This window comes from Chanodichthys erythropterus, chromosome 17 (genome assembly GCF_024489055.1).
Source record: "Chanodichthys erythropterus isolate Z2021 chromosome 17, ASM2448905v1, whole genome shotgun sequence".
Classification (NCBI taxonomy): Eukaryota; Metazoa; Chordata; class Actinopteri; order Cypriniformes; family Xenocyprididae; genus Chanodichthys; species Chanodichthys erythropterus.
The window spans coordinates 29,716,743-29,860,921 of NC_090237.1; the positions used below are offsets into that span (position 1 = coordinate 29,716,743).

At 36.8% G+C, this 144,179-nt stretch overlaps 5 protein-coding genes across 10 annotated transcripts; 2 read left to right on the top strand and 3 right to left on the bottom strand.

The window, feature by feature from the left end:
• Positions 1-13,523: 13,523 nt before the first annotated feature.
• Positions 13,524-21,954, bottom strand: chrna10a (cholinergic receptor, nicotinic, alpha 10a). 2 transcript variants are annotated; one of them, XM_067365764.1, is made up of 3 exons: positions 21,832-21,954; positions 16,887-17,419; positions 13,524-14,446 (listed from the first exon to the last, which is right to left on the bottom strand). In XM_067365764.1, the coding sequence occupies exons 1-3, from the start codon at positions 21,870-21,872 to the stop codon at positions 13,743-13,745; spliced, it is 1,278 nt and encodes a 425-aa protein (XP_067221865.1). In that variant the 5' UTR covers positions 21,873-21,954; the 3' UTR covers positions 13,524-13,742. The 2 variants fall into 2 exon arrangements, with proteins under 2 accessions (XP_067221865.1, XP_067221864.1); XM_067365763.1 differs by lacking the exon at positions 21,832-21,954 and having other exon boundaries at positions 16,887-17,524.
• Positions 21,955-37,312: 15,358 nt separating this feature from the next.
• rhoga (ras homolog family member Ga) lies at positions 37,313-44,115 on the bottom strand. The gene is made up of 2 exons (XM_067366139.1): positions 44,019-44,115; positions 37,313-40,826 (listed from the first exon to the last, which is right to left on the bottom strand). Exon 2 carries the CDS (start codon positions 40,797-40,799, stop codon positions 40,224-40,226), a length of 576 nt encoding a protein of 191 aa, XP_067222240.1. The 5' UTR covers positions 40,800-40,826; positions 44,019-44,115; the 3' UTR covers positions 37,313-40,223.
• A 4,922-nt stretch (positions 44,116-49,037) lies between these two features.
• stim1a (stromal interaction molecule 1a) lies at positions 49,038-99,752 on the top strand. Of its 5 annotated transcripts, none has more exons than XM_067366133.1 (14): positions 49,038-49,305; positions 50,768-50,898; positions 63,690-63,820; positions 70,733-70,847; positions 73,817-73,928; positions 77,438-77,553; positions 83,743-83,920; positions 93,634-93,811; positions 95,205-95,372; positions 95,719-95,819; positions 95,904-96,133; positions 96,855-96,935; positions 97,519-97,903; positions 99,037-99,752. In XM_067366133.1, exons 2-14 carry the CDS (start codon positions 50,778-50,780, stop codon positions 99,539-99,541), a joined length of 2,421 nt encoding a protein of 806 aa, XP_067222234.1. In that variant the 5' UTR covers positions 49,038-49,305; positions 50,768-50,777; the 3' UTR covers positions 99,542-99,752. The 5 variants fall into 5 exon arrangements, with proteins under 5 accessions (XP_067222234.1, XP_067222236.1, XP_067222239.1 ...); XM_067366135.1 differs by having other exon boundaries at positions 97,519-97,582; XM_067366138.1 differs by having other exon boundaries at positions 97,519-97,893; positions 99,037-99,176.
• A 5,367-nt stretch (positions 99,753-105,119) lies between these two features.
• On the top strand, positions 105,120-121,319 carry si:dkey-24p1.6 (protein sel-1 homolog 3). Its single transcript, XM_067365395.1, has 23 exons — positions 105,120-105,318; positions 105,403-105,898; positions 106,134-106,260; positions 106,351-106,472; positions 106,552-106,667; positions 107,907-107,971; positions 108,048-108,180; positions 108,351-108,480; positions 108,592-108,738; positions 110,605-110,804; positions 110,952-111,131; positions 111,976-112,095; positions 112,546-112,686; positions 112,903-112,965; positions 114,829-115,002; positions 115,104-115,231; positions 115,571-115,654; positions 115,831-115,921; positions 116,006-116,090; positions 117,451-117,560; positions 119,872-119,999; positions 120,119-120,221; positions 120,523-121,319. Exons 1-23 carry the CDS (start codon positions 105,277-105,279, stop codon positions 120,664-120,666), a joined length of 3,129 nt encoding a protein of 1,042 aa, XP_067221496.1. The 5' UTR covers positions 105,120-105,276; the 3' UTR covers positions 120,667-121,319.
• Positions 121,320-125,481: 4,162 nt separating this feature from the next.
• On the bottom strand, positions 125,482-137,972 carry trpc2a (transient receptor potential cation channel subfamily C member 2a). The gene is made up of 13 exons (XM_067364415.1): positions 137,958-137,972; positions 135,238-135,930; positions 134,691-134,894; positions 132,971-133,135; positions 132,490-132,664; positions 132,135-132,335; positions 129,607-129,769; positions 129,412-129,504; positions 129,134-129,326; positions 128,832-128,959; positions 128,648-128,717; positions 128,426-128,558; positions 125,482-125,855 (listed from the first exon to the last, which is right to left on the bottom strand). Exons 1-13 carry the CDS (start codon positions 137,970-137,972, stop codon positions 125,482-125,484), a joined length of 2,607 nt encoding a protein of 868 aa, XP_067220516.1.
• Between the last annotated feature and the right edge of the window lie 6,207 nt (positions 137,973-144,179).

A 144,179-nucleotide genomic window follows, 5' to 3' on the forward strand; every position in this document is an offset into this window, starting at 1 on the left:
GATATCCCAGTCAAGAATCCTGTTATGATTCTAATGTCCACTTGCATCTGAAAAGCTTCTTTACCTTGAATTTAAGAACACAGCCTTGTTATAGTCTTGATTTTTTTTTTTTTTTTTTTTACATTTGATACATATAAGTGAATTATGTTGTAAGTCTGTGGCATTGTTAGGTCATCCTAAGCCAAAATGAGTATTCTATAACTTATAAATAACTTATGTAAAACAATTGTTACTAATATATAAAAGAAAATGTCCATTGTTCTGAGGTGACAGTAACATGTTCCTCAAATCCTAAACTTAAACCAGAACTTCAACCTTCTGCTAAAATCTGATTGATTGAGAGGAATGTTCAACGACCAGCAAAGATGTCAATGGCTACATCATAATCACCCTGAAATAAACATACGGTGTCTGTAAACTCTTCAGTATTACCTGTAGTTTGTTTGGTGGCATTCAGCCACCAGATATCATCTTTCCCAAGCATGTTTTCACCTCCAGGAGTAAAAAAAGACATTATTTTCAATTAATTTGTGTCACCTAGCATGTGATGAATGTTTGATATTATAATTAGTAAAGACATATATTGAGACTTTTGGGCTGCCTCCTGCAAACACACAATGAACTTTCTCAGATGTGTCACAATTCAGTTTTCCAACAGTTGCTGACATGTAGACATTTTCGTATACTGTTGTAAGTCTGTGTCATTGTTAGATGATCAACATTTCATGTGGAATCTGGTTCTACTTACGAATGACACTGATAGTGATGGATGCTTTCAAAGTCTTGTCCGTATATGTCATCTCACAGACGTATATCCCAGCATGCTCCTTTCTCACATTGGTAATCATGAGATTTTCTGCAGACGTGTAGTTCGTGATTGTATCTGTGGATCCATTGAAACTCCATACAGGATCAGAGGATGGTGGGTGACTCTCAACAGTGCAGATCAGGCTGAGAGTGTCACCTTCCCTCACTGTGTCATTACCCAGAATTCGAGTCTTTACATCTGAAAAAAAAAAAAAAAAAAATGGTTTTGACACCATATTGACTCTGTATGCAAGAAAATAAATACTTTTTGCTCTCTACAGTTATCAATAGTGATGCCTCGCTCTTCTGAATTGCATTTGTGTTGTATTTCTGAATTTTTGTTTTAAGAAATTGTCAAAGACTCATGCTTTTTCAAGAAGTCTGGTTAGAAATGTACACTTGTACTCACACATGACTCCTAGGGTCTGATTGGTATTGATGTTTTTATCTCCATAGTTCACGTCACATCCTACAGTGGCACTGTGCAGTTCGGAGGTTGGAGTTAAAGTCAAAGTTGAGAGGTAAAGGCTTGTGGAGGTGATCAGAGTGATGTTGTCATCCTCGGGATTGATGATATTTCCTTCTCTTGTTTTGATCCACCATTTTATGTCAGGAGGAGTTGCAGGGCAAGGAAAAGGAGCTGAACATGTCAGATTGGCCTCCACTCCATCACTGAGAGGAGGAACAGCCATTATAGGCTCATCTGCAAACAGAGATACACAACATAATGTAGACATGACAGATTTCCACAGTGTAAATAACTGAATCATTCTTTGAAAACAGATTCAGATCATACAAATGAAATGTATATTTTACTAAGATGAAAAGAAGGGCTCACAGCAGTGTGATTAGCACAGCACAACCATGTGTTTAAGTTTCTTTTTTAAGAAATTGTGTCCAACATAGTTTATGAAATCATAACATCAGAAAGTGTGCAGTGAGCCGAACATCCCTCTGAAACAACAGAAAACTGAAAGAGAACATCAGACTAGAGAAAAAACTTTGCCAAACACAAGCAAGCATTACCTTGAATGATGATTTTAACTCTGGATTTATATGTGTTTTTATATGTTTTCTGCCCCTCCACTCTGAATGCATATTCATGTTCATCTTCTGCTTTTATGTCTTTCATGATGATGCTGCAGTTGTTTTTGGTCAGATCAGGTTCAAGCATCTTAATCCGTTCTGTTTCAGTTTTCTTCTCTTCCTGTTTGTTTTTATCTTTTGTACTCACATTTTGCTTGAAAATGTCATTCTTACATTCACCATTTTCATTACATTCTATCCACTGAACGTTATCAATAGGTTTTGCTTTGTCTGGATAGGTGAAGGTACATGAAATCAGAGCACATAATCCTGGAACTGCAGTAACTTCTGGTGGATTGAAGGTGATGCTCCAGCCCTTGCTTTCATTGCCTTGAATAACAGAAGAATGTAATGAAATGCCTGAACACAAGAAACCTCATATCTTAAAATAACAATTTCCTGTTTTTCAAATTTAATACTAACATTTAAACTTAAATGAAACTGTAAAACATGTAATACATACCTTTACATAAGATATTTAATACTAATATAGAGAGGATTGTACAACTCGAAATGATCTGCATTTTAAACATGAACTCCACAGATCTGCACAGAAAAACAACATTACTTGAGCATTTATATAATACTATGTATGCGAAAATATCAGTAGACCAATATATTATTCTATATTTGTATGCAAATGCTTTGGCAGTACAATATAAAATATGTCTCATGCTAGAAAAGAAAACAACATTTCAAATTAAAATTTACAGCATTAAAAGTGACCTTACCGCCTCAAGTCAAACCGTTCACAGTGATCTCAAACTGAGCTTTAACTGCAGAAGCAACACTCAAGTGTACAAGATACATCCTTCCTCTATTGGAGCACTTCCTCATTAAACTGGACTTGCACAAATGAGGGATTGTTGTACTTGTGGTTGACAAATATAAATATGGAAATAAATAGCATAATTCAGTAAAACAAATAAATTCACCATTGTTTGATTCAAATGTTTTATTAGCCAAATATAAAAGCAATGAGGTTTTGGTCTAATAGAAATGTGACAAGATAAATGTGAGTGTGAAAATGGACGTTCCTCGCTTTGCAAAAAATGTGTCAAGGGTCACAGTTTTGTTGATTCTGTTTAAGGACTCGGTAACAGTTTGTTTTACAGTGTACTTGTTACATATATTACATGAAGTTTCTGTAGTAATAACTGTAAATTGTGCATAATTACATGTGACTAACCCTAAAACAAACCAAACCCTAACCCTAATCCTATATTAAGCACATGTACTTAAGTGTATAATTACACTGTAACACGGACACCTTAAAATAAAGTGTAACCAAAGACTATTTTGATTGTCTGCCAGAGAAGAACCATGTTTTGGTTCCTCAAAGAACCGTCCAGTGAAGAGTTTTTAAAATAACAAATTTTCTCTTGGTATGAAGAATACTTTTAGTAATCTGATCTTTTTTTCTTCTCCAATATATGAACCATTTGTGCAAAAAAAAAAAAAAAAAAAAAAAAAAAAATTAAATGATTTAGCAATGAATAAATAAATAAAATAAAATAATGAAATGAAAGAAATGCATTTTACTAAGGCTTCCAGTAGAGCCTGTGAAATTCATTCACAATTATGCACACATTCATTCTTAATCTGATACCCAATGTGTGTAATATTTTACTTGCAAGTACATCAAGAAGAAAACAATAAGGATATAGCCAAACTATTAAATTCATATTTTTTATATTTTATGATATAATAAGGATTTTTAATCCTACAGACAAAAATAAGCTCAGATAGGATGAAGTTTTTGTTTTTGTATAGAGTGCATATTAAATACATTCTAAATGCTATCAACATAACAAATTAAATAGCAGTAAAATCCAGATATTTTACAAATTCAGAACAAGCAAACATTTTAAGGAGCTCTTTATGAGCTTTTTTAATAATTAACTTCACTCTTTCTGATGTTCTTCTTGGTCATAAAAAACCTCCAGTATAACTTCAGTGTCTGTGTTTGTGTCCATCACTTCATGTATCTTGTCTCTCCTGGAAAAGATATTCAGGGAATAAGACAGAATAAAAAAGAATATAACGAATATCATCTATGATTGGGTACAACATTGTTCACATGATTTCACATCAACCAGAATCCCATCTAAACAAATCACTCAGAACACCTTCATGTCAACAGAATGAGAAATGCAAAATGTGCAACAAAATGTATAAATTTTAAGCATTTCCGTACCTTTGCCAAGACTCATGACAGCACAAAACCACAGAGAAGATGACAGCTGACACTGATATCCCAGTCAAGAATCCTGTTATGATTCTAATGTCCACTTGCATTTGAAAAGCTTCTTTACCTTGAATTTAAGAACACAGCCTTGTTATAGTCTTGAATTTCTTACATTTGTTTATACATATATAACTGAGTAATGTTGTAAGTCTGTGTCATTGTTATCAACATTTCATGTGGAATCTGGTTCTACTTACGAATGACACTGATAGTGATGGATGCTTTCAAAGTCTTGTTCCTATATGTCATCTCACAGACGTATATCCCAGCATGCTCTTCTCCCACATTGGTAATCATGAGATTTTCTGCAGACGTGTGGTTCGTGATTGTATCTGTGGATCCATTGAAACTCCATACAGGATCAGAGGATGGTGGGTGACTCTCAACAGTGCAGATCAGGCTGAGAGTGTCACCTTCCCTCACTGTGTCATTACCCAGAATTCGAAGAGTCTGTACATCTGGGGGGAAAAAAACAAACAAATTGGTTTTGACACCATATATAGCGCAAATATGCTTGAAATGCAAGAAAATAAATACTTTTAGTTCTGCTCATTGATCAATGGTATCATTGGAAGAAGGTAGTTATCAATAGTGATGCCTTGCTCTTCTGAATTGCATTTTTCTTGTATTTCTGAATTGTTATTTTAAGTTATTGTCAAAGACTCATGCTTTTTCAAGAAGTCTGGTTAGAAATGTACACTTGTACTCACACATGACTCCTAGGGTCTGATTGGTATTGATGTTTTTATCTCCATAGCTCACGTCACATCCTACAGTGGCACTGTGCAGTTTGGAGGTTGGAGTTAAAGTCAAAGTTGAGAGGTAAAGGCTTGTGGAGGTGATCAGAGTGATGTTGTCATCCTCGGGATTGATGATATTTCCTTCTCTTGTTTTGATCCACCATTTTATGTCAGGAGGAGTTGCAGGGCAAGGAAAAGGAGCTGAACATGTCAGATTGACCTCCACTCCATCACTGAGAGGAGGAACAGCCATTATAGGCTCATCTGCAAACAGAGATACACAACATAATGTAGACATGACAGATTTCCACAGTGTAAATAACTGAATCATTCTATGAGAACAGATTCAGATCATACAAATGAAATGCATTTTACTAAGATGAAAAAAGGGCTCATAACAGTTCAATTTGCATAGTACAAACATATGTTAAGTTATATTTAAGAAATTATGTCCAACATAGTTCATTAAATCATAACATCAGAAAGTGTGCAGTGAGCTGAACATCCCTCTGAAACAACTGAGAACTGAACGGGTGCTTTAAACTAGAGAAAAAGGCAGGACCGTTTAAACTTTGCCAAACACAAGCAATCTGTCACGTGGGTTGCAGAGAGGCAGACGAAGACGAAGACTGAGATTCAATACGAAGGTTTAATAATTATAAACAGAGAGGCGAACAAGCAGCAACACACTTAACATTGACGATACACAAACAGGGACTTAAATAGCCTACACACAGGTAAATGATGAACAGCTGTGAAGGTGGTTAGTGTATATGGTGACTGATGAGTGGCGGAAAGGTGGGACAGAGAACACGAGACAGGAGTGACAACAAACTGAAAGTCCTTGAACTGAACATAATGTTGACACAAGCATTACCTTGAATGATAATTTTAACTGTGGGATTAAATGTGTTTTTATATGTTTTCTGCCCCTCCACTCTGAATGCATATTCATGTTCATTTTCTGCTTTTATGTCTTTCATGATGATGCTGCAGTTGTTTTTGGACAGATCGGGTTCAAGCATATTAATCCGTTCTGTTTCAGTGTCCTTCTCTTCTAATTCATTTTGTGTACTCACTTTCCCCTTGAAAATGTCATTCTTACATTCACCATTTTCATTACATTCTATCCACTGAACGTTATCAATAGGTTTTGCGTTGTCTGGATAGGTGAAGGCACATGAAATCAGAGCACATAATCCTGGAACTGCAGTAACTTCTGGTGGATTGAAGGTGATGCTCCAGTGCTTGTTTCCATTGCCTTGAATAACAGAAGAATGTGATGAAATGCCTGAACACAAGAAACCTCATACCTCTTAAAATAACAGTTGCCTGTTCATGCTCAGTATACAGGTGCATCTCAATAAATTAGAATGTCGTGGAAAAGTTCATTTATTTCAGTAATTCAACTAAAATTGTGGAACTTGTGTATTAAATAAGTTCAGTGCACACAGACTTTAAGTCTTTGGTTCTTTTAATTGTGATGATTTTGGCTCACATTTAACAAAAACCCACCAATTCACTATCTCAATAAATTAGAATACTTCATAAGACCAATAAAAAATAAATTTTTAGTGAATTGTTGACCTTCTGGAAAGTATGCTCATTTACTGTATATGTACTCAATACTTGGTTGGGCCTGCTTTTGCATGAATTACTGCATCAATGTGGCGTGGCATGGAGACAATCAGCCTGTGGCACTGCTCAGGTGTAATGGAAGCCCAGGTTGCTTTGATAGCGGCCTTCAGGTCATCTGCATTGTTGAGTCTGGTGTCTCTCATCTTCCTAGATTCTCATAGATTCTCTGTGGGGTCTGATGGAGCATTTTATCCATCCTATAGAAAACAATTGTAGAATTTGTTTGCTTACTATAAAAGCTAGAAGTGTTTTGAAGCCTCTTGGCCTTTGTAACTGTAAGGGTCAAACAAGTTTACTTGAGCATATTTTGTTGGTAATTTTCCACCAGACAACAGGTGGCTGTGAAATGAACAAGACCATTATTAAGGGTGTCACGTGAAGGCCTCTTGTCTCTGGGGAGTGTTGACTATTTTGATACAATGTTTCATTTGGCCAATGGGAAAAGGGTTGACCATCAATTGGCAGAAGGCCATGAGAAATGAAGTCAAAAGATGTACAGTAGCTGGAAGCTGGTCACCCTTACTAAGAAAATTCTCTTACATAAGCAACACCTGCAATTATATTAGTGAAGTGTCTATGGCAGAAAGGTCGGGGAGTACATGGGAAGGAGGTGTGGGAGAAGAGCCCTTGTAGATGATATCATGGAAAATAACTGTTAGGGTGAATATTACCAGCCAATGATATTACTTTGGTGTATTTTAAGAGATAAGAAAAAGCCAATGATATTAATTTGGTGTGTTTTTAAGAGATAAGAAAAAAGTATAAAACTGAGCCCCAGCTAAGGGAGCCTCAGATGCGGAGCTGGCATCTCACTTTGTTGTTTGACAATAAAGTTAAATACTTCTGAGACCTGGAACTTCGACTCTGTGAGTTTTTCTGAGACCTGAAAACTTAGACTCTGCGAGTTTTTCTTCGAGACCAGATCTGAAGGGACAAAGAGACATCGAATTTGCCACGACAGGTCCAGGTCAGGTGAGTTTGATGGCCAATCAAGCACAGTAACACCATGGTCATTGAACCAGCTTTTGGTACCTTTGGCAGGTGGGCAGGTGCCAAATCCTGCTGGAAAATTAAATCAGCATCTCCATAAAGCTTGGCAGCAGAAGGAAGCATGAAGTGCTGTAAAACTTCCTGATATACGGCTGAGTTGACTGTGGACTTCAGAAAACACAGTGGACCAACACCAGTAGATGACATGGCAGCCCAAATCATCACTGACTGTGGAAACTTCACACTGGACTTCAAGCAACATGGTTTCTGTGCCTCTCCACTCTTCCTCCAGACTCTGGGACCTTGATTTCCAAATGAAATGCAAAATTTTGCTTTCATCTGAAAAGAGCACTTTGGACCACTGTGTTTCATCAAGTCTGTGGTCAACGCAGCCATCTACCAGGACATTTTAGAGTACTTCATGCTTCCTTCTGCTGACAAGCTTTATGGAGATGCTGATTTCATTTTCCAACAGGATTTGGCACCTGCCCACACTGCCAAAGGTACCAAAAGCTGGTTCAATGACGATGGTGTTACTGTGCTTGATTGGCCAGCAAACTCGCCTGACATGAACCCCATAGAGAATCTATGGGGTATTGTCAAGAGGAAGATGAGAGACACCAGACCCAACAAAACAGATGACCTGAAGGCCACTATCAAAGCAACCTGGGCTTCCATTACACCTGAGCAGTGCCACAGGCTGATTGCCTCCATGCCACGCCGCATTGATGCAGTAATTCATGCAAAACGAGGCCCAACCAAGTATTGAGTGCATAGAAATGAACATACTTTCCAGAAGGCCAACAATTCACTAAAAATTTATTTTTTAGTGGTCTTATGAAGTATTCTAATTTATTGAGATAGTGAATTGGTGTTTTGTTAAATGTGAGACAAAATCATCACAATTAAAAAAAAAACAAAGACTTAAAGTACTTCAGTCTGTGTGTATTGAATTTATTTTTATACACAAGTTCCACAATTTAAGTTGAATTAATGAAATAAATGAACTTTTTCACAGTATTCTAATTTATTGAGATGCACCTGTATATGCATATTTAAAGCTACATAGACTTCACATGTACATAATGTAAATGATGTACAAGTATTTCACACATAGAAGTGATAGAAGTTTTATTAAAATTAAATATTTCAAATTAAATACAAATATTTAAACTTCAGTGTAACTGTGTAAAACATGTAATACATACCTGTATACAAAATATTTAATAGTAACATAGAGAGGATTGTACAACTTGAAATGGTCTGCATTTTAAACATGAACTCCACAGATCTGCATAGAAAAAGAAATTTGCTTGATCATTTATATAAATATGTGTCAAAATTCCAATATATTATTCTATATTTGTATTCAAAACTCGGGCAGTACAAATATTAAATGTGTGTCATATCAGTACAGAAAACTACATTTTAAATTGATAGCATAAAAAGTGACCTTACCGCTTCAAGTCAAACTGTCCACATTGTTCTCAGAAGCTTGTATGTACAAGGTGCATCTTCTATTAGATCACTTCCTTAAACGTACTTGCACAAATGGGGTATTGTTGTGTATGAAAAGCATAAATGTGGAAATAAATAGCTTAATTCGGTAAAGAAATATATATTAACCATAAGTACTGTACCAGTACAGTCTACCTCTGACATAATCCATTATTAAGAGGGTGAGTGCTTTTTAATTACGTTCATTTGGTAGTATAAAAAAGTGGCCATAGTGTCGCTAAGTGTGTGCATCTTCTCTGCATTAGTGAGTGAGTCACCGTCCTTCCTGCAGGGCGTGTGAATATTTGTGAGGTAGGAGCTGTTGGCAGTGATCACATCATGGTCTGTTTGTTGTATTCTCATACAGGGTTTCATGAGGTTAATTTGTTAAATGGTGGACTGAGGAGCTTTGAGTAATGCCTTCAGCAATAGCCAGGGCCGTGCACGCATAACCTGATTTTGCTGAGTTCAACATGTTCCTGGGTCAACATCTTTGTTGATCCTGGAACAACATTCAAATCAAATTTGAGGGACAAGTTTACAGATTATGTCAAGTTTAGGCTTAAAATCATGAATTGGTCCTTCTACATCAGTGTTATTCATCTATCATTTCCCTCTGATTTTTGGGATAACTTATGGGTAGGGTTAGGTTTAGGGGTAGGAATAGGGTTGAGACTAAATTTTCAGACTGGAATGTTGTTCCAGGATCAACAAAATATGTTGACACAGGAACGCATCTAACTCAGCAAAATCAGGACGTCACTGACCTTTTAAGGGGCATGTGCTGAAACTGAAAAACTATATATATCAGTGGCAAGTGGTGACTTTTTTTTAACCAGGTATGCTGGGTGGTGCATCATGTAGATGATGCAGTTAAGTTGAATGGGTTTATAGCTAATAAGCAAGATGCTTGTGTTCTGTTAAGACAGTACAGTACTGTTAGTTCACAAATGAACTTGAGGAAATGACTAGTAGTATGGGCCCCATTTTCACTAGTACATTAGATACTGTTGCACCCATCAGATTAAAAAAGGTTAGAGAGAAAAATACTGTACCATGAAACAACAGTATTACTCACGCTATCAAAAGAGAAACTTGTAATCTAGAACGCAAATGGAGACAAACTCGTTTAGAGGTCTTCAGAATCGCGTGGAAAGACAGCTCGTCCCGTTATAGAAAGACTCTAAAAGCAGCCATGACATGCGAAAGGTGCATGTATTAGGTGCCGCTAGTGTCACAGAAACGACATACTTTACCTTTAAATGTATCTGTTTAAGACACATATCTAAATCAAACACGACAAATACACTATATTGCCAAAAGTATTGGGACACCCCTCCAAATCATTGAATTCAGGTGTTCCAATCACTTCCATGGCCACAGGTGTATAAAATCAAGCACCTAGGCATGCAGACTCCTTCTACAATCATTTGTGAAAGAATGGGTCACTCTCAGAAGCTTAGTGAATTCAAGCGTGGTACCGTGAGAGGTTGCCACCTGTGCAATAAGTCCATTTGTGAAATTTCCTCACTACTAAATATACCACGGTCAACTGTTATTGGTATCATAAAAAAGTGGAAGCTATTGGGAAAAACAGCTACTTAGCCATGAAGTGGTAGGCCATGTAAAATCACAGAGCGGGGTCAGGGAATGCTTTTTTGTGCCAGTCCTTCTTGTTATATCTTGACGATATAATTGTGTTTTCCTAGTCTGTGCAACAACATCTGCAGAGACTGAGGATGGTGCTGGGTTGCTTAACCCCTTAAGCCCAAAGTGAAATTCCTGATTGAAATGAATCCAAGATCAATAATAAGCTGATCACAAGTTACTCCACGCGAAAGTAACCAATGCTACCGATATAGAAATTCTACCACAAAGTGATATGTAACTGATCACTACCTTGTAACATGCGTACTGCATAATGATATTTGTCAAATTGCACCACAATATTGACTAGGTAGATCAATTCATTGTAAAATTTACAGTGAAAAAAATGTATATTGACATTCACACAATAACCTGCCTGATCTGTCTCAGCTGCTCATTGTACCTAAACACACAATGAACTTGAGGAAATTCCTAGTAGTATGGGCACCATTTTCTCTAGATACTGTTGCACCCATCAGATTAAAAAAGGTTAGAGAGAAAAAAACTACCATGAAACAACAGTATTACTCACGCTATCAAAAGAGAAACTTGTAATCTAGAATGCAAATGGAGACAAACTCGTTTAGAAGTCTTCCGAATCACATGGAAAGACAGCTTAAAGACAGTCCCGTTATAGAAAGACTCTAAAAGCAGCCAGGGCCGAGCATCTCCGCAAACTCATAGAAAATAACCAAAACAATCCACGGTTCTTGTTTAGTACAGTAGCTAGATTAACAAATAAACAGACATCACTAGAACAAAACATTTCATTACAGTTTAGTAGTGATGAATTTATGAATTTCTTTATTGAGAAAATTGAAAGCATCAGAAATACAATTGTAAAAGTACAACCTTTAACAGAGTTTTATGATTCAGCCTCAGTTATCGCCCCTCAAAAACAGTTGCAGCAACTATAGGACAGGAAGAGCTAAATAAACTTATCACTGCGTAAACCAACAACGTGTTTATTAGATCCAATACCCACTAAACTACTGAAAGAATTGTTACCTTTAGCACAAGAGCCTCTTCTCAATATTATCAACTCGTCTTTATCTCTAGGTCACATCCTAAGACCGTTCAAGCTAGCAGTTATTAAGCCTCTCATTAAGAAACCACAGTTAGATCCAAATGTATTAGCAAATTACAGACCCATTTCAAATCTTCCATTTATGTCTAAAATACTAGAAAAAGTGGTGTCGGTCCAATTGTGCTCCTTCTTGCAAAAAAAAAAAATGCTTTCTATGAAAAATTTCAGTCAGGATTCAGGTCTCATCATAACACAGAAACTGCGCTCGTTAAATTTACAAATGACTTATTTCTAGCTTCTGACCAAAACTGTATCTCAATACTAGTGTTGCTTGATCTCAGTGCTGCGTTTGACACTGTAGATCATAAAATACTCCTAGGCCAACTACAAAATTATACTGGTATGCAAGGTCAGGCATTACGGTGGTTTAGGTCGTACCTATCAGACCGTCACAATTTTATGGAGTGCCACAAGGATCTGTGTTAGGCCCTCTGCTATTTTCAATATATATATACTGCCACTTGGTGATATTATAAGAAAACATTTGATTAGTTTCCACTGCTATGCCGATGATAATCAGTTATATATTTCAACACAACCAGATGAAATCTCTAAATTATCTGACATATTGTGTAGAATGCTTTGAAGCTGCAATGAAACTGTAATTTTGACCTTCAACTGTTTGGTGCCCATTGAAGTCCACTATATGGAGAAAAATCCTGGAATGTTTTCATCAAAAACCTTAATTTCTTTTCGACTGAAGAAAGAAAGACATAAACATCTTGGACATGGGAGTGAGTAAATTATCAGGAAATTTTAATTTGAAAGTGAACTAATCCTTTAAGTTCAGTTGTGTGTGCAAAGGATAAAAGGAGGATTAAGCTCTGGGAGATGTGTGGAGAAAAAAAATACAACAATCAACAATTCACCACAACATCTGTCATCAGTTTTTTAATGCTTCTATTTCAGGCATGTTGATCAGAGGAGCGGACAGGATTTGCTTAGTTTTAAGTAATGTAAAACTCACTTTACTCATCATTTATGGCTGTAAACATCTAAAAAAAAAAATGTATTCAAAAGAAAAAAAATATAATAACTGATAGCCAATCACAAATCATTCAGGCTAGATTGCTTTATCATAAAAAAAAAAAAATAATAATAATAATAATAAAAAGTACATTAAACAGCTCTCTGGAATACTTGATTCTGATTGGTCAAACACAGTATTTAGAAGTATTTTACTGTTGACCCAGGCAACCACTTTCCTTTATAGCTGTGCTTTTTCATGTTTTGTGTCACTCCATGGTCACTTCTTTCTCACATAATAAAATAATAATAAAAAAGAAAACTGACATGAAATATGTGTATATGATTTTATATATGATATGATATGATTTTATATATATATATATATATATATATATATATATATATATATATATATATATATATTATATATATAAGAATAAAGTCATTACATTACGAGAAAAAAGTAGTTAAATTTCAAGAAAAAAGTCGAGATAAAATTTTGAGAATAAACTCATTAAATTACGAGAAAAAAGTTTTTAATTTAGATAAAAATTTGTTAAATTATGAAGAAAAAAGTTGTTAAATTTTGAGAAAAAAGTCGAGATAAAATGTTGAAAATAAACTCATTAAATTACGAGAAAAAAGTTGTTAAATTACGAGAAAAATGTGTTAAATTATGAGGAAAAAAGTTGTTAAATTTCGAGAAAAAAAGTCATTAAATTATGAGAACAAATTCGTAATTTAACTAATTTGTTCTTGTAACTTAGCGACTTTTTTCTCATAATTTAATGACTTTAATCTCGAGATGGTTTTATTATTTTATTATTGCTTGGCCCTAATCCTCTTCCGTACAAACCAGTAGTAATTTGGAGTAATTAAGATTTTCTAATGTTTTTGAAAGAAGTTTCTTTATTAATTATTACATACTTTTGACCAGTGTATCATTGTCGTCAAATGTTTTCGTTTTGATCATTCTGTCTGGGTTTGTTTTGCGAAAAGCTGTGTCCTTCTTTCAATCACAAACACTTCCCTGTCATATTGCTTTCCCCATTATGAGCAGGCTCATGAAGAAAACCATAATGAAAAACAGCCACATGAAGAATCGATCCAGAACCTTGGCAACCTTTTTCCACTCTCCCGTTCTTCTCGCCGTAGCTCTCTGATCACGGTAACAGTTTGCGACATACTCGATATTCCTCATGAGATTCTGCTGCTCACATTTGCACTGTGGTTTGAACCCACCATCATGATCTCTGCATCCTTCCCTTCCTCTTCCTGTGGCTTTTCCCACCTCTGCTACCCCATCCCCGCAATCCATGCTCATGAACATCCCCTCCTTCCACACGCCATAACGACAGGTGGGGTGAATTCCCAGCGAGCATGCCGGGCTCATGATCTGAGACAAGTCTTCTGTGTCCTCGGTAAGTTTTGGAGAGGTGGCATCTTGACCCCTCTCAAATTTGAACACAAAGTCATCTTTCCCAGCTTGCCCATTCATGTTGCAGTTGGAGTCAGGCGGCTTCTGCGGTTGAGGGTCTGGTTTCTCTGGTTGCGGCGTCATGCAGTTTTCACCGACTTCGTAGACGAAGCAAATCCTGGCCAGATACTGCAGAATGAATTTCTTGGCCCAGTCTGGGACGGGTTTGGCCTCGGGGCCACAGTGATGTATGTTCATAATAAAGATGGTGAGGGCGGTAGATGCAGTGATCATGGTCATCGTAGCTATGTAATACTTTCCTGTAGAATGTAAGAGAAGGTACAGAAAAGTTTAGTCAATGATATTGCCAATAAATGATTATATATTTGATTGACAAGTTCAGAATGACATTTTATCAATTCTGTTTAATGTTGAATTACTGTATATGTGGGCTCTGTTATATGTAAGAGTTTAATGAGTCTGGTTCCTTAACTGTTCCATTAATGATTCTTTTATGTAATTTTAATGAATAAAGATTTTGACGAGTACCTCAGGGATTACATGTTTTTGTAGGCCAACCCGGAAGTTAGCGGTGCACGGGTTCCCTCAATCAAAAGCCTATACATTTTTCCCATAGACTTTTGGAAAATCGCAGCTTAAAAAAATTATCTCTGTGTTTAACAAAGGGTTATGACACTTACATTTTTTGTCTATCAAGATAATCTTTACAAGTTAACACAACTGTGGCGACCAGGGCGGGCGAGAGCCATGAGGGAACGGCGCAAGGCCGGTGACGCAAGTGATAACAAGCATCATCTGGGAGGCACACCGGCCTTGAGTCTCTCACGGAGGAGCTCCAGGAGCATAAAAGGAGGAGCGACGACTGTGGAGGACGAGAGAGGACCAGGCCTGGATATTATTTTATGTTTTATTATGTTTGTGTGGCCGGCAGACGTCCGCGAGGGTCTGCCGGCATTACTTTCGTTTTGTTCTTTGTTTATTTTATATTAAAGTTTGGTTCAACGTTCGGCGGTTCCCGCCTCCTTCTTCCCACATTTACGAACTGTGTTACATTGGTGCCGAAACCCGGGAGGAAGGAGGGACATGCTGTCGGAGAGCCCTCGCTGCTGAGGGGGATCGCGGTGCTGCGGAGTTCGGGCAGCCCGGAAGTGAAGACCGCGAGAGGCTGCCCGAGGCGGTGGTGCTGGAGCCTTGTGAAAGGTGGGACGGAGACCTGGATGCCGTGCTCCTGGGACGAGGTGGGGTGGCTGCCGTCCTGGACCTGGAGGGAGCGGAGGAGTCGCCGCCGTGGGCCGGAGCCTGCTGCCGTCCGCCATGAAGGGGAGGAGCAGGGGACGGGGGACTCGCTGCCGGCTGCCCTCAGTCGGAGGAGCCATCGCCGGCCGCCAGGAGGCGGACGAGGATCGGGCCGTCCACCGAGCGTCCAGTGCCACCGCATGTGGCACCGCGAGAAAGAGCCTCTTGGCAGGCTGAGGACCGGGGAACCGGACCAAGATTTTTTTTTTTCTCTTTTTTCCTCTCTCCCCTCTCTCGTCCTGTCGCTCCCTTTGCTTCCGTCTCCTTTCTCTCGTCTCGTCTGTCATTACCCCTAGGTGCTGCGGCCGCCGAGACAGGCCCCGGGGGGGAGTAGAGCGCAGTCTCGGAGGTACCCCCCGGCCTGCGAGGTGCGATGGGGGTATGTGGCGACCAGGGCGGGCGAGAGCCGTGAGGGAACGGCGCGAGGCCGGTGACGTAAGTGATAACAAGCATCATCTGGGAGGCACACCGGCCTTGAGTCTCTCACGGAGGAGCTCCGGGAGCATAAAAGGAGGAGCGACGACCGTGGAGGACGAGAGAGGACCAGGCCTGGATATTATTTTATGTTTTATTATGTTTGTGTGGCCGGCAGACGTCCGCGAGGGTCTGCCGGCATTACTTTCGTTTTGTTCTTTGTTTATTTTATATTAAAGTTTGGTTCAATGTTCGCCGGTTCCCGCCTCCTTCTTCCCACATTTACGAACTGTGTTACGACAACATTTATACATTTTTAAGCCTGAAAAAAGTCGTCAGATATAAAAAGCTAACAGGCTATAAACGGACTACAGCACACCATGGTCGCGGATCACCAAGCTTCCTCAAACTGTATTTAAAAAACAACTCTATTTAAAAACATGCTCGCTGATTATGATCTGCACTGTGTATGAATACTTATCCACTTTTTTATGAGAAATGCTGTCCAAATGTCCCGTTTTTAATGATGATGTCTAAAGTCCCCGCCATAGGAAGTAGTCCCTTTTAGCAATTTGTTTGCAACCGCCGTTTTTAAGACACAATAAAGGTTTAAAAAACCACAAGCAGGTTATAACTGGTGTGTTTTATGTCATAGATCAAAAAGTGAAAATATTCAGAGGCTTTGTTAACCACAGACCTTATTTCAGGCGATTGAACAAAAACCCATTAAAAAAACCCATAGACTTTAGGGCGATGGAAACGGAGGTCCTAAAATGCTAACTCGCTTCTGGGTTTCGCATTCAAAAACATGTCATCTCTGAGGTACTCTATGGCTCCTCAAACAAGAAAAAAAAAAAAAAAGTAAGGCGGGACCTGATTTTGCCATGGGAAATTGAGTGGATGGTTGTGGAAAGCATACTATACATTTCTGCCATACTGGTTTGCACTGGCTATTCCTTTTTACTAATTTCATAATCAAACATTGTATTCACATAAACTCTAACCATATCTATAACATGTGTGATTCACCTATAAGAGGTACATTCTCAGAGGGAGGCATGATCTCAGCCACCAGCAGCTGAAACACGGTGAGCGCCAGCATCACAGTAACCCCCAGGGACACTTTCTCCCCAGAGTCTGCAGGTAGATAGAAGCCCAGCGGAGCCAAGAATGAGATCATCACGCAGGGAATGAGCAAGTTGAACACATAAAACGAGGCCCTTCTCTTCAGTTTCAGAGTGTATGTCACGTCCGGATAAGGGTCTGCACAGCAGCCGTACAGAATGACGTTTCTCTTGGCCGGCATTCCAAGCACCTCCCATTCCACATTGTTGACCAAGTCGGCGAGATCCGCACTCTCCATGGCGTTCAAAATGTTAAGCTGGTTGCCGTTGTAAGTCCAAGACCCGTAGGTCAGTCGGCACTGCTGGGCGTCAAAGGGGAAGAACGAGACATCCACTTTACAGGAGCTTTTGGTGATGGCTGGAGCATCCCACATGATCTGGCCGTCATGGCGTATCACCACATTGGTGTCCATAGTGCTGGTGAACTGATCATCAGCGCTACAAGAAACAGAATATGCTGCCAGAATAAACAGTAGAATCATTTGGGTCATTATACTGTGGGTATAAAAAAGGGCATTTTACACTTGAATTATTTAACTCTGGGTCATACTAAACCCATGAGTCAACAGGATCCTGGGATATCTTGCTTCACGTTTCATATTGCTTCCTTTTATTCTTTTAATCTTACTCAATATGTTACTGGTCCCACTCATATAATACTACGTTTCTCAGAAAAAAACGGAACCAATATGTAAACCAAAACTAAAAGCAAGATCTAAAGTGTTTAGATCTTGTTTTTAGTTTTGGTTTACATATTGATTCCATTTTGTCTGAAGACCTTTGTATTTCAGATCATAATTCACTCTGGGTTAAAAGTGGTTTTAGAACGCACCCTGTAAACGTTTTCAGAACTTTTTCCACTTTTAATGCAATGTTAAAACCAATAGAAGTCAAGTAACAACCAAATAGATAAAAAAAAAAAAAAAAAAAAAACTAAGACAAATAAAATACTTAGCCAGTTGCATTAATACCTGGATGAAACATATTGTGCTTTTAATACAGTCTTTTTGAAAAGTATATCAACAAATTGCAATCTTAATTTGGCAATTTTTCCCAGTTTTGCAGAATTTTAGCAATCCTATAAGATCATTACTTTATCACACTGGATCTACTAAACTTGGGTATGACATGCATGTAGACCAGGGATGGACAACTCCGGTCCTGGAGGGCCAGTGTCCTGCAGAGTTTATCTCCATCCCTGATAAAAACTCACCTTGATTAGCTGGTCCAGGTGTGTTTGATTAGGGTTGGAGCTAAACTCTGCTGGATACTGACCCTCCAGGACTGGAGTTGTCCATCCCTGATGTAGACTGTGCGTTGATCATGCTGAATTTCTGACACTGTCAGAAAACAATCGTAGGCTATCTTTGGTCGCAAAAGCGGGAAAACGGCTGTCTTTGAACCTCTCTCACTGTACGACATAGGACCACTGATTAAGAGCCACAATCACAGAAATCACCACGATTGTTTTCACCATGATTGGCAATCTTTCGTCTGGGACAGCCAAAAATCGTGCAGTGTATCCCGAGCTTTAGGAGGCTCTTCTGTGTACAGCCATGGCTCAGGGATTTTTTTCTTATTTTGATTGGATTTAGGTCTGGACACTGACTGGGTCATTTTAAAGCCTTTGTCATCTGAAGCCACTCCTTTGTTGACTTAGATTTGTTTTTGAGGTTCTTATCATGCTAAGGGGAAATAATCCTCTTTATCTTCAGGTCTTAATAGTTATATCCAAAGAACGTCTTTACTTGGATTCATTTTTACATCTCAAAAAGTTTTTGACAGGGGGTGTGTAGAGTATTTATAGCCACTGTAGAGTCATTAGGGTTCCCTAAAATGGCAAATAAAAGTGGTCAAGAAAGAATATGAAGGCACAAGATTAGATTAATAGAGTGGTGGAACTATGATGCATTTTTGTAGGCCAAAACCTAGAACCAAGTTAGCATTTTAGCACTTCCAGTTCCATCGTCCTGAAGTCAATGGGTTTTTTTAATTGGTTTTTGGTTAAATGGCTGAAATAAGTTCTGTGGTTAACATGCTCAAGATCAAGATACTTTCACATTTTATTCTACGAGATAAAATACATCAGTATTACCCTACCTATGACTTTTCAACACTATTACATGTCTTGAAAAAGTGGCTAAATCGGAGAGATTAAATGTCATCACTCCACTTTTACAGCCTAGTTATGCATATTATTGCACTCTTACAAACAATTATAATTTAAAGTTAATGAGAAAATGTTTTGAGATAAAGAATAAAAGAGTTGTCAGAGGCTTAGTGGTGGTGATGTTGAACTCTTGGGACTGTGGTGTAATTTGTTTATAGCCTACTTTTAGCTTTTTACTTCTTGAAACTTCATTTAGGCTTCAAAATTCACAAATGTTGTGTTCAACTGTGAAAATTTATCTTAATAACTTTTGTTGATCATAGAGCTTATTTTTTGTGATAATCCAAAAGCCTATGGGAAAATCCTATTGTTTTTTGTTTCTTTTCGTTTTTTCAAAGGACCAGTGAGATGCTAATTGTCGATTAGCCTACAAAGTGACGTCATAGTTCCACCACTCTATTGTTTCTGTTTCATGTTTGTTTTTTTTTTTGTTTTTTTTTCACAAGACATTAATCTTAAAGGAACTTTCTGTCAATATTTATTCATCCTCATGTTATTCCAGACCTGTTTGACTTTCTCTCTTCCATGAAAAACAAAAGAAACTCTTTCATACAATTACAATGAATAGGGACTGAAGATTTAAAGCTTTATAAAGAATGCAAAGGAATGCATTACAACAGTGGTTCACACAACTCATGCTTTATAGCAGGAATGGCTAACTTTGGTCCTGGAGAGCCACAGCCCTGCAGAGTTCAGCTCCAACCCTAATCAAACACACCTGAACAAGCTAAACAAGGTCTGAAGGCTTACTAGAAAGCTATGGGCTGGTGAGTTTTTATCAGGGTTGGAGCTAAACTTTGCAGGACTAAGCCTCTCCAGGACCGGAGTCCCTGCTCAATGGTCTAAGTCAGTGGTTCTCAAACCAGCCATGAAGTACCATCAGCCCTGCACATTTTGTATGTTCCCCTCATCTATCACACCTGATTCAACTCATGAGCTCATTAGTAGAGACTACAAGACCTGAAATGTGTGTGTCAGATATAGGGAGACATAAAAACCCTGTGTTCTATTTGAAAGTGCTCATCCCCATGCCCTAATCCCTTCAAAGGGTTTACGCTTATGAAGGGTGTAGGGGTCAAAAAAACTCTTTTTTTTGAAATGCACTTCTGCATCATCTAAACGAGACAATCAAGGAGGCGCCTTCGTCTTTTTTCCCCTGGTTTACTCTTTGTATTAATAATATGCATTCATTTACTGTAGTAACATTATCAGTTACTGCTGTTTTTTTACATTAAATATAATGTATATTGTGTCTGATAAACTGATAAAGGTAGCTATAAAGTATTTTTGTTGAAGTACTGTACAATGTCGTTTTGACCATAATAATGTACCAAAATCTAATTTGAATAAATATTACAGTAGTATAGAAAAATACTATACATAAATTTATAGGTAAAATCGAACTCTGAGCCTTCTGTAGCCATTCTGTGAAGTCAAACAACTTCCCTGTGCAAAGGATCATGGAGCCCCAAGTGTCCATCAGTTGTACTCTTCGAAATCCTTCATTTGGAAGGGCTCTTTGAAGTGGCCAGTTTGGAATGACCCTTCAATATGGTGGCCTTGATTGTTTTTACTCCGAAGTGCCCTTCGAAGGGTGATGTATCCTGTTTGGAACGCACTGAAAATGTGCAGGGCTGATATTTTCAATGAATCAATTGATTCTGTTCACCAAACTGGTCTGAATGATTCATTTAATGATTCTTTTGATTAATGAATAAATCAAGTTTGGTGAACTGAATCAACTGATTCATTGAAAATGGTCAGCTCAGTGAGTGACCTGCTGACTTAAATGTGGATCTGTTTGTGAGTACATTTTCATTTTGGAGTGAACTGTTCCTTTGATAGGTTTGTTTTAGTTTGTTCATAGGTGAATATACTTGAAGTAGATGCCACAAAAAAAGAAAAGCTATTGGAAAAATGGTGCATTAGACTGTCTGAGGCTAAGACTACAATGCAATGTTGACTAATACATTCCAAATAGAGGTGCTCCAAATTCACTACAGGAGAAGCTGTATCATAATTGAATATTAATGTTTGAATATATGAATAATATTTTTTTTTTTCCAATTAGGAATAAATTAATTTCCTATCAATATCACTTGGAACCATAAAAAACAGAAACAGATGATTCCCTGAACACTTAATCATAAATGCATTTATTAAGTGTTCAGCTTGTGCCACCATGTGGGGAAAGAAGGAAAAAGCAAATAAGAAAAGACAAACCCGATACCAATCCGACCTACTTGTTATATAGGACTATATCAGGTCTCCATACATAACTACCAGGTATACGGATGGTATCAAGCCCATCATAGCTATCCTTATTCCAGGTGAGATATTTGTCAACCCACACCTGTCGTATCCACAAATACGCCGTCAGAATCTGGTTACGCTCATCCTGGAACAGAAGTGTATCAGTCATGCTGCAGTTTTAGTCCAGTGAAACATTATAAATTATTCGATATATATATATATATATATATATATATATATATATATATATATATATATATATATATATATGATAAATGAAATAATAATTCCTTTGTTTCTTTACTGTATAACTTATGGCTGAGAAATCATGATGCTTGCACATTAATCTGTTTATGGCAACATGTTCTCTACAGTGTCCTCATTTGAGCTCATTTTCTGGCAGGCTGTGGTTTTGAGGGCAGATTACCATGTCAATGATTTGAGAGAGGGTGATCTGTAGTGTGACATTGAGGATGTCTTCTGTGTCCTCCACTGGCCTCAGTGCACTTGTGTAGTTGCTAAATAAATCATTGAGCAGTTTCTGGGCGTATATTCCCTTGGCACCCCAGCAAACTGGAACGAAAGAAAGACATTTGTTATTCGTTATATATTTCAAATAATTGCTGTTCTTTTGAATTTTCTGTTCAACAACAAAAAAAAAAATCACAGTTTTCACAAAAATATTAATCAGCACAGCTGTCTTCAAAATTGATAATTATAAGAAATATTTCTGCAGCATCAAATCAGCATATTAGAATGATTTCTGAAGGATAATGTGACACTGAAGACTGGAGGAATGATGCTGAAAATTCAGCTTTGTTCACAGGAACTCACAGGGGAAAGTTACTTTTAAAAGTAATGCTTTACAATATTGTGTTTACTAAAAGTCACTTTTTATGGAAATTCGTTACGTTACTTTTGTGTTACTTTTTCTCATCTGGGCTGGGCTTGCTTGTTTGTTTTTATTAACAAAAAAATCGACCTTTCAGCTGTGCTGCTATTCTGGGTTGCAGAAAGAGAAAGTTCAACACTCTTTCTTCAGCAATAAAAAAAATGAAACACAAAATGTGATGTTTATCTGTCATTTTTGCTTGTTGGTATTTTTTAATTGGATCATCAAAGGTCAGCAGCAAAGACATTGGTTAATGAAGTGAGATTAAATACATGAAGTGTATTTGTGTAATTTAAAATATTTAATTATTGCAGGTTTACGAGTTTGCATTCCACTGTTTTTATTGATTTTGAGAAATACTGAATCTGTTTTGTGCAAGTAAGATGAGTAAATGCCTATTCACGTTTAGTCTAGAACTACAATAACCATCATGTTTACACAAAGCACACAATGGGTCTCAAATTACTAATTATTAATTGATGCATCCTTGTTTCCTCACTTCTCCTTCCTCCTGCCCGTGACCCAGAAACTGATAGTACTCAGCCCTCTTAAAGGACATCTCAATTCTCTAATTGCACCATGAGAAGGCGAGGAACGAGGAGTGAGGAAACGTCCAGAGAGGTCATGAGCGAGGATACACAGGTGTATCCTTCCCTCGCATTCTAAGGGGGTGGAGCTAAGATGCAAAGAAAGGAAGTAAGGAAAGGAAATATGGATGCACAAATAAGAAATGAGAAGCACCCAACGCCTCTGCACTTACTCCTGATTTCTCTCAACATGGGGACAGGAGAACTCTCAGTCAATGGGAAAACAAAGTAACTTGAAAAAGTAACATATTTTGTTATAAATTTAAAGGTGCCCTAGAATCAAAAATTGAATTTACCTTGGCATAGCTGAATAACAAGAGTTCAGTACATAGAAAAGACATACATTGAGTTTCAAACTCCATTGTTTCCTCCTTCTTATGTAAATCTCATTTGTTTAAAAAACCTCCGGAAAACAGGCGAATCTCAACATAACACCGACTGTTACGTAACAGTCGGGATCATTAATATGTACGCCCCCAATATTTGCATATGCCAGCTCATGTTCAAGGCATTAGACAAGGGCAGCCAGTATTAACGTCTGGATGTGCACAGCTGAATCATCAGACTAGGTAAGCAAGCAAGAACAACAGCGAAAAATGGCAGATGGAGCAATAATAACTGACATGATCCATGATATCATGATATTTTTAGTGATATTTGTAAATTGTCTTTCTAAATGTTTCGTTAGCATGTTGCTAATGTACTGTTAAATGTAGTTAAAGTTACCATCGTTTCTTACTGTATTCACAGCGACAAGAGCCGTCGCTATTTTCATTTTTAAACACTTGCAGTCTGTATAATTCATAAACACAACTTCATTCTTTATAAATCTCATCAACAGTGTGTAATGTTAGCTTTAGCCGCGGAGCACTATCAAACTCAGCGCGAGATTTAAAGGGGCCGCAGCCTGAATCGGTGCATAGTTAATGATGCCCCAAAATAGGCAATTAAAAAAATTAATTAAAAACAATCTATGGGGTATTTTGAGCTGAAACTTCACAGACACATTCAGGGGACACCTTAGACTTATATTACATCTTGTGAAAGAACGTTCTAGGGCACCTTTAAAAGTAATGTTTTACTATAGTTACTTGGAAAAAGTAATCTGATTACATTACTCGTGCTACTTTACCCCAAACTCTGTTGGTGAGAATAGAGGTGCTTTTACACCAAGAATGATTACTATAAAGATAACGGTAATGATATAGTTCTAAAAATCGTTCTAAATATAAAAGAATACCACTGTTGGGATCACTTTCGGAACCATTTTTTTTTCAGCTGTTGAATGATAAAACAATGACAGCCAATCAGAATCCATAAGGGCTCGAGCAGTTAAAATGGCAGACGACATCGTGGAGATCTCAGAGATCCAGAAAAAGTCACCACTGTCGGAAACAATCAATCATACCCTCAGAATAAATGCTGAGAAGTAGCCTATTAATGATGATCCAGGCTAGCAAACAGTGTAACATAAAATTACCTCAGGTATCCAGCACTGGTTTCGACAACATTGTCTTGCTTCCTTTGAAGTTGTAGTGACTAGTTGTTATTTTTGTTCCACTTTGTCAGCTAAATTCACTGTTAGATTAGATCGATTACATTAACTATTCACTTAAAACATAGCATGCTGAGGACATCTGCTGGTTAAAGCCGTGTAAATGCAACAAGAACAGCAAAAACATGTTGTACACACTTTGAAACCACAGCACGTGAGCTTAGATTAAACAGACCGTTATCATTCATTGGTGTGGACGCAAATATAGTTATCGTTATTTTTATAGTTATCGTTCTTGGTGTGAATGGGGCTTAAAGATAACGATAAAGATACAGTTCTAAAAATCATTCTAGATATAAAAGAATACCACTGTCCTCACCATCACTATACTGATAATGATACAGAGAAACAATTTCATTGGGATCACTTTCAGAACATTTTTTTGTGCTGTTGAACAATAAAACACTGACAGCCAATCAGAATTCATTCTAATTTAAGGGCTCGCACATTTAAAATGGCAGACGGCATTGTGGAGAAGTTAATCGCCAAGATCCAGAAAAAGCCACCACTTGGAAACAACCGGTCATACCCTTGGAATAAATGGTGAGAAGTATTAAAGATGAGATCATTATTCCAGGCTAGCAAACAGTGTAGCGTGAAATTACCTCAGGTATCCAGCACTAGTTTTGATGAAGATGCAGTGAAAAAGACTAGATTTTGTTTGAAACATAGCATGCTGAGGACATCTGCTGGTTAAAGCCGTGTAAATGCAACAAGAACAGCAAAAACATGTTGTACACACTTTGAAACCACAGTGATTGAGATTAAACGGACCATTATCGTTTGTTGGTGTGGACACAAATATAGTTATTGTTATAGTTATCTTTATAGTTATCGTTCTTGATGTGAATTGGAACCATACATGAAAATTCTGTCATTAATTACTCACCCTCATGTCATTCCAAACCCGTAAGACCGTAAGATTTTTTTCGATAAAATCCGATGGCTCAATGAGGCATAAGCAAGATAATTGACACTTTCAGATGTCCAGAACTAACGACATACACGTTCGGAGCATGTATCAAACTGCCAAAGTCACATGAACCATTGAAATTTCTAAACGTTTCGAAACACTTATGATGTAACAAAGCCTCGTTTACTGAAATCACGTGACTTTGGCAGTTTGATACACGCTCCGAACTACTGATTCGAAACAAAAGATTTGTAAAGCTTCAAAGCTTCATGAAGCAGTGTTTTGAAATCGCCTATCACTAGATATTGTTGAATAAACTCATTATTTAGGTTTTTTTTTTTTTTGGCATACAAAAAGTATTCTTGTCGCTTCATAACATTAAGGTTGAACCATTGCAGTCACATGAACCGTTTTAAATATGTCTTTAGTAGCTTTCTGGGCATTTGAAAATTTGAAAATGGAGGCCTCACTGAGCCATCGGATTTGATCAAAAATATCTTAATTTGGAGCCAAAATGATTAATTGTAGGGTAAGGTAAACCAAAGTTTAACTTTTTTTAAATTGGTTTTATCACTTATTGGAGTTATTTGACATGGTTTTGTTCTGTTGGGCAGGAATAAATCAGAGCCACATGACATGACTTCTGTGACGGATAACACATGTCCACATGACAGATGGCTTAATCAGGAGGAGTGGAGCGAAAAGATTTCCCGCTAGATTACCCTTCTGAAGCTATACAACAGAAGAGATTGCGTAAATCATATATTATATATATAATTTATATATATATATATATATATATATATATTATATATATATATATTTTTTTTTTTTTTTTCCTGGCAAATAACGGTGGGAATATTCAATAGCATTCAATATATATAGCTCATGAAACACACTTTGACCCCCTGTGACAACATGCCCCAGTAGCATATAACATGGTGTTTCACTATACAGGGTTAGATGGAAGCCCATATAGTGCAATGGTAAATTCCTGCGTGAGAGGAAAGGGATTATTTAAAGAGTTAGCGAAACCTATATGAGAATATAATGGAGACACAGATCTGGACTTTGCCAGATGTTTGCAACTGCTGTCATTTCAATAGAGCTCTAAAAGAGATTTACAGAAAGGATTATTATGTTGGACTGAAAATGGGTTGTAAATACACAGAAATAGATACATAAAAATCATCAACAGTTGGGAATCAATACATACAGTAAATAGAAAATGATGCATCAGTCATGCACGTTGCACCCTTTTGGCCAAACATCAGATATGACTATTTTATATAAAACATGAATTTGCTTATAATTTTAAGATTTAAAACCTATTGATGGCTAAAAATGGCAAATTAAATTTAAAAATGTGAAACCAACAGCACAATGACAGATAGATAGGCTATGTAAAAAAGAAGAATGCATTACCTGGTGTGAGCATCCAACAGAAGACAAAAAAAGCAAAATATTGCACATTCCTGACAGTCATCTCGCAATTCACTTTATTGACTATAGGGCATAAAAAGACAGGTGAATAGATATTCGATTCATTGAAGATCTAGTCCTGTCAGCTTCAGAGGACAGCTGCTGTATGAAAGTCAATAAAACACAGGGACACTAAACCGTTTAATCCTCCAAACAGAGCACATGTGTTATCCAGGCTCTGTGCATGACTGTGTTTGACATTTTATTATATGCCCACTTTATTCTGACATTGAGTTTCTTAGTGGATATGAATGAATGAATGAATGAATGAATGATAATCATTGCTTCACGACCCTAACTATAGATTAATAAAATGTTTCATCATTTTTTAATGCAAAAACTGATGGCCAGCATTATTTTGACTGCAGATTCTGTGATGGCCGGACTTGAATAAAACCAGCATTCACTATGCATAGCAGATTTAAAGGTGCCCTAGAACCCTTTTTCTCTAGATGTAATATAAGTCTAAGGTGTCCCCTGAATGTGTCTGTGAAGTTTCAGCTCAAAATACCCCATAGATTTTTTATTATTCAATTTTTTTAACTGCCTATTTTGGGGCATAATTAAAAATGTGCCGATTCAGCGCACGTCCCCTTTAAATGCTCGCGCTCCCCACCCCCAAGCTCGCAACTCTATAATACATTGCATAAACAAAGTTTACACAGCTAATATAACCCTCAAAATGGATCTTTACAAAGTGTTCGTCATGCAGCATAACAGATCATGTAAGTATGGTATTTATTTGGATGTTTACATTTGATTCTGAATGAGTTTGATAGTGCTCCGTGGCTAAAGCTAACATTACACACTGTTGGAGAGATTTATAAAGAATGAAGTTGTGTTTATGAATTATACAGACTGCAAGTGTTTAATAATGAAAATAACGACGGCTCGGGTCTCCGTGAATACAGTAAAAAACAATGGTAACTTTAACCACATTTAACAGTACATTAGCAACATGCTAACGAAACATTTAGAAAGACAATTTACAAATATCACTAAAAATATCATGTTATCATGGATCATGTCAGTTATTATTGCTCCATCTGCCATTTTTCACTATTGTTCTTGCTTGCTTACCTGCATAAAGTCTGATGATTCAGCTGTGCAGCTCCAGACGTTAATACTGGCTTGTCTAATGCCTTGAACATGGGCTGGCATATGCATTATGCAAAAGTTGGGATCGTACATATTAATGATCCCGACTGTTGCGTCACAGTCGGTTTTAAGTTGAGATTCACCTGTTCTTCAGAGGTCTTTTGCACAAATCAAATTTACATAAGAAGGAGGAAATAATGGTGTTTGGACTCACTGTATGTCATTTCCATGGACAGAACACTCAGGGATGGGCAGTATTTATTATACATGTATTTCAAAAACGTATTTTAAATACAAAATAGTATTTTGTAATTTGTATTTGATAGGGTTGATGAAAATGGCTCTGTATTTTGTATCAAAATACTTTAGTGTTTTGTATTTTTGTGGTTTTAAAATACTGTAAAATACTTTGTAAGAAGTCTACATGATGACATCATAAAATTGCGGCCTCTGATTGGTGCTTACTCTATAGTTTGCAGAGACTTGTGATCTGAACAGAAAATTGATCCATATGGAAGAAGGTGGTCAAGAAATGTGCAGACTGCCAGCTTTCCATCAAATTTTAGCATGAATTGCTATTATTTTTAACAGTTAATTTTAAGTTTTGGTGTTCATTTTGGTACCCTAGTCTAAACAGTTTACCAATTTACATAATGTTCTTGAAAACATTACCGAGCAGCAACCCCCTATATTTATGATTAACAATCAAATGATTAATTGGTTAAAAACTAGTTACTATGAATACAGGTACTGCCAGTTGATTTCTTATAAATGAGTTGTTGTCATTGAGTCAGTGTTGCTGATGCAAAGTAAGCTCTTTGTTACCAAACACCAAGTAACTAAATTAGGATACAGTTATGAGTCATTCACAAACATTATACTGTTGGTCACTTTAAAACTAACCTTCATCTGGGAGATCACAGGGATATGTTAATATTCAATCTTTTAAAGCCACAATATGTAAATTTTCGCCCTAGAGGTCGCTTATTCAAAACTTAGGCTTAGCTTGATGACGCCTTGATTTCACAGAATCATGGGATGTATTGTCTTCACATCTACAGCCGGTGGAAAAGAATCAGGACAGGACTCAGGAATCATGTTCATGGAGAGATTAACATTACTGTAGTGTGAAGCAGAGCAGGACTGAATGCTGTGAGAGCAGTACCGAGCCCACTGGAGCAATTACTAATGAGAGACGAGTGCGACACACAGCTCGACAGCAGAAGATCTTTTATTATGCCACAGTCGCCGCTTCCGCTTCTTTCGGTCATGTGCACATAGGATAAAGCAGCGCTGCTTATCATATTAGATACATTTGTGTGTTGAGACACTTGTTGCACACTGCAGTAAGCTAGATCAATATTAGTGATGGTAAAACAATATGGTACTCGCGATAAATCAAGAAAACGAGATTCATACAAAAAGACTTAGGGACAGATTTACTAACACCTTGTGCCAGCGCAAACCCTCTTTTGGTATTAAAAAACTACTGTTGGGATTTACTATGGACAGATTTACTAAAAAAGTGACTGAAAATGTGTGAACTGAGTTGTGTATGCGGCTGACCTTATTGCATATGTATTTGTAGGAGTTTCCCTTTCAGATGCAAAATTTATGGGAGGAGAGTATTTAAATGAATCACACAATGCAATTTAATGTTTGCGCTCGTCAATTTACTGGTATTTACACCATTATTTAACACCCTAAAAAAGCATGTCTGAACCTATTTTGTGACATGGCTGAAATTGTTACTGTGGCGAGGGGGGCGTGGTTCAGCGAGGTCTGCGGCGGGAGAGAGCATCGGGAGATCTTTGGTGAGTGAGCGAGTTAAATGTAAATCACGAACACCTGTTTCTCATTTCAGTAATTGGCGCGGAGACAGGTTAAAACGCCGCGAGAAGCAGGAGTCGGGGAGAGAGAGGGGAACTGCTGACTGAGCATCTGGTGCACGACTAACTGGAGTGAAGCCCATTGTGGATTGTACAGCCGTGACCAGGAGTGAAGCCCTTTGTGGATTGTATATGCCGTGACTGGAGTGAAGCCCTTTGTGGATTATTTTATTTGCTGTTGTGCCTTGCACAGTTTTTGTTGGACGTTTCTAATTCTTGAAATAAAGCTCAGTCAGCAGTTGAACGCCGACCCTGTCCCCTTCCTTCCTACACATAAGAACATTAGTTGTATTACACTGGTGCCGAAACCCGGGAAGGAAGCTGGGTGGCCGCTGCCATGCAATCTTCGTCCTCCCCATCGACATTTGCGGAAGTCATCGCGTCCCTCGCGGTCCTGCATCAGGAACAACATCGAGCCCTGCTGGACCTGCGCACCGACCAAGAACGTCGCTTCCAAGCCATCGTGCAGGCCCAGCAGGAGGACCGCGAGAGGTTCCGGAGCTGGATTGACCGGGAGGTTCACCAGGAGACCATCGGGCAGCCGGCTGCGCCTACCCACCTGCCATTGAACAAAATGGGGCCGTCGGACGACCCCGAGGCCTTCCTCGACTTGTTTGAGCGGTCAGCCGAGGCAAGTGGCTGGCCGCGGGACCAATGGGCCATGAGGCTGGTCCCCCTCCTCTCGGGGGAATCGCAGGTGGCGGCGCAGCAGCTGCCAGCAGAGAACCTCCTGGTCTTTGACGACCTTCGGCGGGCCATCGTTCAGCGGGTCGGCCGGACCCCAGAGCAACATCGTCAACACTTCCGCTCCCTGGACCTGGGTGAGTCCGGCCGGCCCTTCGTGTTGGCCCAACAGCTCCGGGACTCGTGCCGCAAATGGCTACTGGCTGAGGGAAGCGACGTGGACCGGATTATCGATCGCGTGGTACTGGAGCAGTTTATCACTCGGCTCCCCAAGAAAACAGCCGAGTGGGTCCAGTGCCACCGCCCCACGTCGCTGGACTCAGCCATCGAACTGGCGGAGGACCACATGGTGGCGTGCCAAGGGGTCGGCGAACCCCTACCATCCGCCTCTCTCTCTCCTTCTTTTAATCCCCCCTCTCTCTCTAAACCTGTCCCTCTACCCAGGTCTCGTCCGCCCGGCCCACCACGTGTTCCGCCCCGGGGGCGGGGCGGAACGGAACAGGGCCCGTATTATGGACCAAGAGCCCCGCCCAGGGGGGCGGGACTCCCTGCTGCCGGGCCGGACTCCGCTCCTGCTTCTCCCCTCTCTCCGCGTCAACCATTTAACCCGCTCCCTGCCACAAGAGCGGCGGGCAGGTCTGGGCCGGCCTGTTGGCGTTGCGGGGACCCGGAGCACTTTGTGGACAGGTGTCCAGTGATGGAGGTTGGGACGTTGATCCGGGTCCCGGACGATCCGCAGGCTGCCCCCGGTCAAGCTGGCGAGTACCAAATACCTGTGAGTGTCAAGGGGGGTACCTATCAGGCTTTGGTGGACTCAGGATGTAACCAAACCTCGGTGCATCAAAGCCTGATTTCGTCCGGGGCATTGGATACAGGCCGCTTGGTTAAGGTGAGGTGTGTGCACGGGGATGTGGTGAAATATCCGTTAGTGCCCGTCATTATTCAATTTAGGGGTCAAAAGCATCGTGTGGAGGTGGCAGTTAATCCGCACCTCCGGCATCCGATAATTTTGGGGACAAATTGGCCTGCATTTAATAAATTATTGGGGTGTTTATGCTCGGATGCCTCTTGGGGGGAAAGTGCAGGCGGGAGAGACTGATCAGGGACCGGTGAGTTCCGCTTCAGGGGAACAGAGCAAAATTGGAAGACTTATTCTTTCGGATCGCGATGACTTTCCCCTGGAACAGTCTCACGATGAGACGCTAAAAAACGCGTTTGAAAAGGTCAGCACCATCGATGGTCAGCCTCTCCAGCCTGGGCATCCACTTTCTTATCCGTATTTTGCGATCATAAAAGATAGGTTGTATCGAGTGACCCAAGACACTCAGACAAAAGAAGATACGACCCAATTATTAGTTCCAAGGAGCCGCAGGGAAATGCTTTTCCACGCGGCTCATTCTAATCCGATGGCTGGGCATTTAGGACAAACGGCAACACTAAATCGTCTCATGACCCGATTCTTTTGGCCGGGCATTCACGAGAATGTGCGCAGGTGGTGCGCGTCTTGTCGGGAATGTCAGTTGGTTAACCCAGCGGCCACCCCAAAAGCGCCGTTGCGCCCCCTCCCATTAATGCAGGTCCCCTTCGAAAGAATTGGTATGGACCTCATCGGGCCATTAGAGCGATCAGCAAGAGGGCATCGCTTTGCATTAGTCATTGTGGATTATGCAACGCGATATCCTGAAGCAGTGCCACTCCGCAACATTTCTGCTAAGAGTGTTGCGGATGCACTGTCTAGTTTAATCTCCCGAGTGGGGGTTCCGAAAGAAATCCTCACTGATCAAGGCACGGCGTTTATGTCACGCACGTTACGCGAACTTTACGAATTGTTGGGCATTAAATCCGTGCGTACCAGCGTCTTTCACCCACAAACGGACGGCCTGGTCGAACGGTTTAATCGCACGCTTAAATCCATGATTCGTAAATTTGTTCAAGAGGACGCCAAAAATTGGGATAAGTGGTTAGAACCTCTGTTATTTGCAGTGTGAGAGGTCCCGCAAGCCTCCACAGGGTTTTCCCCCTTCGAGCTTCTCTTTGGACGCCAGCCCCGGGGGGTATTAGACGTCCTAAGAGAGACTTGGGAGGACGGACCATCTCAGGCCAAAAATGAAATTCAGTATGTGCTGGACTTGAGAGCAAAACTCCACACGTTGGGGCGGCTGTCTATGGAGAATTTGTTACGAGCCCAGCACAGACAGAGCCAGCTGTATAACAGGGGAGCTAACTTGCGCAAATTTTCACCGGGAGATAAAGTACTTGTATTGCTTCCCACTTCAAGCTCGAAATTACTTGCAAAGTGGCAAGGACCGTTTGTGGTGACACGGCAAGTCGGTGAGCTCGATTATGAGGTTGTGCGTTCCGATAGGAGAGGAGCACGTCAGATTTACCACCTCAATCTCCTTAAAAAATGGAATGAGGCGGAATCAGTGATGCTGGCGACGGTGATTAGCGGAGAGGATGATCTCGGGCCAGAGGCGAATGTCAAAAAACAGTCCCTCGCTCTGGCCCCAGGGGGAGATCACCTCTCGCCCTCACAGCTCACTGATTTATCCAAGTTACAAGCAGAGTTTGCAGACGTGTTTTCTCCCCTACCGGGCCGTACAAACCTCATTCAGCACCACATCGAGACAGAGCCGGGCGTGGTGGTTCGCAGCCGGCCGTATAGATTGCCTGAACACAAGAAAAATGTAGTTCAGGCAGAATTAGAAGCTATGCTTGAAATGGGAGTAATAGAAGAGTCCAGCAGTAACTGGGCGAACCCGATAGTTTTGGTTCCCAAGACGGACGGTTCAGTTCGGTTCTGTGTGGACTATCGCAAGGTGAACGCAGTGTCGAAATTCGACGCGTATCCAATGCCTCGGGTGGACGAGTTGCTTGACCGGCTAGGTACGGCTCGATTTTATTCGACACTGGACTTAACGAAAGGGTATTGGCAGATCCCCTTGTCGCCATTATCCAAAGAAAAGACGGCTTTCACGACGCCGTTTGGATTACACCAATTCGTCACCCTTCCGTTCGGGTTGTTCGGGGCACCGGCTACCTTTCAGCGTCTCATGGATAAAATTTTGCGGCCCCATGGTGCATATGCTGCTGCCTATCTGGACGATATTATTATCTTCAGTAATGACTGGCAGCGGCATATGCAGCATTTGAGGGCCGTCCTGAGATCGCTGAGGGGAGCCGGGCTCACGGCCAACCCGAAGAAGTGTGCGATTGGGCGCGTGGAAGTAAGGTATCTGGGCTTCCACTTGGGGCATGGACAGGTGCGTCCCCAAATTGATAAGACGGCAGCGATTGCGACCTGTCCGCGCCCCAAGACCAAAAAGGAGGTTAGACAGTTCCTCGGGCTGGCGGGATATTATAGGAGGTTTGTTCCTAATTATTCGGCCCTCACCAGCTCGTTGACTGATCTAACCAAAAAGGATGCGCCAGATACGGTCCAGTGGACGGAGCTGTGCCAGCAGGCCTTCACCCTTTTCTGTTGCAGACTGACGCGTCGGACAGGGGGCTGGGTGCTGTCCTGTCCCAGGAGATAGAGGGTGAGGAACGGCCAGTGCTGTACATTAGCCGTAAGCTCTCAAAGAGAGAAGCTAAGTACAGCACCGTTGAGAAAGAGTGTTTGGCTATTAGATGGGCCGTCCTCACCCTCCGCTATTATCTCCTGGGGCGGGAATTCACTCTCTGTTCGGACCACGCTCCCCTGCAGTGGCTCCACCGCATGAAGGATACCAATGCGCGGATCACTCGTTGGTATCTGGCATTACAGCCTTTTAAGTTCAAGGTGGTCCACAGGCCGGGTGTTCAGATGGCTGTGGCCGATTTCCTCTCCTGTTTCTCATTTCAGTAATTGGCGCGGAGACATGTTAAAACGCCGCGAGAAGCAGGAGTCGGGGAGAGAGAGGGGAACTGCTGACTGAGCAGCTGGTGCACGACTAACTGGAGTGAAGCCCATTGTGGATTGTACAGCCGTGACCAGGAGTGAAGCCCTTTGTGGATTGTATATGCCGTGACTGGAGTGAAGCCCTTTGTGGATTATTTTATTTGCTGTTGTGCCTTGCACAGTTTTTGTTGGACGTTTCTAATTCTTGAAATAAAGCTCAGTCAGCAGTTGAACGCCGACCCTGTCCCCTTCCTTCCTACACATAAGAACATTAGTTGTATTACAGTTACTGTTAGGAGGAAACACTGCAGAGTACTTGTGGTAGAAGGATTATTAATTTCTTTGAAATGACAGAGTAAGACCTTATCTGAACATAACGTTTGCTCTTCTGACTGTGTCTGTGTTCTTTAATTTGCATGTCAGCAGGTCACGTGCAAAACTTGCCACTCCCATCAACACATTTGTGGAATCTCGCTCTCAAGCTAATTTGCCCCGTTTAGTAAATCTGGCCCTTAATGTGTTAAGCGATATAACATGAGTTTTCTGTCGATGAATGTATCCAAACAGTTGCTTCCCTGTCTAATAAAACTCATAATATACAGTACTAAAATGTCTTTGATGTTTTCATGGTTTTTCGACAAAATAAAATGGGAAATCGAGGGTAATGATGTCATTGATAGGTGACACACGGACACGGTCTGTGTCCTGGTTAAAACCAGGAAACTATTTCTTTAGAATTTCTTGGAAACATTTGGGATAATGTAAATACACAAGTCAACAAAATATATAACATTGTTTTAGTGTTTTTTTGAATATTTTAACCCTTAAATGCATGTTTTGTCAATCATTCTTACATATTCGGGTCTTTATCAACCCGGATCTATATCTAACATGGAAGGATCTGTACCTGTCACGATAAAACTCCTCTGATATTAGAGTAACAATTACAGAAGAATAAAATAAAACATATTTTGTTACCTTTTGGAGCTTGAAAGGGCTCCATTTGAGCAGATGTTTTAAGCCATCATCACTGTCCTCGTCAGAGCTCATTTCCCAGTAAATTCAGCAAATAATAGGCTAGTTTTATGTTTGAGGTCACGAATATGAGCCCATTCGCGATCTCAAATGTATTCTCAAAACTATATAATTTTCAAAATCTTCAAAATCAATATTTCGATCGCTAACAGCTTCACCAGATTCATCCTGTAACAGTTACAGTCATATTTGATTGTGTTCAGTACTTATTCTGCAGTAAATCGCTGAGCCATTTCATGTTGTTATTATTATTTCGTTTTCTGTCTGAGTCGTCACTTCAGCATTGTGTATCAGACATTGCCACCTTGTGGAATAAAGGTGAATTGCACTTATTCCATCATCTAAGATTCAATTATTGTTGTGCAGAAAAAAATATACGTACACTCATACATACCTCAGGTCGTTAGCGACCCTATACAATTTTTACAATAAATGAATGCAAAAATATGCATTCTTTTATAATTTTATGATTTTTTTCTTGTTATATTCTTTATAATGAATTAAGGAATACCAAGAAAGTTGATGTCTAACTTTAAAAAATGAATGAAGAGGAGGGTACTGAATGATTTCACGGGTCACTAAAGACCCGAGGTATGCATTTAAGGGTTAATCTAAAAATCCTACATATTTGTGCCTTTAACTGGTTGCATATGTCAGATTTATTGCATGACTCGGGCAAAGAAAAGCTGTTGCTATCAAACATTGTTTACTTAATCAAGTCAGTGTAATGGTGAAGGGATAGATCATATAGGCCAAATGATGGAAGGTTTGCGAAGAAATTTCATGCTTCCTTGTAAAAGTATTTTGTAGTATTTTCAAAATACAAAAATACAGTAGTTTATTTTGATACATGGTGTGGCTGCTGTATTTTGTAGTTTATTTTGATACATTTAAAATTGAGGTATTTCGTATTTTATTTTAAAATACATTTTGATGTATTTTTGCCCATCCCTGAGAGCACAAATTATTTAACTATGCCGAGGTAAATTCAATTTTCAATTCTAGGACACCTTTAAATGAGATGCTTTCAAGCTATATCCACAAGGTGGCAGTATTTGCACATACGGTATTTAAACTGGACTGAACAGCAGACTGAAGCTTTACATTATCATGTCATCTTTATGTGAGAAGGAAGACTGTGTATTTTACCTGATCAAATATATTTATGTATTTGTAAATGGTCAAATTGGATATTTGTATAATGCCAAAACAGAATGAAAGCCACAGTACAAGGTCCAAAGACAGGCGTGTTGTTTTTTGTGTTTGCCAGAGGCCATAACAATGATTTCACTGTCAAATTCACTAGCTTGTGGGAGGATTTAAGTTAATGAGGTGCAGTGTCTGCTTGAGTATAAAACTGTAGCAGCCTCGTACTAGTCTAGTTCATTTTACTTTCAAATCACACTGAGGCAAATGCAACACCGTGTAACTCTGTGAGATGAAGGCTCAGATCTGGTCCAGTGTCTCACTCATAGTGAGAGGCTGACAGTTAATAACCCTGAGATTTTATTATAAAGCTAGAAAGTTTCTGATTCGGAACCCTGACAATTTATTTTAGTTTTGTTAGTTTTCGTTGTTTCGTTCTCCTGTTAAGATTTACAACAAAAAGACTAGGCTACTGCAAACTGTGACAGAAATAGCTGAGGATTTACAGGAGGGAAGTGAACATTTCTCGTTTCTTCTGCTCTCACTAACAAGAGAATCGAAAATCAGCACAAAAGAGAGTAAATGGAACGAATGAAAAGTGCTTCATAAGCAGCCACAAACTCATCTCCCAAACGTGCAAAAAGAAAAGAAAAAAAGAACCTGAAACTAATGAGTTTCGTGTTTTGTAATCGTGAGGTAAGCGGGTAAAGCACAGGTTTGCATAAACAGTTCCTCCTTTTTATTAATGTGTGCAGAAAAGTACAAAGACAGCATTTTATGGAAACCTTTAATATTGTGGCAGTGTATGTGAAATTAGTCTGAACTGAAGTGGAAATTCTGTCTTGTGTTCGACAGTATGATTTAAAAAATAAGTGCTGCAGTGAGGTTGCAAGCAAATCTCACGAATAAATAGGCAAATGAACAACATATTAAAAGCAGGTTTTACATGCAAAGTCGGACTGAACAGTCTCCATATCTGCCATGTTGTGCTTTCTTGATCCAGAATATTTGGATCGTTTATCATGAATTGACTGATTCACAAACTGATTAATCAATATAGTTTGAATCAGTGACAGCTCTACATTTGCTAGTTATATTTACCTTTGAGTAACACAGAAAAAAACATGTAAATACACATATTGAGTAAGAAGAAGTGGGGAACATTCAAAGATATGACTCAGTGATTTGAAACTTAAAGCATGTGAGACTGTCAACATTGCTTATTTTACTTACTATAAACAGTGAATCAAATATATACATATATTGTAACAAATCTTTAAAATATAGAATTAGTTTTTTAATGCATGTTAATGATTTCAACATATACAAAATCTACAATCTGTTTTATCTCTTTTGTAACAGTGAACATATACAGTGACCCCAAAACATACGTGACCCGTGCTGTCAAAATGAGGCAAATGTTCACATTCTCTATTAAAAAAACCTTCAGAATGATGTATGATTTGTTGGAATCTGTCAAAAAAAATGAATGAGCTACAACTGTTTGAAGTTGATAAGAGTCAGCAAAGTCAATTTTGAGAAAAATCGACTTAAAGTTTTCTAAGGGTTTCAAAAGAAATTCACCTAGCAACCATGCCATAAAATCCCTGGTAATAAAATTTTTGGTCAAAACCAAAAATCTATCGGAAAAATATAGATATTTAACTCCCATTATTCCACAATTGTTTGATTAACATTAATGAAACCGTCTATATTAAGAAGACCTACTGTATCACACGGACCTTATATAATGTTACACATCAGATTACTTTTATCCAACACTTAACCTACCGTTCACTTAAGAATGGTGAATAGCCTACTTACCAAGATATTTTAAAAATACATGCTGTATATATCGGTATCGCGCGCTGTCTGAGGCGTCTTTGCGCGTGCGCGCTTTGGATCTGTCAGATCGAGATTGTGTTGTTTACATCAGCATGAGTTTAAAAAACTCATTTCGTTGGTTCAGACTCATGCCGTCGAAAATTCGCTATGAATATTAACAAAGTTTAAATGCTGCGCTTTAAAACAATACCAATCTTGTCCTGAGGGGAAGCACCATTCACTGAGAAGCGAGCAGAAAAAACCCCAGCATTTTTCATAGACAAATGAAAGATATTCCTTCCAGAAAACATAAATAAAAATATGTATATTTAATAGCTTTTTAGAGCATTGGGATTGCTATATAATGCTATTTCATGCGTTCCTACTTATTTACACTGTTAAAGAGTTGCATTCTCATGCTAAATGGCCGAAATTTCAAAACACAAGTTGGACGTATGACGGAGTATTTCTGTGCCAAATCCACTACTTCCTGTTTCAGTACAGAATTCGGAGAGGTTTTTTAGAGTATGTCCTGTATGACGTCAAAAGAGAACATAATTCCTTGTAATGGCACTTCTCCCTGATTAGCATGTGCACACATCGCCCAGAGCAAGAGCAAGGCCATCAACGCGTTTCGTTCGGGATATGGAAGCCGAGAGATTTTTCAACAATGGCTGTGTCCCAATTCAGGGACTGCACCCTTTGAAGGCTGCATACATCATCGAGGCAGTCTCATTTAAGAATTCTAAGGACACAGTCACGAAATAAGACGCAGCTCCTGTCACCAAAGGAGTGTGTTTTTGGTTGTGAAGGAAAGATTACCTTTTTCAGCTTCCCAAAGAACCCAGCGTTAAGGGAACAGAGGATGAAGTTTGTTTTTTTCGGGGCAGCAACGGAGTTGTGCATGTATGTTTGTTTGTTCCCGGGAATTCTGTGATACTTCAGTGATACTTTGTAAACAAGTCCCAGTTCGGCGCTGGATTTGCAGATCGCGGGTGGTGAGTAAAGCTGCATCAGATGTCTTTGTTGGCAATCGGCGCGCAAGTGCATATAATGTAAACAACACAAACGTTTTTGTTACCTTTGTATTTATAATGATGTCGCAGCTAGCATGTGAATCTTTAGCTCCGCCCACTGCACTGACAGCGCACACGCCTCCAGGATCTCGGCTTTTTTCAGAAAGAATTGGTTTAGCGTATCTATCTTTTATAAATATGACAAAACTAAATACTTTTCAGAGATATGAAGGATGCATTGTTACTCTATATGTAGTCAAGATTAACATGAGATTGGCAGAAACTGTGTGTGACACCCACCCTTTAAGAAACTTATTTCTTCTGAAAACCTCCAATTGGGCCAAAATTTTCATATTTTTTTACCGGTTTTGTCTGTAGCTTGAAATTAGCCGCATTCTGACTCACTTTGCTAGCACGGGTCACATATTTTGACTTGTAAGTTTCACTTAAAAATATAGTAATTAAATAAAATAATGCTAGAACTTTTCTCAGAACCACTGAGAAACCTTTTTACCAACTTGTAGTTCATCACATGAACTATAAACAAATTTGAATAAGTTTTACACACATAAAGTGTCTACATACTTTACTTTTGTCGTTATTTTGCATATATCATATTATTTGAAACCTAACATTTTTTTAAGTATTAATATATTTCAATATTAATGTATGTAAAAATATTCTTGTTTTATACTGCATTTGTCTTTTAAAGAAAATAGATATTGTTATATAATGTAAAGACATTTGTACCTTTTTAAAGTGTGATTTGCATGTACAGTACATGTGAAAAATATACATATCTTCAGGTCCCCTCAGATTTAAAGTAGCACACATGATTTCTTGGAGGCCTTTGGCTTGGGGTGGAGGAAGGCGCGAACTGCTTCTGTAAACACTTCCTTCACCCCGTCCTGGTTGAGTGCTGAACACTCCATGTACTTATTGGCCTGTATTTGTCGGGCCAGCGCCGCCCCCTGCTGCTGGGACACCGCGGACAGGTTCTTCTCTTTCAGCTTCTGCAGCATCTCTGGATCATCTCTCAGATCTGTTTTAGTCCCCACCAGCAGGATGGGCACATGAGGACAGTGTTCTGATACCTCGGGGTACCACTTTAGCTTGACGTTCTCGTAGGATGAGGGGCTGGTGACGCAGAAGCAGATGATGAAGACGTTGGTCTGTGGGTAAGAGAGGGTCCGTAGACGGTCATATTCCTCCTGTCCCGCGGTATCCCACAGGTTCAGACTGACGATTTTGGAGTCTATCTCCAGCTGTGCACTGTAGTTGTCAAATACAGTGGGAATGTATTCTTTAGGAAAGGCGTTGGTGGTGAAGGAAATCAGGAGGCACGTCTTCCCTACGGCACCATCTCCCACCACGACACACTTGATGTTCTGCATTGTTGTTCTGCCTTCAGCTTCCAATAACTGAAATATACAAAAGGACTATTTTTACTATTTACCACATTTTTCCAGGCATTTCTTACGATTCGGAAGCCCCAACATTAGAAAAAAAAACATCATGCTTTGGTAAATTTTAATTATGATAAAAGTCATAATTATGACATAGGCTACTAAGTCGTAGCTATGACATAAAAAGTCAAATTTATGACATAAAAAGTCAAATTTATGACATAAAAAGTCAAATTTATGACATAAAAAGTGCAAATTATGGCATACTAAGTCATAATTATGACACACAAAAGCTAAATTATGACATAAAAGTCAAAATGTCAATTAGGATAGGAGAGGTCAAAATTATTACATGCTAAGTCAAAATTATGACTTAAAAAGTCATAATTATGACATTAAATAGTAAAAACTCAGTCAAAGTTATGATAAAAAGTCACAATGACAACAGTCCAAGTCAAAATTATTACACACTCAGTTGAAATTATGACTTAAAATGTCATAATTACGACATTAAAAAGTGACTTAAACAGTAATAATTATGAGATCAAGTCAAAATTATGATAGTCCAAGTCAAAATTATTACATAACAAGTTAAAATTCATAATGATGATGATAATGATGACATAATTTTGACTTTTTGTCATAATTCTGACTTATAAAAGTCAAAATTATGAGATAAAGGTGAAATTATGACATACTAAGTCATATTTATTAGATATAAAGGCGAAATTATGACAGTCCAAGTCAAAATTTACATAAGTCAAAATTATGACTTAAAAAGTAAAAAGTATGACAAAAAGTCATAATTATGAGATTAAAAAGTCAAAATTATGACAGTCCAAATCACTATTACATACCAAGTTAAAATTATGACTTAAAATGTGATAATTCCCACATTAAAAAGTAAAAAGTATGACATAAAAAGTCATAATTATAAGATTAAAAATCAAAATGATTACATAAAAAGTTGATTTATTACTTATTACTTATGAAAAAGTCGAAATTATGACTTAATGTCACAATCTTGATTTAGACTTTTTAATTGTCATAATAATGACATTTTAAGTCAATTTCTTTTTTAAGTGCTGTCAAATACATTAATCAGGATTAATTGAATTAACAAAAGTTTACATAGTTCAAATAATATGTGTGTACATGCACACACATACATATATATATATATATATATATATATATATATATATATATATAAAATGTATATATACACATATGTAAACAATTTTGTTAGATGCTATTAATCGTGATTAATCGATTTGACAGCGCTACTATTTTTAAGTCATAGTTTTTCATAATTTCATCTTTTTAAGTCATAACTTTTTTTTTTTTAGAGATATTTAGCAGAAAGCACATGCTAGACAACTCATGTTGTGTTCCATGCAAGATTTGAAACAACATATAAAACTGAATATATCAAACTTTAGTCGTTAATATTAGAAAGGAAAAAAAAAAAAAACTGTCATTCCAACACTGTTCAAACTCAATAAATGAATATATCCATGCTAGAAGACCATCACGATTGTTATGTTTGTGTCAGATGCATTTGAAGTCAAAACATTACATTGTTGTCATTGACCTTTATGTATATTTTTCTTAGAAGAACAGTTGCGCAGAGCTGGTGGGGAAGTAATTCACCTCACAAGGGTGCCTGTGTTAGCCTCTTCAGAAACTGTACCGCAATGTAATAGTCTTGCAATATTTGTCTTACTCATAACACATGATGTGCATTCTCATTAGCTTGAAAAAAATCTACATTTTTAAAAATAAAGGTTCCAAAGGGGAATTTAGCAATGATGCCATAGACCATTTTTGGTTCCTCAAAGAACTTTTCATTAAACAATTCTTAAAATAACCATTTTTTACTTAGTGTGAAGAACATTTTAATAATCTAAAAAATGTTTTTCTGCAATAAAGAACCTTTTGTACATTGAAAAGGTTCCATGGATGTTAAAAGTTCTTCATGACTCAGTCAATGCTATTAAAGAAACTTAACGTGGGTGTAATGAATTGGCTGTCGACTCTTTTTACTTGTTGATTTATTTATAGGCCTATATGATAAAAATACCTGTAGTGTAGTTATGAGTTTGAAATGTGAATTTAAACAGCCCTTTTCTGCTGAATTAACAAGGGCACGCCACAGTATTTTACTGTAAAATTACATAAAATGTAAGGTTAGATCTATTACAGATTTTCTCTGTATACAGGAACTCACTGTTAGCCAATTAACATATTTACTGTCACAATTTTAGTCTCTTACAGTGAAAATTTAAATCTTTTTATTTACAGTAGGCCCATGTATCATATGTAGGTTTAAGGATCTAAAATAGATTTGCTGCCAAAAAGACAGTTCCTTTTTTCAAAGAAACTAGCAGAACTGTTGTAGGGTCACGGACCGCCCACAGTCCATTCACTTTTCGTTTTATTCAGACTGCACAACTAGAAAGTGTTAGTGTGAAAATCTTTAGCTCAAATCAACTGCAATGCAAATTCTAGGAGTCAGAGTGCAAATCTTGAAGTGCAAATCTTGAAGTGAAGATATTCACTCCAGGTACTGGTAGGCCAGGATTTTTTTGGTCAGTGTATGAGGCACTTTATAGCAACCGTACTAGATATTCACAAAGCTATTCGCTGAAAGAAAGTGAACTGTGATTGTTGCTTTACAGACAGTCTATTTCTGTCGAAGTATAAACAGCAAAGTGTTTCAGACATGCCACAGTCATCAGATCAGTTTATGTGTATGTCACCATTTTTTCAGCTGATGCATTTCTCTCTCAAACTATCTAATCTTACACACACACACACACACACACAAATAATATATATATATATATATATATATATATATATATATATATATATATATATATATACATATATACATATATACATAATAGAACTTGTAGGTTTCATTAAGGTTTTCTTTTATTATTAACTGCATTTAAAACATATAAAATGTGAAATACCATTACATTAATATTATTTGGTCAGAAAGCTCTATATAAAAACCACACAGAGCTCCGTTTTAACATAGCAGAATAAAAAAAATATATAACTATGACATCACTGCTTTCTTATCAGTTGTCAAATCTTCAAACCAGAGATGGAAATTAAAGCTGATCCCTAAAGAATGAAGTTTAGGACAGCAAGCTTGGGACAGATCATCAAGTGCAAATAAGAAATAAAACTCACCGTGCATCATCCAAAAGAGCGTCCAGGAAATTGTCTGTAGTAGTCTGAATAAAACTGTCCCTAAATACAGTGGCACAGGGGACTATAGGAGGAAGTGAGCATAGCCTAGTGCACTGAGAGGAAGTCAGTGACACAAAAAGGCAAAGAGCCAGTGGAGAAGTTTAAAGATGATGTAGGCCATAAATTAATGGGGTGTATGTTAAAAAGAAAGTCACTTGTACACTGTGAAAGCGAATTTTAAAACACATTATTTATTAATTTTTAAAACATTTGAATTTTGAAAGTGAATTTTAAAACACATTATTAGTTATTCTAATGTAGAATTTTAAGTGTGGTAAATGCAGCAGTATTTTTAACAGGTGCAGACACATTCAGCATGATTCCGCATACTCTCACATATATATATATATATATATATATATATATATATATATGTGTGTATGTATAACAGACGTAGGCTAGTAAGAGCTGTGAATATAAACTTCACGCCCCTGATCTCAAGAGGTGCTCTAGCGACTCACACTAGAGACTGCAGTCTTTAGCCTCCTTCTTAGAGCATATTGGGACACCCCTCCAAATCACGGAATTCAGGTGTTCCAATCACTAACATGGCCACAGGTGTATTAAATCAAGCACCTAGGCATGCAGACTGCTTCTACCAACATTTGTGAAAGAATGGGTCACTCTCAGGAGCTCAGTGAATTCAAGTGTGGTACCGTGATAGGTTTTCACCTGTGCAATAAGTCCATTCCTGAAATTTCCTCACTACTAAATATTCCACGGTCAACTGTTAGTGGTATCATAACAAAGTGGAAGCAAATGGGAACAGAGTCAATAGCTACAGACCTCCAAACTTCGTGTGGCCTTCAGATGAGCTCAAGAACAGTGCGTAGAGAGCTTCATGGAATGGGTTTCCATGGCCGAGCAGCTGCATCCAAGGCTTACATCACCAAGTGCAATGCAAAGATTCGGATGCAGTGGTGTAAAGCACACCACCACTGGACTCTAGAGCAGCAGAGACGTGTTCTCTGGAGTGACGAATCACACTTCTCTGTCTGGCAATCCGATGGATGAGTCTGGGTTTGGTGGTTGCCAGGAGAACGGTACTTGCCTGACTACATTGTGCCAAGTGTAAATTTTGGTGGAGGGGGATTATGTGTTTTTCAGGGGTTGGGCTTGACCCCTTAGTTCCAGTGAAAGGAACTCTTAATGCTTCAGCATACCAAGACATTTTGGACAATTTCATGCTCTCAACTTTGTGGGAACAGTTTGGGGATGGCCCCTTCCTGTTCCAACTGCACACCAGTACACAAAGCAAGGTCCATAAAGACACAGATGAGTGAGTTTGGTGTGGAGGAACTTGACTGGCCTGCACAGAGTCCTGACCTCAGCCAGATAGAACACTTTTGGGATGAATTAGAGCGGAGACTGCGAGCCAGACCTTCTTACCTGACCTCACAAATGCATTTCTAGAAGAATGGTCAAAAATTCCTAAACCTTGTGGAAAGCCTTTCCAGAAGAGTTGAGGCTGTTATAGCTGCTATCCTATGCATTAAGAATGGGATGTCTAAATAAATAAATAAATAAATAAATAAAAAGTTCATGTGCATGTAAAGGCAAGTGTCCAAAAACTTTTGGCAATGTAGAGTGTGTGTGTGTGTGTGTGTGTGTGTATATATATATATATATGTGTATGTATGTATGTATATATATATATATATGTATGTATGTATGTATATATATATATATATATATATATATATATATATATATATATATATATATATATATATATATATATATATATATGTATATATATATATATATGTATGTATGTATGTATGTATGTATATATATATATATATATATATATATATATATATATATATATATATATATATATATATATATATATATATATATGTATATAATACAATACAATACACCAATCAGGCATAACATTATGATCACTAAAAGGTTAAGTGAATAACACTGATAATCTCTTCATCTTGGCACCTTTTAGTGGGTGGGATATATTAGGCAAGTGAACATTTTGTCCTCAAAGTTTGTTTTAGAAGCAAATGGGCAAGCGTAAGGATTTAAGCGAGTTTGACAAGGGCCAAATTGTGATGGCTAGACGACTGGGTCAGAGCATCTCCAAAACTGCTGATCTTGTGGGGTGTTCCCGGTCTGCAGTGGTCAGTATCTATCAAAAGTGGTCCAAAGAAGGAACAGTGGTGAACCGGCGACAGGGTCATGGGCGGCCAAGGCTTATTGATGCACGTGGGGAGTGAAGGATGGCCCGTGTAGTCCGATCCAACAGACGAGCTACTGTAGCTCAAATTGCTCAAGAAGTTAATGCTGGTTCCGATAGAAAGGTGTCAGAATACACAGTGCATCACAGTTTGTTGCGTAAGGAGCTGCATAGCTGCAGACCAGTCAGGGTGCCCATGCTGACCCCTGTCCACCGCCGAAAGTGGCAACAGTGGGCATGTGAGCATCAGAACTGGACCATGGATCAGTGGAAGAAGGTGGCCTGGTTTGAAGAATCACATTTTCTTTTACATCACGTGGATGGCCGGGTACAGCAGGAAAATGCACCCTGCCACAAAGCAAAAAGGGAGCAAAGGTATGGAGGCAACTGGCCCAAGATAGATTTATAAATCAAAAAAGGTACCAGTGCTTATGTCTGCGTGTTGATAATGACAACCAACCAACTCTATTATACAACTCACAATGGTGAGTGCTATAGGCACAATTTAATATAAACCTAAGTGCACCATGATATACAATATCCAAAGTATTTAAAAGTTTGGAAGTTGCTGATTTATACAAAAAATCTCCATAATCAATGACAGGCATAAAAGTGGCAGAAACTATCTTCTTTTTGCTTCAAAAGAGAAGCAGGATTTCTTTCTAAAATAAAACCCCAGTTTTATTTTTAATTTAGTCCTTAACTGATCAATATGAGATTTAAAAGATAAGGAGTCATCTAGCATAAAACCAAGATACTTATATTCTGTCACTACCTCTATTATAGTGCCCTGTAGGGTTTTAAAAGATGGTTGATTTACCACTTGCTTCTTTCATCTTGAGAAGAACATTGCTTTAGTTTTAGTCTCATTCAGAGTCAGGCTTAAATCACAAAGCCTTTGCTGCACATCATCAAAAGCACGTTGTAGCAAAGACACAGCGTGGTGTCATTTGGGAGCACAGTAGATCACAGTGTCGTCAGCATAAAAATGAAACTTAACGTTACTAATATTCATGTCAAGATTATTAATATAAATAATAAAAAGTAAAGGCCCCAAAACAGATCCCTGAGGAACACCCCTCGTAATCTGCAAAGGTGCAGATGAATGGCCTTCCATCTGCACACACTGTGTCCTGTCCACTAAGTAGCTTTCAAACCACAAAATTGTATCTTTAGACAATCCAATCTGTCTCAGTCTATTTTTTCAGTATATTAAGATCAACGGTGTCAAAAGCCTTAGACAAGTCAATAAAAAGTGAAACAAAATGATGACCTTTATCGAGCTCCATGGAGGCTCCACCTCGCAACTTACAAGACTTAAAGGATCTGCTGCTAACATCTTGTTGCCAGATACCACAACACACCTTCAGGGTCTAGTGGAGTCCATGCCTAGATGGGTCAGGGCTGTTTTGGCAGCAAAAGGGGGACAAACAAAATATTAGGAAGGTTTTCATAATGTTATGCCCGATCGGTGTATATAGATAGATAGATAGACACGGCATATATGTCAAAGTTTTGTCAAACTGAAAAACTGTAAATAATGAACACCCTTTAGAATGACATTTTGCAGTGTCATCATGAGGCCACTAGGAGACAGTGTAATCTTTTTTACAGACATAAGCATACTCTGCAGTCCCTTTACACAGAGGTGAGTGGGGAAAAAAAGAAAGGTGTCAGGAAAACACCATCACAGCAGATGTGGATGTTCAACCAAACATTCAGTGCCCTTATTTATGTCCTTCTACTACTGAGAAATATTTTCAAGCTGTATAATTATTGACTATTTATTGCTGATGAGTGATAGTGATCAAGCAGAATGTTTTATGTTGATTATTAAGGCCCAGTCAGTTTATGTAGATCTATTTTTTTTTTTTTTTTCTGCACTGAATTTGTGGGAAATATGTAGATTGTACAGTAATTGAAACAAACTGAATCAACACTGAACAAACTTCAGCTGAATATTTACACTATTGTCTTTTTAGAGCGGCTTTGCATCACTGAATCATTATTTCCCTGTTTATCACTGTAAAGCTACTTTGAAACAAAATGCATTTTATAAAGTGCTATATAAATAAAACTTGACTTGACTTTATGCAGAAATCGGTGTAAAAAATGTTCTACAAGCCCCCATAAAATAATAAGCATGGATATAAGGTTAGTAAATGATTTTCTATCTTTTAGTTTGTAGAGCAAACAGCAGAGCGTGTAGCACTAGCAACACCAAGGTCATGGGTTTGAATCCAGGGAACACAGCAACTGATAAAATGCAAAGTTGTAAGTTGCTTTGGATAAAATTGTCAAGTGCATACATTTTTAGAAGACTAGTAAATAAAAAGTTGTCACATATGCAATACAAATTATTTTATATTAATAAAATGCATAATATTAATAAAAATAATACATGTGCAAATCTTTGATCAAAAGTCTTATAGTCTCATATTAAAAATATTTAAATATAATTAAATGACACCATTATATATATGTATAACTAAAATTACAAAAAAAACTTTTGTGAAGTTTACATAATATAATATAATATAATATAATATAATATAATATAATATAATATAATATAATATAATATAATATAATATAATATAATATAATATAATATAATATAATATAATATAATATAATATAAAGAACAGAAGTCCATGTAAAGTTGACACCATTAAACAACAAATGTGTGTGTGATTGTAATAGGCTACCTGGAGACTGTTAGTGAGGTGGCAGGCTGAGTGTGATTAGCAGGGAGTGTGTGAGACTGCGCATGCGTCGCGCCGCAGACCGTGAGCCCGGCGTGAATCGAGGAGGAAGCGCAGCTCGTTCGGCCTCTCTCTGCTTCTGTCCCTGACAGAGGACGAGCGAACCAGCGTCCGTATTCTCTCATCGTCAAGACTGGAAACCGTACAGAACCGTGTGGTCGTGTGTTTTTGGAGTGTTTCAATACAAAGCCTCCATGGAGTCGGATGGGAGGAGAGAGCAGCTGAAGACGAACCTCAAAAACTGAGACGGTCTACACGAGGATCCGAGGTAACACAGCTCGTTTTAAACGGTTTAACATTTGGTTTTTGCTGTATTTTACATTACATATCATTTCAGCGATGGATTTGGGGTGTTTATTAAGGGGGAAATGTGGGTGCCAGTGGCCTCGTGTCGCTACAAAGCCAGCTGCGTATTCAACCGCATGAATATAAAGATAATACAGAGTCGTTGATTATGAATCAGCTATTTATGACTGATTTTGTTAAGCAAGTGAAGGTAATAATGTGACTCATACTAGTTCAGATCTGCTCTTAACCCATTTAAATCCATACCTGGTTATATAATGCATGTTAATGTCTTAATTATTAAGATTATTGTTATTATGCAAAGTCTATGCTAGTCTTAATATTGTGCATATAAAGCTATGAATTATGATAGCCTAAACATTTCAGATGGCCAGTACAGTCAATGAAGTTGGTCTACATAGTTTCCACTTATAAGTGTTAATTAGTTGACAGGTGATTTGGAGAGTAACTTGATAGTCGGTGAAGGGGAAAAAAAACAACTTTGCCTTCCTTATTTTTGTGGAGTCCCCAGGTATAAACATGAATAAAGTAATATATATATATATTTTTTTTTTTGTGTGTTTACACTAAAATATACTGATAATTTTTAAAATGAGCATCAAAATAATACCTTTTATACCTCAAAATAGGGACTTTTATTAAATTAGCATCAATATAATACCTTTTATACCTCAAAATAGGGACTTTTATAAATGAACATCAAAATAATTCCTTTGTATACCTCAAAATAGGGACTTTATACCTCAAAATAGGGACTTTTATTTGTTATCTCCTTTTCTCTGGCAGAGAAAGAACTCTACTGAGCATGTGCAGAAATAAGGTGCATCTCAATTTGTGTACTTTTTTTTTTTTTTTTTTATAGTATAAATAGTGCAAGTTGTGTGTTAACACTGAAAAATCCCAAAATTACACAAATTGTGGAGTTTTGGATGCTTCATGCAGAGGAGAAGGGGCTTTCAGACAAAATAACTTTATAAATGAAAATTCATACTATTGAGTACATATTTAGTTTATAGACCTTACTCAGAGCAGCACCATGACAGGTATGAAAGCAAGACTTGGCGTATTTTCAATGGTATCTGCTGTATAAACTCCTCCTTGTCTTGAGTTTTTTGTGTACTGAACAATATTTTTGCAGTGTTTCATCAGCAGAACAATTCAAAAACGCATTAAATAACAGTACAACCCACCGAAGAGATGTATGTCTGTCCCTCACAGTCTCGCTGTCATTCCCGTGATTCGTCTGCTGTGAATAAGGTCTAAAGTGCGTCATTTGGGACAACACTGAAGTGTATTCTAGTTGCCAACATTCTCCCCTTTATCATCCCAGGATTAGGTTAATACTTGACTTGACATGCAGGGTTGGATTGTTGATTTGCTGAGTTGTAGATGACAAGATTTTTCTCTCTCCTATATCAAACCAGCTGTCCCATTATGGAGCTCAGCAGACTGGCGACGTTCTGGATTGTATGTATATGCTTCTTGTTGGAATGTCAAGCAGACAAACCCAATCAAGTAAGCCCAGACCCCTTACCAGCGGACAACGGTGTCTCCGGTGAGTATGTCCTGGAATTACTCTCTTATATTGGGGAAAAGTAGCTGTGTCATCATAGATGAGAGCTAACGGCCATTTCTACCAACTTCAAAACGCTTTGTGCTTTGCAGCCCCCTGTGCCAGCGCCTTATAGACTTATTTAGAAATTGTATGGGGGTCTAAATGTGGCCCGGCTGAGAATAGGAAGGGAATGCATTCTCTGTTAAGCACTGTCCTCACTTGGGCTGTATCAAATAAAGGTGCCTAGAGCATCATAGCATGTACAATTGCTTCAGTAATGTCTTTTAGGCCCTAAAAAGGTAGTCCTTGGAGTTCATTTTAGAGTTCTTTTAGAGATAATTGGCATCTGTTGCTTCTTGCCCGGACGCCTGATCTAGGAAACAAACCAGTGAAGAACTAACACAATTATTCATAGCTTTCTTGTTATAAGTTGACTCAGTTCTGATTTGTGCATGACATTTATGTTAAAAGTCATGAATAACCAGGAAACAGCAGGTTTTTTTTTTTTTTTTTTAAATCATGGAATAGTGAAAATGGTTACGTGCAGCTTAAAAAAAGATAGATCAATATACAGTACAGTCCAAAAGTTTGGAACCACTAAGATTTTTAATGTTTTTAAAAGAAGTTTCGTCTGCTCACCAAGGCTACATGTATTTAATTAAAAATACAGTAAAAACAGTAATATTGTGAAATATTATTACAATTTAAAATAACTGTTTTCTATTTGAATATATTTCACAAAGTAATTTATTCCTGTGATAGCAAAGCTGAATTTTCAGCATCATTACTCCAGTCTTCAGTGTCACATGATCTTTCAGAAATCATTCTAATATGCTGATCTGCTGCTCAAGAAACATTTAATGTGTACAATTGTACAAAATATTTGTGTACAATATTCTTTTTTCAGGATTATTTGATGAATAGAAAGTTCAAAAGAACAGTGTTTATCTGAAATCTAATCTTTTGTAACATTAAAAATGTCTTTACTGCCACTTTTGATTTAATGCATCCTTGCTGAATAAAAGTATTCATTTCTTTAATTTATTTTCAAAAAAATAAAAATAAAAATTCTTACTGACCCCAAACTTTTGAACGGTAGTGTATAATGCTACAGAAGCTTTGTATTTCAGATAAATGCTTTTCTTTTGAACTTTCTATTCATCAAGGAATCCTGAAAAAAAAGTACACAACTGTTTTCAACATTGAAAATAATCATAAATGTTTATTGAGCAGCAAATCAGCATATTAGAATGATTTCTGAAGGATCATGTGACACTGAAGACTGGAGTAATGATGCTGAAAATTCAGCTTTGCATCACAGGAATAAATTACTTTGTCAAATATATTTAAATAGTACACAGTTATTTTAAATTGTAATTTTTCACAATATTACTGTTTTTTACTGTATTTTTAATTAAATGAATGTAGCCTTGGTGAGCAGATGAAACTTCTTTTAAAAACATTAAAAATCTTAGTGGTTCCAAACTTTTGGACTGTACTGTACTATATATATATATATGATGTATGTATATGATTTATTATTAATTCAATTATTTAGAATATGTAATTGGTCATTTAAAATGGTGGATTTCAAAATCTATTGTTGTTTTTTATTTCCATGTCATCGGTGAGATGGCGTGAGAACCCTGAGAACCAGATAGATAGATACCCCTTTTAATACTTTTAATACATGTCTACTGTAAAAATATAATAAAATTCAATATGAATATTCCACATTTCTGCCACAATACCACGGTTACAGTTAGTGTTACTGCTGTAAATCATGATAAATGTTTGTGATTTGTGGACTGCATCATTGTGGCTCGATGTTTCCCGCGTCAATGTTGAGGAGAATGTCAGTGCTGTTTCATTTTGATTTAAACTAGGGCTGCAACAACTAATCCAAAAAACCAATTATTATCATTAATGAATATAATCGACAAAGAATTAGATTTTCGATTAGCCATGTCAAGCGTGCTTTGCCCGGTAAACCATCAGCCAGTCACGTCACTTTACAGTAGTGAATAACCCATTACAATGGACAAAACGCATATGGGAAATGGCAGAGGACACAGAGTGAGCCATGATCCAAATTGTCCAAAACATGAGAATGCTTTATATTTATAAGCGCTTTAAAAAGCGTTTACCGCGTCTTGCCCTCTCATGCTTTGACAGACGTGTGTGCTGTTTAATGCCTCGACACGTGCTTTTCTCAGCTCATAACTTTTTTTATTATTTTTTTTTTATGGGTATATCCTTATCTGTAAATGTTAGAAAGTCCCACTGGTATTTCCATTTTGCATATTCTGACAACAAGCAAGTCTTGTTAAACTGCAGTGAATGAGGAGCAGACGGAGCGCAGTAATTATGACTAAAATACACATTTTGCTTAAATATTTTTTGATAGAATTAAATGTAGGTTTTTAAAAAATATACGTGTAACATAAGTAACCATATTTATGAAAGCAGTAACCGTAAATGGATTATTGCTGGTATAGCCTAGTAATGTAGTATAATTTCTATGTTCAGGTACAAGTTAACATTTTGTGCTTTTGTTAATCATGTTTAATTTAGTCTTTAATTTCTGCTTTAAAATAATAAGTAATCACTTTTTAATGTAGTGTTTGTATTTTAATTCATTTTTGATTGTAATGTACTGTTTTGGCTTATTAAATACATGCACTATATTAGTTTTCATAGGATTTATATTACACATTGTTAGGAAGAGAGCCTTTTGGGCAGGATGTGGAATAACATTGTTTAAAATAATGGATTAAAATACTTTTGTAATTTAAAAAAAAAATATATATATATAATAATTTAGATTTTTCACCTGAAAAAATAATCAACAGATTAATCGATTGTCAAAATAATCATTGGTTGCAGGCAGCCCTACTTTAAGCTAGTATAAATTACCAACACATTTCTGGTTTGTTTGGGACAGCTCTGCACCAAACTCAAACGATTCACACTGGATCTCACTCCGCTGTTTATTAGTCATGTGATTGAGACGGTCAGCGAGTAAACGCATTGATTCTGAGCTTTTGGCACATTTAAGCAGAGATTATACCGTTATCCATTTATTGATATTTTCCCCGATATTTAAGCATTTTACCTTAATCGTATATCGGTTTTGTAATATCGCATTTACCAATAAACGCCGGCATCTTGTGGGTGTTTTGAAAATTGCGTGCAAGATCGTCATTACAGCACATCTGAGGGGAGACGAGACAACGGCGTGCACAGGTAAAGTACAATTACCTGCTTTGCTGTAATTAGTAAACTTTATTTAACTTAACATAGCCATTAAATGCACAAATAAGAAGTGTTACATAAATGCCTGAAATCTAGCTAGTTTATGCAGCTTGTTTCTAAGAAATAGTCATGTAAGTCATAAGATAATGTCCAATAAAGATGTAACTTTGCATGGATTAAATAATACAGCCATGAATTGGCACATGCTGGAAATAAAAGCGCTGAATTGAATTCTCTCTCTGTTGTCTATGCTCATCATTAGTCTCGTGAAGTCGTCTGCATTTTGCTCTTCACTTGATGCTCGGCCACCGCATGTAACCTTTAACAAGATTCACATTTACTATATAACCATTTATTCGCTAATATATACATCCAAGTTAACACAACTCTATGGAAATCATTTATTTATTATCTCCGCAAGCGATCTCAGTTTGAGTATAGTTCTGTGTAAATGCATAGATTATTCTTCACTCTTTAGCCTAATAAACAGCTTATAAATCAGACTCCTGTTTTTTTCTCCATTTGAAAACTTCTACATTTCTACATTTATTTTGCTTATTGTTAACAGTGTTGCTGCTGATACTTTTTATGAATATATTTTTGTAATATGAAGATTAAAATTAACAATTTATTGGTGTATAAATAAGATCTGTTTTGTTTTCTATACAAGGAGGAAGTGATTGTTATAAATAAATGGTTTGTTCAGTTCAGTGGTGTTGTAATCGTGTCAAAAAAGTATAACAGTAAATAAATATCGGTTCTGCATATCGGTTATCGGTCACATAAACACGCAAATTTTCGGTATCGCTTCTAAAAAATCAATATCGGTTGATCACTACAAGGGCTGCAAAAATCTAGACAGCTGACTTGTTGCCTTGCAAGTCAGTGTTTGTGCATGAAGACACCTCACAAAGCTGATTTCGGACAGACTTCTGAGGCAGCGAAACAGTTTAATGATCTGCAGCAAAATAGCGTGAGCTTGGGTGAGAACTAAACAAATACTTAATTACTACAGTAGTAATTTCTCTATAGAAATGATATCAAAAGTGAAAAGTTGGTCAAAAACGTACATTTACACACAAACTGACCAGCAAACTCAACTTTCAGACGCCATCTTTATTTTTCTAGCTCAACTGTCACAGAATGGAACGCACAGGATTGTGGGATTGAGGCAGCGAAGGATACATCTATGCTGCCTTCAAAAATCGATCAGATGAAGGTATCTCAGGAGACAGGAAGTAAAGCTAACTTTGGATTCAGACGTGCCTTGATGCCTTACTACCTTGAAATGTGTCCTCCGAAGACAGCATTTTCCAGTATTCAGACGCAGTCTAGGTTTCTCATACGCAACAGAAATGGCAGCTTATCAGTCTTCATATTCTTGTCACTCACAGTTTACTGTGCTGTCACCTTGTGTTGACATTGTGAAACTGCATGAGATGTGTAAGCCACATAAAATATACATTTTAATAAACAAGATGCAGGCCATTTGAAATTCAGGCTATAATTGGCCAGCGGCGTTTTATGGTCACGATGTAACCTATTTTTGGAGAATGGCACAAATGCTAAGTGGACAATTTTTTTTTTTTTAATGCAGTTACTGTTTACATAGCTAGTATTAATATATATGAACCATGCTGATGTTAGCATTGGGTTTGTCTGTAATCAGTCATGTTCTGCCTGAATGGCTTTTGCACAAGTCAACTTGAAGACATAAAAGTTGCTTTTACAATGAATAGCTATGGCCTTCTGGTGGTCTTGCTTTTCTGTGTTCTAATAATGAATCAAACCTTCTGATTTTGATTGCAGCACAATGACTTAATAGCCCTTTGGGAAAACTGCCCAAAGTCCACAGTGTGTTTCAAAGCTTTTGTTGAACTGGAATAGAGCCCAGTCATGAAGTGATACTACACCATTCGGCTACTGGCTGAACGAATTGTACTGTATGTGCCCAGCCTTTTTCAGACTAAGTTTTGTACTAAATCGACCTGTAGAGATTTGCATGTAACCTTGCAAATTGATCCAGGTCTACTATGCTTGGTATTCATAGAATAGCATGTCACATGTGGTGTCTTGAAATTATGGTTATTTTGCATCTTCAATGCATTTTTGGGTACGAGTGTTGTACTTTTGTCATACTTTAGTGATAAAGATATTTAATATCACAGCTGTTACGATTTCCACTGAGAACGAAAGGTTAAGTCGAGTGCTTTGCATTGTGGGATAGAGTAACTTGCACTCACTGTGCACGTTCTGGTAAATGTAGAAGATAATTTGGGAATCCCGTGAATGCAGAGAATTTGCATACTTTGCACATGGTTAGAGTATCAAGTTTGCATGATTTTTCAAATCGGGACATAACCTTGTTCTGTGTCGGTTAGGGGTAAGCAACATCATTTCACATGAAACTGGTTAATGTAAATATTTCATAAGGGTACGCTGTGTGCAAGTGGCATGTGACCTCTCCTTCCTGATGGTTTTCAATGCATATTTTGTGGTTATGGCATATTAAAGGTGCACTATATATGATTTTCCCTTACTGTTTGTGTAAACAATGTTCATTTTTTGTGTGTGTGTTAGAGCTGCTCAATTCTGGATTGAGATTGAGAATCACATTTCTTTGTTCAAAATAGAGATCAGGATTCTGAATAGACAACTAAACAGTAACATAGACTGGAGCAATTAACATTATGCCAGAACATTTAAAAATATTTATATTAATATGAATTAATAAAGAAAAAATAATATGACAGACATTTCTTTTAAGTCATTTGTCACAACCTACTGGTGTAACGATGTGTTTGATACAATCTTTTGAAGCATCAAGTTTTTTAAAAAAAAAATATATATAAAGTTACTCTCTTGACTGAGATGCACAGCTCAAATGTACTGCAACCTGCAGAAGCATTTAACGCTGTTATTTAAAATATCTAATGGATGAACTCATGCCTCGATTGGACTCATTTATTTAATATCGCACTGTCAAACATGGTAAAACTAACGAAAAAGCAATCACAACCACATTTGTGAAGTTTTACCTGCATATTCAAGCAGCTTTATTAGTCTCCTGAATGATCAAATTATTTCAGGATTCACACTTGTAAGCAACTGCAGCTGTAAATCCCAATATGTGACTCTGAACATGGCCATAGTAAACACCTTTCCTAATTAGGCCTACCCTGTATAAGGTTCATATATAGATTAGTTATGGTTATTATTTATTGGTAAATTAACCAAAGGATTAATCGACTATTAATAAAATAAAAAAAGAAGAAATCATTAGATAAATTGATTTTAAATGGAAAAAAAAAAAGATCAATAGATTAACCAATTGAAAAAATAATCGTTAGTTCCAGCCCAGTCCAGTTCCATGATTCTCAATTTATCCAGAATTGTGCAGGTCTAATGCCTAGTAATCTGTCATGTTACAGATAGCAGTCAATAACGCAATAGCAGCAATGAGACATGACAACTTCCAACAGCAGACAGACAATTATTATATATGTGTATACATATACACGCTGACACAGTAATTATTAATCAAATTAATGTTGAATGATTATTTGATGTATTTTTCGGCCATGTTGGTAAACTGGAGTTCATAAACTGAAGAATCATATATGGGTGATTTACAATGCTTTAATATCTGTATTTATTAAGATGTTGTTCTTCAGGAAAGTTGTTTGTCTGAGTATTTTAAACATGTCAAGCACGCTGAATTTGACAGCATTAAAATAACAGGCCATGTCGCATGATCTTTAGTACGATGTGTAAGTGGCTATTAGACAGTATAAAGACATGAGTATTAAGAAAAAATTTAAATTAGACTTGGATAATGGGCTTTTTTCTAGCTTTCCCAGCACTTATATTAACAGGCACATGGGAAATGTGGCAACTTTAGCCTTTATCAAATTTGGTCACAAGCTTTTAAGGAAGTTTGGGGTTGCAAGATTTCCTGCTCTTTTTTTTTTCCTCTCACCCTAATGTGGTTTCAAACTCATGACAAAAATTACAAGAATTTCTATTTCAAACAAATGTAATTTCATTAAAGACTTCTGAAATGTGTCACAGTTTACACAAAAATATTAAGCATTTTCAGCATTAATAAGAAATGTTTCTTGAGCAACAAATCAGCATTTTAGAATGATTTCTGAAGAATCATGTGACAATGAAGACTGGAGCTTTTTCATAATAGAAATAAATGACATTTTAAAATATATTGCAATAGAAAACCATTTCAATGAAATGTAATAATATTTCACAGTATTACTGATTTTACTGTATTTTTGCTCAAATAAATTCAGCCTTAGGGAGCTTAAGAGACTTCTTTCCAAACTTTTGTAAAGGTTGTGTTTTTCCTAAGACTGCAGCCGTTATCCCATTTTATTAAACATTTCTTAACAACATCAGCTTCCCTGTGACCAGAAACTCTCTCAAGGTTCACTGGAGAGGATCTGTACCTGCCACGCCTTGATCTTTGGAACTTCCTGTGCATGTCAGGTCTGATAGAACCGCACCGATAGAGCTCAGTGTCCCCTGAGGCTGATGGTCATGCTCCACAGAGTAAACAACACTGATGGCACTGGCCTGGTTTTGTTTCCAGCCCTGTTGGAGAAGTCAGAGTACCATGAGCTACATTTGGTGCGCTAGTTGTCAGCCCACCCCTAAGAGGCATCCGGCCCCTCATCTCCACCCTGTAATATGACAGAAAATTACTTGTCATTTGTTGTCCCCTTTCTTTCTTTTTTAGAGATGCATACGATTTTTTTTTCTTGACTAGCTGTTCTGTAATAATTGTTGTAAGGGGACTGAAGCATTACATAAAACTGTATTCACTTATTAGAGACAGGGAGTCATGTTTCTTACAAAAGCGGTGTCCATGTCTTTGACCACTGCTTTTGATCTTAGCCCTGTTTTCTGGTTATATAAACACACTTTATATAGGACATCAGTTTGTAACCGAAAGCCAGGAAGATATTCTACACAAGCATGTAAATGCATTGCAAGTGCGCTGTCCCATTGTATATGGGGGGGGGTGATAGAGTTTCCTCGCATTATTCTGGTAGCTAACTATAAACATGTCGACAGTTGAATAGTTTCTTTCTAAAATTTTGCTCGCTTTTACTGTAGGTGACCTAAAACAGAGACAGTTTACGCTCTATTTTCTGTACAATGCGTACTTTTTGTTGTGCTATGGTTTGCGTCATCAAGTTCTTTCATGTAGAGTATGATTTTTAGCTAAAAATTTAAATTATATAGCAATGATTATTTTTATTAGTGGTCAACTTGGAATTTTTTTTGTTTTAAATTTCGGCATCGGCCGATGTGTTGGAAGCGGGACTTTTATTTTGACAGCGCTGAGAACAGCAGCACCTGAGCACACAGCGCTATTTAACATTTCCCTCGGTCATTCCATGCGAATTATCTGTAGACAGGGAAATTCAGCTGTCAATTACAGATTTGAGAAGTTAATAGAATTGCAGAATTAAGAAGTTGCCATCTAAAATGTAAATGTTTATTTTACTTTTTTTTATCATTTTCAAAATATTTTTCTAATTTATTAAAGTAAAATAAATATAATTTATATTAGTGGTGGGCATAGATACATTTTTTTAACCTAGATTAATTTCACTGTAATCTTGGAATTAATCTAGATTAATCTAGATTAAAATGACTCATTTGAATTCTGCCGAAGACATTCAGAATATGTGTGCTACCCATAGACTGTAAAAAAAAAATAAAAAATACATAAAAGTAATCCGCCATTTTGTCCGACAAAGCAGTCAGGAGTTACAAGATTAACCTCGATGAAATTGTGTATATTGACATATTTCCACATTTGAAACAACACTGATTCTCATGTTCATTCATGTTTATTTGATGCTATAAATGGACTCGTAGTAAGAGATGATCGGTTTACGAGCCTCTTGAGCTGAGGCGCTACAGCAATCTATCACGACCATGGTCACGACATACTAAAAAGAGCAACAAAACGTTTTTTTATTGTTTGAAATTCTTAAACTACACAGTTTTAAAGCTGGGACTTTAATATCATAAGTAACCTGCTCTGTCTTGTCTGTCGACGTGTTGTCAGTGTCCTCTTTGCTAACTAAGGGGGGCGGGTCTTTGCGAAGGGTCAGTTCGGCTAGGTATACATCCGCGCTAAAATATCAAGGTGAAAGTCATCATAGCTTGCGTAGTATAGACCCAGCTCCCAACTCAACTTTGAGAATAGATTAACGGCGATATTTTTTTTTTATCACCCGATAAGAGTCTCACGTTAACGCAGCACGTTAACGCCGATAACGGCCCACCACTAATTTATATATAGATCAGCTTTGTATTGCCCACCCGCCATCTTGCACTCTTTTAAAGGGATAGTTCACCCAAAAATGAAAATTGTCATTTACTCACCCTCAAGTTCTTCCAAACCTGTTTGACTTTCAAACAGTTGACTGCACACATTGACTTCCATAGTAGGAAAAAATACTATGGAAGTCAGTGGGTGCCATCAGCTGTATGGTTACCAATACTCTTTAAAATATTCTTCTGTGTTCAACAGAAAAAAGAAACTCATACAGGTTTGGAACAACTTGAAGGTGAGTAAATGATGACAGAATTTTAATTTTTGGGTGAACTATCCCTTGAAGATATTTGCATCTGATCCAGTCTGTTTGCAAAAATGCAATTTGTTTGGAATAAAATGGTATATAAATTAATGATTTAATTAATGTAATTATCTTATTGACATTAACTTTTGAAAGGTAGTTTTATTTAGCAAGGACACAAATGACAAATATTTATAATGTTACAAAATATTTCTGTTTCAAATAATTTATTTATTTATTTATTATTTTTAGTTTCTGTTCATCAAAGAATCCTGGAAAAATACAAATACAAAAATATTAAACAGTAGGGGTGTCACGAGATCTCGCGAGACTAAATTGTGACGAGATTTCTCGTCGAGGTGAAAAGTAGTCTCGTGATGTTGCCATGACAGAGTGTTAGGATGATTAGGAAAGAATATGCCAACGCTACGTTTACATCACCCCTCCACTGTCCTTTTGCTTTGTGTTAAATAATAATAAAAAAAAAAAACATTTAATTAAGTTGGATAACGGTTGCCGCCGCTCAATATTTAAAGAGTACGCGCCATCGCTGAAAGTGAACGCGATTTCAATACCCCGCATTTTCAAAGCGGCTCCCTGATGCATGCGAATATCTCTCGATATGAAAGCTATTTTAGGCTGGGCAGTGTAGTTATAACCATCTCTTAGCTCTGTATCAAAGAAAAAGTTGGTCTTATTTGCACTTTGAATATTGAGAGTGTGATTATGGTTGCACTTATTGTAAAGTGTTACCATAAAAATGAATAACAGTTTTCTCTTAATCTTATTAAGCACAAACAGTAAGGTTTCATTTGTTAACATTAGTTAATGCACTGTAAACTCTCATCTACTTACAATGAATATTTTTATTAACTAACATACCAGTAAACAAAGATTAATAAATACTGTAGCAAATATATTGCACATTGTTAGTTGATGTTGGTTAATATGTTAATGTTAATAAATGAGACCTTATTGTAAAGTGTTAACATTTTTATTTATACTGTTTCTATGATCAGTTTGTGGAAAGGAGTTCAGTTAGGAGGTCAAAAGTTGTAGAAGCTCATAAATCATGTACAGTAAGGTCTGAAGAGACTGAAATCATACAGGAGAGAAGTCAGACAGTTGAGTTTGTGGTAAAACCTTTTACAGTGCTTGAGTATTGTTGTCTTTTAATGCATATGATAATTCATATTAAGAAAGTAGAACTTAATGACATTCATTAAAAGATGATTAGTTAAAACATTTCAAATACACCTGCAGAATATGTATTTCGCCATTGAGGATTTCTTAAAAATAGTGTAAAAATCTTGTCTCGTCTTGTCTCGTGAGATACCCGTCTCGTCACACCCCTATCAAACAGCATTCAAATCAGCATATTAGAATGATTTCTGAAGGATCATGTGACTCTTGAAGACTGTTGACAGAACATTCAGCATTGCCATCATGGGAATAAATTACATTTTAAATGTATTACAATAAAAACTTTTTTTGAATTGTCATAATGGTTCACAACATTACTGATTTTACTGTATTCAAATAAATTGAGATACATATATTTATATAGATATTGATATATAGATATATCATTGTATTTATTTATTTTGCTTTATCAACACACAGTAACAGTGACGCATTGGCTGACAAAAGATGACACAAAATCAGAGACCCCTCCCCTTGAAATCTGATGACAGTAGATGTTGTTAGGCAGGTGACTAACACGTTACGGTCAGGTGTATTGCATCACCTGAGACAGATCTTTATGCAAGCATAAAGTTAAAAAGAAATTTAGCAATGTATAGATATTGCTACATTTCTTCTGGTTTGCTCAATTTGTGTTGAGTACAGCATGTTATGTAAGACGATGCATCTAATATCCTCAAGGTTCTAGTTCATTATACTTAGTATGTGATATATTTCAGGAACCAGATATGATTCTGTTCATGCCCCTTTACCATCTACCAAGCCTTCCAGGTGACTTAGACTTCAGCCTGTGTTCTTTAGGTGCTTTAAGAGAAGTCTTCTCTTAGGTTTCTAAATGGCATGATTGTGTTATGAAAGGACAGACACCAAGGTTTATTTTTGCAGCTCATTGGTGTTTTGGACAGGTTCCTTGGCATTGTAACACTGATATACACAAACAACACAACCGGATATATCACAGCCTACATCATTCTCTTTAGCAGCAGACGCTCTGATCTGATAAAGTTCCCACTTGTGAATGTTCACACAAACTACTTCAGGTTCTCCCACTGCTCTGCAGCACAAACCATAGCTTTCCTAGCCCTCAGAACCTCGAGTGTGGTAACACAACAGCTGTACAGATTTGCAGCCTAAAAATAGTTGCTTGCTAGTTTTAGTTAATACCACAGCCAGGTCTATTTTTAGCCCCCCCTCATAGTTTGAGCTGGAAACCTCCATGGACACAGTTGGGATTTTAGGAAGGCTGTTCAGAAGCACCTCTGAATTCTAAAATTGGATATGATGCTATTATTTTAAATGCAGACAGTCTTCATTAGCACACAATGTTCTCATTTAAGAGTGCTTTGTGGCCCCGGACAGTTAACTATCACTACAGCAACAGGTCATATTGGGTCTTTATCTCACCTTTATTTCCAAATGATTGACTCTCGTCCTCAAATGCACGAGTCCTCAATTTAATGCCAATAAAGCCTCTAGGGTTGTATGATGGCAAAATGATATGTTGGTCTGACCACTAAAAACAATGGCTAAATAGCTAGTGGTTAACATTATCCAATAGCCTGCATGGCCTCGGTGACCTCATCGCAAAGAAAAGTCATTTCAAATGATTGTATTTTGAGTAATAATTATGAAGTTCAGGAACATGCGTTAGATGAATAAATGAGAGGTGTTTGCAGTCTGATTTGTTTTAGTATGTTGCTAACTGTGACCGTTTCATTTCTTCAGAGCTTTGCCGCATTGATGAGCTGCTATGCCAGGACGAGATCGCCATCCTCAGTTTCGAGGCCATCCGCAGCATTCACAAGCAAATGGATGACGATGCCAATGGGAATGTGGATGTTTCGGAGACCGATGGGGTCAGTGAATTTACTTTTAAAGCTGATTCTAAAATTAGGCAGTTGATTGACCTTTGTTCTCTTTTAAACTCACTCTTAGTGTTTGATTGATTTTTCTCTTAGCATTAACATTCAAGTCAGCATGACAGTGAATGAATAATCTGCAGCAGGCTAATAGGTACCCTGATACTTGTCTCTGCTTATGACATCAGGGGTATTTTATATTTTTCATTTACACATTGTCTGTTCACTTGCCCTATGGAGTGCAACAGTGACTGCCTTGGTTTTGGAAGAATTTTCTAAATAAGCATTAAAGTCTTGAACCAAAGACAACTAAAGGTTAGTTCACCCAAAAAATAAATTTCTGTCATTAAGTACTCAAATTAATGTTGTCCCAAACCCGTAAGACCGTCGTTCATTTCCGGAACACAAATAAAATGTCTTTACATTTCATCAAAAATTTGTCTTCCCAAGATGAACGAAAGTCTTATGGGTTTGGGACAACATGAGGGTAAGTATTAATGACTTAATTTTTTGGTTGAACTAACACTTTAAACAAAAGTCTATTAAAGGGTTAGTTCACCCAAAAATGAAAATGTCATTATTATTTACTCACCCTCATGTCGTTCTACACCTGTAAGACCTTCGTTCATCTCCAGAACACAAATTAAGATATTTTTATTTAAATCCGATGGCTCAGCAAGGCCTGCATAGACAGCAATGGTACTTCCTCTGTCAAAATCCTTAAAGGTACTAAAAACATATTTAAATCAGTTCATGTGACTACAGTGGTTCTACCTTAATATTATAAAGTGATGAGAATATTTAATTTTTTTTAACTGCCTATTTTGAACCATTATTACATATGCGCCGATTAAGCGTGCGGCCCCTTTAAATCTCCCGCTCCCTGTCTTAAAACATATGCAAATATTGGGGGCGTACACCCAGACTGTTATGTAACAGTCGGTATTATGTTGAGATTCGCCTGTTCTTTGGAGGTCTTTTAAACAAATGAGATTTATATAAGGAGGAGGAAACAATGGAGTTTGAGACTCACTGTATGTCATTTCCATGTATTGAACTCTTGTTATTCAACTATGTCGACGTAAATTAAATTTGTATTTCTAGGGCACCTTTAATCAATGATGTATTGTGTAACATAAAGGACCATAATATTAATACTATTGTCTTGGGTTGTTTATTTTTACTGTAATATAATGACTATTTTAGATTTGTTCTTTTTAATATATTCAGTAGCCTATAGTATACTAGTGTATATAGTATAGTAAAAAAAAATAATAATAATATTTGCAGGTTAATAAGTCTTATTTTCTTTGTTTCTGTGGTAACTGCAGCTTTTCTGTGATTATGGGTATTGTAGTTCTTCACCAGGAATTTGGCAATTAAATAGCTTAAAAAATAAAATCCCCTACATCTAATCCAAAAGCTACCAATACTAGGGGGGTAATTTGGTGGAGGTCAGAATTCGGCACAACACCAGACACTCTTAGCCTTATCAGCTGTTATAGTGCTCAAGTCAACTGCATCCTTTCTACTTTCTCTGAGGATGTCTGTAAATAATAAGATTTGGCTAATTCATCCTGTCTAATGCTCTTTCCAATGGTCTGGGCTTGTTAAAGCATTAGTACACGATGGATTTTATCAGCCTGTGTGACACAGTTCAGCATTGTGTGTCATGTTTGGTGTTATTGTGCTATTTGGGCAGCAAGATACAGGAAACCCATCTGCAGGAAACCAGAAACCATTTCACTATGCTATTCTGAGTCAGGTGGTCTGCAGAGGCCATGACCGCTAGTTTAGACCCATGTGTAGGTGTCCTGTAGAAAGAATGCTCATCTAGGATCAGCCTAACCTGTTACTAAATAAATCCACTGATTACGAGGGATAAAGACAGGAATTACTAGTCAAAATGTACACTTGTGCATGTCATCTGCCCAAGTTTAGAAAGTCGTCATGTTATTGTCCCTCATCTTAAAGAACTTTGCCCTACTCATTCTGAGGTAGGCTTATGCATATTCTACTTATGCATATTCTGAGTATTCTACTGTTCAAGGATATGACATGCAGAATAGTCTTATGAATGGACATAATTGTTCATTTTCTCTGCAGTTATCATTAGTCACGCGATGCCATTGATCCATTCCCAAGAGGCTTTCAGTAACAAATAAATGTGAAGCAGTGGTTTCACAACTATTTAGGAGAAAATGACTAGTCGGGATGGTTATGATACTAGTCGACCAAAAACCACAGTATCGATTAGTTTATCTAGATCAGGGGTCTCAAACTCGCGGCCCGCGGGATGATATTTTGTAGCCCCCTACCTGACATCAAAGTTTGGTGTTAGTACGGCCCGCGAGATATTCTGAAATGTTTGTTTTATTTTGTTATCAATTATGGCAGTGATCTCAAACTGCCGGCCCACGGGCCATTTACGGCCCGCCCTCCCCCTCAAAAATAAAACATAATCCGGCCCGCTAAATTATTATTATTCCCTAGTTGCTACCTGACTGATATGCAAAGAAAAAGTCTCCGTTCTATGGGGGCATTCACATATCGCGTCACATAGGCGGCCGCGCCGCATTCTCCTTTCCAATGCGCTTTCGCTCCGGTGGCATCTGTCGTTGCTATGCAACCATGAGCCGCGCTCTCAACCGTCTTGCTTCTATGCCTAAATCACAGTAAAAGCACTCGAATTTAAGTCATGAGCGTCGATTTAAAACCACCGAAACGCGCCCGATGCAACCATTAAACGTTACCGATGTTCAAACGGCATCTTGGACAAATGTGTCTCAGCTGTGTGAGCGCAAGCGCTGCCAGGTGTCTGTCAAGAAACGGAAGAGTGTACAAATGTATTCAGGGATTGTATTTGTTCAGTACAGTGTTGTTCAGTGCAAGATTTTAATGTTATTTAAGCTAACATAAAGTAAGGGAAAATACTTCCACTAAATGTTAAAAACTAATAATGTATGTAACAATAAGAGATTTTTATTTTTTGACAAAATAAAGTTGATATATAGTTTTTTTGTTTATTTCTGACCTTCCACGCCACAAGTTTTGCTGGTTTTGTTCCTAAATTACACATTTTTTTTATTCCATGCACCTTGTTGGATTTGAGAAGTTGCACCAGACTATTGCAATTAATAGCATTATATTAGTAGGCTATATTAGTAGTATTATATTATTAATAGTATTATATAATTATATTACACTCTGTAACAATGAGAGAGACACTGCTGTTTACATTTAGTATGGTAAATAAAATATTTATAATATGGGTATAAAAATATTTTAGTAGGCCTAATGAAAGTAAATGAGAAATAATGCAAAGGAAAGTAAATTTTCTGAAATGTTGCGCTTTCTTGCGCTTGAATGTTAATATGGCCCTCCTATGAAGTGTCAATCACAGAAATGGCCCCCCGCCAATTTGAGTTTGAGACCCCTGATCTAGATGTTTACATGCAGTACTTTAGATGTATTCATTTAGCAAATTGCTATGCAATTTCTGTTGGACCGTTTGCATCATATTCACTTTATTTTTAACAGAATGGCTGGAGCCATTTTTAACTTGAATCAGCAAGGCTTCCGTTGTCAGCTGCTTCGTTATTTTAGCTCTGTAGTAGTAATATTAGGAAATTGGTCATAATGTTATGCCTGATCGGCATATGTGAGCTTATCAAATATGTTACAAACATAAAATACTTTTAAAAAAAAAAAAAAGAAAAAAAAGTAAATGTTAAAATAATAAAAAATAAATAATAATAAAATAAGTAAATATTTTGTCTAAAGTTTAAATTAACTGTACCATCTCACTTTAGATTATTTCATATGTCAGACTTTATGGGGTTAATAATATTTAGAATTAGTCCTATAACTTTCAAACAACTTTTTTGTTTAACCAGTAACAATTTAAGAACTTTGTTTTTCAATTCTGTTTTACCCACATTGAGTTAGCCTATCAACTAACAATTTGAATTGCCTCACTAGCCAACGCTGAGCAACATTAGCCTACTCAAAACTGCAAAGAAATCCTGACAGACCAGGCCTGTTCATTCTTTCAGCAGTATGTTTTGAGCAATAAACTCACACATTTGCCTTTTGTACCATCTCTCTCTTATGAATGATGTCCAACATCTTTTATGCTGCTTCTGAACCGGTGGCCGTTTGCCCGAGGAAAGCCAGTCGCCGTGTTCGTTGGGTGTCGTTTTGGAAGCATACACAGCAGAGCAGGGCCTGCCCCTTCCTGGCATCATTTCAGTCGAGCGATATGTTGTGTAGGCGTTCTGTCCTGCTGCATTCAACCTTCGCGAAGCAGCATCAAGGCAAATCTGATGGAATAGCAACCACGGATTTGCAAAGATCCTGGTGTTCTTGTGAGAGTCCAGCATTTCAAAATGACGATTTGATTGCATACGATGCAGTTTGTGATCACAGAATTAAAACGTCATATTCGGTTGTGCTTCTTTCATTGTCTGTTTCCACACAGCATAGATTGAGTGCTCGACACTTGTCTTTGAGTGGGCATGTCGAAGAATGTCTTGGCCTGAAAACCATGACTCATTCTCTTTTTGAATGGCTTGGTGAAATTGACAGCGTTTCCAGTGAAATTGTGGATTTAATTATTGCTGCTCTAACACGTTGTGGAGGGACAAAAGCCATGTGTCAGTCATAACAATGCTGTTAACAAATTTGATTTCAGGAAAGCAGGTGTGATTGTTCTCCATCTAAATATTTACATATTTATGACAAATCTCTCTCAGTGGTTGCAGTTTAACCACAGTTTGAAGCTCTTTACCATCTTAAATATCCCTTGAACTGCACTCTAGCCTTCTGTTGTGTTTTGTTATGTAATCATTTTTGCCATCTGCTGTGTCTGAGCAAATAGAGCCTTTGCTCCACTAGATGTTCAGAACACTCGATGGTGTTAATAGATCCAGAATATCTTAAAACATTACGTCTATATATAAGATAGACCTTGGTTTGGCTCTTAAATGTTCTCTAGGGTCAACAGTTTGTCATTGAATCAAGTTGTGGTCATTTGCTCATAATGGGCAACAAACTGTCATTTTCACTCCAGTGAGTTTTCAATGTGGGCAGGACTTTTTGGCATTGAAAACCAAGTGACCGACAAAATGTAGTATCCCTGGTTATAGCGGTCATTATAGGATCTGGTTATAGGATCTTGGTCCAACGCCTGTAAGGCCTGTAAAAGCCTTTCTATTACCCATTAGCAAGAATATTATTTTATATCTTATATATATATATATATAATATAAAATATATAATATATATATATATATATATATATATATATATATATATATATATATATATATATATATATATATATATATATATATATATATATATATATATTTTTTTTTTTCATTTATTTTATTGCCAAAAAAATAATTTTTATATTTATTTTACATAAAAATAGCAATAAAATAAATGATAATAGAAGAAGAGCAAATATGATTGATACGGTGACGGTCCGGTACAGCAGGGGAGAAAGCTATATTTAACTTTTTTTTTTTTTTTTTTTTTTTTTGGTTTATTGAACAAATTGTTTCTCTTTAAATAAATTTATTTAATTCAATAATGTTCTTAAGAATGGGGAAACAAACAAACAAACAAAAAAATAATGCTGTAAATTATATGCAGGGAGCCCTTTCTTGCACATTACAATAATATTAATGGTTACAATTAACAACAGAGCCAAACTATTAAATTCGGTTGCTGTTCATTTTTAGATATAATCAACACAAATTTAAAATAAATAAATATATTGTAACAAATAAGGCAGGTTTTGCATTAACTTGTAAATCGAATTATAAAATTATTGCTCGAATTCATTTTTGAAATATAATTTACACCGTTACTGTCATAACTTGTTTTCATGACAAATTTATTTAAACATGTTAAGACATTACTAAAAGATAAAGTAAATATAATGTATATATAAGCTAATATAGTGCATATATTTAGTGAAATGCTCCCCTCTAGAGTTCATTTCTCTAGTGAACTAACATGCTGTGGACACTAAATGACTTGCCTGAGGTAAATGTAATGCTAATTGAGAGATTATTCTCAAGCTGTTTTATTGATGTCTTTCCGTGGGTGAAACACCAGTTGAGAGATTATACGCATATCTAGATTCTGTTCTTCTGTATTTTTTCCTTTTTTGGCGGTTAGCAAACAGTTGTATTACCGTGCATGCCCCCTTCTGGATTGGAGTGTGGATCGCCTGTGACTGACTGTAATTGTCGTGTAATTGCATGAACCGAACCGTGGCATCAGTATCATACTGTTTGAGATGAATACATGTACCGTTACACACCGTTATTATATTATATTATATTATATTATATTATATTATATTATATTATATTATATTATATTATATATTATATTATATTATATTATATTATATTATATTATATATTATATTATATTATATTATATATTATTATATTATATTATATTATAATATTATATTATATTATATTATATTATATTATATTATATTATATTATATTATATTATATTATATTATATTATATTATATTATATTATATTATATTATATTATATTATATTATATTATATTATATTATATTATATTAATATACCTTTAATTTATTGCAATCTTGTACCATCACTGTACCATGGTACCACTATAGTACTATTTAAGGGCTGCGATAAGTGTCTGCTTGAGTTTGTGCAGTTGTACTGTGCAAATTCTTGTACTCCATCTCAAGGTTTTTATAAAAAAAGAGGAAAAAATAAAGTCTGCTTAATCAGCTAGTGGAGAATATAGCGATTGCATTCCAAATCTTCACTTTCTCCTGAATGCACTGGGATCCTTGAACTGCTAATTGGAATAGATTTAATTTTGTTCCCTGTTATCCAACAGTTTTTAAGAGAGGACCTCAACTACCATGACCCCAAAGCCAAGCACAACAGTTTCCACGGTGACGACCAGCTCATCAGCGTGGAGGACCTGTGGAACGCCTGGAAGAGTTCGGAAGGTGAGCGCGACTGTTTCATAATGAGCCATTAACGCAAAAAGCTGTGAGTTATGGTTTTCTCACATGCACTGTGGAATATGTTGTACCTTTTTATGAAAAACGGCTCATCAGTTGACCTTTGCTAATGCAAACTCTGATTCGTACAATGTTTTTGCTGACTTTAACATTAGGGACAGATTTCTTTGTCTATTATTTTTAGTTGACTGCACAATGTGCCTCAAACTATCTAGCTGGATGAAATACTGCTGAAAAATAAATAAATAAATAAATGGGTTAATTATTTAAAACTTATCCCAAATTCATGATGACACACTTTTACCAAAGCATTTTTGGATGTCATTGTAAGAATATATTTTTCTTTTTACTTAGTTACTCAGTACCATGTTAATACGATGGTAAATTTAAAATGGTAGAAATTAAGACTGCCACAGTTTTACTGTGAAATAAAATGATTATATAATATGTGTATTTAAATGTGTATGTGTAAATTACTTTTTTCCTAGTTATTTTACAGTGAATAATAATCAATCAGTCAATAATTTAAAGTAACATGGTAAAATCATAATACTAGTGCATTGTACTTTTTGTAGGGCATGTGTTGTGTTAAGTGGTAACTTAATTGTTCCTCTTAACAGCAGGAGTGTGAACTCTTAGGGAAACACTTTCACCGTTTTCAACACCTCCTCTAAACCCAGATAAACTCCAGATACGCTTCAGAACACGCAACTTTCGGCATCCTGCTCATGAATGTACAGCTGTGAATGGGGATTTGGTAAAACAAATGTCATGTTTAGAAGGGAATATAAGCATACTGCTTACGGCAATGTATATACTTCTATATAATGCAGAGATTCTGGTGGATTGTGGGACAAAATGTTGCAGGTTTGTTTCTGTACAAAAAATGCTGTATGGAATCAATAAGTAACCATATAAGTTTGGACGGCACAATAAATTAGCCTATCATGTAGCAAAAGGAAGGGGAACTCTTCCCATATCGTTTATTAAGGTCAGCAACATGAGCAGTTTATATGCCCTCATCATCCTTAAATCATTAACAAAATTATGCAAGGTAAAGGAAAATGCAATACTATTTATTTAACAATCAACTAATCTCTTAGTGAGTTTATCGATATCATCTCTATTGTCAACACTGGAAGCGAGTGGCATATTGTGACGTGTTTCCTCCCATTATAATCCATGATGCAATGATCATTTAGTGCAATAAAAGGTTATTTATGCTATTCAAAAGTTTGGTGTCAGATAGATTTAAAAAAATTAAATTGATCAAAAGTGACAGGAATGACATTTATAATGTTACAAAATAATTTTATTTGAAATAAATGCTTTTTTTAACTGTTAAAAATCCACAAATATTAAGCAGCACAGCTGTTTACAACATTGATAATAGTAAGAAATATTTCTTGAGCAACAAATCAGTATATTAGAATGATTTCTGAAGAATCGTGAGACAAAATTCAGCTTTGCATCACAGGAATAAATTACATTTTAAGATATATTATGATAGAAAACTGAAGAAACATGTCTATATTAAAAAAAAAAAAAATGGGCTACATAAACAACTAGTATAGCACATCCCTAATGAATGAGAAGTTAAAGCCATGCTTATTACTTGCACTTCATCCATCTGGAAATGAAAGGTCAAGTCAAGCGCATTGCATCATACATGTGCTCTGGTGTACTGCACATTTAGGCAAATATTATATGCTTGGATGTGACCATAATGGTCAGACAATCTAACGATGTCTGTCTTGGGTTTCCTCGCCTCCTCATTTTCTCTTTTATTTCTCTCTGGTCTGTTTTATTCTGCATTGCAGATCTTCCTCAAAGCACAGCTGAAGAGCCAAGGTTATGAAAGCTGATCTGCCCCAGCCAAGCAACACACACACACTCATTGAACACAGTTTTGTGCCAGGGTCTGGCAAGAGATATACTCTTACAGTGTTTTCATTGAGAGCTGGCAGTGACTGCTTTTTTCAAAGGTGGCGTGACAGTGAATATCGGTTATTTATGACAGTGTAATATTTATACTCCAGTAAAATGTGAGGTCTATATTGGATTGCTATAATGGCAGCTGTCACTCTGCACTATATGCTTTATTTTTCGTGTTTTTATTTAATTCAAATATCAAAGGCCAAAGTATTTAGGTCATGTTTTTGATGTCTGAGGCAAATTTTAGTAATCTCTTCAGATTTCTTTCATCATGGGCAGTTTTGATCGCTTAGTGTGTCATTCTCAATGACAGCTGATTAATTGTGATGATCCAGCCTCTGACAAAATTTTAGTTTTTGTGCAGTACTTGTCAAAAATGTGTTAGACATCACTAGCATTGATTGTGTGAAGTTCTAAGGACTGAGATTACCAAAGGTTTTTTTTTTTTTTTTTTTTTCTCCTGAGTTAATATTTCAATTTAAAAACACGCTTTCTTCACATTTCTATGATATTGGTTATTAGTCACATGGTGCGCAGGTAAACAGATAAAATATTTAACACACACACACACACACACACACACACACACACACACACACAATGTTTTTACTAATAAATAAATAAATAGTCTGATATTTACTTAATCTCACCAGGCTTGTATTGCAGTCATACAAAGAAAAATGACAAAGACCAGAAAAAAAATCTGTGTGCTTTAGATCATTTATCAGTAATCAAGACTGATGCATACAGCATGAAAGAGAAGTGTCTTCAGAATCAAATACTGACACTCTTAGTCACACCGCTTTATTCCCAGCAGACCTCTGATGATATAACCATTTGTTTTTAAAAATCCAAAACGGTCACGATTCTTACTAAATTAAAAACTCCATTAGTATACTCATTTTAAGTCAAAAACCACCCACTTTGTATGTTGTATCACTCGTTGTTTTACATAGTGTTTATTAGCTTGTTTTGAAACATGAATTCTGATACTTGGCTTTTGTTTTTCTGTTCCCCAGTGTACAACTGGACAGTGGATCAGGTTGTGAACTGGATTAGCAGCTATGTCGAGTTGCCACAATATGCGGAAGCCTTCCGGAAGATGAACTTCAATGGTACCGCCATGCCACGGTGAGCAAGTTAATACACACACACATTACTTTTCAAAAATATTTTTGTTTTTGTTTTTTTGACATCTTTTATGCATATAAAGGTTGCATTTTGATCAAAACTAGTTAAAGTAAAAAATAATAATAATTTGAAATTTGTTTTTACTTTACAATGATAATAAAGTAAAAAAATAAAATAAAATAAAAAAACCGCCTTTATTTGAAGGTGAAATCTTTTGTGACATTGCATATGATTTTCTGTCACTTAAGATAAGTTTAATGTTGAATAAAAAGTAATTTCTTAGAACAAAAAACAAAACAATTACGGACATACTAGTTTGTAGGTATATATAAAATGTGTCATTTTTATTCCATCCAAATTTAAAGGTGCCGTAGAACGTCTTTTTAAAAGATGTAATATAAGACTAAGGTGTCCCCTGAATGTGTCTGTGAAGTTTCAGCTCAAAATACCCCATAGATTTTTTTTTTTATTCATTTTTTTTAACTGCCTATTTTGGGGCATCATTAAATATGCGCCGATTCAGGCTGCGGCCCCTTTAAATTCTTTTGCTCCCTGCCCCCTGAGCTTGCGACTGCCTTAAACAGCATTTAACACGCAGCTAATATAAGCCTCAAAATGGATCTTTACTAAGTGTTCGTCATGCAGCATGTCTAATTGTGTAAGTATGGTATTTATTTGGATGTTTACATTTGATTCTGAATGAGTTTGAGGCTATATGCTCTGTGGCTAATGGGCTAATGCTACACTGTTGGAGAGATTTATAAAGAATGAAGTTGTGTTTATGAATTATACAGGCTGCAAGTGTTTAACCCTTTGATGCATAACATGGGTCAAAAATGACCCGGCTGAGTTTTTATTTTCTATATCTTTGCAAGAAATTAATTTCTTCATTCAGTATTCCAGGTATTCCTCAATTAACTTGTTTTTGATCATAACAAATCCTCATTTTAATTTTTTCTTTCTTACTTTTTTAATAAAAATCATTTTTGTATCACTACCCTTCTAATGCATAACATGGGTCAAAAATGACCCGTATTCATTTCCTATGTAATTTCAATAACGGTTGAGTGTTTCTTTGCTGAATCTTTAAAAGAAATGTATTTTATCATTCATTTATTCCAGGTATTACTTAAATAACTTGTTTTTGATTGTAAAAAATCATTATGTTCATTTTTTCTTTCTTACTTTATAAACAAACACAGTTTTTGTTTGTCTACATCAATTTTACACACATGGGTCAAAAATGACCCGTATTCATTTCCTATGGTATTTCAGTCATGACTGTGTTTATTTGCTGAATCTTTGAAAGAAATGTATTTTGTCATTTATTTATTCCAGGTATTCCTTAAATATCTTGTTTTTGATTTTCTACAAATAATTGTTTCTTTTTTCTTTCTTACTTTATAAACAAACACAGTTTCTACATCAATTCTACACACATGGGTCAAAAATGACCCATATAGAAATCTTTAATATTTGCAAATTTTTGCAAGTAGGAACATATTTACTGCAGACAACTGTTCATCTGCCACACATTTCACATCTTAACAAGGCAACTTTTGTATATTTGATGGATGTAAGTCTTATTATATTTAATATATTAGGCTATATATTTCATAATTTTTTTATTTTTTGTCATAAATCAATGCAATTGGTCACCCTTTAAATCTGTCAATGTTCCTGAATGAGTTATTACTTTCTATATCGCATATATTACAATAAATTAATTTTTGTGCGTTTGTGCGCAAAGTACACTTTCAGCTTTTTTTACAGTGATGGCATCATCCACCTCAGTTCTGTTGAGGACCAGCCGCTAACACTCTAGATAAAGAAAATCAAAAGCACTGTTGGTCGATTCACTTATTATATATTTTCACTGTTGGACAGAAACCTTGTTCAAAACTGTTACATTTCAGGAACACTGATAGATGTAAAAAGTGACCAGTAGCATTGGTTTATGACAAAAAATACAAATTATGAAATATAATATATAGCCTATTATATGAAATATAATATGACTTTCATCCATCAAATATACAAAAGCAGCCATGTTGAGAGGTGAAATGTGTGGTGGATGAATAGTTGTCTGCAGTAAATATGTTCGTACTTGTGAAAATTTGCAAAGGTTTCTATATGGGTCATTTTTGACCCATGTGTGTAAAATTGATGTAGAAATACAAAAGCTGTGTATTTAAGATATTTAAGGAATACCTGGAATAAATAAATGACAAAATAAATTTCTTTCAAAGATTCAGCAAAAAAAAAAAAAAACTCTCAGTCTTGACTGAAATACCATAGAAAATCAATACGGGTCATTTTTGACCCATGTGTGTAAAATTGATGTAGACAAACAAAAACTGTGTTTGTTTATAAAGTAAGAAAGAAAAAATGAACATAATGATTTTTGTCAATCAAAAACAAGATATTTAAGGAATACGTGGAATAAATGAATGATAAAATACATTTCTTTTAAAGATTCAGCAAAGAAACACTCAACCGTTATTGAAATTATATAGGAAATGAATACGGGTCATTTTTGACCCATGTTATGCATTAGAAGGGGTTTTCATAGCTTATGCATCAAAGGGTTAATAATGAAAATAGCGACGACTCTTGTCTCCATGAATACAGTAAGAAACGATGGTAACTTTAACCACATTTAACAGTACATTAGCAACATGCTAACGAAACATTTAGAAAGACAATTTACAAATATCACTAAAAATATCATGATATCATGGATCATGTCAGTTATTATCGCTCCATCTGCCATTTTTCGCTATTGTTCTTGCTTGCTTACCTAGTCTGATGATTCAGCTGTGCACATCCAGACGTTCTGCCCTTGTGTAATGCCTCGATCATGGGCTGGCATATGCAAATATTGGGGGCGTACATATTAACGATCCCGACTGTTACGTAACAGTCGGTGTTATGTTGAGATTCACCTGGTTTTCGGAGGTCTTTTAAACAAATGAGATTTATATGAGGAGGAGGAAACAATGGTGTTTGAGATTCACTGTATGTCATTTCCATGTACTGAACTCTTATTCAACTATGCCAAGGTAAATTAAATTTTTAATTCTAGGGCACCTTTACTATGCAGTGATAACTGGAATCCATGCTAAACCATTTGTAAATTGATTTCTTTCTCCCAAAAAATGCTTATTTGTGTCATTTGCTGATGCTAGTGGTGAAGAAATTAGACTTTTAAAGAAAAGAACAGGAGATGTTAAATACATCTGAGGCTGTGTGCTCTTAGCTTTTGACACGCTGGTTACATTTGGTCAGAGTGTGACAGGAAACACTTGACACTTGTCACACTTGACACAAGAATTACTTGACACTCAGAACTTGACCACTGTGCGCATCAATCATGGATTAAAAACGTTTATTATGGTCAAATTTTTAGCTCAAACTCATTTTACCATTTGACATGGTTGATAAAAGCCTGGCCACTTATTCAGCACCCATCTGCTGCACTTTTGCATTTATTTATTTTTCTCTTCTAGATTGGCAGTGAAGAATGTCACTCTGACACAAACTGTCCTGAAGATTCTGGACCGGAGTCACGTTCAGAAACTACAGCTTAAAGCTCTGGATACGGTTCTGTTCGGAGCCCCTATGAGTGAGTGAGATTTCCCTCTGGTAGAACATCATACATAGAGCAGATATTATAAATCTAAAACATTGAACCTAAATCTGTCACATTTGGATGTTTAAATCTTTTCTAGAAATGTTTTTAGAGATCTGCATTTTGTTCCTGCTTAGATGGAGTTATGTTTCACAGATGTAATCTATCTTCACTTTTAAACACGTTCAAACGTGAGCCAACTGCTGAGGTGTTTCACATCAGATGATTGATAGACCAGTGAACTATGCAAATAAGCTCAGAAGAACCTGTTTAACCTCTTTGTCGTCACATGTCGTGTAGTGAACTACTAGCAGTTCTTGCTTCATATGTGGGAGGAGCCATAAAAAACAAAAAACCATGGTGTTTCCTCAGATTTAGGATTGCCATCTAAAGCTGGGCACACATTTAACGACTAGCTAAAACATTCTAAGACTGTACTCAACATACAGCGATTGTTTCCTGCGACTGAAGCAGATTTCAATACTTACACATGGAATTTGAACACCGACTGTAATTGCAAACTGAACGCAACTGGCTCTGACTGGATGCGTTTGAGCGCGATCAGTCATAAGTATCAATTTAAATTCATAATCGGCCTTACAATTGTTAAGTGTGTGCGCGGCTTAAACGGCCAGCTGTTCATTTTGGACTGGCACTTTTATAGAAAAATCTCTATCATCCAATATGGCATTGCATACTGTCTCACATACAAAGGCTTTTAACAGTGATACTGTTAAAAGCCTTTGCATGCGAGAAGGTCAAACAAGAGTTTCACTAGGCAGGGACTGGGTAACTATAGTACCATTTAAAAAGTTTGTGGTTGGTAAGATATTTTTAATGTTTTTGAAAGAAGTCTCTTATGCTTACTGAGGCTGAATTCATGTGATTAGAAATACCAACCCGATCTCTCTGCAATTCATACGTATTTTACGTGGTGGCTAACTCCTATCAATTTGTACATTTTGAGGTCAAAAAACATCACCAGGATGCAGGGCTGAACGATTAATTGCATTTGCGATACTATCATGATATGATAAAATAAGAGTTTTTTTTAACTGCAAAGGCAGTGATTACACTTTGATCACGTGACGCACAACAGTAAAGCAGAGGAAGCATCAACTTGACATGCTACGCATATACCTGGCCTACAGGAAAGAATAGTTTGTTTAATCTATCTAATATTGTGATGTTCATACTATACAATAGTGGTGGGTGAAAAGATTCTCTCTAACAATTCTTGATCGATTCTGAGCTTAGTTTTTAACAACTGATTCACAGTGGCGCTGTGTTTGCTTTAGAAACACCCGTATTCTCCTGACTTCCAATTCCTCAAAAACACACACCACTCAAACCATCCATAAAATCATCTTTCATAAAGTTCGGAAAGTTTGAAGCGAATTTCAATGACATTCGCAGGCTTCATTGCACAGGATATGCACTGTGAGAAACGCGCACTTTGCTTGATTTTACGATTGCAGTGTGTGGTCTCGCCCGCTGGTGTTTTCTTTATGCTCTACGAACGAAGGAATTATTTATGTCGTTATGTCATTTATGAGGTCCCTAAAGATTCCCACCCCTACTATACAATGATGGATTGCTTGTCTTTGTTAAATAATACAGAATATAAAGAGTTGAAGAAAAAAATCGCATAGTAAATTGTAATCACATTAATATATATATATATATATATATACATGCATGTATGTATGTATGTATGTATATATATATAATCAACTAACTCCATCCCTAAACCTACCAGTCACTGGGGTCTAAACAAATTGTAGTAAAGTGAGGTTGTACAAATTAGCCACTTCGTTAAATACATATGTATTGCTGTGAGATTGCATTGGAAATGCTGTAACAGTAATATTATGAACTTATTATTGCAATTTTATTATTATACAGTACAGTTAAAATAAGTTTATATTTAAATTAAGTTGTATATTTTAAAATGTATTTCATTACTGTGATGGTAAAGCTGAATTTTCAGCATCATTACATTCACAGAAAAAAAGGCCTTTTCTAAGCATAATACCAGCACTTTATTTAAAAAAAAAAAAAAAAAAAAAACCTTTTGAATGGTAGTGCATATAGAGACTGGAAATTTTGATTAGGTTGGTCTAGCTGCTCCTAGACCAGAAAGACCAGACAAAGACTGAAAGAAAGGCAATTTCCACCATGTTGATCAATGCAATTTCTTCACTTTATTTTTCTACAGAGCTCCATCTCCTCCTTTTTAAATGGTCTCTGAGACCAATTATCCAACATCCACAGGTCTTGTGTGTCTCGTAGTCATCTGCTGTAGGCTGATGGGAAGGCTCCAGGGGTTGGATAGGGAGGGTGTAGACAGACAGTTACTCTGTATTCTAAGCACACGTCTTTGGCGCACTGAAACGGATGCAGCCAGTCTCTAACCCTCCTAAATGCTGGTGAACAGGTTCAGCAGGTTTAGAGAAATTTGTAAAATGCGCAAGCACCAAAGGAAGACCATGTGTTTTTTTTTTTTTGGTTTTTTTTTATCATTTTCTTTTTATTTCATCAATGCCTTTTGTACTTGCGCAAATACATTTTACCAGGAACACAATCTTACGCAATCTGTTGCATTCTTGGCAGCGTTATCTGAAGAATTTGCCTTGACCTGGAAACTGGGTCAGACTGTGATCCATCAACTTGGGATTGCTCACCTCAGCTCTTACAGTAACTCTGTGATGTGATTTGATTTATGCCACGTTCCAGGATACACCGTGTCTGACATAACTGTGTGCTTCACATGCCTTTTGTTATGAGCGAGAACGGTCCTAGAAGTTGTTTTAGCACTATAATGAGGGTGTTTGACATTATGGACGTGATATAGTGCAGCACTTAATGCCTCATTCAAAATGCTGTTCCAAATATGGCCAAATAGCTTGTTTTTATTAACTATGTGACATATCTTCACTTCTTTTATTGGCATTGTTTATATATATATGTATTATGAATTGGCCGAAAAAAGCTGGTTTGTACCGTCAGGGATGTTGTGAACAGTGTTCTGTTTTTATGTTATGTGTATTTCTTTTTATAGAAAAGTGCTTGGCCTTTTGAAATTATACTTTGTTGTAGACTATGCAGACATATTCTAGCACTCTCAATGTGAACCTAAGAAGCTTAAAAATAAAATAAGAAATTATCTGCAATAACTAGAGATGCATGATACATTGTTTTTGGTGTAATAACCAAGGAAACTAAAATGCTACAAAATTCTACAATATCACCCCTTTAAATTCAGCAACCCTAATGTTTTTAGGTATTTGCATTGACATTCCCTACTGTGATTCCTATTAGAGAATTGTCTGCTGTCAGCCATCATCGAGACCATCCTCTCAAAGACAGACTTGATACTGGAGAGCGTTTGTCTGTATGTGGCAGATCTCATTGTGTAAGTTGACTCTGAAGAGGTCTGACTCCAGGAAACCAGGGAGATGGTGCAGGCTGCGTGTGACAGCTCAACACCACCCTACCGGTCTTCTGACACCGATTCCAGCTGTCCTGGTACCTCGGGACAATACCTCCATCAGAAACAGGACTCCGTTTTTGTTAAATTGCTGACAGTTGACAGTTTTTAAAAGCCTACGCTTCAATGTTTAACAACAGCATTTGTATAATTTGTCTTCAGAGTGTTCCATCAAAGCCTTCTGCTTTTGAGATTTTGTTTTAAATGTTAAAGCCATGGCGCAGCTGTTAGTGCACACATGTTATAGACATTTAGCTTGTGGTTCTTATGTTGGTGATGCAAGTTTAACCAAGGCCTTTCCTCACATTTCCCGTTGCTCTCTTCTGTATCTGTATAATTAAAGGCAGAAGCTTTGCAAAAAGTGTTTTAGTATGTTAGGTTTTGGTTATCAGAGCTTTCAAGCTGATGCAGACCAACCTTTTTTGTGAGGGGGGGGGGGGGGGGTGCAAGATCATTTGTGCCTCCTTAGAGGCTGAGGATTTGCGAAGAGTGTTATTTTCCATCTCTCAACAAAGACTTAATTATATTTAATTGTGGGTATGTACAGATTGAGTAAGAAATTGAGTCAGGACTGTGTGGTGTCCCCTGGGCTGTTGTTAGGTTAACGGTCTTGCCCAATGGCACAGCAGTGGTAAGTATTGCAGGACTGTGACCGCAGAAGTCAGTGTAACCCTACAGTTAGGGTTGTCAAACGACTGGTACTACTGCATTTTGCAGTACCATTTGTACAGACTACCGGGTATATCCAGTCTCTGCTGATAGATGCTGCTTTCAAATGCTCTTGTTTGTTTGTTTGTTTGAGCGCTTGGAGCGCCAAAGGTTTCTGTTTGTAGTGCGTTTTAAAGGATTAGTCCACTTTTAAATAAAATTTTCCTGATAATTTACTCACCCCCATGTCATCCAAGATGTCGGTCTGTCTTTCTTCAGTCGAAAAGAAATTAAGGTTTTTGATGAAAACGTTCCAGGATTTTTCTCCTTATAGTAGACTTCAATGGGCACCAAACGGTTGAAGGTCAAAATTACAGTTTCAGTGCAGCTTCAAAGGGCTTTAAACAATACCAGACGAGGAATAAGGGTCTTATCTAGCGAAATGATCGGTCACTTTATAAACACACATTATCGCCTTGCACGTGTTTCCGCTTTCCGCATTCTTCAAAAAGCTTACGCCGTATGTCCTACGCCTTCCCTACTCTACTTTTTGAAAAAACGAAACTGGGGCCGCGTTCCTTCCATAAGTTGAATAGGGAAGGCGTAGGACATACGCCGTAAGCTTTTTGAAGCTGCACTGAAACTGTAATTTTGACCTTCAACCTTCTGGAGGTCATTAGCCTCGTTTCCACTGCCAGGACAAAGGCAGGCGTGCTAGTGCCTGCCAGGGCCGGTCGCGTTTCCACTGTCACTTCCGGGGCTTGATCGTGCCTCTTCGGTGCTTATTCGGTGCCAAAGGCACGGGTTTTCAGGTTTTTTGGTCCGCCGAAAACCTTGGTCCAAAGTGTGCCAGCTGGGGCTTGAGGCGCGGTTGATGTGAAAGGCGGAGCTAATCGTAATCAGGTGATGGTCTATACGCTGAAATGGGTTGGGTTGTGTGATGTTTGATCAAGGGAGGTGTGTTTAAGGGCGGTTTTTAGATCAGCGCTGCGGAGCTAGCGAACCGACAGTGGAAACGCAACTTGATTTTGGCCTCGGTGCCCTAGTTCTGTGGCCATAGGCCCAGCCCGGCACGCTTTTAGCCCTGGCTCGCACTGGCCCGACAGTGGAAAAGCGGCTATTGAAGTTCACTATAAGGAGAATAATCCTGGAATTTTTTTCATCAAAAACCTTAATTTCTTTTCGACTGAAGAAAGAAAGACATGAACATCTTGGATGACATGGGGGTGAGTAAATTATCAGGAAAATTTTATTTAAAAGGTGACTAATCCTTAAAGCATTGTAGCCAATCTTTTGAGCATGTCAACATAGTTGCCTATCAGAGGTGCTAGTCAGTAAGTTGGTCAGAATCTGCTTAGCACCATGCAACATGCTAACAAGTGACTCGTTTGAAAACATGTACCTTGTCTGAAGAATGCTATTTGTATGATGCATGGAGCAGTGTGGTCATTGTAAACAAAAACTTAAAAAAAAAAAAAAAAAAAAAACTTAATGAAAATTAGAAATGTTGCCTTGGTAACCTAACTGAAATAAGTTTGTACTAAAATGACTAAAACTAAAAATAATAAAGCTATATAGAAAAATTAAATCCAAATTCAAATAAAAACTGAAAGTATAAAAAAAAAAAATTCAAAATATTGATAAATACTAATAGTATATTGCCTAAATAGCTAAAACACTGGTGTAGAGTTGCTGCCTATGTAGAGCATTCCAAAATATTTACTTTTGATTTTCATTTTAGTTAGGATACTGCCTTGGAAGGCAGATGACTATGTAGACAACTTGCTAGGTTTTGAAACGGACATTTGTGTGCTGATTCTTTCTGCCTGTAAATCTTTGTGTAAACAAATGTCTAAAGTCATTTTAGTAGCATGCACTGAGATGCAGGCATATTTACTGAAAGTGTCTTATTAGAAATGTTGCAAATAATGTGTTCATTGAACAGTTCATAGTGTCCTTGAGAAAAACACTTAAGCCTGGGTTATTCCCTGGGTTTGCTAAATGAATTCTTGTATGAAGTATGTACTGGTTTCTGTCTCTCACAGTGAACAGACATAACCATCTGAAGGACTTCATGCTGGTGGTGTCTATAGTCATCGGAATGGGAGGTTGCTGGTTCGCTTACATCCAGAACCGACACTCTAAAGACCACATGAAGAAGATGATGATAGACCTTGAGAGCCTCCATCGGGCAGAACAGAGCCTTCATGACCTACAGCAGAAGTGAGAACCTATTTTTGGATTCTTGAATGAGTGTGAGGAACATGGTTTTCAAAGCACTTGGCTCAGGTGTAAGGCTTTGCATTGTCAGTCGACGTCTTTTGTTGATGCGATGTGTCTAATGTCACCACAGTTTGAAGTTGCATGATGGTAAACTATGTTTTTGAACTTTTGGAAACTTGTACAACTTGCTTTGATATTCTGTAGCCTAGATCTCCAGCTGAGCCTTGTACTCCCATTTATGATGGACAAAAATACTGATATGTTTTAAGCTCAGGAGCTCATAAAGTGAGAATGGCATTGCATATGATTTGCAGTCACTGTGTGAATGGAGTGCCTATGAGCTTTGATGTCCGATAGATTTGTCACTGTTTTTACAGTGTTTAGTGAGCCTGGGCTTTCCTTCTGAAAGGAACAGGATATGGAGCCGCATGGGAATAATCTGCAAGAGAGAACATCTGTTTGATAAAGAGAGAGAGGAATGGCTAGAAAATGAGAAACTTAATTTCAACATTTTCTTTCTGCTTCAGTTACATTAAAAAATGCCAAACTAAGCCAGTTTTTTGAAGCCTCTGGTATTTTGTAACCATAATAGGTAATTCTACAAAATGTTTTTTTTGTTGTTGTTGTTGTTGTTGTTGTTTTTTATTTTCTGTCCATCCATATTTTTCATTTGTGCATTTGGCCAACCCTCACCCATTTGTTTCCAAGGCCCTGTGAACACCTGGTATTAAGATGCGTTTTGGTTTATCGGATCACAAGTAGATGAGTGAGAGACACACCCATTTACGCCTGGTATTTTAATCCGTCTCTTTTGTCTTCGTTCGACCACTTCTGTCCTGATTTCTTCAAGGGGAGGGCCTATGGGTGGGTCTATGGACTTCTTCAGGTCTTTGGATTTAATGGACGATATAAGCTTGCACCATTTACATATGAACATGCCTGGAGATGACGGGAGAGAAACACGCAGAGCAGCAACTTTAGTTTGCTCTGAAAGCCGCCAGACCACGCCGAACACTATAAGTGCATGTTAGAAATCGGGAATGGTGAGAACATTGTGCATGGTACGTTTTTCATCTTAAAATCAAACTTGGGTCTTCTGCCTAGCATGCTAGGTCATTAGGCAGAGAGTAGGTGGTCCTTTGTGGCTGTTCAAAAGTGGTCGAAAGTGGACAAGTTCAAAACATTTTAGACCCCATTTACACATGTATTTAGTGTCGTCCCCTTGTGATCAAATTGACAAAAATGCTTCTTGATACCAGGTATAAACAGGGCCTAGTTGTTTCTTGCTAAATAAGCAAATTAATATTTTATTAAAATAAAACAAATAATTAATTTAGTTAATTTTAATTGATTATATTTTGAAAGACTTGAAGTTCTGTCCCCAGGCGCGGATGATTTTGTTATGAGAAAGAATGTCTTGAAAAAATAATTGTCATTCGGAGTAACCAAAATAAGACCATTGTGGATCAAGGATGTGACATCATTCAGACACCTACAGGACCACTAGCCTGGTAATACCAGACTCTGCTACTTCACTTTGCTTCGTAGACAGAGTCTGGAATGGCATAATAGAGAAGTGTTTTCTCTCTCGCTAGGGGGCGCTTGTCTGAAGTTTAAAATCATTGGTTACCCGTAAGCCAATCAGATACGTTTAGTTATGACGTATGTTATGTGCCTGTACAGCTGCATCGAAGCACAGACATCATGCATCGAACTCAAATCTATGATTGAACTTCCACTGTAAACCTGTTGTAAACACATGATAAAACAAATGTTTATCAAACACTCTTCTTGTTCTGGCTTCAGTTTTTAAAAAAAGAGTTGAATGTTCTCCATAACAGAGCGAATTGCATCCTGTGTCTCGTTTCCCATTTCCGCGGTCGTTTCGATTTTCGATTTCTCTAACCTACAATGTAAAACTCGGCGCTTAGCATCTACGTCACGGCTCTCAGCCCGCCCTCTGTTCGTTGATTGGCCCGGCTGTTTCCAGACCGGTGGCAAACAGAAAGCTCTGACGCTGTATCAGACTGAGTACAGAAGCGAAATGAAATTGAGCGGAAGTAGGAAGTCTGACGTAGTCAGGCTACAGGACCACATGGTCGTGAAGCAAAGTAACCAAGTCTCTCTTTACTATTTGAAAAATTTGCTTGCTCATACGCATGTCCCGAAACATCAGTTCATTTGGTACAACCGCTATAAAACATGGAAAATGTTATAAAAACTTAAAATATTTGATCGTCCTTTTGTTAGCTAGTTAGCAAGCTAATTAGTTAGCTATCTAGATATAAGCCTGTTAGCATTGTTTGAAAATATCGTCATTCGGTATAACTAAAATTTTGGTTAAACCGATTTACTTTTTTGGAGATGAATTTTATCTTGTTTAAAAAAAAAAAAAAAAAAAAAAAAAAAAACTTTTTGTTATAAAGTGTTACAAAAGTGTTAATAAATTGCATAATGCCATATTTTATATATTATATATATAATATGGCATTATGCAATTTATTAACACTTTTGTTGTCTGAAAGATGTCTTAAAACTGTACAAAACCATGTTCTCAAACTGGAAAGGGCACCCGTTCCATAGAATGACCCATTGCTCTCTGAGAATATTTACTAGCAAGTGTTGAGTACGTCAGATGGCTGTGTTTGATAACTGTCACGCATATGCTGAGAATCTTTAGGAATGTGGGAACACGGATAATGTTGAAGTCCTCATGCAGACTCATTGTCTGTCACCTTTAAGAGAAAGACACAGGAGCATGTGTGTCCGGAGGGGTCCGTGTATCCCTTAAACATGTGAATGAAGTGTGAGAGCGTGTGTGAAGGGGACAGGGCAGTGGAAACAATGCAGAGTTTGTTTGCTACAGTGGAGGACGTCCAGCATGTTGTGTTCTGACATAACCAGTCGAGTCATCGGGTCATGTCTCTGGTGATTGGTGGGTGAGAGGCCTGCAGTGCTTCGGTCGCCCCTGAGGGAGGTGATTAACCCCCGGATACTTTGAATCATCTCAGTTTAAACTCAAGGATAAAAATAAAGTAAATGCCTCGGTCAGTTATGTCACACATGAACGCAGGTCCTTGTAGGCTGTTGTTTAATAAAAGTAGATTTTATTTGATGTAGGCTTGTTTTGGGAACATTTTGAGATGAAACAAAATGTCAGTTTGCCCTTTAAGCAAGCTACAGTGGCCATTTGTATGTAGGCTTTTTTTTTTTTCGGTTTGAGATGTATTGTAAATGCTTATCAAGGCCGCGGCAGTTGAGTCAGGCTTTCCAGCAGTTTCCTGTGTAGGTGTGTTGATGCATTTCACACCAGACAAACCTCTTCTCGAACACTGCCAAATTACCACATGCGCAATCCCTATCCATTCACTCGGTGTCAGAAATTAGGCATAATGTAAACTGCCCCTTCTGCATCGCTATTTACAATTCAATTTGATTAGAATCGCATGTTATAAAGTACAAGTTTACATTTGCAGAAGAACATTTGCAATGCTTGCCCATAGAAAACGCACTACCACAACAAGGGTCTTGTATGTTGGTGGCATTGCTTTCCAGCTGCTTTAGTGTGCCACTGTTTGGTGAGGTTGCCAGGTCATTCTGGGTAACTGCAATGGAATTGGTAGGATGTTTAGATCATTGTATTAAGGCCCAAAAACTCACAAGTCTCAGGGGCTTTTTACACGATATCCAGGGAAACCTTAAAGTTAACACTCGCCAAGCGCCAAAGGCAAGTAAAAATTGACGTTTGATAGTATGAGTATATGACAATTGCCAGTTGGCAGGTAACATTTTTCTGAGTTCTAATAACACAATATCATGAGAACATGAATGTAAACAAACGTGAAGGACACTCGGGACAGTTGACGGGCCAACATTGCAACTTCACGAAAGTTTAAGCCTTGCCAATTTAAATATTCAAGCGCAATGTGATGTGAAAGGGAACTCAATTTGTTACTTGCTCTGTGTGGAAAGTTTTGTGTGCACACCTTCGAAGTGCACGCCCCCAAAAGCCGCATTTCAGACAATGCGCAAATACTGAATTGAGCTCTCTTTCACGTCTTCTTGTACTTGAACAGACAAATTCGCACACAATTTTGGCAAACATGCCCATCTCAGCAAGTATCCTAGGATAGTATCCTATGGCTTAATTGCATGTGACAATGCATGTGCAACAGTATCAGTATATTGGATCTGTGCATTTGGTCTTAAAGTGACAGCATCCTAATAATCCTGCTGTTGTCTGCATTTTTAATGGTTATCAAACAACAAAAGACAAAGAAAATTCCTTCATAGCTCTTGACTGAATAACTTTTGTAACTTCAGTAAGGATTAAAGCAGCATAACGAGCTGTTTTGTACTGCTAAAAATATCTGGAAGTGAATGACACCAGATGCCTGCTCTTACCAGAAAAATAAGTTGGGATAGGCACATAGTGTTTCTTTACTAAGTAGCATTGCCAACTATTGGCCTTACTGCGGAATACAGCGTTTTTAGTCACTTTCGCAGATCTGTGTGAACAGATTTTGACAATGTTGTCCGTACGCAAAAAAAGCAAAGGAAAAAATAGTCCTACAGTTCCCCCTGTAGTCAATAATAGTCAATTTTATCCCTTAAAACTCATCTTTGATCACTAAAATTTCATATATAAACATTTTTTCCTGTGGAGAGAGAAAAAAAAAAAAAAAAGTAATGCCTTAAAATAGCTTGAATGTAACTTGCACCCTTGCCTCATTTAATATACACTGATCTATGAATATGCTAATTAGCCCCACCTCCACTCACTCGGACGAGCTCAGACGATATCCACTCGTTGAACTTACTGAGGTAAATGCTGCACAGTGGTATCGCTTTTTACAATTTTGGACACAACGGTAATTAATATGATTAGCAACACATTATTAGCTGTTTGATAACGTAGTCATGCAAAAGGCTAATGTTACACAAACCATGTTCACATACACCATCTCCGAGTCAGACAGCTGCCTTTTAACAATCGGTTTCCTTACAAACGCTTTGAACAACTCAGAACGTCAGTGGAGAAAGGTATATAGTTCATCATAACATTGTTATATACATCATATTGGTAAATCTACACAGTTTTTCATATCAACAGAAAAATATATTGGGATAACCTTCTTTTGAGACTCCCTTGTGCGGTCAGTTAATGATATGCTAAAGCCTGCAGATGTGTTGACGTGATTGGTATTTTGTGACGTCAGAAATGCTAGCGATTCCAAACCGCAGGTTTGAGACTGTCTTTTTTTCACTGCATATTTAAGGTGAAAATACTTAGCAATGGTGTTGACTTATGAATTTGCACATGGTTTGTCTTAAAGCATGTTAAAAACAACACAGACATAGAAACAACATTAAAAACTTGATTTTCACCACAGGAGGACTTTAAGGCTAAAAACCATTGTAATCAAAGTGTTTAATAGAAACTGTCTTCACTTCTGTCTTTACTGTGACCTGCACTCTCTGACCAATTACTTACTGAAGTTTATTAGTTGGCATTAGGGCTTTTTTTTAATGGTATTGACAATGTAATTTCAATTCCTTTGTGTTTGAGACAAGCGCACATGACACTCAATCTTAGAGACCAACTCTTGTTCTCTTTCACATCTCTCACATACTTGTTTGACCCTCGTAAAGTCAGACGTGAGGGAGAACGTTCTTCACATGCACTTCAGTTAACCGTGCTTATCTAAGGCTGCAGGTGCACGTGTGTAGGAGAGGAAGAAAAAAGTTTAATTAATAATTGCATGCATAGTCTAGTCTATTGTTTTGGCTCTTTTGTTTTCATAGTCGCACTTTCACTAGCACAAAGGAATGTGTTTGAATGTACGAGTAAATCAAACGGTTGTTGTTCAAGTTCTTTGCGAAGATGAGTCGGTGAATGAAAGATTGAAAAACATTAACTTTAGATCTCAGACTATACAATCCTAAAGATTGTGAGATTTGAAAAATGAGATGACTTGCCTTGCTAGGTATTTGTTGTCAGCTCGTAGGACTGAGGTTCAATTACTTATGGAGGATGGTGAATGGCAGAGGTCAGGGATAGGGGTTGTAGATTTCCCATATTACCGTAGCTGTAAGTTCAGATCAAATTACACTAGTCCTTCACTCAATGAAAAACTTCTCCCCCAATCCACCTGTTTCTCTTTCCATCAGTCCTTCTGTCTGCCATCTTCTGGATACCAACGGAACTGCATGAGCCATTCAACAACCATATCCATTCTTTTCTAATCAGTAGGGTTCAAGAAGTATACAATCCCTTTCATTATCTCCATAGACAAATTGATTTTTAACAATAACACAAGCTTTTCAAAACAGACCTGCCATGAGTTCAAACATTAGGTGGTGATGTTAATTTGATTTAAACTTGGTACCCATAATCCTGGAGGAAATCGTATGTCATCAGAGTCAGTCCAGTGTCCCCTAAACCATTGTCATTCGATATGCTTCAAGCGAAGCCCCCAGACAGATAAATCTGATCTACACGACTGATTGAATCAGGGCCCCTATGTTTCCTCTCTCTTTCGCCAGGAAAAATCGCTAATCCCATCGTAGCTCAGGAGAGCCTAGAGTTTGGTTGTCAGTTATGTTTCCGCTCCCCCTTCCTGTTTATTGCATCACCGCCTCCATGTTTTTTTCAATAATAGTTTCCAGTGAATGCAGTTTCCGGCATAGTTGTTGGAAATGTGTCTGAAAATATTTGTACAGACTTAAAAAAAAACCCACATAAAATTTAGAGCTTTTATCCTGCTAATGGGCTGTTTATAATGGATTTTTATAATGACATGATGTGACTTGTTTTTGAAAGGTTTTTCCAAAACTTATTACCAAAATGTGTAATTGCAGTTAATATATCAGCAAGGCCAATTAATTGATCAATAGTTGAGCTTTTCAAGATCATAAGTGGCTCCAGAATTATGCACATTTTGTTTTCATTCATTCATTCATTCATTCATTCATTCATTCATTCATTCATTCATTCATTCATTCATTCATTCATTCATTCATTCATTCATAGCTCTTTGTTCAGAATTGTGCACATTCTGTTTCCAGATATTATTATTTCAGTTATTCTGAATTTTATAAACATGCATTATTATCACTTTTTCAAGTTTTCAAAATCATGAACTTCAACAATTTTCAGCTCTCAGATATTTGGACCCCAGTGTTATATCAGCCATTAGGACTACCCTGTTCTCTAGATATCGGCTGTTGATGATGCATATCGGTCAATCGGACTGAACTCGATCGCATATTGGACTGAACTTGTATGATACAGTTCAGTCCTTAATTGAACAAAGTTCTGTCCAGTTGACAGACTGCATCAGTTATGACCTGGCTTTTTTTTTAATACTACTTGTAAAGCAGCTAATTGTCTGTGCTTAAGACGCTGTAAAACCGTCCTGCTTTTGAGTTTTGAACCTCTTTGAACCTTCAACAACGACTCACTGTCCCTGAAGATAAAAAGAGCACAGCTGGGTTTAAGGCTCTGCTGTGATTTACCATCTGAAAGCGAATCCGTGTTGTTTGTCTGACAGGAATTTTATCAAGCATGCTTTAGTTTCCTGTCATCAGTTATGTTTCATTTTAGCATCTTAATCTTTGCATCTCTGTTACACAGCTATCTTTTTGCTGAACTGTAGACACAGTTTAATTGGCATAAAAGGAGTGAGACATCATGTAATTAGCTTCAACTACTGATGCTGAAATGCAGATATTTTTATTTATTTATTTTAATACAGTTTACTGGTTTCAAATAAAGCTCTTAGTCACATAGTTTAAGACTTTCATTTCAAAAAGATGGGACACCCCATGAAAACCTGTCTTTTTCAACATATGGACAGTGGATCTTCGTTTTAACAACACGGATGGAGGTAATATAAATAATACTAAAAACTAATAAAGAAATGTCTAGATACTAGAAATACTAGAAATGTCATTTTTAAAATTTACTTAATAGAAAGCAATATTTGGTGAGGAAAAATGTACTTTTGTTTACTACTTAATGCATAAAATTATAATCATGTGCGCCACGTCGTGCAAAAGATTAGAACATCGTTAGAGAGGATTGTGGAGAAGCAACTGTGAATGTAAAGCTCAGACATTTAGTTTGGTATGCTCTTGATTGTTGAAGTGAGTGAAATCACCATGGTGAGATCAAAAGAGCTCCCTGAGGCCTTCAGAAAGAAGGTTGTAGATGCATATGAATGTGGGAAGGGATTTAAAAAATCTCAAATATTCAAAATCAGCCATTCCACTGTCTGGAAAATAATTTACAAGTGGAGAACACTTAAAACAACTGCCAACATGTCAAAGTCAGGCCGTCTTAGCAAGTTCAGCCCAAGAGCAGACCGCAAGATGTCATCTCGGGACCTACAGGTAACTCTTGCCATAGTTGATGTCAAAGTAAATGCGTCTACCATAAGAACGAGACTGAGCTAGTGTGCAAGGTGTCAAAAAAGAAAAAAAAAAAGAAAAAACATGGCAAGGGCAACAGCGCAAGACTAAAGTTTGCCAGAGAACACCTAGACAAAGACCAGGATTTCAGGAACAATATGCTTTGGACAGATGAATCCAAAGCTGAACTGTGTAGGCCTAGTAGCAGAAGACGTGTGGTGCAAATCAAATACTGCATTTGAGCACAAGATCCTCTTACCAACTGTGAAGCATGGGGGTGGAAATGTCATGGTTTGGGGCTGCTTTGCTGCAGCAGGGCCTGGCCAAGTATCATAGAATCCAGTATGAATTCTTCATTGTATCAGAGGGTACTTGAGGAAAATGTAAGACCATCTGTCTGAAAATTGAAGCTGAAGCAGATGTGGGCTATGCAACATGACAATGACCCAAAACATTCCAGTAAATCCACCAAGGAATGGCTCAAATGAAAGATGGCCAAGTCAAAGCCTGGATCTGAATCACATAGAATAGAAATAGAATAGAATAGAATAGAATAGAATAGAATAGAATAGAATAGAATAGAATAGAATAGAATAGAATAGAATAGAATATCAAATCTCCCATGTATATGTATATGTATATATGTATATATGTATATGTGTATATATATATGTATATGTATATATATATGTATATGTATATGTATATGTATATGTATATGTATATATATATGTATATGTATATATATATGTATATGTATATATATATATGTATATGTATGTATATGTATATATATATACACATATATATATATATGTGGAAGAGAAGAGGGTGAAATTCGAGGCCCAAGTTCGAGTATCAGAGCTCATATAGTAACCACTAGGCCACAGCTCTTATGTTAGCAGTGTTTTACTGTTGGTTTGTTGCAATTTTGTGTTCTACAGTATTTATTTACAAGAGTATGTTTACTAAAGTTCCCGAAGGGATCAGTAAAATCAAGGTCGTAAGAACATGGATCCAAAACGTGGCTTTAAATAGTAACGGATATACTCAAATAGATTAAAAAAAACCTTTCAGAAATCACTCTTGAAGTCAGTTTAGTTGTTTGGTCATTAGTTTAATGATTAAGCCTTTGTTATGACTTCTGTGATGTGATTTACATTTGGCAGATGCTTTAATCCAAAGCAACTTGCCTAATATTCATGTATTCCCTGGGAATCGAACCCATGACCCTGGTGTAGCTAGCACCATGTTCTATTTGACTTATTTTATGTGGATTTTCTCGGTCTCGTTCCTCACAGGTTACAGATTGCTCAAGAGGAGCACCGTTCAGTGGAGGTAGAGAAGGTGAACCTGGAGCAGAAGCTGAGGGATGAGATCAACGCTGCCAAACAGGAGGCGCAGAGGCTAAAGGAGCTCCGGGAGGGAACTGTGAACGAGCTGAGCCGACAGAAATACGCAGAGGAGGAGCTGGAGCAGGTAGAAATCCTCTAATAAATATGCAAGCTGTTCAAGTGTGGTTAGATGTCACTGGTGTTAGTTGTCTAGATCTCACAATGTGCTGCCATATTTTGATTCAAATTGGGTGGGCATTCTTCATGAAATAATGGAAAGGAAGTGGGTGGAAATGGTTGCAAGATGATCTCAAACTTTATCAGTACAAGCAAATTGTTGTTGATGCATTTGAGTATTTTCCCAGAGCAGTGTCCAGAGCTTGACTGAGTAATTACCGCAGTGCTGTTGCATAAGGGCAGTTTAACACTTTAGATTTGTAAGGAGAAGAACCTTTGCAGAACCTGATCAGAGGATTGTAACAAGCTCCAATATGTCAATGACAGCAAAGTGATTCCTTTTGTGACCATATTTGTTTTCAGTTTGTTTATATAATGTGTACAAAATCCACAAGTGGCACCTCTGGACTAAAATAGACCTGAATTGGATGGATTGTTTTTGTTTTTTGCATAGGCAACCCATGTTGGCCTATTAAAACCCAGGTGCTAAGTGGGTATTCTGGGTCAGAGGGCAGCACAAATCTCTGTGGGTTTGAAGCTCATTAGCGCTGTTCCATAAGAAAATGGGGCCTTTCGGCTCTCCGACCTCTCAGCCCACTTCCCAAGGCCTTTGTTGGATGAGATCTGTTTATTTACCACTGTAATGCAGTTGATTAATTGTGTTTATCTTAGTTAGGTTATGGTGTTAAGCTTATTTGTGGCTAAATAATTTGCATCTTGTTTGCGTCGTAACAAAATGTTTCAGGCAGTGTAATTTATGCTGTTTATTCTCATTAGCTTGCCAAATGATTCATTCATGAGTCATGTAAATTAGCTAATTGTGATAATCACACATGCAAATTTGAGGTTGAAAGGTTAAATACTATCTTGCAATTTCAGTCTCCAAGCATTTGGGCATTTGGGTTGTTATTTTGTAGCATTTACAGATTTTGTAGGGTTCTGTGTGAAAAAAAAATGTTAACTGAAATAATATAAAATATATATAAAAATGTATTTTACTTCAGCTATAGTTGCCAAAGTAAACATTTTTCATTTTTGTACTGAAGTACTATGACTACAACTAAAACTGAAATACATAAATACTATATATGTATATTAAAAACTAATACAAATTTTATATATAATTTAATATAATATAATATATATATATATATATAAATTAAAACTGTTAATATATCAATGATCCTAAAATAGCATTGCCATGTGGCCAGTATTATATGGCAAGGTCCCATTTTGTAATTGTATCTGTATTTTCATTTAAAAAAAAAAAAGCACATTCTTTAATTAAAAATCCCATCCTTATAAGGTTTGCTTTAAAGCTGCTTTTTTGCTTTCTGAACTGCCTCTGGCTCCACCTGCAGGTGCGCATGGCCCTGAAGAAGGCTGAGAAGGAGCTGGAGTCTCGCAGCAGCTGGTCTCCTCCTGGAGCCCTGCAGAAATGGCTGCAGCTCACTCATGAGGTGGAGGTGCAGTACTACAACATCAAGAAACAGAACGCAGAGAGACAGCTGCAGGTGGCCAAAGAGGGGGTGAGCAGCATCTGTCGCAGTCATTCTTTTAGCTTAGATGGAACGGTGGTAAAAAAAAAACATGACAGTACCAATTTGTTGTTGTAGTACAACCCTAGAAAGTGGTAACAAAGACTGTAAAATAGTCATTGATTTCAGAGGATAGTGGAATGCAACTAATAGATAAAGTATATATTTTAATGTAAAAAAAAAAAGGTTTGACTAGGATGCTAGATATTTGAGAGATCAGTAGGTGGATTTAAAATGGAATATTATGTTATATATAATATAATTTATTATAGAGTATAAATAATAATGGTAATAATATTATTATAGTTTTCTTTAATAATGTGACATGGTTTCTTAGGCAGAAAAGATTAAGAAGAAGAGAAATACTTTATTCGGGACGTTCCATGTGGCACACAGTTCTTCATTGGATGATGTCGATCACAAAATACTTGCAGCTAAGTAAGTCAGGCAAACTTTTCTCTTGGTGAATGCCTAATTTAAAAAAAAGAAATAATCGGAAGAATTGTTTGTCTTTCTCTCCAGGCAAGCTCTGGGTGAGGTAACAGCAGCTCTGAGAGAGAGACTCCATCGCTGGCAGCAGATTGAGATCTTAACAGGCTTCACGCTGGTAAATAACCCAGGCCTGCCCTCTCTGGCTTCCGCCCTCAACCTGGACCCCAGCTTCATGGGCGGCCGCAGCACACCCCAGCACTTCTTGTCCGATGACATGGATGACATGGACGAGGACATAGTGGCACCTGGAACCCTCCAATGTAAGGGCTTGCCGGACAGCGATAGGGATAAGCCACGGTCAGCTAAAGGGCCAGCAAAGACTTGACCTTTTGACCAAATCCAAAAATCGCTAGTTTTGAGCTATTTAGTTTGTCTATGAGCAAGATCTGTCAGAAACTGTTGTATGCACTGTGTGTGTTTGCACAATTCTTATTTACTCTTTCAGTTGGAGTGTTTTTCCCCTCATCTGCAGGTCTGTTTTACACAGAGGGGAGAACTTCAAGATCTTCACTACGCGTTGTTGTAATATGTTTTTGAAATAGCAGCTATGCACTCTATGTACAGATGGGTTTTTTTTTTCTTCCGTTTATTGTATTATATTTGATGGAGAGTTACGGAGTAGGCCAGAAGAAGCATGTGTGAGTTAATATTATTGGTCCAATGGAAGTCTGAGGTTGATTGTTGTAATTGTAATGCTCCATCTGAATTTGTGAAATAAGCTCAAAAAATAGTTGTCTTCCCAGGTGCAAAGCATGAAATAAAACTGGTGTTTATTGGGTGAAGTGTTTTAAATGTAATATTTGCATTGCTGATCACTCTTTTTCGTAGCTATCAAGAACTCAAAGTTCTAAAGACTAGCTGGCTCAAGGATTTACATCCTTTTGAAAATCTTTGCCAAAATAATAATGATTGAATTGTAGACATCTGTTCTGTAGCGCGTATTAACAGTCGCTACCTACCCTTGCCCCTTACCCCCTCCAGATGCAGCGTTGCTAATGGGCCGTCGAGCAAGTGATCTCTGGTCTTTGAATTCGGATTGCCAGTCGTTTTGGAAGTATTCTGGTGGGCTATAAACTACCATGCCCTTTACCCTAACCACTCCTCTCACTTCCTCTTGTTTTCCTGAACCACTCTCTTAAAGCGGTACGCTGTCCCATTACCCTAGATACCGCAAAGGGAAACTGTCCAGAAACTCTCCCAGTCTATACCTCTCAATATTGTTCTTGTCCACAGCTTTGAAATGGCTTACTTTAAAATAGCCGATCTTTTTCTATTATGAAGAAAATTTACATGATACTGTTGTATGATTTATGCAACTTAATTAGTCAATATGATATATTATGTTATTGGATAGTTTTTTTTTGTGTGTGTAATACAGAAACATTTGAATCTTACAGTAACATTAGGCATTTATGGCCTAAAGCAATTTCAACTGAAACAGGAGATGTGATATGAAGAAATGCACGATTGGTTGGTTAGGGTCCAAGCTTGTCCACAACTTCCCTTTTTTCCTTCTTAGCACCCACCTGAGTCACAAAGTTTCTTGCTTTACCTTCTCCAGCCTGCCACCCGTCACCCGTTATTTCAATGTCTGCATGCTCTGAATCATTTCTCTGAGTGACCCTATTGTTATGTGCCCCCACAGCTCCCAGTATGATGTCACTCCGGCAACGCCACATTGACCCGCAGCTGGCCCTGGGTTCGCAGAGGTTGGTAGAGAGTTGTCTTGCACTTTGTGGGCAGGAAGGGGAGGGTAGCTCATACTCGTCCAGATCTAGGACGGCGCTACGCCAGTCGCACAGCCACTCTTACGGGCAGTTCGACTCTCTGGGACTGCCTCCGCTTTCCTCAGCTATGTCTCATCCCTCTATCTACTCCGCCGTCTCATCCCATGGTCCCCACTCCTCTTCCGTCGCCACTGCCCCTCATGCATCCCACTATCACTCTTCATATTTCCAGCCCATGGACACCATCCCAGACCTCCCCTATGATGCCAGCCCAGACCGCCCCCACCGTTGCGGTAGCTATGGGTATCGCTTCATTCTGTTGTGCTTGTGTTGTGCTTCTCACCTGGCATGATCTTGGGACTTTGTCCAAAACACTTAACAGGACTCTTTTACCTCACACTTTGTGGAGAATATCTACTCATGGGGTTTGTTGCTGTAATTGGCTGTACTCACTACAGTTCATGACTCTGCATCTTACAACTTGGCCGTTATTTCCTGTGGCATTCTACATGGTTGCTTAATCTGTTCTTACACAATTTGCCTCTTATTTTAAACTATCCTCACACATGCATGCCCAGGTCTCTTTACTTCCAGTCCTTGAAGGCCGGTGTCCTGCAGACTTTAGTTCCAACCCTAATTAAACACAATGGTCTGTAAATTGCAAGTAAATCTGAACACTGTGATAAGCTTGTGTTTGGTTTGGGTTGGAACTTAAGTATGCAAGACACCGGTCCTTTAGGACTGGAGTTGGTTTAGCTCAGGGGTGCCCAAATCTCTTCCTGGAGATCAACCTTCCGGCAAAGTTCAGCTCCAACCCTGATCTCAAACACCTGAACCAGCTAACTGAGATCTTCAGGAGCACTTGATAATTTACAGACAGGTGTGTTGAGCAGGGCTGGAGTTGAACTCTGCAGATAGGTAGATCTCCAGGAACAGGATTGGGCACTGCTGGTTTAGCTCCAACGTGCCACAACACACCTTCCTGGATCGTTCTAGTAATCCTGAAGACCTTGATTAGCTGGTTGAGGGTTGCTTAAGTGGGGTTGGTGCTAAACTCTGCAGTACAATTGGACACTCTTGTTGTTTTCCAATCCTGTTCTTAGAGGACCACCTTCCTGCAGAGTTTAGCCCCAACCGGCACTAACACATCTCGTTGGTTCAGGTGTGTCAAATTAGAGTTGGAGCTAAACTCTGAACACCCCTGCTCTATGTATAGCTTTCACTTCTTTGTCTGGGTGGTTGAGTCTTGGCATGTTGTGCTTCAGTTTGGACAACTTTTGAGCTTGAAAATGTTGAAGGTTGTACAACTCACTGATGGGTTCAAGTAGCAGTAAATGCAGTGTTACCTCACATATAACCAGCAAGTTGTCTTGGTTATTTAGGACTGGTCTGATATCTCACATTTCTCAATGCTAATCTCATCGTTTCCTTCACAGGGACTTGAATCGCTCCGACTCCGATTCCTCATTGTGTATATCCCAGACCGGCGAACAGCTACGCTTGTCCTACAGTTCCAAAAGCTTCCCTGTAAAGCCCACTTCACTCCTGCATGGCCCCCACTCACGCTCTGAAGAAGGAGCCCACTCTCACACTCATAATGGAGGCAACAGAGTTCATGATGGAGGCGCATCTCCCGACGGAATTTCCGATAGTCCCATATTAATGAAGAAGGTGTATGGCATTGAGAAATCTGCCAGTATGAGTGAGATCCTTGTCTCTCAGGCAGTGATGTCTATGTCAGAATCCTCACGCTCCTTAAGCCCAAACTCCACTGAACCCGACACGCCATCCCCCACTGGAGTGGCTGGAAACCGCATACCCCAGACCTCCTCGAAAAAGAGCCCCCCAGAGGAGGACAGCGGCTCTACAGGTGAAGACACTGACTCTGTTGCCAGTCGCAAGAAACATACCTTCAAGATCTTCAAAAAACAGAAGAAATAAGACAACGGTTTAATTTTTCCCTTACATTTTTTTTCTGTCTGATTGTTGATATAAATGTTTTTGATTTATTTTCCCCCCTTCTGGTGAGAAGTTACGGCACAACCAAACACCTTTCCAAGGTCTTTATAGTAATGTTTGCTTTTTCAGAGGATCACTTAGGAACAAGCATGATTTTGGGGGTGGGTGGGAATGAAAAACCAGTGGAAATGGGGTGGACTATTTTTTTTTTTTTGGGGGGGGGGGGGGGGCTGGGAGGAATGTAACTATTTATTCAGCAGGAGACAGTGCCAGACTTTCAAAGGAATCTTCCCTCTGATGAAATTTTCTTTCCTTGTATAATCCTTATCAGTTTGCATGTCTTCGCCTTTGTTTGATTGAACTTTGAATGCTCCTAGATGTTTGCTTGGTTCTTGTTCTCCTTTGCTTACAACGCAAAATAGCCTGGTTCTTTTGTTTTAATCAGCACACTCTTCTTTGTCTTTCGACTTGAAATGAATTGTCAGCTGAATGTCTAACGGTACTCTTTGGTCAGTGTTTGTCGATGGTCAGAGAAACTGTAAAAGGGCTGAACTAGTGTGAAAACTCCCCTCAAATATTTTGCACTATTTCTAAATGTTAATTTGTCGGTTTTGTAAAGAGAATTCAGAATATGCTGGAATACGCACTTAAAGTTTACACGAATCAAGACACTGAACGCATCTCCAAGGCTTCAGGGATTTCTGGGATGTAGAATAATTAAGTGATTAGAATTTCTGATCTTTATAGATCATTCCAAATCATTTAGCGAATACAAGGTGGCTTATGAATGTGTTTGAGCTTTTACAATTAACCTTGCCCTTGTCTTCTGTTTCTGATGATATATCCAAGATCCCAAGAGAACACAAGGTGAATGCACACCTCACTTGTTCAAAGTATTCAAAGTGCCAAACTAAAGTCACTGTCAAGGAAATTTATACACTTCCCAAAGGTCAGATATCAGTTTTCTTAGTCAGAGCTTAAATAGGCTTGCAATAAGGTGCATATTATCCGAATTGTGGTGGGATGGTGGGAGTTACTACTTCTGACATGTTTGAGAGAGAGCTTGGATATATTTTGTTCCTGTTGATAAAGAATCTTTGTATAGGTCATAAAATTCCTCCGAATCTTTGATTTCGGGTGCTCTTTTATAACATTTTAAAGCAGGCTGGACCACACGCAGTTGCTGTTATAATGGAGGACTTGCCTTCAAGTAGTGAGATGTCGGGGAGACGGATTTTACCACTGTGCATTTTCAGGGGAAGTGGAGAGACCACTCTCTGTTCTTCTTGTGGTTTACATGATGTTCACTAAGATAAACATTATTTTTATCACAGTGAAAATTACAAGCACACTTTCTGAAAAGAGAGGGGTTTAGGAATAAAATTACTTGGTGAGGGATGTCACTATGCATTTTATTAGTTTTTACCCACATGCTTTTAAGGTCCAATGTAACCTGGAGGCAAACCAAAGCAGTGCTGCACAAAACATCACCTGTTTCTTCTTCGGCGTTTCTTTTGTGAAAGATGGTACAAGACCACATTCAAATGTATATCAATCAATCAGTCTTTAACAGGTATAAAACCATGCAGATGCATCTGTCTCCTCTGTGCCTCTTTTGCACGAAGAAGCTCTTTTGTCAGTGAGTATGTCAGTGCGCTCGCGTCAGTCCGGTCCAGTAAACTGCACTTCACTGTTTTGATGCATGTTCTCAACACCAGTTCTCAAACACGGAGAGGGAAGAGACGGGAGCTGTTTTAGACTTTGTTCCCATTTAGATATTCCTGTTCACTTCTCTGATTGAGCTATTTATGCCTATACTGTACAGAGAGAGGCGGAGAAACAGTAAAAATGATACTTTTGCATCTTCTGTAATGTTCAAAACTGTAGTCTTCAAATTTTATGGCACTCCTGCATGTAAGCAATAAAAAGGTTTTAAAATGAGTGAGATCTCCATTATTCCATTCATTGTATTCTATCTCTGTCGAAGCTTTGAATCATTTTCTTAATCCAGACTTGTCTAAAAATTTACATGTAAAATTAACTGTTGTCACGTGAAAATATGTACTTTATGCTTTTGTATAAACAGATGGACAAGAGCGGAAAGCACTTCATTTCCCAGAATGCTATTATCTGATAAATTATTTTTTTTTATTTATTTTTTTAAAGCAAATACACATGGTCACCATAAGTAAGACATGTTCCTGGATCAACATTTTATTGATCCTGGAACAACATTCTTGTCCAAAAATGTATTCTTAACAGGTTAGTTCACCCAAAAATGAAAATTCTGTCATTAATTACTCACCCTCATGCCGTTCCACAACCGTAAGACCTTACACAAATTAAGATATTCTTGTTGAAATCCGTTGGCTCCGTGAGGCCTGAGTAGGGAGCAATGACATTTCCTCTCTCAAGATCTGTAACGGTACTAAAAACATATTTAAATCAGTTCATGTGAGCACAGTGGTTCAATATTAATATTATAAAGCGACGAGAATATTTTTGGTGCGCCAAAAAAATAACGACATATAGTGATGGCCGATTTTAAAACATTGCTTCAGGAAGCTTTGGAGCGTTATGAATCAACGTATCGAATCATGATTCAGATCGCATGTCAAACCACCAAACTGCTGAAATCACGTGACTTTGGCGCTCCAAACAGCTGATTCAATACACTGATTTATTGTGCTCCGATGCTTCCTGAAGCAGTGTTTTGAAATCGGCCAACACTATAGAAGTCGTTATTTTGTTTTTTTTTGGCGCTCCAAAAATATTCTCGTCGCTTTATAATATTAATATTGAACCACTGTACTCGCATGAACTGATTTAAATATGTTTTTAGTACCTTTACGGATCTTGAGAGAGGAAATGTCATTGCTGGCTATGGAGGCCTCATGGAGCCATCGGATTTCAGCAAAAATATCTTAATTTGTGTTCCAAAGAGTAACGAAGGTCTTACGGGTGTGGAACGACATGAGGGTGAGTAATGACAGAATTTTCATTTTTCAACCCTTTAACCCTATTCCTACCCCTAAACATAATCCTACCCATAACTTATCCCTAAAATCAGAGGGGAAAGATAGGTGCTTCTACATCCGTGTTATTCACCTAACCCTGGTTGTAAGCCTAAACTTGACATAAAGGGTAACTTGTCCCTTAAATCTGATTGGGTGATTGGAATGTTGTTCCAGGATCAACAAGATGTTGATCCAGGAACAAGTTTTACTTGGTGAAATCACATATACCTGTATACATCTCACTCAGAACAGAAATATCAAAAATATAACAGAAAAAAAAATACTATAAAAAAACGATGCCACACTTTTTTTTTTTTTATACACAGCACAGTCAATTGTACATTATAAAAATGCATACATATACATCTTGCACAGACTTTAACCTAGCTGGAAGTAGAAATATAATTTATACAAAAAAAAAAAAAAAACGTTGCTAGAAAAATAGGTTTATTAGAAAATGGGCTTTTTAAAATTCTTGTCATTATAAAAGCCAAATAAAACCTTCTTAAACAACAAATAAAAACTGTCTACGTGGACACAATCTTAACCCTTGTGCGACCTTATGGACATTTTAGTCCATTTCAGTTTTGTTTTTTGTTATAAGTGTGCCTTTGTTAATGCCAACTACATGAATTTTGGCTCAGGTGTTTATTTTTATTGGAATTTTAATATTTTACCCTCATTTCCTTCAAAAAAATAAATTTTACCCTCCGTACAAAAAATACTCTCACTCAGGACCTTAAGGACAAAAATGTCCACATTGAAACCCATTAAAACTGCAATTTTTTAACCCAGAGCCATTTGACTATAAAATGATATTTGCAAATAGGCATTCATTCTATCGGCAAGGCTTCAAATTTTACATTTTTACCATTTTTTTTTTTAATAGATTGTGCCATATTTTCAAATTTGGCATATAAAAGAAATACTCACTTTATTTGTGTTTCTGCTTATGCATATTATAGCCTATTATAGAGTCAATTGGAAAAATAATGCAGCTATAATTGTGTATGTTGGTAAGGATGTCAGAGTGTAGTTTGCATGTGTTTACTGAAAATTTAATGTATGTAATTAGTTTGAAAGAAATTATATTGTACTGGCAATCAAAAATCCCACTCCATGTATGAGTCACACCCTTGGCAGGGTCATAGGGCCATTTGAAAACTATGAAAAAGGTCAAAGAAGGTTAATGAGCTTTGAGGTTTTTCTTTTTCACCCAAACACGCATCTTAACCCTTGATTGCACTTTTTCACTTGTTATTGTTTTTGTACGGAGATAAAAGTTACGCTTGAATTTGAAGTAGAAGTTCAGAAGACCCTAAACACATTGTTTTAGTTTCACCACAAGAAAATGTTGATTGTTTAGTCTGGTAGATTTCATACAAAGTTTGAGTTCACACAGGTGTTCTCACAGCCAAACCTATAAATATGTGGTGCTTGAGGGGTTGATCATTTCATTGTTTGAAGAGACGTTACTCAGCAGAGGAAGCTCTGAAACTAGTGCTGCCCACTGACACTGAGCACACAGGTGCATTAGAAGCTGAGGATGTAAAGAAACCGATTTGTGAAGCGTTAAAATTCTGAAAATGAATGTTTGGTAATTATGAATAGAAGAGATGCTGATAAAAAAAATAAGGTCAGTGAAAGTGGAAAAAAAAATATGAATATATAATATTTCTATGACAGTTTTTTGCCATGGACATTTTTGTCCATTATGGACCTAAATGTTAGTTTTTAAAAAAAAAAATCTGACCCTACATAAAAATAAAAATGCCTCAAAATTAATGTTCTTCTTCATTGACACCCAAGAATCTAATAATCAAAGAAGAAAAAATCTGCTTAGCATTTAGTTTATGAAAATAAACTAGTATTTTTTAATTTTTTCATAAAAAAAACAACACCCATGGCATTATGTAAACAAACCAGCATTAAAATAAATGAATGTTCGGTATGGATAGAACAGATGCTGGTTAAAAAATTGACATCAGTGAAAGTGGAAAAAAAATATGAATAAATCATATTTTTATGACAGTTTTTGGACCATAGACTGTAAGTGATAATGTGAAAATGTCCATGTGTAACTTTTTTTTCCTTTTTTTTTTTTTTTTTGATGCACAAGGGTTAAAAAAAGGTGGAAGACGGACTCTATCACTCCAATTTTTCCGAATTGTAAACAATTCAGTAAATTCCACTTCCTGTTATTCTAATTCAACTTCTTGTAGGGTGTGGACAATTTATTTAATATAACTACGGAGCTAATTCTGAAATTCGCAACATTCATGAGCATGTCTGCATAGGACACAGTCAAATCATCACATTCACACATACAGAAAAGCACTTGTACATCCCAATGCGAATTACAGGCAGGCCAGGATCAGATACAGCACTTTTCATGAGAAGAATTATTCATGAATCATGAGTAAGCAAGATTTGCACTAGAGGGTGGAAATGACCGTTCTGTTTGCTTAAACTTACACCTGCAGCTCAAACAGGATGTTATCCCGGGCCTGTTTGTGTTCTGTGGTACCTGCTTCGGCATTTGATCACATGGAATCCTGCAGTGTAACGTTAGCAGTCACTGACGCGGATATGACAACCGCAGCCAAATAACGCAACAATATGAGTCTGTGTTTTCATTTTAATTAGATAGTTGTTTCGTTTAATCCAAATCTTCTCGTAGTTGCTGGTTTTTGAAGACGAATGATGGGAGATTTGAGTTTTTGTTTACAAGTCATTGTTTCTGTAAGTACACTACTCATATGCAAATTAGAGGTCTATAGTTTGCATTCTTAATTAAATGTCTTTTGTTTATTTGTTTATAATCAGATGCTTTTAACTGGCTGTCTGAGCCGATCCAGCACAGGTAATGTGGCTTTCCTCGACGCACCTGATGCGCCAGTCTCCAATTGTCCTTTACGCGTTCAGTACACCTGTTATGAGTCGTCCGAAGTACACGTTCAGGTTCTGGTTTCTTTTGATACTGGATCTACCTCAGTTGTTTTTCACAAATACTGGACCTGCGAGCCCGGACGTGTCAGAACCCGAGTGGTGATCGTGAGTTTTCCTGACTGGCTTGTGTACCGACCCGATTGGATAATACGCAGTTCTGACTGGGTTCTCAGCTGTTTATTGCGTGGCTGGATCGGCCCTGAGGAATCCATCGGACCGGGCAGGTTTTCTCGAGCCAGTGTCACGATTCCCCTCGATATTCACTCACCGCTGAGTCGACCCTTCAAACAACACCTGCTTTGTGCCAACTGGGACACAGATCTGCTCTGGAGAGTCAGGAGAGATGGCATGCAACAGTGCGCAGAAGAAAATGGTATTATATTATATTATATTATATTATATTATATTATATTATATTATATTATATTATATTATATTATATTATATTATATTATATTATATTATATTATACACAAAATATAATATAATATCACATATATAAAATGCATCAATGGCACAACAATTTCCCTTTTTATTATTTTTATTTGCAAGTTTAACCATTAAAAGTGCATGTAAATGTATCTTTATCTCTTTTCTTTACCCTTAAGAGGTGACATCTTTTCTTTCCACATTGTATGCCTCTACTGGTGAGCATTATGGTATCATTAAAACCCTCGAGCCATTCAGAAATGAAGTTTTGGAAGGGCTGAGAATCAAATCCATCTATTACCCCTGGTGAGAGCTTCTACTTATTTGGCAACCAGGCTTATGTTTACTCATTTAATTCACAGAATAACTGAGTTATTGATGATTCTGACTCTTTAGGTGTGCCGTTTCTTTCTGGGTTTTGTTGACAAAACCTTGCAGTAACCGTTTATGTGGACTGCTGCACCACATTGATGTGAAAAATAATTATGCCACCCCTACCTTGTTCCTCACTGACATTGGTAAGACTGTAACAATCTCAGACCATTCTCACTCATTTCTCAATCAGTTACCTTAATTATTTTTGTCTGATTCGTTCAGGTAAGATTCACATCCAGGTGCATGGAGAAGCCGGGCATTCATCAGCGTTTCTTTCATCGTTTAAGGTTCCTCTTCATCAGTGGTGTCGCATCAACCTGGAGATTCTGGGACGAATGGTGAGATTGTGACTTTATGCATAAATTTGTGATGATCACATGGTACTGAATGAGGTTTTGAAAATAGTTAATCGTAAATATACCTTGGTCAGCAAATGAATAAAAGTGCAATGATATCTTATTCTTATATCTTATGTTATGTATCTGAGGGAAATAAATCATTTTTTAGGACAGTAGTAATAGTCCCTTTTTTCAAAATACTATATATATATATATATATATATAAGAAACATTTAATGTGTACAATTGTACAAAATATTTGTGTACAATATTTTTTTTCAGGATTATTTGATGAATAGAAAGTTTAAAAGAACAGTGTTTATCTGAAATCTAATCTTTTGTAACATTATAAATGTCTTTACTGCCACTTTTGATTGATTTAATGCATCCTTGCTGAATAAAAGTATTAATTTCTTTAATTTCTTTTCAAAAAAATAAAAATAAAAATTCTTACTGACCCCAAACTTTTGAACGGTAGTGTATAATGCTACAGAAGCTTTGTATTTCAGATAAATGCTGTTCTTTTGAACTTTCTATTCATCAAGGAATCCTGAAAAAAAAAGTACACAACTGTTTTCAACATTGAAAATAATCATAAATGTTTATTGAGCAGCAAATCAGCATATTAGAATGATTTCTGAAGGATCATGTGACACTGAAGACTGGAGTAATGATGCTGAAAATTCAGCTTTGCATCACAGGGATAAATTACTTTGTCAAATATATTTAAATAGTACACAGTTATTTTAAATTGTAATAATTTTTCACAATATTACTGTTTTTTACTGTATTTTTAATTAAATAAATGTAGCCTTGGTGAGCAGACGAAACTTCTTTTTAAAAACATTAAAAATCTTAGTGGTTCCAAACGTTTGGACTGTACTGTATGTATATATATATATATATATATATATATATATATATATATATATATATATATATATATATATATATATATATTATATATACACACACATACAGCTATGGAAAAAATTAAGAGACCACTCTAAGTTCAGAAATCAATGTTAAGTGGTCTCTTAATTTTTTCCATAGCTGTATATATATATAAAATAAATAAATATAAATTACACACTTTTTTTTTACTTATTTTATTATATATAATGGTCAATTACAACATTTGTATACCTTCCTACTGTAGTTTGGCTCACTATTGTAGTGCAAACTGCTTCTGTTCTTTCATATTTAAAATATATATTCTTATATTTTCCTCTCCTGTAGGCAAAAGTTTCTATTGCATGTACTGACGGACAGCAGAAATTTGCTATGAAAGCTGATGAGCACATGTAAGAATCTTCTTTTAAAGCAATAATATTTAAGTTTCACAGTAGTTGCTATAAAAATACCTGGTGTTTTGTGCAGATTTGGCATAAACGTCATGTTGGATGACACGCATGGCTATTTTGTGCTTGGTGGAGGTAAATTCATACAGGGGATTGAAGGATATTATGGACCGACTACATTCTATCGCACACAGGGGCTCCCAGCTGACCCGGTAAAATATGATCATTTTTATATTACTTAAAGATTATTTTAACCAACATGACTTATATGGTGTATACAGTTGTTGCATTCCCTTGAAATTGAGCCCAGGATTTTGGCGTTGCTTTAGTGTCATGCTGATTCCCTGGATTAAGCATAGTTATGTTTTATATATCTTCACAGGATGAGATTCACCTTCCTCATGTATTATCAAAGGTGAATATAACTGGATGGTTCCAGTCTTGTCAAAATTTCAAATCCGAGCTTTTCCTCTCTGTGCCAAGTCACTCTCTTACTTTAAAGAGACTATCAGGTAAGTACCACAGATGTCCACTAGCTAGTGCTAGAGTTGAAATATGTATTGTTGTCATTATCAGTATTATCATTATCAGTTATGTATGTATTTATGTATGTTCACATCCAGACAGCTGTTTGGACACATACACAGAGCTGCTGCTGCTGAATCACAGTACAGTGAACTCAACAGAGCAATGTATGTTCTTTGAATCGGAGACGAATCCTTACAGACGCCAAGTTGCACAGTTGACCAAACTATTGTCACAGAAATATGGTAAGATTATATATGTTATTTATTATACAAGTCTTATACATTGATCAGGTATAACATTATGAGCACTGACAGGTGAAGTAAATAACACTGATTATCTCTTCATCACGGCACCTGTTAGTGGGTAGGATATATTAGGCAGCAAGTGAACATTTTGTCCTCAAAGTTGATGTGTTAGAAGCAGGAAAAATGGGCAAACGTAAGGATTTAAGCGAGTTTGACAAGGGCCAAATTGTGATGGCTAGACGACTGGGTCAGAGCATCTCCAAAACTGCAGCTCTTGTGGGATGTTCCCGGTCTGCAGTGGTCAGTTTCTATCAAAAGTGGTCCAATAAAGGAACAGTGGTGAACCAGCGACAGGGTCATGGGCGGCCAAGACTCAATGATGCACGTGGGGATTGAAGACACATTGCACCAGGATGCACTATGAGAAGAAAGCAAGCCAGCGAAGGCAGTGTGATCATTTGGGCAATGTTCTGCTGGGAAACTTTGGGTCCTGCCATCCATGTGGATGTTACTTTGACACATACCACCTACCTAAGCATTGCTGCAGAACATGTACACCCTTTCATGGAAACGGTATTCCCTGGTGGCTGTGGCTCTTTCAGCAGGATAATGCGCCCTGCCACAAAGCAAAAATTGTTCAGGAATGGTTTGAGGAGCACAACAATGAGTTTGAGGTGTTGACTTGACCTCCAAATTCCCCAGATCTCAATCCAATGGAGCATCTGTGGGATGTGCTGAACAAACAAGTCCGATCCATGGAGGCTCCACCTCACAACTTACAGGACTTAAAGGATCTGCTGCTAACATCCTGGTGCAGATACCACAGCACACCTTCAGGGGTCTAGAGGAGTCCATGCCTTGACGGGTCAGGGCTGTTTTGGCAGCAAAAGCGGGACCAACACAATATTAAGAAGGTGGTCATAATCTTATGCCTGATCGGTGTATAAGTCATTTTGAAAGACTCGTGTTGGTCCACCTGAAGGACATCACTAGACCCTTGCTAGACCCCCTTCAGTTTGCTTATCAGGCAAACAGGTCTGTGGATGATGCAGTCAACATGGGACCACAATACATACTAGAACAAACCAGGGACTTATGTGAGGATCCTGTTTGTGGACTTCAGCTTGGCCTTCAACACTATCATCCCAAACCTTTTCCTGCCCAAATTAAGTCTGTGCCCTCCTCCTCCATCTGTCAGTGGATTACCAGCTTCCTGATAGACAGGCAGCAACCCTAGATTGGTGGTCCTGGGTACCTCCCACCATCTAACACACCTGATTCAAATCATCAGCTAATTAGCAGAGACTGCAATAGTCGAATTGGGTGAGTCTTATAATGGAGACATACAGAATGTGCAGTTTTGGGGGTTCCCCATGGCAGGTTTGAGAACCACTGCAATAGAGGATGGGGAAAATTCACATCCAGCACCTGCAAAATCTGGTTCTCCCCACTGCTCTTTTCCTTCTACACAAATGACTGCACTTCCAAAGAATCCTGTTAAGCACCACAGTCATTGGCCTTATCCAGGATTTTGATAACTGATGAGTCATATAGAAGAGAAGTTGAACAGCTGGCTGTCTGGTTCAGTCACAACAACCTGGAGCTAAACACACTCAAAACACACACTCAAACACCTCTCCCCCCAACACACACACATTCTGTTTTTCAATCTGACGAATCATGCATTACCGCTATCTACTCTTATGTCACGCATCTTGCTGCTTTACAGTTCACTCAGAAGAAATTGTCTGACGATTATGTAGACTAAAGTACATTCAGGACTGGGTTGATATTTCAGTGACTTTTGCATAGACGGGCATGTTTCTTTGTACTTTTGTGCTTTTATTGTTTCCTCTATTGTAGGCAGGGTGAATGCTACAGCAGTGGGCAGGATGCTGTATGCTCTAGTCCTCCGTAAGATCAGTACAGCTCACAGTGTGAAGGTTATAACCAGGATGATGCCTTTCCTGCTGCATTCTGGCTGCTTAGGAGACTATAGAGCACTACATCTGTCCTCTGTGCTCTACAGCAGTGGAATTGGAGTCGAGAGACAGCCGTACAAGGTGTGTGTTTTGGGGTTATGTGGGGATCAGGTCACTCCAGTATTAATCTTACATTTGTAATTGTAATGTGAACAATTAGCATTGCAGTATAACACAACAAAATGTGAATGAGAATTAGCCGATGGAACCTGATCTGTGGCACTGCAGGCTTGGCTGTTGTCCCTGTTGGCAGCTCAGGAGGACTGGAGATTGGCGCTCCTGCGTTTAGGGCACATGCACCATGTTGGTGACCTGGAGGTGACCCCTGACCGTGACCTTTCCTATGCTTATTACATTAATATTGCAAGACAAACCAGCATGGATCAGAAGAAACCCACCCCACAGCAAGTAAGGGACCTTTTTAAGTAAGGGTAACACTTTATTTTAAGGTGACATAGTTACACGTTACTACATGTACATAATATAGTAATAACAGTAAATTATGTTACAATGTAACAACCTCACCTTAAAATAAAGTGTAACCTTTTTTGTAAAGTCCAGTTACAAACTTTAATGTATAACAAGTCTCACATTTCTACGGAGCCCCTAAAGGGACATTGTGATGGTAATAAAAAGTAGATGGGATTAAAATGTAATATTTTAATGAGTTTGTGTTCTGTGGTGGAAATAATATGAGGTTAGAGGTATAGTATTTATGTTTTCTTGTGAGATAACGCAATAGTTCTTAGTGAAACGCAATACTGCTGAGAGAACGTAATGTTTAATGTACTATGCACTTAGACAATCTGTACTCAACCAGTCTCATTCACACACACACACACACACACACACACACACACACACACACACACACACACACATATATATAATGTGTATATAAATATATATTTTTTATATATTTTTCCTTAAGGGCTCCATAAATTTATCCAGTTTCATGGGGGATAAATTAAGCTGTATTAAATTTTATTTTAACAGATAAAAATGAGGCTGTGAGACGCAACAAAACATTGAAAATGTCTTATCCAGTGGATTTTTATAAAGACCTCTTCTGTAATACCTATATAAGCTCATTATGAAATTAGATTAATTTAAAAATCAGGTTACACTTTATAAAGTGTTTCCAAAAGTCCTTACATGTTTACAGTATGTCCAGTAGTATTCAGTACACTCCTTTTCCACTGTGCAAGGCAATTTCAATGGCTTTCTAAATAACATTTAATCTCCTCTCTAGACGTTTGTTGAGTTAATACGTTTAAATGATGAAGAGACCCTGAGGGCCCAAACCAATGAAAACGACGATCTATTTCACTGGCTAAAGCTGCAGGCACGAAGTGGAGTGGCTGAAGCTGAGGTACTACAATTCACATCCAACAAACAATAAAATGCACAGAATCTTAGTCTTCCATTTTGACGTTTTTCTTCTGTACTGTGAGCATGTTTGGACATGAAAATAGCAACACTCGCTCTTATAGTCTTTCAAGTTGAATTCCACTGTTTGTCTTTGTTCAAATGTTTGAGGTTGGTAAGATTTTTCTATTTTTTGAAAAGCCTCTTATGCTCCACCAAGGACCAAAATCTACAGTAAGAACAGTAATATGAGAATTTAAAATAACACATTTTTTTATTTGAATATTTTAAAATGTAATTGATTTTTGTTTTTTTGATTTAATAGAAAGAACAACATGCATTTAAAATATAAATCTTTTGTAACATCATAATTTCACTTTTAATGCATCCTTTATACTTATTTCAAGTTAATACATCATTGCTGTTTTTTTTATTTATTTATTTATTTATTCAGCAAGCAATGGGTCGTATGTTGTTCTGGGGTCAGCAAGGTGTGTCTCCAGACATCCAGACAGCAGTGAAGCACTATGAAAGAGGAGCCATCAAACTCAATGACCCCGTGTCCATGTACGACTATGCCATTGTGCTCCTTACGGTCAGTGACCTTTATAGCTTTTCTATTTCCGATCTTGTATGCATACCTGAATCATGAAGTATTTGTTCATAATCTAATGTTTCAGAATGTGATGGTTCATAAAGAATATCTGATTTGGCCAGCAGAGGGCAGTCTTGCAAAGCATTTGAAGTCAATACTGCTGAAGAGAAACCTAAACCAAGCGTTACTAAATATCATAATTTCTTGTATGAACAGGGTCAAGGAGTTCCAAAAGATGTTCAGAAAGGTGTTACATTCCTGAAGAAAGCAATAGAACAGGTATTTGTTGCTGGTGTCATATGATTGTTTAGACTGGGGCCAGTTGCATAAACTTAGCCACAATGTAGAAGGATTAGTTCACTTTAAAATGAAAATTAGCCCAAGCTTTATTCACCCTCAAGCCATCCTAAGCGTACTAGACTTACTTCTTTCTGATGAACACAATCCGAGTTATATTAATAAATATACTGATGCATCTGAGCTTTATAATGGCAGTGAATGAATCTCAAGAAAGTACATCCATCCATTATAAGCATACTCCACACTGCTCCGGGGGGTTAATAAAGGCCTTCTGAAGCGAAGCGATGCATTTGTGTAAGGAAAATGTACATATTTAACCAGTTATAAAGTAAAATATCTAGCTTCTGCCAGACTACCTTCCATATTCCACTTATGAAGAAAACATAATGCCTCTCGCAGTTAAAAACACTTAAGCTTCGTCCTACGCCTTTTGAATCCTCAATGTCAGTTATGCTCTCTTCCTAACTTGATTATGGAAGGTGGTCTAGCAGAAGCTATTTTACTTGTTAAATATGGATATTTTTCTTCAGAAGGCCTATTAACCTCCCAGAGCTGTGTGGAGTATGTTTTGCTTTAGATGGTAGCACTTTCTTCAGCTTCATACTTGTTTCCCATTCACTGCCATTATAAAGCTCGGATGCGTCAGGATATTAATATAACTCCGATTGTGTTCATCAGAAATAAGAAAGTCATATACACCTAGGATGGCTTGAGGGTGAGTAAAGCTTGGGCTAATTTTCATTTTAAAGTGAACTAATCCGTTAAGGAAGACACACACCAAGTCGACGGTTGGCCCTCTGGCAGTTTTTGTTTGTCGGCCGACTAAGTGTTCTCAGTGTGTTCTGCACCGTCGTCTGAAGTTGGTCCTCGTCGCCTTTTTTCAAAATGTTGAATCGGCGTCGGAGCTCGTCGGCCCGTCGGGCCATCTGATCATTCTAATTGGCTGTTCAGATACTGTTCAGGACGTGCTACTTGGCCATCAGCTGTCTAACGTTGGTTTGGTGTGTCAGGCCAACTTTGGACACAGATGCTGCCGACATGAGCCAGTCTGCTTTCATCGCCACAAGTTCGTCTTCGTCTTCGTCGGCTTGGTGTGTTCCAGCATTAGTGTTCACCCAAATATGAAAATTCTGTCATTAAAGGATTAGTTCACTTTCAAATAAAAATGTCCTGATAATTTACTCACCCCCATGTCATTGAAGATGTTCATGTCTTTCTTCAATCGAAAATAAATTAAGGTTTTTGATGAAAACATTCCAGGATTATTCTCCTTATTGGACTTCATTGGCTTCCAAATGGTTGAAGGTCAAAATTACAGTTTCAGTGCAGCTTCAAAGGGCTTTAAACGATACCAGATGTCTTATCTAGCAAAAAGATCGGTCATTTTCGAAAAAAGTTTTTCCAAATCCAAGTGGTTCCGCCAAAACTGCACGGAATGAATGCAGTGGTAGTTCCATTTTTTTACTAAGTAGAAAATTTCATTTGAAAGTGAACTAATCCTTTAATTACTCACCTTCATTCCAAACCCGTAAGACTTTCATTCAACTTCGGAACACAAATGAAGATCTTTTTGATGAAATCTGAGAGCTTTCTGTCCCTTCATAGACAGCTATGCAACTGACACTGATATATATATATATATATATATATATATAGTTAATTATGTCATATTGAACTGCCAGTATTTTGGCTTTAAAAAAATAAACATAGTTTGATTAGTTGATGCACACTGTGTATGTTACTAAATGTAATGGATGCTTGTGTATTTCTTTGCTTTTTTTACTGACATATTGACTTTGTCTCACTCAATAGACAACCTGTAAGTGATTTTACATCCCGCAGGGGTCTGTTCCTGCTCTCACAGCTCTGGGCTGGTACTTTGAGCAGTATGAGAAGGATTACGAGAAGGCGGTACATCTGTGGGAAGAAGCTGATGCCAAAGGTCACCCCGATGCTGCCATGAATTTGGGAGTTTTCCATTCCCAGGGTCTTTATCCTGGAGAACCTGCCGACCAGGTAAATAATCACACGCCGATGTGCTTTTAAACCTATTATATTAATCAAATAAAGACTTGTGATATAGTTTTTCTTTAACTATAATTTTGCTTTTTCATCAGTTTAAGGCATATAAGTACTACTTAAAGTCAGCCCAGAGAGGACTCTTAAACGGTGGCATTGAATTGGCAGATATTTGGATTCATGGGTTACCCGGCCAAGTTGCCCGACGCCCAGCGGACGCTGTTCTGTATGTGACTCAAAATAATATTTTATATCATTATTATTGTAGATATAGACCCAAGCTTTGTCAACCCTTCATGCAACTTAATAAAATTGGCTGAGTGCGCATGTGTTCACTCGATGTGCTACCCATAATCCCCTAGTGGTTAAAGACATTCATTCTTTCTTATGTATCACTAAACTCTTTCTAGTTGACATTTTGCTTTCAAATTAAACTCTCTTTTTGCGTCATTGAATCATTATTTCCTGTCGATCACTACAAAGCTGCTTTGAAACAATCTGTATTGTGCTGTAAAAATAAAGGTGACTTGATAGGATTTTTTCCTCCTTTCTCTTTGGACTTTAGTTGGGTTAAATGGGCATCTGAACAGAATGGATATCTGGGAACAGTCTTGAGGAACGGGCTGAATGCCCATTTCAAAGGAGACTGGTAAACCTTTTTGTTTGAGTGCAGATATTAATGTATAATTATCATAATATTAAATTACAATACGGGTATGCTTTTAGATTTCATTTACATTAGAAAAGGATGTTGCAGAGGATACTTTCTATTGTTTACTTCTCTGTCTCTCTCTCTCTCTCTCTCTCTCTCTTGTATTGTTGCAGGATAATGTCTTTGATTTATTATCTCAGTGCGGCAGAGAGTGGATTTGAAGCTGCTCAGTTTAATGTGGCGTACCTTTGTGAACTCAACTCAGTGAGTCCGTTCTAACACTTGCTTTAGATGCAGATGAACATATTCACTCGATTGGCTTTGATAGATGTTTTATATCTTTTATAGGGCTCTTTGGATCCAGCACTGGTGACTCACTGCATGTTAAGATATTATAATATGTCGATACAGGCTCAAGTTCCAGCTCCTTATGGTAATTATAACAAATATAAGATAAATGCATGTGTGTATTATAAACATACCAAAATTTCATGGAAAGTATTATTGCTTATTTAATTTTTTAAAATACATATTTTTATGTTATGACAAAGTAATTATATAGAGTCTGATCCTTTATATCAAGGCCATAACCATGTCTTGGGGCAGGGGGTCTTTTTTTTTTTTAAGTAAAGAAATGAAATAATTAAAGGATTAAAAGGGATTTAAGGAATAAAGAAACAGTAATAAGAATGGTAAAATAACTTCTAGGTCTAATTGTAGCCTTGTGGTGAAGTAATCCGTTTAAATGGTATTTTATTTATAGATATGCACACATTCACTCTTATTTTTATGTGTAATATATCAAAAACACAAAACGCTTCTTGTCTCAGCACTTTCCATTATGAATGACATGGATCCTGTAAATGGTAACTTTTTAAATGTAATTTCACCATTTTGCATTGAAAATATGCTGAGTAGTTTGCATCACTGTATATTATTGTGGGTTGTTGAAGAAACAATTGTCAAGTATTAAATGTTTAGCTACTTGGATCTTATCACGCACTTTCACTGAAAAAAAAAAAGTGTTGCGTTGGAATTCGCACTTGTCTTCCGCTGTCTTCGGTGAACAGGAAGCCCTGCCTTCTTTTATCTGATTGACTGTCTCAATCATTGACAAGCACTGTTAGACCACTGAGGTAGACCAGCCTTAAAGGGATAGTTCACCCAAAAATGAAAAATGTTGTCATTATTTACTCACCCTTTAAGTAGGGTGAGTAAATAACTAAAGTAACTAAGTAACTTTAAGTAACTAAATCTGTATGAATTTCTTTGTTCTGCTGAACTAAAAGGAAGATATTTGGAAGAATGTCAGTAACCAAACAGATCTTAACCCCCATTTACTACCATAGGAGGAAAAATAAATACTGTGGTAGTCAATGGATCCAAATATCTTCCTTGGAGTTCAGCAGAAAAAAGAAATTCATACAGGTTTGGAACTACTTGAGGGTGAGTAAATGATGTCAGAATTTTTATTTTTGGGAGAAATATACCTTTAAATGTAACTTTTTTTTTTTTTTTTTTTAACTGTTTGTCATCCTTGTCTGTGTGGTTACGGCCCTGCTTTATATTAGATCTGAACAACTGAACATCTTGACAACCCCTGCAGTATAATATAAAAAGAATGTATTGTAGTGTGGGATTCATGGCGCCAGTCATGTGTCTTTACAGTGAGCTGAGGGCAGCTGAGGTTTGACTCGATGTCCTGCGTCAGTGCTTCACTGCATGTGCTCATGCTCCCCGTAGCTTAAGCTTCAGTGTCTGCATGCGGTGATGGATGTTTGTTTCCCTCTCAGCTTTGATCAGAATGGGAGATCTGTTGTATGGTGAACAGGCTTTGGGCAGAAAAGAGGTTTCTGATGCTGCAGAGATGTACAAGCAAGCAGCTCTCAAAAACGAACCACAGGTACCACTGTCAGTAAATGCTCTAACCTTGAATGATCAGGAAATGTATCATTTTATTTAATAATTGAATAATCTGAAGTCTTTATTTGGGGAAAAGATAAGCTCACTCACTCTATTGGTTTGTTTGTTTGTTTGTTCGTACTAACAAATGATGTTTGTTTGTTCTGACACAATTTTATTGATTTCAAACTGCTTTATTTGTATTTCAAAAAGATTCATTCATTCATTCATTCAGAAATATTTATTTTAAGTCTAACATAAATATTTATTTTTATTATTTTAGTCTAACATAAATATTTATTTTTAGTCTAACATAAATATTTATTTTTAGTCTACAGCAATATGTATTTTTATTCTTGTAGTCTAACAGAAATATTTATTTTTAGTCTACAGAAATATGTATTTTTATTCTTGTAGTCTAACAGAAATATTTATTTTTAGTCTAACAGAAATATGTATTTTTTATTATTGTAGTCTAACAGAAATATTTATTTTAGTCTAACAGAAATATTTATTTTTATTATTTTAGTCTAACATAATTATTTATTTTTATTCTAACAGAAATATTTATTTTTAGTCTAACAGAAACATTTAGTTTTATTCTTTTAGTCTAACAGAAATATTTATTTTTATTCTAACCAAAATATTCATTTTTAGTCTAACAGAAATATGTATTTTTATTCTTGTAGTCTAACAGAAATATTTTTATTCTAACAAGCAATGTTTTATTTGTTTGTTCTAAAAAACTTTTTTTTATTTATTCTAACAGCTATATTTGTTTGATTTATCAAGCTATATTTTATTCTAACAAGCTTGATTCAATTTTTTTAACATGTATATATTTAATAGAAATATAACAGAACTAACAGAAATATTTATTTTTAGTCTAACAGAAATATTTATTTTTAGTCTTACAGAAATATTTATTTTTATTCTTGTAGTCTAACAGAAATATTTATTTTTAGTCTAACAGAAATATTTATCTTTAGTCTAACACAAATATGTATTTTTATTATTGTAGTCTAACAGAAATATTTATTTTTAGTCTAACAGAAATATGTATTTTTATTATTGTAGTCTAACAGAAATATTTACTTTTAGTCTAACAGAAATATTTATTTTTAGTCTAATAGAAATATGTATTTTTATTATTGTAGTCTAACAGAAATATTTATTTTTAGTCTAACAGAAATATTTATTTTTATTATTTTAGTCTAACATAATTATTTATTTTTATTCTTTGTCTAACAGAAATATTTATTTTTAGTCTAACAGAAATATTTAGTTTTATTCTTTTAGTCTAACAGAAATATTTATTTTTATTCTAACCAAAATATTCATTTTTAGTCTAACAGAAATATGTATTTTTATTATTGTAGTGTAACAGAAATATTTATTTTTAGTCTAACAGAAATATGTATTTTTTATTATTGTAGTGTAACATAAATATTTATTTTTAGTCTAACAAAAATATTTATTTTTAGTCTAACAGAAATATTTATTTTTATTATTTTAGTCTAATATAATTATTTATTTTTATTCTTTGTCTAACAGAAATATTTATTTTTAGTCTAACAGAAATATTTAGTTTCATCCTTTTAGTCTAACAGAAATATTTATTTTTATTCTAACAAAAATATTCATTTTTAGTCTAACAGAAATAAAGTTTGTTAGAACAAACAAATAAAACATTGCTTGTTAGAATAAAAATATTTCTGTTAGACTACAAGAATAAAAATAAATATTTATTTATTCTAACAGCTATATTTGTTTGATTTATCAAGCTATATTTTATTCTAACAAGCTTGATTCAAGTTTTTGAACATGTATATATTTAATAGAAATATAACAGAACTAACAGAAATATTTATTTTTAGTCTAACAGAAATATTTATTTTTAGTCTACAGCAATATGTATTTTTATTCTTTTAGTCTAACAGAAATATTTATTTTTAGTCTACAGAAATATGTATTTTTTATTATTGTAGTCTAACATAAATATTTATTTTTAGTCTATATATATTTAAGGCTATATTTATGTTTGTTATAATAACAAGCTATATTTATTAATTTGCTTATTCAAACAGATACATTATTATTATTCTAACAAGCTTTTAATAAGCTATCATTTATTCAAATTATTATTTAGTTATATGTTCTAACAGGATTTTAATTTATTTAATTGTTTAGTTTTTTTTGTTTGTTTTGTTTTTTTAATTAATTAATTATTTTGTTTTGTGATGGTGGTGTTTTTTGGGGGTTGTTTTCTCATTATTTTTCACATTTCCATATTCACATTTCTGTCTCCTCAGGGTTGGTATAATCTTGGCCTGCTTGTCCAAAACGGAGAGTCTCTGCCGTTCAGTGTTCTTTCTGAGCTTAACTTGCTACATCTTCACTTAACAGACAGACAGAAGCTTCTCATTACTCTGTACCAAAGGTAAGACAACATCACAATCACGGTAAAACATTCAGACTGCCATTGTCCACTTCAAATGACTTAACTGTACTGTTCTAACAAACTATTACAGTATGTCTTATTCTCTGTCTTTTCCGTAGATGCAGAGAGACTAATATCACCGATGCATACCTGCCATGCACACTGGCACTGTTCAGCGCACACCTACGATCTTTCCAAGTACATCAGGATGCTACTATAAAGGTCTGTGTATTTTTTGATGTTAAAGTACAAAAGTTAACTTATGTCCAAAAGCATACTGTCGCATGGACAATTTAGTGTATTTAAAACGCAAATCAGTCACTCAACAATGAAAAAAGAAAAGAAAGAAACAGCCTGGATGAGCTCCTTGGTTGTTTAATTTGTTTAATAGTGTATAATTGCATGATCACCTCATGGGGACGTTACTGTGTTAACATCATAATGATTCATCTTTTAGATTGTCTAATAATAAGGGACTCATTTTCACAAGTAGATGTTTACGCTATCGTCTTTGTTCCTTTAGCTCATTGCCACAGTTTCAGCAGCAGCAATAGGAACTCTGTCTTTTGCATTCGGACTCTTTAAATGGAGGACAACACCACTCCCCCAAACATCCCAAACATCTGCTTCCAGCCAAACCCAGGGGGAGGAAGAGGAGGAATCCTAACGGAAACTACTAGATAACATTTTATTATTCTTCCATTATTCTCAGTGGATTTCCTCCATACAAAGCACTTGTTAACCTTTGCTTTTTAATAGGAATAACTGGTAACACTTTACTTAAAGTCTTTATATATATTGCATTAAAATAATTTTAATGCATTAATTATGCCTTGTATTGCATTGTATGGTCTTACACAGTTATAATATTTATCTATTCACTTTAGAAAGTATAATGCATTAAAACATGACAACCAATTTCAGATGTAACAAGAAATCTGTAAATATTATAATGCATTTTAACTTTGGTTACAACTATTTATGAAAAGACACATTATGAGTGCCTTTATAATGCGTTATACATAAAGGCTTCAAGTAAAGTGTTAAATCCTTGTTTTGTGTCATTGAGACTAGGGCTGGGTGATATATCGCATGCGATTGTCACGCGCATTTCGTCAGTAAAGCCGGTTCCCTGATTACCGCTAAATCGCCATCACCTGCTTTCAAATGGAGCGGCATTATCGCAATATCGCATTCATTATCGCAGATGAATCACCTTCGATAATGAACGCGATATTGAGTAGCTTATCAGAGAACTACGGCTCTGTTTATTAAATGCTGCTCCATTTGAAAGCAGGTAATTGTGATTTAGCGGTAATCAGGGAACCGGCTTTACTGACGAAATGCACGTGACAATTGCATGCGATATATCACCCAGCCCTAATTGAGACACAAATTTGAGCTGTCATATCGATTAATCTCGATTAATCACATCTAACATAAGTTTGCAAATGTGCATACACCTGAAAAAAAAAAAAAACTTTTATGCTAGATGCAATTAATCAAGATTAATCACATCTAACAAAATTTTGTGCATGTATATATATTTACAAACTTTTATACTAGATGCAATTAATCGTGATCAATCACATCTAATATAAAAGTTTGTAAATGTTAGATGCGATTAGTTGATTTGACCGCTTTTTTATTGCACAGCAGTGTGCAGTTAAATGCCCTTCTTTTGAAAAAAAAAAAAAAAAAAAATAGTTATCCTGCTTTTTGTACTGTCAAATCGATTAATCGTGATTAATCGCATCAAACGTACGTGTGTGTGTGTTTACAAATTTATATTAGATGTGATTAATCATGATTAATCGATTAATCGCATCTAACAAAAGTTTGTAAATAGGTGTATACAAGCATGCACAAACACAAACTTAATCGCAATTAATCACATCTAATATAAAAGTTTATAAATATGTGTACATGCACACACAATCTTTTGTTTGATGTGATTTGACAGATGTGATCGTGATTAGCCACAATCGTGATTAATCGCATCTAACAAGTTTGTAAATGTGTATACATACATGCGTGCACAGACAAACTTGTTAGATGCGATTAATTGATTTGACAGCTCTTTTTTATCGCACAGCAGTGTGCAGTTAAATGCCTTTCTTTTGTAAAGAAATGTCAAGTTATCCTGCTTTTTGTGCTGTCAAATCGATTAATCGTGATTAATCGAATCTAACATGTTTTTTTTGTGTGTGTGTGTGCATGTATGTATACACACATTTACAAATTTATATTAGATGTGATTAATCGCGATTAATCGCATCTAACACAAAAATTTGTAAATAGGTGTATACATACATGCACAAACACAAACATAATCGCAATTAATCACATGTAATATAAAAGTTTATAAATATGTATATACATGCACACAAACTTTTGTTAGATGCGATTAATCGCGATTAATCGATTTGACAGCACAAAAAATGCAGGATAGCTTGACATTTCTTTTTAAACGTAGCACATTTAACTGTGAAAAGCTGTTTAAAATCTCTATTCAGGCTGACTTAAGAACTTTTTAGGGCAAAAAGACTTTTTTTTATAAACTAGTGGATATGTGATTAAAGTACTTTTTTTAAAAAGTTACATTTTCTGCCTCATTTTTGCCTCACTTAAATCATCTTTTTTTTTTTTTTTTTTTTTTTTTTTACATGACAAGTAAAATAATTCTTCTCAATAAAGTAATATTTTTAAGTTTAATTCCCTTTGAACTTGTTGGCTTGTTTCTGACACGTAATTTATTCTGACTGTACCACTTTGGTGTCTCAACTCTCAAGGCAACTCATTTTCCCCCCTCATGGAGGTACGGTGTCCCAGCGGGGCCACTCTGCCTGTGTGCAATGAAAGAGTGCAAGGACTCCCCAGGCTTCCGATGCAAACAGCAGGTGTGCAGCAAGCTGTTATGTGCCCACTGCCACACCAGGGCCCCGGGAACACACACCACAGCTCACGGTTAATTAAAAACAACACCAAAAGCTGACTAATCCCCAGTGAGAGGGAGTGCACCACACTGTGTCAAGTGCTGAATCATCAGGGGACCGTAATCTTACTGCGTTTACTTGAAAATAATGCCATGCTTTCAGTGGGAGACCCTCATTCTCGTCATCATTTATGCATTTCGTGTTCTAATTCACAATATAGGCTACATAATGGAAAGATATTTTATTAAATAGGTTTTTATAAACTTCAGGGAATACGTTGGACTCGGCACACGATTCAATCAATGTAATAGCTAAAGAAACATGTTTTAAAGCCCTCAATCATTGTGAAAAATTGCCTCTGTGCCGTCTTTCTCCCTGACTGGCTTTTATATATAATTGCTGAACTTCAGATGATGTTTTTGACTTTAAAAGGCACCAAAGGAGCATGTGATATTTGGCACTTTCCACAAATGGGGTACAAAATGGTGCTTGCAACTCTTAAATTTAAGTGAAAGGAGGTGCTTTGTCTTTCAAAAATGTTTTTCACCCATCTTAGGAATTCAAACTAAATATTTGTTTTGTTTTTTTAGTTAATAGACTTATATTTTCCAAAAGTGTTTTTAACCCTTAAATGCATACCTCGGGTCTTAAGTGACCCGGGACGTCATTCACTACCCTCCTCCTCGTTCATTTTTTTAAAGTTAGACATCAACCTTCTTGGTATTCCTCAATCAATTTATTATAAAGAATATAACAAGAAACAATCATAAAATTATAAAAGAATGCCTGTTTTTGAATTCATTTTTTGTAAAAAAATTGTATAGGGTCGCTAACGACCCGAGGTGTGTATCAGTGTACGTATATTTTTTCGGCACAACAATAATTGAATTTTAGATGACGGAATAAGTGCAATTCACCTTTATTCCACAAGGTGGCAATGTCTGATACACAATGCTGAATTGACGACTCATTCAGACAGAAAACGAAATAATAAGAAAAACATGAAATGGCTCAGCGATTTACTGCAGAGCAAGTACTGAACGCAATCAAATATGACTGTAACTGTTACTGGATGAATCTGATGAAGTTGTTAGCGATCAAAATAATGATTTTGAAGATGTTGATAATTATATAGTTTTGAGAATACATTTGAGATCGCAAATGGGCTCATATTCGTGACCTCAAACATAAAACTAGCCTATTATTTGCTGAATTTACTGGGAAATGAGCTCTGACGAGGACAGTGATAATGGCATAAAATATCTGCTCAAACCTAGCCCTTTCAAGCTCCAAAAGGTAACAAAATATGATTTATTTTATATTATCGTGACAGTTACAGATCCTTCCGTGTTAAATATAGATCCGGGTCGATAAAGACCCGAATATGTAAGAATGATTGGGGAAACAGTCATGCATTTAAGAGTTAAAAAAGATACACTTTACAGTAAGGTAAGGTTTCATTTGTTAAAATTAGTTAACTACACTAAACCTGAACTAATAATGATCAAAACTTCTACAGCATTTGGTAATCTTAGTAAATGTTAAGTAACTAAGATTAATATTGCTGTAGAAGTATTGTTCATAGATCATAACTAAATTAGTTTACAATAAGATTTCAATACTTAAAATGAGTTGTGTTACCAGTTTATTTAATGTTTCTAATAGTTGTTCAGAAGTACACTAATGTTAAAAATGGAGGGGTCAGTAAGATTATTATGTTTTAATTGATCAAAATTGATAGTAAATACATTTATGAAAGCTACAAAAGATTTGTATTTTAAATAAATGCTGTTCCTTTTAACCTTTTAAAATGTATCAGTTTTCACAAAAATATTAACTGTTTTCAATATTGATAATAATCAGAAATGTTTCTTAAGCAGAAAATCAGCATATTATTATGATTTCTGAAGGAACATGAAGACATGATGCTTAAAATTCAGCTTTGAATCACGGGAATAAATTACATTTTACATTATATTCAAATAGAAAACTATTTTAAATTGAAATATTTCACAAATTTGCTGTTTTTTTGTTTGTTTTGTTTTTCTGTATTTTTGTTCAAATAAATGCAGCTTTGGTGACAATAGGAAACGTCTTTCAAAAATCATTTGTATCCTATTCGAGGAAAGTGCTTTTTTTGTAATTTATAATCTTAGTATAACAAAGTGTAATCATCTATCAAAGTGAAAATAGTATATGTTTTGTTCATTTTGGTGTTTTATTTTGTAAAAATAAGTTGTATTAAATTTTTCTGGGGTTGTTTTCATTTAAGGCTATTAAAGTTCTTATGATATTTCACAATGTCCATAAGTAAACAGAGCACTCAGCAAATGTATGCATCTATCATGTATTTTTGACATCATCTAAACCTCATTAAATGGATTTATCTGTCTAGGCATTGCAATTTAAATATCAATTATGATACAAATAACATATTAAACTTGACTACAGTATGTCAAATTTGATCAGTAATATGAATGTATCTAGAAACTTCTTACTAGATATTTAGTCAGGGAATGGCTGTGCGACGCTGCAGTGTTTGTTTCTCATACATCAGGAGTGCTAACAGTCTCAAAAGTAGTTTCTTCTCCTGGGACAGGCTCCACGGGGCCCTCGGACTCGGGCTCCTCCCTCTCCTCTGAGACCATCTCTCCTGCTTTGATCTCTTCTTCCTTCTTCTCGTCGTCCTCTTCCTCTGTGTGCTGCGTACTGATGTGCAGACCTGTGTTTTCACATCCCATGGCCTCATTGTTATCAAAGTCACGGAAATTGTTTCTTGCCCCCATGATGTATTTGCCCAAAATGTTGGCCTGGTCTGGCTCGCTTTTGCGCCGCCACTGCAGCTTCTGGTGGAAGTCCTTCATCTCGGTGTGCAGCCGGCCGACAACTTTATTCAGCTCGGTAATTCTGTTCCCGACATCTGAGCATCACAACAACAGCAATTACAGTAATGGCAATGTTCAGAATAGCATATACTCACAATATTGCTGCATGCATAGTATGCATTTTCTAAATGCATGAAATTCCTGGACAAAAAACTACAAAGTGTTGCCAAAGTGTTTTTCCTCTACTCCTTCTTTCATTAGACTGGGAGTTTTGAGACATTTTTACACAAAATTTGACTCAAAATATGAAATAACTACTTATTTCTGAGATACACACTAGCATTTTTTTTAAACAAATCTCCTATGCAAGGCTGCATTTACTTGATAAAAAATGCAGTACAATAGTAATATTGTAAAATATCTTTATACTATAACATTTTAAAATGTTTCTGCCTCAGAATAAAAATTAAAAAAAGAAACCATCTCAAATTCTGGCTATTTTCCTTCCAATTACGAAGTTTTTATTCTACAATTCGGACTTTTTAGTCAGAATTGTAGGATACTGTTCCTACAAAATTCGCAATTGCAAGAAAAAAAGTCAGAATTCTGAAATAAAGTTGCTTGTTTAAATGAATGTTTCAATGACCTGTTCATAAAGACTTCACTTGTTTCATTATTGCGTTTTTGAATGAATCTTTTGAATTAATGATTCAATAATAAATAAAATGAACAGTCACTTGTCACCACCTATTGGTGTAACAATATAATTGATCTTTATATCTTTATTTGATAGTTACTTTCACAATAGTTACTTTCAAAAGGTGATTTACTCTATTTTAATCATCTACCATAGACATCAGTGTTTATATTCAAACTTTAAACTTTTATCCCACTACTTCTGTGATCATTTGAATTATTGTAATACAGAAATAGCGATGCTATGAGGTTGAAAAGACTGTTTGTGAAGCTATTTCATACTTATACATGCCAATTAGAGCTCCCCTAGAGTTAAACAGTTAAGTTTTACCATTTTCGAATCCATTCAGCCGATCTCCGGGTCTGGCGGTACCACTTTTAGCATAGCTTAGCATAGTTCATTGAATCTTATGAGACCGTTAGCATCTCGCTCAAAAATGACAAAAGAGTTTTGATATTTTTCCTATTTAAAACATGTCTCTTCTGTAGTTACATTGTGTACTAAGACCGGCGGAAAATGAAAAGTTGCGATTTTCTAGGAACTATACTCTTATTCCAGTGTAATAATCAATGATATTTGATATTACACAGCGTCCCTCACAAATGTCTCAATGGTTGCAAGGCACGCTCCCTGTGCAAGCAGGGGGTCACAGCCGCTGCGTAATATCATTGCGCCTGCTGCACCCATGGTACACTCTAAAAAATGCTGGGTTAAAAACAACCCAAGTTGGGTTGAAAATGGACAAACCCAGCGATTGGGTTGTTTTAACCCAGTGGTTGGGTTAAATGTTTGCCCAACATGCTGGGTAGTTTTATTTAAACCAACTATTGTTTAAAAAATTGCTATATGGCTAGCTTAAAATGAACCTTAAAATAGTTGGGAAATTAAAAACCAGATGCAATTAGAGACAACAATAATAGACAAAAGGTGAATGTTTATTAATAAGCTTTAATATTTTATGAATATAAATGTAATAGTTTAATCGTTAATATAATATAATATAATTAATATAAATTTATTAATAAGCAATTTAATAAATGTTTATTGTTTAATAATTATTCATTGAACATTAATAAATGTTCATTTCCAACATACTTTGGGTTAATTTTAATTAAGCAATACAGTAATTTTTAAACAATAGTTGAGTTAAATAAAACTACCCAGCAGGTTGGGCAAACATTTAACCCTACCGCTGGGTTAAAACAACCCAATTGCTGGGTTTGTCCATTTTCAACCCAACTTGGGTTGTTTTTAACCCAGCATTTTTTAGAGTGTACGGCAGCAAAGTTCCTTGATTATTACGCCGGAATTCCTAACCATATCTGCCTAGAAAATCGCAACTTTTCATTTTCCGTCCGTCTTAGTAGTACACGACGTAACTACAGAAGAGTCAAGTTTTAAATAGGAAAAATATCAAAACTTTTTGGTCATTTTTGAGCGAGATGCTAACGGTCTAATCAGATTCAATAAACTATGCTAAGCTATGCTAAAAGTGGTACAGACAGACCCGGAGATCGGCTGAATGGATTCAAAAACGGTAAAACTCAACTGTTTAACTCTAGGAGAGTTGGACAATGAGCCTATTTTCAAGTGGATTGTTCCTTTAACCATCTAATTAATCATATATAAGTAAGCTATCTAAGGAACTATATAAGTAATCAATCAATAATCAGACTCTTATATTCATTGATTTGTAGTAAACATATTATTTTCTTTAATTACAGAGACTGTTCCTCTGGAGAAACTTGTGGTGAAGTGTCTTGCTAAAGGATCTCTCCTTCTGGGGTTTGAACTTACGACCTTGTGGTTACCAGCACATATTTTTGACCACTAGCCTAAGCCACAGCACCCTGAACAGGTAATCAATTTTGAATGCTGTTTGTGCCACTCTTAAGGCTTTTTTTCTTCTTTTCTGAAACACCGTAGGCCTTTGGATTATTACCCAGAGATGCCGAAAATATGACCTACCTTTACGCTTGCTCTCTTCAAACTCTCTGCGTGCGGCTTCGATGTAGCGGTGCACTAGAGCCTTGGTCACCTGCAGGCGGTATGGCACTCTGCCCTCACCTTGACCTCCACTGCTATTCAGGGTATTGCTAGACTAAAAAAAAAGTATGAAAAACACCTCATCAGCCAAATTTAACCAAGAATTATGGAGGATCTAGAGATAGAAACCCCTCAGATACTCACCACAGATGTGATGGGAGGATATTCTGGGGCTTTCTTGTTACAGCAACAGCAAATCTTTTGGAAGATGCTTCTGCACAAAACAGCGAGGAACATGAAGGTTACATCTGGTCCTAAATGATCTGAAGTCTGCGGTAAAGAACCTCATAAAAGTTCAAAGTTAGCATTGCTTATGAAGGTGTCTTACCTTAAGACATAAAAGAGAGCCTTTGGAGATGGGATGATATTAAAGGGAACTGGCATAGTGAGACCCTCCCTGAAGTAACTGAGGTAGAGTTTAGAGCGAGCAAACTTCCACTCGACATCTGCATCATCCTGTGAGGAACAGACGTGTTGTACGAAAGATGCATAAATATGCTTAAAAAGATCTTCATTTGTATTTCATGGGAATGCAGGTTTGAAGCGACATGAATCCTCATGTAAATACTGTCTGTTTTCATTTCGGTTTTCGTTTCCTGCCAAATTGTTTTTCATATAATACATGCTCACCTCAATCCTCTGAAATGAATTGGAGATCATAGCAATAAGCATGTTCAGGAGCACTATGACGATGAGCAGTGTGAATATCCCGTAGAAGATCCTTCCTACAAACTCAGCCAGAGCATAATCAGGCATGTCTACATATTCTTGGTTTGCCATTCCAAACATGGTCCAGAAGAGGAAGTTAAATGTCTCATTAAATCTAAAATGAATACAAGAGACAAATACATTTTTAATTCATCTTCAACCAAACACGTGAAATTGCATGCAAACAAGTTATTAATCACCTGCCAAGATGTGGGGAAACAACATATGGGACGTATATGTTGTTTATTCCACACAAAAATGCTGTTCCAATAATCATGAGGATGAACATGAACCTGTAGAGTAAGAAAAACATTTGATGAAAGCAACTTTAATCGTGATCTCCTCTTGTAAGCATACTGGACGTCCAATCGCAAAGATCAAACCCAAGATCTGACCTCATCATGTCATCGATCATTCTACCCATGGATATCTGCAGGGTTCCCAGGGATTCATGGGCCGGCAGAATGTAGGCAAGACGTGTGAAACTCAGCATGCTGGTCACGGCAAAGAGAGTCTCTGCAATCAGCTGAGGATCCTCCTGTTTCCAGTCCTCTCGTACTATTCAGAAACATGGTAAAATATATACATTAATAATAATAATTGCTTGAAATGTCAATTTTTTACATTATTATTATTTTATTTTAAATGTATTTAAATACATTATATTATTATTATTATTATTATTTTAAATGTATTTAAAATACATAAATATGTATTTTAAAATAATAAATACTAAAAATGACAACAATTATACTGCTATTACTACTATTAATAATACTTGTTATTGTAATAATAATACTAATAAATTAAATTATTAGAATTATTCTGTTTTATATTAAATAACAATAATTATATATTTAATATTTAATGTATTATTATTATTATTAATTTCTTTTAAATAAATAATAATTTGTTTTTTAAATAATTTCTAATGTATAATAATAATAATAATAATAATAATACATTTTATTATATACATATATATATATATATATATATATATATATATATATATATATATATATATATATACACACACACAGGTGCTGGTCATATAATTAGGATATCATCAAAAAGTTGATTTATTTCACTAATTCCATTCAAAAAGTGAAACTTGTATATTATATTCATTCATTACACACAGACTGATATATTTCAAATGTTTATTTCTTTTAATTTTGATGATTATAACTAAGGAAAATCCCAAATTCAGTATCTCAGAAAATTAGAATTTTGTGAAAAGGTTCAATATTGAAGACACCTGTTGCCACACTCTAATCAGCTAATTAACTCAAAACACCTGCAAAGGCCTTTAAATGGTCTCTCAGTCTAGTTTTGTAGGCTACACAATCATGCTGACTTGACAGTTGTCCAAAAGACGACCATTGACACCTTGCACAAGGAGGGCAAGACACAAAAGGTCATTGCAAAAGAGGCTGGCTGTTCACAGAGCTCTGTGTCTAAGCACATTAATAGAGAGGCGAAGGGAAGGAAAAGATGTGGTAGAAAAAAGTGTACAAGCAATAGGGATAACCGCACCCTGGAGAGGATTGTGAAACAAAACCCATTCAAAAATGTGGGGGAGATTCACAAAGAGTGGACTGCAGCTGGAGTCAGTGCTTCAAGAACCACTACGCACAGACGTATGCAAGACATGGGTTTCAGCTGTTGCATTCCTTGTGTCAAGACACTCTGGAACAACAGACAGCGTCAGAAGCGTCTGGACTGCAAAAAGGACTGGACTACTGCTGAGTGGTCCAAAGTTATGTTCTCTGATGAAAGTAAATTTTGCATTTCCTTTGGAAATCAGGGTCCCAGAGTCTGGAGGAAGAGAGGAGAGGCACACGCTTGCTTGAGGTCCAGTGTAAAGTTTCCACAGTCAGTGATGGTTTGGGGTGTCATGTCATCTGCTGGTGTTGGTCCACTGTGTTTTCTGAGGTCCAAGGTCAACGCAGCCATATACCAGGAAGTTTTAGAGCACCTCATGCTTCCTGCTGCTGACCAACTTTATGGAGATGCAGATTTCATTTTCCAACAGGACTTGGCACCTGCACACAGTGCCAAAGCTACCAGTACCTGGTTTAAGGACCATGGTATCCCTGTTCTTAATTGGCCAGCAAACTCGCCTGACCTTAACCCCATAGAAAATTTATGGGCTATTGTGAAGAAGAAGATGCGATATGCCAGTCCCAACAATGCAGAAGAGCTGAAGGCCACTATCAGAGCAACCTGGGCTCTCATAACACCTCAGCAGTGCCACAGACTGACTCCATGCCATGCCACATTGCTGCAGTAATTCAGACAAAAGGAGCCCCAACTAAGTATTGAGTGCTGTACATGCTCATACTTTTCATGTTCATACTTTTCAGTTGGCCAAGATTTCTAAAAATCCTTTCTTTGTATTGGTCTTAAGTAATATTCTGATTTTCTGAGATACTGAATTTGGGATTTTCCCTTAGTTGTATGGATGGTTTTAAAGGTTTAGTTCACCCAAAAATGAAAATTCTGTCATCATGTACTCACTCTTGTGTCGTGTTAAACCTGTAAGACTTTCATTCATCTTTGAAACACAAATGAAGATCTTTTATATGTGAATAAGAGCCTAAATTCAATCTGTTCATCATATAAATTGATTGTGTCTCTTCAAATTTGTACCAAACTATTCGATTAATATGGATTACTTTTACGATCTCTTTATGAACTTTTTGAAGCGTCAAAGTGGTAGTTGCATAGACTGTCAATGGAGGGACAGAAATCTCTCAGATATGATTACAAAATCTTCTTTTGTGCTCCGAAGATGAACGAAAGTCTTATTGTTTTGGAATAACATGAGGATGAGTAAATAATGACATAATTTTCATTTTTTGGTGACTTAATCTTTTAAGACAAAACATGTTAAATAAAGCCTCATGTGAGATGTCACCTGTGTTGGTGAAATAGTCACACAGCTCTTGTGCGCTGGAGTCCTGACAGAGGAAATATCCCTTTAGCATGATGAGAATGCGCAGTGTGAAGGACGCCAGATACATGCTCAGCACCATCATATCCAGAATGTTCCATAAATCCAAGAAGTAACTCTTTAAACCCTCAAGCCAAACTTCCTTACACTCAAACCAGAAGAAACCTACCAATATAGAAAAATAAAACTTATTAGCATGAATAATACTAGCATATTGGCTGTTTATTAGTACTTGTAAAGCACATATTAATGCCTTATTCTGCATGGCCATCTCAAAGGCAATTATTGATTAGACTCAATAATTGAGGTAACAACCTACCTGCAACCCATATCATGTGAAGAGAGTTGTGGAGAATGTTCTGCTTTCGGGAGGCAAAATCGCTACGGTAGATCTCCATGAAAATCGACTCTGCCAAAAGGGTGATGAGGAACCACATGTATGACGCAGAGTGTAACAGGAACTTAATGACCGGAACCTTCAGCAATTTACCCAGCTGGTAGAACAAATATAAAATCTGCAGTGTTTTATATTAAGTAATACATTTTTATCCAGTAAACCTTCAAATTAACAGTGGAATTTAACTGTAAAGTACACTTATTAGATTGTTTTAATGAACAAATGAGCAAATATGCCTCTAAAACTCAAGTTATGTGGGCAAAAAAAAAAAAAGTCCCAATAATGAGTTGTTGTACCTGTTAACCTGTATGAATACTGGCGACATGGGCACATCAGTCTTAGCATTTGATTTCTTGATTATTATGATGTTATTTAACTATGATCACCACTGACTCAAATTTACCTTGGACTTGGGGGCGATCCAGTAGACCATGCACAGAACCGGCATGGTAATGAAAATCCCCAAAGACACCAGCAGTTTCCAAGCAGTTCGACTTCCCCTCCAACCGGACAGGCTCCCGCACCAAATGGAGGAGAGCACTTGCTGGCAGATGGGATGAGTCACAAACTAGACGAGGAAAACAAACAGTCAGGCCTCCCAGCCAACTGTCAATCAATCAGGCATCCCATACGGCATCAACACAGGGGTCAAACGACTGTGCGCTCTTGAAAGATGATGTTCAAATGCCCTGTGTTTCTCCTTAAATCCATCAGTCTGTGTGGGCAGTGTAAGTGTACCTGAACCAGGGTTATTATAGTTTACTAAAACTAACCATAGAAATAATTCATTACTTGAAATAAAATAAACGTTAACTGAAAAATGGGAAAATATTTATTATAGATAACTGACAAAATTGACAATTCTTATTTTTTATTTATTATAAATTATTTATCTGTGCACATCATTATTTTTTAATTCATGTGTCTTCATAATCTTCAGTCAAAATAACTTCCCCTCCCTCTTGCAGCACATCTCTTCTCTTTTCTGATGACTTGTTGGAGAGAGGGCGGGATCAACCTGCCACTCACATGAGATGCACCAATAGCAAACCACAACCATCCAATTAATTTCCCATGGACAAAATCAGGTCCCGGCCTACCATTCTTTCCTGTTCAAGAGGCCATTCACTCAGATATGTCACAATAGAGGAGAAAAGACTAAGACTTCCATTTTTTACCAACTTTAACTTGATGTACTAAAACTAAAATGAAAATAAAAATGAATAAAAACTATTTTTTAAACATTAAAAAAAAAAACCTAATAAAAATGACAAAAACAACAAAATTACTAAAAATGTAACAGAAACTAACATGAAAATGGAAACTATAAAAATAAAAACTCATAATGTCAATAAAAACTATAATCTTAATAATACTAAAATAACACTGACCTGAACTTCATTAACTATCATATTTAACTTATTATTGAATTTATTTCATTTAATTTTATTTGACGAAAATACTTAAAGAGTTAGTTCACCCAAAAATGAAATTTCTGTCATTAATTACCCCCATGTCATTCCACACCTTCGTTCATTTTTGGAACACAAATTAAGATATTTTTGATGAATTTCAATGGCTCAGTGAGGCCTCTATTGCCAGCAAGATAATTAACACTTTCAATGCCCAGAAAGCTACTAAAGATATATTTAAAACAGTTCATGTGACTACAGTGGTTCAACCTTAATGTTATAAAGTGACGAGAATACTTTTTGAGCACCAAAGGGGGAAAAAAAAATGAAGCTGGCAATGCAGGTCTCACTGAGCCATCGGATTTTATGAAAAATATCGTAATTTGTGTTTAGAAGATGAATGAAGGTCTGGAACGACATGAGGTTGAGTAATTAATGACAGTATTTTCATTTTTGGGTGAACTAACCCTTTAAAGGTGCAGTGAGCAATTTCTGAGAAACACTGTTGAAAGTGGATCGGACAAGAGTGCCACAACACACTAGTAGCCAATCAGCAGTAGGGGGCGTGTCCATTCACGATGGGGGAGGATTCATGAGTGTTTCTCAGAAATCACTTACTGCACCTTTAATATAAGTTTAGATTTTTTTTTTTTTTAAATTGTTGTTTATATCACATATATCAGTTACTACAATTTAATCAAGATGATTTACCTGTTTTTGATTGTAGTTGACTGCCAGGCGAAGGCGAGCAAGGTTGGGGATGCCTTCCTCAAATGTCTGTTCATCTAGTTCTTCATCCTCGCTGTCCTCCTCAGCACTGTTGAGGATTGTGGAGACCTCGCTCTGGTTCCTGCACATTCCCAGAAGCTCCACTGCAAACTCCTGACACAGCAGTTCCAAAGCCAGGTACTGAGGCTAAACATCGATAAAGAGTTTTGAGAAAGAAATGTTAAAAATCAATTTAAATGTGAGCTGTAAGCTCATTGGCTGCAGATGTGACATGAACCAATCAGCTTGTGCAGGTAGTTAACACTGTAAGTATCATCAGCTTGCGTTAAGGACCAATCAGCCTGCGCCATCCAGAGTTTCATGACAGAACTAGACATTTGCAAAAATTTGTAAAAACAACAAGTCGGTTACTGGTAGCAGACTGTTAGTCGTTCATGCAAAACAAGCAATTTGACTTTGACAATTTGTCTTTTGAATTTGTTATTTGTGATGTTTTCAGTAAATTAATGACCATTTTTTCTAAGCTCACCTTGAATTCTGGTTCTTTCTTAGACAGTTTGCGCAGTTCTCGGCTGTGGTGGAAAGCGCTGAGCATGGCGTCTTCTGAGGTGATCGACAAATATGCGCGGCTGGCGATGCCTCTGTACGTATTTATACGGGACAGCGAGAACTTGAGCAGGTCGTATTGTCTGCCGTTACGGCACTCCAGGCACGTGCATGAGATTGAGTGAGGCATAGGAATATCATGACCTCTCTGGGTCAGCATCATTACGATCTCATACAGGTCCTTCTGGCAGGCCAAGGTTAGTGGCGTCACTCCGGGTGCAAACTGAGAATCGTCGATGGAGTGGTCGAAGATGGCCATGCTAAAGGAACGAACGTCCATCTTATTGCCTTTTTCTTGATCCAGGCGGTCCAGGAGGTGTTTGACGAATCTGGGCTGGTTGGTGTCGACAGCCACCAGTAGAGCTTCATGGATCTGACGGAAGTCAAACTTGACACCCAAAAGAAGGGAAGTCATGATGTCTTCACTGCCCAGTCGGATGGAGAGGTTCAAGGCTTCCCTCCATAAGCGATCTTCAGACTCGTCCAGTTGACGGATGATCCCATCACCAAGGGAGAGGAGACTGTCCACCCAGGCCATGTTGCCCTCTTGGATGGCAGGGATCAGCTCCGGTGGAAAGTGAAGCTTTTTGTTCACAATCTCCCGCCAATTGTCTGACTGCTCAAAGAGATAGAAACACGGAAGGTGTTAAAAACACCAAACCATCATTAGACAATGAAACCAATCATTAGACAATGAACCTCAAGAAGCAAACCAAAAAAGTTTTAGTTTAATATTGTATGTTTAGATTTATTACGCACATTTTAAAGGTGCTCTAGAATCAAAAATTGAATTTACCTTGGCATAGTTGAATAACAAGAGTTCAATACATGGAAATGACATACAGTGAGTCTCAAACTCCATTGTTTCCTCCTTCTTATATAAATCTCATTTGTTTAAAAGACCTCCGAAGAACAGGCGAATCTCAACATAACACCGACTGTTAAGTAACAGTCGGGATCATTAATATGTACGCCCCCAATATTTGCATATGCCAGCTCATGTTCAATGCATTACACAATGTCTGGATCTGTGCACAGCTGAATCATCAGACTAGGTAAGCAAGCAAGAACAATAGCGAAAAATGGCAGATGGAGCGATAATAACTGACATGATCCATAATATCATGATATTTTTAGTGATATTTGTAAATTGTCTTTCTCAATGTTTCGTTAGCATGTTGCTAATGTACTGTTAAATGTGGTTAAAATTACCATCGTTTATTACTGTATTCACAGAGACAAGAGCTGTCGCTATTTTCATTTTTAAACACTTGCAGTCTGTATAATTCATAAACACAACTTCATTCTTTATAAATCTCTCCAACAGTGTGTAATGTTAGCTTTAGCCACGGAGCATACTGTCAAACTCATTCAGAATCAAATGTAAACATCCAATTAAATACTTACATGATCTGATATGCTGCATGACGAACATCTTGTAAAGGTCCATTTGAGGGTTATATTAGCTGTGTGAACTTTGTTTATGCACTGTATTACAGTCGAGAGCTCAGGGGCGGGGAGCGCGAGATTTAAAGGGGCCACGCGCTGAATAGGTGCATAGTTAATGATGCCCCAAAATAGGCAGTTAAAAAATTAATAAAATAAAAATCTATGGGGTATTTTGCGCTGAATCTTCACAGACACATTCAGGGGACACCTTAGACTTATATTACATCTTGTGAAAGAACGTTCTAGGGCACCTTTAATGGCACTGGTGACACTTTTTTAGTGTATTTTCACCATGAAATTATATATATATATATATATATATATATATATATATATATATATATATATATATATATATATATTATAAATTACATAAATTACACTGGCATTCAAAAGTTTTTTCAATTTTTTTTTTTTTTTCAATGAAAGTCTTTCTGAAAAAAGTGACGGTAAAGACATGTATAATGTTACAAAAAAAGGTTTCAAATTAATTCAGCTACCACAAAAATATTAAGCAGCAACATTGATTATTGATTATAAGAAGAAATATTCCCTTACAAATAAAAATCAGCATAATATAATGTAAAATAAATAAAATTAACATAAAAATTAAAAAAGCTTAAAGATTAAGCTCTGCCATCACAGGAATAAATTACATTTTAAAATTTATTTGACTTTAAAACTGTTTTCTATTTGGATATATTTTAAAATGTAATAATATTTCATAATATTGCATTAATCAAATGGATGCAGCTTTGGTGAGCATAAGACACTTTTGAACGGTAGTGTATATATACCTAAATTATATAAATTGTGAGTTGTATTCACCAGTTAGATAATAACATTTCTGAAACGGACAGTCGCAACTCTAAACTCTAATTACTATTAATATATTCATTAATATATTCATTCATATAGAATGTGAATCTATATTGTTTATAAACTACTTTTAGAATTATTTTTAAAAAATTAACTGTTATTAAACATTGTTATCTTTTTACCATATTGCCACAGTTTTATAAAAGCAATAAGCCACTCAAATCCATTGGTTACATTGATTTTACCACAGGTAGGGGCCTTTTAGGCCCTCCACTTTGAGTTGTGCCTAAAAACACCCTTTATTTGTGATACAAATTCACTTTTGGAGCTTATTGCATAATGACTTGCATTGAAATCTAAACATCTGAAACTCACCGTAAGGTTTTCCATATTCTTTATTGGAGTGCCTCAAATCAGTCAGCTTCTCTTGAGAAAGACGTCAGACCAAAATAGCGAACAGCTCTCTCATGTCAGCTTGAGAGGTGAATCCAGATAGGAACAATATGGTTGTCACCTCCTAGACCCGTTTAGTGATTTTGTGCCACTGTACCAACCTTGTTTTCGTCTACTGATGTATCATCTTGTTCTGGGAATTAGCCTGTACCACCCACTCAGCACCAATAACAGAGATGCTCCCCAAGGAGAACACTCATTAGCACACAGTACATTGTTGCATTTCATTTGGATAATTACAGTTTAAGTTCTGCTTTCACAATGAGACTTCTGTGGCTTGATACGCTATTGAGCTCTAATAATCTTTAATGATTCTTGTCATGCTTAAAAAAAAAAAACAAGCTGGACCATGAAATCTTAGGGAAAATTAGGGAAAGTTTTTTTTAAAAGTAATGTGTTACAATATAGCATCACTCCCTAAAAAAAGTAACTAATTACATAACTTGGTTACTTTTTATGAAAAGTAATGTTACATTAATTTTTCTTACATGTCTGAGGTTCGCTCTATTCTGCACGTCCTGATATTGCTGAGTTAGATGCGTTCCTGGGTCAACATATTTTGTTGATCCTGGAACAACATTCCAATCTGAAAATTTAGTCTCAACTCTATTCCTACCCCTAAACCTAACCCTACCCATAGGTTATCCCAGAAATCAGAGGGAAATGATAGATGAATAACACTGATGTAGAAGCACCAATTCATGATTTTAAGCCTAAACTTGACATAATCTGTAAACTATAAACACTCAAATCTGATTGGCTGATTTGAATGTTGTTCCAGGATCAACAAAAATGTTGACCCAGGAACATGTTGAACTCAGCAATATCAGGTTATGCCTCTATTCCAGGCCTTGCAGGTGTTTTTTTTTTTCTTTTTACTGAGAAGTTCTTTAACACAGTAATGCGTTCATAAAAATAGCCCCTCTATAACATACACCGTCATTTTCTTTCAAAAATATTTTGAATATTAGTATATTCTGTACACTTAGAATATTTCCTGATTCTAGAACTATGAATGCCATACAAAAGGTCTCTTAACATTACTTTTAACTGTAAGTGTGTTTTGTTAATTTTGTCTGTTACTGCGCACACATTAGTGCTCATGTGACTACATTATGGAGAAGGTGGAGTATTTTGATTCAGTTAAGCAAATTAATTAAACTGAAAAGTAATGTGCATTAATGTCAATTCATAAAGTAATGTGTTACTTTACTTGTTATGTTAAAAAAAGTAATCTGATTACATAAAGCACATTTCTTGCATAAACCCCAACACTGACCATCGACATATTCAGGCATAACATTATGACCACCTTCCTAATATTGTGTTTGTCCCACTTTTGCTGCCAAAACAGCCCTGACCCGTCGAGGCATGGACTCCTCTAGACTCCTGAAGGTGTGCTGTGGTATCTGCACCAAGATGTTAGCAGCAGATCCTTTAAGTCCTGTAAGATGTGAGGTGGAGCCTCCATGAATCAGACTTGTTTGTTCAGCACATCCCACAGATGCTCCATTGGATTGAGTTCTGGGGAATTTGGAGGCCAAGTCAACACCTCAAACTCGTTGTGCTCCTCAGATCTTTCCTGCATTTTTACTTTGTGGCAGGGCGCATTATCCTGCTGAAAGAGCCACAGCCACCAGGGAATACCGTTTCCATGAAAGGGTGTACATGGTCTGCAACAATGCTTAGGTAGGTGGTATGTGTCAAAGTAACATCCACATGGATGACAGGACCCAAAGTTTCCCAGCAGAACATTGTCCAAAGCATCACACTGCCTCCACTGGCTTTTCTTCTTCCAGTAGTGCATCCTGGTGCCATGTGTTCCCCAGGTAAGCGACGTACATGCACCTGGCCATCCATGTAATGTAAAAGAAAACGTGATTCTTCAGACCAAGCCACCTTCTTCCACTGATCCATGGTCCAGTTCTGATGCTCATATGCCCACTTTCGGTGGTGGATAGGGGCACCTTGACTGGCCTGTGGCTATGCAGCCCCACACACAACAAACTGTGATGCACTGTGTATTCTGACACCTTTCTATCAGAACCAGCATTAACTTCTTGAGCAATTTGTGCTACAGTAGCTATATTGCTGCCTAATATATCTCACCCACTAACAGGTGCCGTGATGAAGAGATAATCAGTGTCATTCACTTCACCTGTCAGTGCTCATAATGTTATGCCTGATTGGTGTATAGTACAAGACAGCATATTAGGTTCTCTGCTACCACAATGCATGTGTTGGCATTGCTTTGTAGCTTGTCAAGCTTGGTTTATGCTAAACTTATCTGAACTTGATTAGCATGAAAAGGGTTTCTCTGAAAGCACACAAACAAAGGCATTAATCATTACAGAGCCATGTCGCCTCCATCTCAGTCGTCATGATAATCAATTGATTATGACCCTTTGCCACTTCTTTTACCGGCCTAATTTCGAGAAGTACACCCTACGTCCTTTAGAATGTGGCAAATTAATTACCCCGATGGAGTCTGGTGGCCCTGTCAAACCCCGTCTGGAATCACGCTCCGCTGCGGCAGCTGACAGCGCCGGCCCGCTCCGCCTTTGCAATTCTAATGAGTGGTCATTCATCAGCCTCTGACGGCTGGACAATCCACTTGATGTTTAAATCTGCTGATAATATCAAAAACATGCACTTGCCGTAATCCGCAAATTATTACTTAACTGTCGATCATATTAGTTTGAACGTTATGAGTAAACAGGATTTATAGGACTACTCTGCACATTCATACATTTATAAAAACCACTGAGATTTTACAGAGATGCTTCAAGTAGTTAGCGGTTCGTTTTAGAGTAGTGGTTTCCTTTTTAGGATACAATGGTTTAATGCAATTACTGCTGTTATTAATTGGTTTACATTTACTTGCATTACAGCACTATATCATCAGTCTTGCTTGGAAGTTAATGATGACAAATACATCGTCTTATACGATATGAGACTTGTAAACCATGACTTTGTTTTTTCATGGTCATGTTTAAATCTCATGTTGGAGAGATTGATTAAGGAGTTTTGTTGCTGCTGTTAAATTGGGGATTATTGCTTTGTTTTAATTAACATTGCAAAGTGGAGAATGGAATAATGTGGTGGACTGTAGCATAAAGTTCTGGAATATTTTACATTTTCTACAGTGTTATATTTTAATACCATTCAGAAATATTTGTACATGTTCATATTATGTGTCAGGTGCAAGATGTGAGGTGAAAAGTGCTAAATTGTATATTGTCAACAAGACTCTTAGGGTGTATTCACACCTATCTTGTTTAGTTCGACTGAATCGAACTCAAGTTCGTTTTGAAGAGGTGAAGTTGAAGAGGTGGTCTCGGTCTGGTTTCAAACGAACTCTGGTACGATTCTCTGCTTGAGAATTTCTTTCCAATGAATGGATGACCTTAGCACAAGTATGGTTTTGTTTACAAATTTTGGTTCTCTTGCAAAAAAGGCAGTGTGAAAGCAAACCACATCAAACAACAACAAAAAATAAACGTTGTATTTGGTCCGGACCAAAGCAAATGAATTAGCGGACTTTCCAGGTGTGAATACACCCTTAGAATGAATGACAACTAGTCTCGCAACTGACGGCAGAAGGTCTGGACTCTATTGCCGCTTTCATTGGCCAAGGACCGCCCAGGAGGACATGTAAAGCAACCAATCACAGTTTGTTTTTGTTCCACATTATGTTTAGGGGTGTGAAAATGTTGATGTCCCTACAATAACATGCCAGTGTGCATCTAATAAATTATTCATTCAAGAACGTTGCGCAAGTTTACTGCAACAATAGAGCTGCGAACTTCACATATTTTTGAATCTCCATTGTTTAGCTGATAGTGGAAAGCGTTTCCAATTCAACCAACCAGATGATGACTTTGAAAATCCTGAAGTATTTCCAGTTAAGTGTGCCATATGCATCAGACGTTCAGCCAGCGGATCTGAGGCTGTGACTAAGGGTCCGTTTACACGACATCGTTTTCAACTAAAAACATAAAAACTTTTAACGTGTTTCATTTACACGACAACAGCATTATGGGTGCCTGAAAACGTGAGCTTTTGAAAACGGGTTTCAAAGTGCAAGTTTTGCACTTAGTGCAGAGTGTAGTTATTCTGCCAAAATCTTTGTATAAAATCTTTAGGTCAGCTCTTCCAATGGAAGGATAAATTTAGGCTCATTTTTTAATATTAGCTTGTTTTGTAATGTAAATGTGGGCTTATTCAAAGTGTATATTAGTAATGATGGATGATTTTTAATGTTATTACGTTTATTTATATAATAATAACAACTTATTTAATTTAATGCATCTCTCATTAAATGTGGCCTTATATTAAAGGATTAGTTCACTTTCAAATAAAATTTTCCTGATAATTTACTCACCCCCATGTCTTCCAAGATGTTCATGTCTTTCTTTCTTTGGTCAAAAAGAAATTAAGGTTTTTGATGAAAACATTCCAGGATTTTTCTACTTATAGTAGACTTCAATGGCCTCCAAACATTTTCATTACATTTTCAGTGCAGCTTCAGAGGGCTTTAAACGATACCAGACGAGGAATAAGGGTCTTATATAGCAAAACGAATGGTCATTTTTGAAAAAAATGTAAATGAATATGCTTTATATGATCGCCTTCCAATTGGTTCCGCCAAAACTGCACTTTCGTATTCTTCAAAAAGCTTATGCTGTATGTCCTACGCCTTCCCTATTCAACTTACGGAACAAACGCAGCGCCAGTTCCATTTTTTCCGTAAGTAGAATAGGGAAGACGTAGCAGCATAAGCTTTTTGAAGAATAATACTGGAATGTTTTCATCAAAAACCTTAATTTCTTTTCGACTGAAGAAAGAAAGACATGGACATCTTGGATGACATGTGCTGCATCCCAATTCGCCTACTTATACTACGTCCTAAAAGTATGTACTGTTTTTGTAAAGAAAAAGTACATACTTTTGAGTGTGTAGCAGAAGAGTATGCAAGCTTTGGGACATACTACCTCGTCATAACTGCGTCATTAACGGACGTTCTGTCGCTTAGTTACGCAACCTGTAACTGTTTAAACTACCCTGTCAATCATCTTGTCACAGTTAAAATCCTCCACATTTATTTAAATTTAATTTCCTACCGTTTCGGAGATAAATGTAGTCGCACGTTGATCTGCCAGTCATGGGTCTTTCATGCAATAACTCTCCTTGTCTTTGCATAATGATGCATTTATTAAAATTTTGGTCAAAATTAATGACCAAACGCATCGTTATAAAAGTTCACAATGCTGTTGCAGATGAAATATAATGTGGATAACATTTAATAAACATATTTTCGTCAGGTTAGATACTGATTATTAATCATTCAAGCCCCTTTATCTTAACCGCTCTGCTTAACCGTCGGTCTCGCACATCCGTCATGTTTGTAGTTTTTTAACACTTTTTACTCGTATTTGTAGTTCTAATCGAATCCTCGTCCGCAGCGCAATGTGTTATGGGCAATATTAGTGGTTAGAAGTGTGCACGGATCTGCACTTCGAATTCTAACCGGAAAAAGTAGACCATCCGGGTATCTTTGGAATACTCATTTCAACATACTACGATTTGGGACATACTAATTTTTTTTTCGAATATTATTTAGGACGGATAGTATGCGAATTGGGACGCAGCAATGGGGTTGAGTAAATTATCAGGAAAATTTTATTTGAAAGTGAACTAATCCTTTAATATGTACTATACACTTTATTTGGCCTGGTCTCTAGTCCATCTCTAATAGTTCCTTTGCCTGAAGAGGGTCGAATACCCCCGTTTTAAGATCTTACAAAGTTACTGATGTCATATTTTCTTTGTTAACATTAAGTAAACCCGCACTGTAAACATTTTATCACTTTTGTTTTCCCAGGGAATCAAACCCTTGACCTTGATGTTGCTAACACCATTATGTACCAGTTGAGCTTCACTTCACTCAAAGAATAGCTGTTTCAATTGAATGGCTCTCCTCCACCGAGCCGTTCGAAGCAAGAATCGTGTAAGTATTCAAGTCAAACATTAAATACATTTAAAGGCAAGTTAATTTGAGAGTGAGACAGGCCGGCACAAATCCCAAACAATGAGTCTGAAGGAAGCTGTGCAGATGCAGGGCCACCTAATCAAATTGTATTC

What these genes read in the sequence shown, in the direction of transcription:
- chrna10a (XM_067365763.1), bottom strand. Translation starts at nt 17,472, where the DNA reads ATGACCCAAATGATTCTACTGTTTATTCTGGCAGCATATTCTGTTTCT. An exon ending in TGAGAATGTACCTCTTATAG is followed by an intron (nt 14,447 to 16,886) that starts GTGAATCACACA and finishes TACATTCTACAG; the next exon opens with GAAAGTATTACATAGCTACG.
- rhoga (XM_067366139.1), bottom strand. Translation starts at nt 40,799, where the DNA reads ATGCAGAACATCAAGTGTGTCGTGGTGGGAGATGGTGCCGTAGGGAAG.
- stim1a (XM_067366133.1), top strand. Translation starts at nt 50,778, where the DNA reads ATGGAGCTCAGCAGACTGGCGACGTTCTGGATTGTATGTATATGCTTC. An exon ending in AGCGGACAACGGTGTCTCCG is followed by an intron (nt 50,899 to 63,689) that starts GTGAGTATGTCC and finishes TCATTTCTTCAG; the next exon opens with AGCTTTGCCGCATTGATGAG. An exon ending in ATGTTTCGGAGACCGATGGG is followed by an intron (nt 63,821 to 70,732) that starts GTCAGTGAATTT and finishes GTTATCCAACAG; the next exon opens with TTTTTAAGAGAGGACCTCAA.
- si:dkey-24p1.6 (XM_067365395.1), top strand. Translation starts at nt 105,277, where the DNA reads ATGATGGGAGATTTGAGTTTTTGTTTACAAGTCATTGTTTCT. An exon ending in ACAGTGCGCAGAAGAAAATG is followed by an intron (nt 105,899 to 106,133) that starts GTATTATATTAT and finishes TTTACCCTTAAG; the next exon opens with AGGTGACATCTTTTCTTTCC. An exon ending in ACCTTTGTGAACTCAACTCA is followed by an intron (nt 115,922 to 116,005) that starts GTGAGTCCGTTC and finishes TATCTTTTATAG; the next exon opens with GGCTCTTTGGATCCAGCACT.
- trpc2a (XM_067364415.1), bottom strand. An exon ending in AGAAAGAACCAGAATTCAAG is followed by an intron (nt 134,895 to 135,237) that starts GTGAGCTTAGAA and finishes ATCGATGTTTAG; the next exon opens with CCTCAGTACCTGGCTTTGGA. An exon ending in GTTTCCCCACATCTTGGCAG is followed by an intron (nt 129,327 to 129,411) that starts GTGATTAATAAC and finishes TATTCATTTTAG; the next exon opens with ATTTAATGAGACATTTAACT.